Source organism: Triticum urartu, chromosome 2A, assembly GCF_056163025.1.
Source record: "Triticum urartu cultivar PI428250 chromosome 2A, HENAU_Tu73, whole genome shotgun sequence".
NCBI lineage: Eukaryota > Viridiplantae > Streptophyta > Magnoliopsida > Poales > Poaceae > Triticum > Triticum urartu.
In genome coordinates this window covers 83,695,818-83,839,996 of record NC_141874.1, presented here as the reverse complement: position 1 = coordinate 83,839,996, position 144,179 = coordinate 83,695,818, and the positions used below count along the sequence as shown (strand labels likewise).

The window sequence follows — 144,179 nt, the reverse complement described above, 5'->3', positions numbered from 1 at the left end:
TCGATGCCCAAATCGTTGATGCAAGAGTGCTATAAAATGTTAGTTCCTGTTTCTTAGCAGATTATGAGCATTTGTCATTTTTGCCATCCTGATTCGAACAGGGGTGTATGCCATGCCATCTTTACAGGGGTGTATGCCATGTATTTTTGTGATCTTGTTTCTACATGTTAGTTCCTATTTCTACATGTGTTTTGGGCTATGCCATGCCATCTTTACAGGGGTGTATGCCATGTATTTTTGTGATCAATGTGGTGACTATAACATGCATGCAAAATAGCTCTCGTGATATTGCTGATTTCAGAGACTTAGAATTTCACCAAGTCATTGCTCTACTGTTATTTTTATGCCATGTATTCATGTTGCTACAGTGAGATCCATGCTTCTTTTGAGTATGTTCAGTAAGGATTATTTGTACATATGGTTGTGTTCTATCCATCCATTCCCCTGTTTGCATTTATGGAGTGCCATAGCATGACGTAATCTTGCTCTAATTTTGCTATAAAATGTTCCTGGCAGATTGTTTACGTGTTAATCAATTCTGCCAAGGTTGTTGTAGTGGATCCATGCATGCTATGAGGTTGTTCTTGCCATTGTTAGCTTCTTGATCATGTCTTATTGCTGATAGTATACTTAGTTTGTCATGAAATGCCTTGTGGTGAGTGAATCAAGCTCGCAAAGAGGCCTTCATAACTATGTTTATGCCATGCTCAGTTTTCTGCTAAGTCTGAATCTGTTAACGAAACTTGCTATGTTTACATGGGTGCCATCATATCTTCTGATCCTTTTGGCTTATGGTCAGTAAGGGACTTTTGTTCCATGCTTTGAGTAGATTCATGCCATGCCTTTTATTGCTATGTTCTGTTCCTGTAGCATGTTGTTATCTTGCTCTAAGCATTGCTTCTTGATGTTAATTCCTGGCATGTTGTTATTTTCACTAAGTCTATGATGCTGATATTGTTTGCACTTTTTCCGTGCTTGTTTGAAACTGCTCTTGTGTGATTTAGCCGTAGCTCAGTGTTCATATTTTGTCAAGCATCTTGAGTAGATCACAGCCATGTGCTTTGTTGTTATGTTGGAGTGTAGTAGCTTAGTTTCTTGTTGCATTCTAGATGGCATCGTGCTGTTAACCGCAGAATTGTGTCATTATTGTTTTGCTTGCCATTTGCAAACCGTGCATCCGATTCCGGTGATCTTTATATCGATTTTGACCGAAATCAACTCATCTTTCCAGCGGCACTCTTGGTTTGCCAAGTTGAGGCCTGGTTCAATCTTTTCCTTCCGGAGCACGCATATGCATTGCATATCACATCCCGCATATCATGCCATGTTTTGCATCATGTTGCTTGCGCATTGCACCGTGGTTGATTTTTGCTTCCTTTGCTTGTGTTATTGCTTTGGGTAGAGCCGGGAGACGAGTACGTGATCGAGGAACCCGTTGAGTACGCTTATGAGGATCAAGCTTTCGTCAACTCGGAGAACTTTGCAGGCAAGATGACCATACCCTCGAAATCACTTCTATCTTTGCTTGCTAGTTGCTCGCTCTATTGCTATGCCGCGATACCTACCACTTTCTATATCATGCCTCCCTTATTGCAATGTCAAGTCTCTAACCCACCTTTCCTAGCAAACCGTTGTTTGGCTATGTTACCGCTTTGCTCAGCCCCTCTTATAGCGTTGCTAGTTGCAGGTGAGGATGGAGTTTGTTCCTTGTTGGAACATGTTTATTTTTGGGATATCATTATTATATCTTGTTTACTTTAATGCACCTATATACTTGGTACAGGGTGGAAGGCTCGGCCTTATGCCTGGTGTTTTGTTCCACTCTTGCCGCCCTAGTTTCCGTCATACCGGTGTTATGTTCCTTGATTTTGTGTTCCTTACGCGACTGGGCTATAATGGGAACCCCTTGACAGTTCGCCTTGAATAAAACTCCTCCAGCAAGGCCCAACCTTGGTTTTACCATTTGCCACCTAAGCCTTTTTCCCTTGGGTTTCGTGGAATCAAGGGTCATCTTTATTTCAAACCCCTGGGCCAGTGCTTCTCTAAGTGTTGGTCCAACCTGGGCGATGTCCGGCGCCCGCTGGGCAACCAGGGTTTATGCCAACCCGACGTCTTGCCCATCCGGTGTGCCCTGAGAACAAGATATGTGCAGCTCCTATCAGGATTTGTCGGCACATTGGGAGGCTTTCCTGATCTTGTTTTACCATTGTCGAAATGTCTTGTAACCGGGATTCCGAGTCTGATCGGGTCTTCCTGGGAGAAGGAATATCCTTCGTTGACCGTGAGAGCTTGTGATGGGCTAAGTTGGGACACCCATGTAGGGTTTTAAACTTTTGAAAGCCGTGCCCGCGGTTATGGGCAGATGGGAATTTGTTAATGTACGGTTGTAGAGAACTTGAAACTTAACTTAATTAAAATGAATCAACCGTGTGTGTAGCCATGGTGGTCTCTTTTCGACGGAGTCCGGGAAGAGAACACGGTCTCGTGTTATGCTTGAACGTAAGTAGTTTCAGGATCAGTTCTTGATCATGATAGCTTATAGGCCGTGCTTTGCTTCTCTTCTCGCTCTCATTTGTGTAAGTCAGCCACCATATATGCTAGTGCTTGCTGCAGATCCACCTCACTACCTTTGCCTACCCTTAAGCTTAAATAGTCTTGATCGCGAGGGTGTGAGAATGCTGAGTCCCCGTGACTCACAGATTACTTCCAAAACCAGATGCAGATGCCAATGATGCCAGTGCAGGGGACGCGACCAAACTCAAGTGGGAGTTCGAAGAGGATTCATGACGTTACTATGTTTCCTTTCCGGACGATCGATAGAGGAGCCCAGTTGGGGCGATCGGGGATCTATGCATTTGGGGTTGTCTTTCTTTATTTGGTTCCGTAGTCGGACCTTGATTGTATTCTGGATGATTTAATGTTATATTTATGTATTGTGTGAAGTGGCGATTGTAAGCCAACTCTTTATACCTTTCTTATTCAATACATGGTACGTGTAAAGATTACCCCTCTTACGACATGCCTACTATGCTGTTATGCCTCTAAGTCGTGCTCCGACACGTGGGAGATATAGCTGCATCATGGGTGTTACAGTGAACTACTCCCTCCTCATCATGGAGAGCATCGGGATGATGAAGATGGCCACCGGAGAGGGATTCCCCCCTCCGGCAGGGTGCCAGAACGGGTCTAGATTGGTTTTCGATGGCTACGGAGGCTTCTGGCGGCGGAACTCCTGATCCATTCTGTTCCTCGATGTTTTTAGGTTATATGGACATATATAGGCGAAAGAAGTCGGTCAGGGGAGCCACGAGGGGCCCACGATGGTGGGGGGCGCGCCCAGGGGGGTAGGGCGCGCCTCCCTGCCTCGTGGAATCATCGAAGCTTCCCTGTCGTCTACTCCAAGTCTCCTGGATTACTTCCGTTCCAAAAATAACTCCCCCGAAGGTTTCATTCCCGTTTGGACTCCGTTTGATATTCCTTTTCTTCGAAACACTGAAATAGGCAATAAAACAACATTTTGGGCTGGGCCTCCGGTTAATAGGTTAGTCCCAAAAATAATATAAAAGTGTATAATAAAGCCCCTAAACATCCAAAACGGGTAATATAACAGCATGAAACAATCAAAAATTATAGATACGTTGGAGACGTATCATCAACCTAATCGCACTCTCCAGTAAAAAAAATTAAAGAACAATCTTCAAATTCACGGAAACCTAACACATCACACAAAGTTTTTAGAATCGTGGAAACGCTAGCACCCAAATCACATAAAGCATAGTATTCATGATCTTTAATTTTAATTTTAATAGTAGGTTCCCACTCATCATGAAGTTTTCTAGGGATAGAAACTTCTAATTCAAGGTTTTCTTCATAAGATTGCATTAAGGCATCAACGATATCTTTGGTAAAAGCTTTATTTTGACTATAAGCATGCGGAGAATTTAGCACGGATTGCAACAAGGAAATACAATCTATCAAAGAGCAATTATCATAATTAAATTCCTTGAAATCCAAAATAGTGGGTTCATTGCTCTATAAATTTTGACCTCTCCAATCCCACTTTTACCAATTTTTGCATCAAGATCTAAAAACTCCGAATCATTGGGACGCCTTTTAACTAAAGTTGACTCATCTCGAGTCCCATCATTATCAAGATTCATATTGCAAAACAAAGATTTAATAGGAGACACATCAATCCCTTTTAGATCTTCATCGTTATTATCATTAAATTCTTCCGGTTTGGCGGCCATCTTATTAACTAAGGTGCCTGCTTATCCGAAATTTGGGCTATTAAGTTTTCAAGATGAGCGAACTGAGATTTCAGACCATAAAATTCTTTAGACATATCATCAAGCTCTTTATTCATGTACACCATAAAACTTTTTTATTCTTTAAGATCATTTCTAAAGAAATTATTATTCTTAAACTGTAAGGACATAAAACTTCTAACGTTGTTCTCAATTTCTTCCAACCTTCTAAGGTGAGGATCAACACTTTTTGGTATGTCCATCGTGGTAAACAATCCAACACACAAGCACACAAGAAGCGAGCGAAAAAGGGAGGCGAATGGAAAAGGAGGGCGAATAAAACGGCAAGGGTGAAGTGGGGGAGAGGACAACGAGAGGCAAATGGCAAATAATGTAATGCGAGGGATAAGAGTTTGTGATAGGTACTTGGTATGTCTTGACTTGTGTGTAGATCTCCCCAGCAACGGTGCCAGAAATCCTTTGTGCTACCTCTTGAGCACTCCGTTGGTTTTCCCTTGAAGAGGAAAGGGTGATGCGGCAAAGTAGCATAAGTATTTCCCTCAGTTTTTGAGAACAGAGGTATCAATCCAGTAGGAGACTACACGCAAGTCACCTCGCACTTGCACAAACAAATAAGAACCTCGCAACCAACGCGATAAAGGGGTTGTCAATCCCTTCACGGTCACTTACGAGAGTGAGATCTGATAGTGATAATAAGATAAATATTTTTGGTATTTTTATGATATAGATTGAAATTAAAGATTGCAAAGTAAAATAGATGGGAAACTTATAAGATAGAAGATAGACCCGGGGGCCATAGGTTTCACTAGTGGCTTCTCTCAAGATAGCATAAGTATTACGGTGGGTGAACAAATTACTGTCGAGCAATTGATAGAAAAGTGCATAATTGTGAGAATATCTAGGCATGATCATTTATATAGGCATCACGTCCGTGACAAGTAGACCGAAACGATTCTGCATCTACTACTATTACTCCACACATCGACCGCTATCCAGCATGCATCTAGAGTATTAAGTTCATAAGAATAGAGTAACGCATTAGGCAAGATGACATGATGTAGAGGGATAAACTCAAGCAATATGATATAAACCCTATCTTTTTATCCTCGATGGTAACAATACAATATGTGCCTTGATGCCCCTGATGTCACTGGGAAAGGACACCGCGAGATTGAACCCAAAGCTAAGCACTTCTCCCATTGCAACAAAGATCAATCTAGTAGGCCAAACCAAACTAATAATTTGAAGAGACTTGCAAAGATAAAAAATCATACATAAAAAATTTCAGAGAATAATCAAATATTGTTCATAGATAAACTCGATCATAAACCCACAATTAATCGGATCTCGACAAACACACCACAAAAAGAATTACATCGAATAGATCTCCAAGAAGATCGAGGAGAACTTTGTATCGAGATCCAAAGAGAGAGGGAGAGAAGAAGCCATCTAGGTAATAACTATGGACCCGAAGGTCTGTGGTAAACTACTCACACATCATCGGACAGGCTATGGTGTTGATGTAGAAGCCCTCCGTGATCGATTCCCCCTCCGGCGGAGCTCCGGAAAAGGCTCCAAGATGGGATCTCTTGGGTACAGAAGGTTGCGGCGGTGGAAATAGGGTTTTGTGGTGCTCCTAGATGTTTTCGGGGTATATGGATATATATAGGAGGAAGAAGTAGGTCGGTGGAGCTGCAAGGGGCCCACGAGGGTGGGGGCATGCCCAGGGGGGCAGACGCGCCTCCCTGCCTCGTGGCCTCCTCGCTCCTTTCTTGACGTCTACTCCAAGTCCCCTGGATCACGTTTGTTACAAAAATAACTCTCCCGGAGGTTTCATTCCGTTTGATATTCCTTTTCCGCGAAACACTGAAATAGGCAAAAAAAACAACAATTTGCACTGGGCCTTGGGTTAGTAGGTTAGTCCCAAAAATAATATAAAAGTGTATAATAAAGCCCATTAAACATCCAAAATAGATAATATAATAGCATGGAACAATCAAAAATTATAGATACGTTGGAGACATATCAAGCATCCCCGAGCTTAATTCCTGCTTGTCCTCGAGTAGGTAAATGATAAAAACAGAATTTTTGATGTGGAATGCTACCTAGCATAATTCTCAATGTAATATTCTTTATTGTGGCATGAATATTCAGATCTGAGAGATTCAAGACAAAAGTTCAATATTGACATAAAAATAATAATACTTCAAGCATACTAACTAAGCAATCATGTCTTCTCAAAATAACATGGACAAAGAAAGTTCATCCTTACAAAATCATATAGTTTGGTCATGCTCCATTTTCGTCACACAATAATGCTCTCATCATGCACAACCCCGATGACAAGCCAAGCAATTGTTTCATACTTTAGTAATCTTAATTTTTTTTCAATTTTCACGCAATACATGAGCATGAGCCATGGATATTGCACTATCGGTGGAATAGAATATAATGATGGGGGTTATGTGGAGAAGACGAAAAAGGAGAAAGTCTCACATCGACGCGGCTAATCAACGGGCTAGGGAGATGCCCATCAATTGATGTCAATGCGAGGAGTAGGGATTTCCATGCAACGGATGCACTAGAGCTATAAATGTATGAAAGCTCAACAAAAGAAAGTAAGTGGGTGTGCATCCAACTTGCTTGCTCACGAAGACCTAGGGCATTTGAGGAAGCCCATTGATGGAATACACAAGCCAAGTTCTATAATGAAAAATTCCCACAAGTATATGAAAGTGACAAAACAAGAGACTCTCTATCATAAAGATCATGGTGCTACTTGGAAGCACAAGTGTGGAAAAAAAGGATAGTAGCATTATCCCTTTGGGGGGGGGTTATTTGGCCTTTACCCCTTTTTATTTGGGACAATGCTCTATTAATGATGATCATCACACTTCTATTTATTTACACCTCAATGATTACAACTCGATACTGGAATAGAATATGACTCTATATGAATGCCTCCGGCGGTGTACCGGGAAGGGCAATGAATCAAGAGTGACATGTATGATAAATTATGCATGGTGGCTTTGCCACAAATATGATGTCAACTACATGATTATGCACGGCAATATGACAATGATGAAGCGTGTAATAAATGAAACGGTGGAAAGTTGCATGGCAATATATCTCGGAATGGCTATGGAAATGCCATAATAGGTAGGTATGGTGGCTGTTTTGAGGAAGATATAAGGAGGTTTATGTGTGACAGAGCGTATCATATCACGGGGTTTGGATGCACCGGCGAAGTTTGCACCAACTCTCAAGGTGAGAAAGGGCAATTGTCGGTGTCAAAACTGGCGGATCTCGGGTAGGGGGTCCCGAACTGTGTGTCTAGGCCGGATGGTAACAGGAGGCAGGGAACACGATGTTTTACCCAGGTTCGGGCCCTCTTGATGGAGGTAAAACCCTACGTCCTGCTTGATTAATATTGATGATATGGGTAGTACAAGAGTAGATCTACCACGAGATCAAGGAGGCTAAACCCTAGAAGCTAGCCTATGGTATGATTGTTGTATATGGAGTTGATCGCCTACGGACTACAACCCTCCGGTTTATATAGACACAGGATAGGGTTAGGGTTACATAGAGTCGGTTACAATGGTAGGAGATCTTGGATATCCGCATCGCCAAGCTTGCCTTCCACGCCAAGGAAAGTCCCATCCGGACACGGGACGAAGTCTTCAATCTTGTATCTTCATAGTCCAGGAGTCCGGCTGAAGGTATAGTCCGGCTACCCGAACACCCCCTAATCCAGGACTCCCTTAGTAGCCCCTGAACCAGGCTTCAATGACGACGAGTCCGGCGTGCAAATTGTCTTCGGCATTGCAAGGCGGGTTCCTCCTCCAAGTCCTTCATAGAAGATTGTAAACACCAAGAGTAGTGTCCGGCTCTGCAAAATAAGCTTCCACATATTGCCATAGAGAGAATAATATTAACACAAATCAAATCTGCTGACATATTCCATAGTGCGTCATCACACTACAGCCAAGTCCTTCACTCGAATCGTTTTCACTTTTCCACCTCAGCATGTTTTGCGAGGTGGTTTCCTTGGCACGTCTTGTCAAAGCAGAGATTGTGTGCCCCCCTTTTACGGGATTCTCATCAATACGGACGTGGGTAACCCAACCGTGCCCGTTAGCATGTTTTCTCGATTAAAGGCGAGTCCCAAACGGTTACGGGGAGGGCTCCTGGTATTCAACCTCTTATAAAGAGACCAGGGCCTTACTCCTTTTCTCCAATCCCAAAACAAGTTCGCCCGTTGCCTCGAGTTCCAACACCCTAGGCTCCAGATTCCGGGCGCCTCAGACCTTCGACAATGTCCGGTTCCGACCTTCAAGGCCGATGGATGCCCTCCCCCGTCACGGAGGAGGACGTGCTAAAGTTGAGAGAGGCTAAGTTCTTGACCGCCGAAATTCCGCACAGGTTGCCTGCTCAAAGGCAGGCTATCCCCAGTCCCCAGCCCGGTGAGAGCATAGTGTTCGTGTCTCACTTCCTTTGGGGGTTAGGCTTCCCGATGGATCCCTTTGTGAGGGGACTGCTGTTTTATTACGGGCTGGAATTCCACGACTTAGCTCCGGAGTCCATCCTCCATATCTCCTCGTTTATCGTTGTATGCGAAGCGTTCCTCCGTGCTACCCCTCACTTCGGATTATGGCTCAAGACTTTCAAAGTGGAGCCGAAGATGATCAAGGGACGGCACGCAGAGTGCGGAGGCGCTGTTATAAGCAAAAATGTTGATGCTCCATGGCCCGAGGGCTCTTTTCAAGAGGAGCTGGGCTTGTGGCAACGAGAGTGGTTTTATATCACCGCTCCCCGGAGCGCCAAGTGGGTGGCGCTTCCTGCCTTTCGCTCGGGTCCCCCACCACGGCTAGCGTCATGGGTTAACAGAGGGTTAGATTGGGGTTTGCCCAAAGACGTGCCCTTGTTACAGGGCCGAATTAAGGATCTCTTGGAAGGAGACCTCAGCTTGGTCAAGGTGACGCAGGTCATGCTGATTCGCCGAATATTGCCTGGCAAACGTCGCCCCCTTCGCCTGTGGGAGTTTAATCCAGAGGGACCGCGAGCTCTCCAGAACTTTATGGGCGTAACGCCCGCGGAGATGTATAGACTGTTCTTCGGATCACAAGAGATGTGTCCGGATTTAACCGAGGATGCAGGCCTAAGCTGCAATCGCCCGGATACTCAAGTAAGCAACCTTGTGCCCGGACCTTCTATCCGTATGATTGTCATAAACTTGCCCCTAAAAGAGCCGTCCTTTTAAACAGGAGTGGATAGCGAAGGCAAAGCTGATCAGGTGTCCGGCTCCCCTTCCTGAAACCAGGCCGGATCCCGTGCTGGTCAGGATGCTGGAGATAATGCCTTTGGAGGGGGAGGACAAGGAAGCTATGGCCTCCTCGAAGGAGGCTGCTCCGAAGGAAGGAACCGACAATTCCTCTCCTAAGGGGAAGAAGAGAGCCGCCTCTGACGACCCGGAGACCATGGACTCGAAGCGGGGGAGAAAATCCTCGTCAGAGGGTCCGACACCGGGGAGTTCCTCGGCCGGACTACGCCCTCAAGGGGATCAGCCCTCCAGCGAGCCGTAAGTGGAGAAAGATTTTTCTTTTGAGGGATGAGGGAAATCCCTGATTTATATTTGAGAAGATTAACCAAACCTTTACCTTGTAGCTCGGACCTCAGCCCTTCTCATTAGAGCTCGTCTTCGGGGGATCTCCTTCCGGAGATGATGGAGAGCGGGATGCCTCCCCTGCCGTGCCGCCTAGCGAGGCGGGCGACCCTGAGGTGTCGTCGCGGAGGGTTTCTCCGAATCCGGCAGGGGCGGAAGGTAGCTATGCGGCCCCCCGAGGTTCTCCGTGTCCGGCCTTGAAAGAGGTCATGGGACGAGCCCAGCACCGTCTGGTGCTCGGCCGGAGGAGCTAAAGATTCTGCTGGGGCGAGCTTCTATCTCAGAGGAGCACCGCGCATTGATGGGCACGGTGATTGAAAGGATTTCATCCGCAGAGAGCGGATTGTATGAGGCCGTCAAAAGTTTACTGACGGGTTTCGAGGTACATTAGATAATGTATACTTTTGTCAGTTGCGCATGAATAAGATGCGCCCTGTGTAGATAGTAGCCCCTGAGACTCTCCGCGTCGTCAAGAAATGACGGCACGCGGAGGATCATAATCCCAAGTCTAAGATGTCGCCTTTGAATGTAGACAGCAGGGTGTCCGAAATCAAGCCGAACCGACGATTCTGCCGAACTAAAGCGGCAACTGGACGTGGCAGATGCTGACATCACGCTTGTCAATAAGCGGCTTGATGAGGCTCAAGGTATGTAATTCCTCGGGCGGCATCAGGTAAGAACAGTTTTATGCCTGTGTCTTACGATGTGTGTTCTTGACGCAGATGGTGCGGCCGCCGTGGAGAGTCTTAGGGCAGAACTTGCCCGAGCTAAAGAACAAGCCAACGAAAGTGATGCGGCCACTAGGAAAGCCCTTGAAGAGCTGAGAGCCAAACAGGCTGCTCATTGCCGAAGCAAGGAAGAGATGGCCGAGATGGCCGAAAAGTTGAAAAGCGCGACAGACCGTTGCAGACTTCTTGAAAAAGAAGACCAGGCGAAACAGACGGACTTAGAGAAGGCCGTTGCCAATGCCAAGCACGCGCGCTCTGCGATGAGAGCTGCGAAGGAGGAGCTGCGTCAGGCCGAACAGATTGCGGCTGGAAAGCCATTTATGCTGCGAAGGAAATTTTGCGATCCGAAGTTTGCTCCGTTGGACCGGATGTGGAGTGTGGAGGATACCTATATGGACTTGGCAGCGAGTGCTGCTGATGCGACCGAACACTTTCGAGATCAGAAAGATCGCAAAGTAGAAAAGCTTTTCTGGTCGCAGTTTCACAATCCAGAGCGTCCACTGGCAGTGGATGATCGTTTGGCTCAATGGGCCGAACTAAATAGGTTGTCTGGACTCGCCATGAAGTACGTCATGGGTCACCTGTGGCCGGGGAGATCGGAGCCGAAGAGTTATTTCAGCTTAGTGCAGCAATTCCTTGACGCGGTGCCGCGTATAAATGCAATGAAGAGGTCAGCATGCATAGAGGGCGCTAGGATGGCTCTTGCCCGTGTTAAGACATACTGGGCAGAGATGGAGACCACCGTTGTTGCGTCCCGAGATTCGGACAAAAGCCGAGTACCCTCCGAGCACTATTTTCAGGAAGTTCTTGAAGGCGCTCGTGTAATAGAGACGCAGTGCCCGAAAGATGCTATGTTATGATAGCATATGTAATTATAAAGTAATATTTTGATAAACTGTAGTGGCCTTTTTTATACTTGTGCCTCCAAGTATTGGGAACACCTCCTGCGCGGCCGTTTAAAGATATATATATATATATATATACAAAATCTGAAAGATGGCAGTCGTTGGCTTCAGCCCCCACGCACATAGTGCGGGGGTGCTCGCAGAAGACACATTTTCACACTTAACCCAATGTTTTGGTCCTACAAAGGAGGTGATAGCGCAGCGGGCCAGGCAACCGGACTATAATGCTTTAACACTTTCACTTAGCCATAGGAGTTTGACAGTGAGACTATTTAGGTAGCCCCTTGGTGGCAACTGCGCTCGTCCGAGTTCGGGGCGCGTATGTGCCTGACCGGGAAGCGGCCCTTCGTTAAAGCGGAGGAATCCGATAGATTCCGATAGGTCATCGAGTGGCTGACCAGTCTCACGCTACATCATGACAGTCAGTTTTCGGCTTTCTCTACTGAGGTGCTCGCCCGGCCGAACCGGGGCACAATCGCAGTAGTTCTCCTGGTGCTACCTTAGCCGATAGAGCGGAACGTAAGGTAGCCGAACTCAGGAGCCAGGCAACCCAACATTTGACCAAAGACATGATTCGGAGCTGATGCATATAATGCCAAAACTCGCGACGCCGAACACTCCCTAAGGTGTTCGGTCTTTATGAGTGCGGGCGAAACAACACTCTTTATTAAAAAAAGAAAGCCCCTAGTGTCCAGGTACGTGCAAAAATTCTGACGTGGCCACATGTCAAGACGCCAGCCTCCTCCTTGGTTATATCAGAAAAAACCAGGGGATGTCTAGCAATAAGAGACAGTAAAAAAGGTTTATGCAGGGTCTTAATCTAAAAAGAATCCTTTAGGACGGGTCCCTACTACACGTCTGCGCCTGTGTCTCCGTTGTGCCGTATCCTGGACGGGCGCCGCACGACGTTCATCTGTAAAAGAGAGGAACTGAGTTGAAAACGGGTCGTGTCGAAAAAGTTTAAAATAAACAAAGTATAAAGTGAATATATAAGATTGAGCTTTATTGTCTCTTATGCGTGGAGCCCCTAGTGCGGGGGTATATGGCTTCTAGGCCTGCATCAATGATGATTTTGCACCGAACTCGTTTATCCGCGTTCGTGGTCTTGAATGACCTATTTCGAAGTTTTTTGGCCGGTGAGGCCATTTTGCTGTGGGGCTGTCAAAGCGGCCGCACAGTCCTCCGCTTGGGGAGGCGCACTTTAGCGCTTCCCCTTCAAAGAGATGATGCCTCGTGGACCGGGCATCTTAAGCGTAAGAGATGCATAATGTGGTATTGCGTTAAAGCGAGCGAAAGCTTCGCGTCCTAGTAGTGCTTGATAGCGACTTGAGAACGGGACGATATGGAAGGTCAGCTTTTCACGGCGGAAGTTATCGGCAGAGCCGAATATGACTTCGAGCCGGAGAAAACCCATACAATGGGTGTCCGGACCAGGTATTACCCCTTGAAAGGAGGTTTTGCTGCGGCGGATTCTTGCTGGGTTTATCCCCATGTGCTGGATTGTATCCTGATATATTAGGTTTAGTCCACTGCCGCCGTCCATAAGGACATTTGAAAACTGGAGCCCGCCAATTATTGGATCGAGTATCAAGGCAGTCTAGCCTACATTCTTGATATTTCTAGAATAATCTAGCTGATCGAAGATGATCGGTTTTGACAACCAGTGGCAGGACCCTTTGGGGATGGGCCGTGTGGTGCGTACCTTTACGGGCGCCGCACGTTTTGTTATGTGAAGTGAGTTCACTGTTTTTACTTTTTGTGGGAAGTTCTTTTGTTTCCTGGTGCTCTGCTTTTGGGGTCCGTCCTCGTCTTCGCTTGGTGTGTCGAGCCCCTTGTGTTCGGCATTGAGTCTGCCGGATTATTTGAAAACCCAACAGTCTCTGTGGGTATGGTTAGCAGGCTTCCCGGGAGTACTGTGTATCTGACATATCCTGTCCAGGATTTTATTTAGGTTGGATGGATCGTCCCTGTTATCCTGTGGGGGCGATTTTGCCTGATTTTGTCGTGACTGCCGTGCTCTTTGGACTTTTGTCCTTAGTCCGGCGACGGTCCTTGTTGCGTCGCGGTTTTCCGTTTCCATCCCTAGTTTCAGATGTACTTGGATCGCTGGGGCTGCACCTTGCCAACCAGCTGTCCTCCCCTGCACAAAAGCGGGTCATGAGGCTTGTTAGTGCGGCCATTGTTCTTGGCTTTTCTTGGCCGAGGTGTCTGGCGAGCCATTCGTCTCGGACGTTATGCCTGAAAGCTGCTAAGGCTTCGGCGTCCGGACAGTCGACTATCTGATTCTTTTTAGTGAGGAATCTATTCCAGAACTGCCGAGCTGATTCTCCAGGTTGTTGAGTTATGTGACTAAGATCGTCTGCATCCGGAGGCGGACATAGGTCCCTTGAAAGTTTGCTCGGAAAGCATCCTCAAGCTCTTCCCAGCTTCCAATTGTGTTTTCGGGAAGGCTTTGAAGCCAATGCCGGGCTGGCCCTTTAAGCTTAAGGGGTAAATATTTTATGGCGTGGAGATCATCTCCTCTAGCCATGTGTATGTGGAGGATATAATCCTCGATCCAAACTCCAGGGTCTGTTGTTCCATCGTATGCCTCTATGTTTATGAGTTTGAATCCCTCTGGTAATTCATAGTCCAGGACCTCATCGGTGAAACATAGGGGGGGTGCGGCGCCTCTGTATTTGGGTGTGCCGGATTCTAATGATGGCTTCATAGCGTTGCTTACGAGAGCTTGCTTTCTTGGCCCATAAATGGACCTGACTGGGCCATGATGCGAATCCTTAAGTGGGTCGCATGCCGATTTAGGTGCGGCGCCGCTTGCCGCTTTATGGGGTCGTCTATCCGACCGTGTGGCTTTCTCATTTTTTGAATGCGAGGGCTCTTGGGCCTCTTCATCGAATTCAGGCAGTAGCTTTCTTTTCGGATAGCTTTTAGTGCGGCGACTGTCGCCGTATTTATCTGCGGTATTGATTACTTTGCTCCATCTAATCCGGAGTGCATCTTCCGCTGTTTTTAGCTTCCGCTTCTGCTTTTTTAGGCTGCGTGCAGTTGCAACGAGCCTCTCGTGGAGATTCTTCTGCTCCATAGGTTTATCCGGCGTGAGGTCGTCCGGAATGTCGTTTTCGCTGGAGGCGGGATGTTCGGTTTCTCTCTCCGTGTTGCCCAGTTCGGACGGTTGCTCTAAGGCCTGCTCGTCGTCTACCGGCTTGTCCTGCTCTATGGCTGGGTTTTTGTCGAGGCGGGGCTTGGGTCGGCGTTTACGCCGACGCTTTGATTGTTTTTCAGGGGTCGATCTCCGTCCCATCCCCTTTTTCCTCGTTGTCGCTTCCTTTAGGGGTATCCACCATGTACACATCGTGAGATGAGGTGGCTGTCCAATGCCCTATGGGCGTTGGTTCGTCGATATCTCCTGCATCGTCATCCATGCTGTCGATGTCTCCGGAGTCAAAGTTGAGCACGTCGTTTAAATTGTCGACAGTGGCTACCAAGTGGGTGGTGGGTGGGCTTTGAATTTCTTCATCGTCCGTATCCCATCCTCGCTGACCGTAGTTCGGCCAGGGCTCTCCTGATAAGGAGAGTGACTTGAGAGAGTTCAGGATATCGCCACGAGGCGAGTGCTGAAAGATGTCTGCGGCGGTGAACTCCATTATCGGCGCCCAATCGAATTCGATCGGCAGTGGCACGGGGGGTTCGGAGTTCGGAAAGGAGTCCGGATCCTCGGAGTCACGGATCATGCAGAGTGCGGGGCTAGCGTTCGGCTCGATCGCCTTTGAGATCGAAGCCCCCGAGGTAACGTCCAACTGCTCATCCTCGATTGGCGCAATAGGCTTCGAGTTAGGGGTCGGAACCGATGCGTGTGCGGCCTCCAGGACACTGTCCGGAGGCAGAGCTAGATCGTGCCCCTCGAGATAGTGCGGCGCGCTTGGCCGTGGCTCGAACCCGTCGAAGATCAAGTCTCCGCGGATGTCAGCCGTGTAGTTTAAGCTTCCAAACCTGACTTGATGGCCAGGGGCGTAGCTTTCGATCTACTCCAGGTGGCCGAGCGAATTGGCCCGCAGAGCAAAGCCGCCGGAGACGAAGATCTGTCCGGGAAGAAAAGTCTCGCCCTGGACCGCATCGTTGTTGATGATCAAAGGAGCCATCGGGCCTAAAGGCGACGACACAGAGGAACTCTCAATGAAAGCACCAATGTCGGTGTCAAAACCGGCGGATCTCGGGTAGGGGGTCCCGAACTGTGCGTCTAGGCCGGATGGTAACAGGAGGCAGGGAACACGATGTTTTACCCAGGTTCGGGCCCTCTTGATGGAGGTAAAACCCTACGTCCTGCTTGATTAATATTGATGATATGGGTAGTACAAGAGTAGATCTACCACGAGATCAAGGAGGCTAAACCCTAGAAGCTAGCCTATGGTATGATTGTTGTATATGGAGTTGATCGCCTACGGACTACAACCCTCCGGTTTATATAGACACCGGATAGGGTTAGGGTTACATAGAGTCGGTTATAATGGTAGGAGATCTTGGATATCCGTATCGCCAAGCTTTCCTTCCATGCCAAGGAAAGTCCCATCCGGACACGGGACGAAGTCTTCAATCTTGTATCTTCATAGTCCAGGAGTCCGGCTGAAGGTATAGTCCGGCTACCCGAACACCCCCTAATCCAAGACTCCCTCAGCAATGCACGGTACCAAAGAGGCTAGCAATGATGGAAAGGTGAGAGTGCGTATAATCCATGGACTCAACATTAGTCATAAAGAACTCACATACTTATTGCAAAAATCTACAAGACATCAAAAACCAAGCATTACGCACATGCTCCTAGGGGAATAGATTGGTAGGAAAATACCATCGCTCATCCCCGACCGCCACTCATAAGGAAGACAATCAAAGAACCACCTCATGTTTCAAATTTGTTACACAACGGTTACCATACGTGCATGCTACGGGACTTGCAATCTTCAACACAAGTATTTCTCAAATTCACAACTACTCAACTAGCACAACTCTAATATCACCATCTTTATATCTCAAAACAATTATCAAGTATCAAACTTCTCATAGTATTCAATGCACCTTTTTATGAAAGTTTTTATTATACCAATCTTGGATGCCTATCATATTAGGACTAATTTTATAACCAAAGCAAATTACCATGTTGTTCTAAAGAACTCTCAAAATAATATAAGTGAAGCATGAGAGATTAATAATTTCTATAAAATAAAACCACCACCGTGCTCTAAAAGATATAAGTGAAGCACTAGAGCAAAATTACCTAGCTCAAAAGATATAAGTGAACATGGGTGGACCTCGCGCGCTGAGCCGTTTCGATGAGGTTGGTGTGGACGTCCGGCTCGGGGCCCGACTCGCCGATCTGGCCGATGAAGACATGAATTCCACCGAAGGGGACCCGATACCCGTACTCAATTGAGCCGGCCTCGGGGCCCTAGCCCTCGTCGTCGATGTAGAGCTTGCCGCGATGACTCTTGGTCATCCGGTCCACAGTGTATCACTTGAGCCTTCGAAGTTGTCCTTCAAGAACTCAAATCCACCATGCGCTAGCCCCACGGTGGGCGCCAACTGTCGTGGAATTGTCACGGCAGATGTCCTAGCAAAAGGACTTAGTCGTAGGGCCATCGCAACTAGGAAGCTTAAAGGGGTTAATCGGGACAAAGGACACGAGAGGTTTTATACTAGTTCGGCCCCTTAAGATGAAGGTAAAAGCCTACATCTAGTTGTGTTGGAATTGTTGGGGTTTTGATCACCAAGAGGCTAATCCGTCGGCTTGGTTATCGATCTCTTGTTTCTTGCCCTAAGCCGCCACCGGGTCGTCCCCTTATATACACGGGTTGACGCCTGGTGGCCTACAGAGTCCCTGCCGGCTCATAAATTGAGTCCGGCTCGGTGACTTCTTTTACATGCCTTTCTTTACAAGTCTTTCCTTACATACGGCGGTTTACAATATTGGGTCTTAAGCCGCCTCTAGGCCTTTAGGCCTTCTATAAGATTTAACAACCTATCGCCTTGAGTGTTTACTGGGCTTCCTTTGTGACCCGCCATTTGGGTCTTGACCCGGCTGGGCGGGTCATAACTGATAGTTATATCCCCAACAGAAACTCTATGAAGGTACTTCCTTCACCAAGTTACATTCTGGGCAGAAACTTTGAAATATTGCATCGGGAGATAGGATGAATGGATTGAGCTCATATTTGGTATCCATGGGTGATTTATCAATGTTAATCACCCTGCCAAATTGCAGCTCAATAGGAGTTAGGAATAAGGCACTTCCTTTGCAAAATTCCAGAGAAGGCAGAAACTTGCATTGGATCATGTGCCCAATTTTTTATCTGTGGAACTTGAGATAAGGATGGAACTAGAGACTATATAGAAAGGTCAAGCTCCACAATTTATGTGAGAATTTTCTCTCCTATAAAAATAGTAGTTCCTTTAGAAAATGGCAGAAATGCAATATTGGTATTAAATAGGAAAAGGAAATTTTCCTTATTTAATTATGGCAAATATATTTGCCAGAGCTTGGATTAGGCATAAATATCAACTCCACCAATTCACATGAATTTAGGAGATGGCTAGCTATGCCTTTGGATTTTATTCCTCGGAAAAGCAAGAAAAGAAATAAATCATAATTCAAAAATATTGCATGGGACATGGCAATATTTTTGCATATCCAAGGTTTACAAGGATAGGAGGGTCTCTGGGAACAGATGGGATGATCAACAGCTCAAGAAAAATGATAGCTCCTTTGTAATCACAAAGCCATATTCAGATTCCAAAATTTGGAGTTATGGTTTGAGGGGGTTTGAGCTGCTGCAAATGATGTCTTGCCCACTGTCAAAGACATGAGCAAGGTTTCGAAAGGTTGGAAATGACATGAAATCTCAGAGTCATCCAACAAACTCAGGAGAAAGATTTTAAAAATGAGTGCCAGGAGAGAATAACAGCACAAAAATTGATAACCCGATTTTGGGGCTGCTACAGTAGCCAAATTCTTCGTAATCACAGGTTTTTGTTTAAATTATGTATGCAATGTTGGAGGGGAGAACGGCGACCGAGGAGGGCAAACAAATTTGGTCATCACTTTTACAACATCTGGTAAAGCAACAACTATGGCGGTGATGATTTTTGCCCCTCTCTTCTACCCTATATTGGTTTTTACGACACCAAATTTTTCATCATCTGTTTGAGTCTTTGAGATGCTCTTATAGGATTACAATGGAGGGATATCGCTAACACTCCTTGCAGTAGTAGTAGGAGGTTCTGCAAACACTAGACCAAAAATCCATAACTAAGCTTACACCTCACCAGTGAATGGTATATACCTTTGAATCTTGAATGGTATATACCTTTGTAGCATTTTGTGAACCCCAATATGTTTGCAAGGCTTAGAGTCAAGCAAACTCCAACAATAATAAGAAAATATCCCAAGAACGATCCGTGTAGGAGCCTAAAACATGGAGGGGATGTGATGTCTAACTAGATAATACCCCGCGCATTGCTGCGGGATATTTGCGTCAAATCTTTTGTATGGATAACAAAGGAAAAGCGAATCAACGAATGAAGTAGTATGAAACTGTCTCATCACATAATGAAGTCAAGTCATACTGGATTAAATGGCATAACTTAAATTTTCCATATAATAGATTGAGGACTCACAAAATATGGTTGATTTTTTCTATGTTCAAGTGAGAAAAACCACAACATGGTTGATTTGGTTGGTCAGTCCGGCCAGTCAAGAGTGGGACTTGCTCAGTTTGTATGGTTCTGAAATTATACTTAGCACCATCATGGAAAACTTAAAGTTTGTACTAGCTGGTGAGTGTACAAGCACTACATTTGATGTTGGAAGTTCAAAATTCTGCTTGATGTTTTGCTGCATTTCTTGGTTACTGCTACTGCTACTGGAAGCAAGCAACCCGTGCTTACCAATGTTGGTGTTGCTGAACAGGCACTGGGGCCTGCTGGGTGGTGGTGGATTGTATCATTGTCACTCCTGGTCATATGTAGCAAGCCGTTTCCGAAGACTAGTAAAATAGGCGGATTCTGGAACCCCAAGGATTCAACGGTATATGGATATGGAAAATATAAGATTTCCGATCCTAGCGGGAAAAGGCGGGGAACAGATACCCAATAGGATATAGGATCCTTGGGAGGAACTTTTGGTAATGGCCTTGATCCTCTATGCTATTTTTTATGTGTTCTTAGTTCTATTGAACTTTTTGCATTCTTTTAAACAAGAATCTAATAAACTAGAATTGAGTCAGTGGAAAAAAGGAGAGAGAGGAAAGTGTTAAATGGAAACTTTGTGTTATTCAGTTCATGTTGCGCGTACTTCGTGCTGGATTATTAAGTTGCTAATTCTCCTGAAACTTGTTTCGGTCCAAACAACAACAGCTTATAGCCACATCGCTAGATGTTCGTACAAATTCTCTAGAAACTCGTTTCAGTCCAAATCATACACAAAATTATTGATTGGTTCCTAGAGATTGATGCTTAGGCAGCATAAATTCCCCATAAATTTAGGGGATGTTAATGGGAGGTTTAACCGAGAGATTACGGGAGCCCGTAGCCAAATTCCACATAATCACAGGTTTTTGTTTGAATGCGGAAGTGCTTCACACACGACCTGGCGGTGAACGACACTAGCATGATTGCTAATCCAACCGTGTGCCGCTGTTAGATATGGCATGTCATGCAGTTTTCGGCTGGTAAGTGGCGTCCAGGTAACAACGCTCGTTTGAATATGTATGCAATGTTGGAGAGGAGAACGGCGACAGGGGAGGGCAAAAATATTTGGGCATCACTTTTACAGCATCTGTTAAAGCAACAACCCCGACGGTGATGATTTTTTTTCTCTCTTCTACCTTATATTGGTTTTTACAAACAAAAAAAAGCGTTTTTACAACAACAATATTTTCCTTTGAGATGCTCTTAGGATTACAACGGAGGGATATCACTAACAACCCTTGTAGTAGTAGCGGGAGGCTCTGCAAAGGCTAGACCGAAAATCCATAGCTAAGCTTACACCTTGCCAGGGACTACCAGTGGGCTCTAGAGTCTTGGCAAATGGCGGTTACCACTATTTCCTTGCCAAAATTGTTACTAATTACTGAAATTCACGCATAGACAGAAATAGTTCACTTAGACCAACTCAGTTCCAATATGGACTAGTAGAATGCCCGTGCGTTGCCACGGGCCATGGATATTTTTTTTCCCGGTTACACATACAAATGCAATGCATGTCAAGTTTCACATGTATAGAAATGATAGCCCGTAACAATGGAGAATTAAGTGAAATCCACTTCACTTATGACGTAAGTAAAATAGTAAATAAAAGAATCTAACAAAATTAAGTGTACATAGAGAACAATGATCCAAACAATTATTTGTTACATACTAATCTACTCGATGCGTTTAAGATATTTCCATATAGTGTGAGGAATGTGGTCTTGAGCTTCATTTGCATGGTACAATGTGAGTCGCATCCATGCATGGTACAATGTGAGTCGCATCCATATTTTCGTGAGCTATAAATCTTGGGCTACATATAGATCACTTGGTTGGTACTTTCTATAAAAACGACTTGTTAGACTATGTGACATTTATCTCACGACATAGCAGCTGCTCAATTCTCCTTTTCTTGAAGATAAAAAAAGCACCGACATAGCAGCATCTCATCTTCCCTCCATGATATCGTCGCCGCCATCTCTCCCTAGCACCTCAACCCCACGCCATGGCGAAGCCTACCCCCTCCTTTCCCCATCACCTCCCCTCTCTTCCACGTAGTCGCCTGCCTTCTCTTCTCTCCTCACGGTGTAGCCCACCTCCTTCTCTCTCTGGCAACCTCTCACGCCACCGCCTCAGCAATGGGCCAGCACGCCCGCCTATCTAGCATCCTAGGTTGCCAGATCTGGATGGGAGGTGCAGGGATCATAGCTCTCCATTAGTGCTAGCCAAGCAGCTAACCTGTCTGTAAGTGGGTTGGACGACCTCGGGAACAATAGTGTGGCATGGCTAGGAGGAGGGACAACACCCTCGTCATGGGGCCCAGCCTTCTACCCAGCCGAGCCCACTAAACCTAGTCGCGTTGTCTCGCCACCGATCCATGACGAGGCCATCCCAAGCTGATTTCGATGCCAAGGAGTACACACCTCCACGTCAAGGGCGAACATTACGACGAAGCGACCTGCTACTCACCATAGGGCCACCACATAGCAAAAAATATATATTATCGTATGCAACACTTATTGAGTGAAACAATTATTTGTGTGAACCTACTGTCGTGTAAAACTCGATAAGTTTAGTTTGCCTTGTATCTTTGCCTCTTTTCTGTCTTGGTAATGAACTAAGAACATATGATGGCTGGTATCATGATTTACCCCCCCCCCCCCCCCCTATTTAGGCTGGTACAATCAATGACCTAGAATCTTGAAATACCTACATGATAGTTTGAGGCCTGCCTATTTGCTGCTTCTATTGATGTCCACTCCCATATTTCCTTGTTATGAGGAGCATTACTCCTCTTAAAAGGATCAAGACTACGCGGGCGCTCCTAGAGCACCGATTACCATGGTTGTTAGATTAACCCCCTTTTACCTAGAAATTAACCCATTGCCTTTCTATTGTACTTTTTAGGCTTTAATTTATTTGCATAGAATTTATGGCTTAGCTCATCTATTGGATGACAATACAATGTAGTGATTCAATCATGACAATTATCTCCAATATGATGGAGATATTTGAGGAATTATCAAAAGAAAAATTGCCAACCAAATATCTCCATGAAGACGGACAATTCTTTTCCACATTTTGTTTTGACATGTGGTGTGCAATCAGGGTAATTATTGCTAGGAGGGTTTGATTCCATGTATTTTATGACATCTCTAGCGGGAGGGAGGCTCGGTCAACAGATAGATAAAGGGGAGGCGAATAACGAACAAAACCAAAATGTATCATTCATATGCAAAATATCTATTAAAAAGCAGGGGGGACTTTGAGGTACCACGTACAAGAAAGCGTTTTTTATGTACCACCTCTTGGTAACATGGTAAATTCATTTTGAACTTGGAGCAATCAGTCTGACACACACATTCCGTTCTTGTCAACCAACTGGCATTTACATATGCATACCTATCGCCACTCATAATCCGCTCTCCCCAGAACCTCGGAAATGATCCAATGCACGTGAAGCAACGTATATCTCTGTTCTTAACTACCCCCTCCGTCCCAAAATTCTTGTCTTAGATTAGTCTAGATACGGATGTATCTAACACTAAAACGTGACTTGATACATCCGTATTTAGACAAATCTAAGACAAGAATTTTGGGACGGAGGGAGTATTCATTTATTTTTTGCACTACTAATTGGCCTTCATTTGAGCCAAACATCTCGCAAAACCAGGCCATGCTACCCTCGCCGTACCTCTGGTCCAGTCTGTCCTGTAGCCGTCCGGCCTGCCTCCACAACATGGCCTCGATCTCACCAAGCTCCGCAACATCCTGCTATCGCCCCATCTTGAAGCTCTACCTCATCCTACAGTTGTTGCACACGAGAGGGTCGACACTCAGTACCCAGGCCGAACCGACTGACCGCCGTCCTGCTCGAAGATACATTCAAGTTCCTCTACCTCAACCCTGCCCTGACATCCAACGTCCAGGTTGTCCTTCATTCCTCATAGCACCGTAGTCAGGTGTGTTTGACTACAGCCATGGCTTTACTCCAGCGAGACGCGCATGACATGCATGGCTCTGCTCCGACAAACAACGACGGCGATCACTCTGGCAGTGCGACGCAGCACCTCCTAACGGCTCACGAATGGCAGGTTGATGCTTCACCTATGGACAGCACCTCCGGCTGCAGCTGTGTATCAGTGATCACCACGTGAATCTCTCAAACTGGGAGGAGCCATGCTGTAGCAATGGCGACAGGGATGCCGAGTCGGTCGCCAGGCCACAATAAAGAATATATATGGAGATAAAGGACAAAACTTATATACATGTTATTATGTGAACTTGCAATCACTTTCACTATACCTCCAACAGTTCAACCATTTGTTGCTGATACAAAACTCTGTTTTATGAAAAAGCTGGGCTGACCTCTGTGTTATGAGGAGACAAGTTCTAACACTATAATAAAATAAACTCAAATACTTTCTCTTCCTTGCATATTTTCTCCTGGCGGTCATGGTGTCTCCTAAACCACCATCTCACTTCAAGAAGACAAATTGGCATATCTCTTGATCCGCCCTTACTCTAACATAACTTGGGAACACTATCAAGTACAGTACATTTGAAGGAGCTCCATTTGTGTGTGTGTGTGTGTGTGTGTGTGTGTGTGTGTGTGTGTTAACGAACAATTCATTTTTAACGAGACATATCAATAAATCTGGGTTGTACTCATTTTAATATACAACAAGCAATAAAATGCAAAGTGTGCAACAGTGTTAGAAAAGCAAAACCTCAGTATACCATGTAGCTTCTTAATCACGCCTCCAATAATTACTAAACTCTTGGCGACAACTGCATCTCTAAGTAGTAATGATCCTGAAGAATAAATGCCTCAGGGAACTTAGAGAGAAATCAACAATAGGTCTGCAACCATTGAAGTGAAATATATGGCAGCTTGATGGGAAATTGTTATTTTCCTTTCCTACTACGATTTCCTTATCTCCACATGTTAGAGGGAAATGGGAATGTGTCCTATCATCACTGAAATTAGAAAATGCAAGAAGTTTCTGTTAGATGCAATTTCACTTCCAACAATGTGAACCTGACCATCTCTGAGAAGTGGCGGAGCTACAAAAATAAAGCTGGGAAGGGAAGTCTGAAAGGGAGCACACATAGGCAGTGTTGTAGAGGTCGTGGAGGCCCAGGTGCTCAATTAATTGTATCTCGGTCTCTGCTCACTACAACACTGAGTACACCTAAATTTTTATGTCTGCACTCAGATTTTTTGTTTACCCTTGCTAATTGTAGGAAATCAACACCAAGCAAGGCATTACTTCCCTGGTAGTTCCTCTAACTTTATCAAAATAGTAAACATGGTATTGAGGAGTTGTCTACACAAAAAGATTAAGGATAAATATTATTATAGAGCTCGGAGAACAATAAGTAGTATGATCTAAATTTACAAAAAAAAACTATGTGGTCAAATATGTTTACTTTCGCAAGAAATAATTGAGGGTTCACAGCTACTTCTCAAAGGCATTGGTATTGGGATTTCAATATAATGTGTTTTTGTTGCACATTCTCAGATAAAATTTGCATTCCTATTGATCTGATTTGAGACTACAATTGATGATGGTTGGCAACTTGGAAGTGTGTTGAAGGCACATTCTCAGAGAAAATGCAATTCTTTCCTGAAGGAAAAATGGACAAAGCACATCGATCCGCAAAACCATGTCTAAAGTATGATGTTCTTGCCACACCGAATTAGCTTCTTAAAAAATCACATGTTGACATGTGTGCGAGAAGGAGAGGCACATACCTCGCCAGTGTGCTTCTGAAGCAATTGAAGCGTAGTTCTCGTCCATCCAGCACCACTCGTTCCTGATCCGCCAGTGTGCTCCTGATTCACTATCCCCAATATACTTGTTCAACAGCTCAGGAAAAGGTAACATCTCAACATTCTATACACAAAAGAAATCTAGCATTAATAATATGAAAATCTCAAAACCAATTGCCATTTGTGTCTTCCCATAGCCTGAAGGTCCAAACAGCAGAAACCAACTTGCAAGCTCACTCAAATCCTTCAAAGGCAGACAGCAAAAGGGGAGCATGAAAACAATTATGAATACTTAGTATTTTAAGCAATCAGGTACCCTGCTACAACTTATAAAATGCATATAAGAAGCACAAATGTCTATAGACCACCTTTAGGACGAATTCAGAGGTCACTTAAACTTTTAAACTACCAATCACTGTGATGACCAGATAACACAACAAACAGAAGAACGTGGCGCATAACACAACTTATGTGATTACCTTGTAAACATTGGGGTGCTTTATACAATGAAGAATGCACCAGTCAATTTGTTTCTTCAACAAATCAAGACCGCCAACATTCTCCGGTGTGACATCACGCACATTAGAAAATCAGCTCATGATTACCATGTAAACTTTACACCAAGGATGTCTCGGCCGCCTTTTTTTGCCAGCCACAGACGCAACCATAGTCGTAGTTGCTGCATCTAACATCATGTCGTGGCAGGGCACCTCCACATTGACCGAGATCTCAAACTGCTGGACAATACTTGCACAGACATTTCACCTAGATGGCAGCAAGATTTCACAATCTACATTTCACGCCAGAAAACAAGCAATAATTGTTAGTTTCCATTTCCAGTTTGCAAAACATAAGCTTAAATGGGAAGAATATATCTCCCAGTTTGTAAGGCGCAGTCAATTAATCAATCTTCTATACTATTTATATTGAACATGTAGTGGTCAAGAACACTAAATTCAATCTCGGTAAAGAAAATGAAAACTAAAATTCCATTGACATCCATTGTTCCATGATGGACTTTACACGTATGTTCAACAACAAAAACTCCCCTCAACTCAGCTCGACTCAACATTATCTAAACTATGGAGCGGGGCACAAACAAGTAGGCAGGTAGAGAAGCAGAGTCACGTACCTGCACCCCTTGGCCGTGGCACACCACACACGAGCTCGTCCTCGGTCGGGTGCACCGCGACGTCGTCTGCATCCTCACGGTCACAATCCTCGCCCAGAACTCAAAACCCATGGAGAAAGAGGCACACCCAGGTGAACCCACGATTGAATTCGAAGCAAAAAAGGTGTCGGGCAGCGACCCACCAGGGCTCCTCGGGGAGTGGCGCCGGGGAGGATTTGGGGACATGGGCGGGGAGAGGAGGAAGGACCGGTACCCACGAGGGGCTCATGGGAGAGTGGCACCGGGGCAGATTTGGGGACGGGGGCGGGGCGAGGTGGGAGGGGCAGCATCGGTGGGCGTGGGTGGGAGTGGTGTCGGGACAGTGTGCGGGAAAGCGGCGAAGGGACTGGGGATACGGGGAGGGTGAAGCCGATCCACCGGAGGGCAGGATCTCCTGTCGCCGGAGATCATATGTGGCGGCGACGGGTGCAGGAGACCTAGGGTGCGTTTGGTTTACAACCAACGATGACCGCACCAAAAATTTGGCGTGCCTGTATGATTTGGCTATCGTTTGGATTGGGGCCAAAATTTTGGCTCGCCCAGCACGCCCAGGACCTTCCCATGTTATTTTCGCCAATTTGTTGGCGCAACATCGGCGCGGAAAACGTTCGTCAAAAAATTGGCGAGTTCGACGCCCGCTTTTCCGTACGTGAATATGCTGTATTATAACGAATGGCATGCGGATTATCCGGCCAAATTAACGCTAACTGAATCTAAAGCTCCACGCGTTGTCGCACAGCTACTGATTAAATTGGTTGTTTGCCTCCCTAATTAACTGCAGCCTTTTTCTGCGTGAGACTCGCTCCACGCGCGCCATGCATATGCCGGTGGTGCCTCCGTAGTCCAAAGCAGTCCTCACCTATTATTAGTTGCAGCGATTTGTTTCCTAATTGTGTTTTCATTGCCGTGGATTTTAGTCCGGCTAACCTTATAATCCCTTGGTTAATTTTTCCTTTTGTTGTGAAAAGGTCCTATAGTCCTTGTCTCACTCTTTTAGCAGCTCAACAAAACTACGAGTAGAATCAAACCAAACACTAACCGAACGCAAACTCAGTTGGCTCCAAACCAAACGAAGTCCAGCAACTTTACCAAAATTTTGGCATGTACAATGGCTATAAACCAAACGACACCATCTTACCAAATTTTTTGTCATGCCCTCACTTTGGTCATGCCAATATTTTGGTGGGGCTAGTTGGGGCACAAACCAAACACACCCCTAGCCCTCGCTCAAGAGTCAAAAAAGGGGTGGGCAGTTTGTTTGGTAGAGAGGAGAAAGATGTTTCCCTTTTTTAGACGAGGATGCTTCCTTTTCTTCGCATAAAGATTAATTAATGTGATTGATCGATTTATGTCAAGGTTAATTAATTTAGATTTGATCTTTAGAGATTGATCGTGATTGATTCTTGCACATAAAGACATTACTAAATAATTTTCGTCAGTATGGAAAGTTCTGATTCATTCAGATTTTTTTTTCGTTGTGTGAGAGATGACGCGGAAATAAACCCATGGGATGAGGGGAGGGGACGAAAAAAAACAACGAAAAAAACGGTTGAAAGTGATGGGACAAAAATAAACCATACTATTCAATCAACTCAAGCATTAGGAGTAGAGATTACAAGTGCTTAAAGGAACATTAAGAGAAGAACAAAAAAAGAGGAGTACATTACAAGCATTCGCCTTCCCTCTTCAAAAATCGACACCGAAGACTCACTAGATACAACACAAATACTCGTATTCAATGAAGGGCAGGACATCATGTACGAATTGAACCCTTCATTCTCCATCATTGCTATTGTGCTGTAACTCATGTAGGTTGCAGCCAGGTCAGGGATTGACTGGTCATGATCCAAATATTGCATGACTTTTCGCATGCTAGGCCTTGCATTGGCAGATGGGTAGGAGCATAACAAACCTAATTTGAGCAGGAGGGTGGCTTCCTCTGTGTTGAAATTTCCCATGAGATGTGGATCGACGACGTCAAGAATTGAGCCGTTGCAGTGATGTTCTAGCACCCATTCAACCAACACTAACTCTGTGATATCCTTGCTACTGTTGATTGGCCTACGCCCACATGCGACCTCAAGGAGAAACACACCAAATGCGAACACATCGGTTAAGGGTGTTGCCTTCCCGGTGCATATAAGTTCTGGTGCAAGGTACCCCATGGTACCCACCACATGTGTTGTTTTAGAAACTGTGTCATGGTTGTACAACCTTGCTAGACCAAAATCACCGAGTCGTCCATTCAACTACTGTCCAAGAGGACATTGCTAGCCTTTATATTTCGATGTATGACAATTTGCTCCCATTCCTCATGAAGATACAACAAGCTTGATGCAACACCTTTGATGATCTGATTCCTCTCGGACCAATGTAGAGCCCGCTTATTTTGAGTATACAAGAACTTGTCAAGACTACCATTTTCCATGTACTCACAAATCAAGAGAAGTTCATCCTTTTGGCGGCAGTAGCCTAGTAACCGTGCGAGATTCCGGTGGTGGAGACGGCCAACGCTCACCACCTCCGCAAGGAACTCCCTTAGTCTTTGTTTTGAATCATGTGACACCCTCTTCACCGCAACCTCCAAATTGGACGCGAAAAGCAATCCTCTGTACACCCTTTCAAATCCTCCAACTCCAAGTAAATTCCTACCCAAAAACCCCTCAGTGGCATGAAATAAATCCTTGTATGCGAAACGATGTGGGCCGAACTCATCCTCCCAATCTTCTCTCACCTCGGCAGATCGGTGCCGATGCCACAAGAAGAAGAATACGGCTGCTACCACTGCAATGGCAAGCAATACCGTGGCCAATGGCCGTATGACATCCAAGATCTTAGACTGAGGCTTGGGACCTAGGCGTGGTAGGGTGGGAAGCTTGGAAAAGTCTAGCGGTAGGGCAGGTCCATCCAAACTGAAGCTCCATCCAAGGACATAGTGGTGGGTGCGATCGACCTTACCTTCGGAAGCCGTAAACCCGACGTACATCTTGTCCGCCGTGACTGTGGAGAGATCAATGACCTCTGAGAGCAGAGGATTTTCTTGCTTTGGTACCTGCACAGGTGCTAATGTCACGTTGAGTCGCTTGGCCTGGGCGTCATAGTCTACCCACACCTGCACATTGTTTTGAATTTTAGTTTCAGAAATATTTCACCATAGCCGAAATCAATGAATTTCACTTGAATCCGCTAAAATATTTTGACCTGATGAAAGTTATAGTTAAAGCAAAACAATGACCTGGGAACAGTTGGCGGCTGTTTAGATTGAGCTGTTGAAAGGCGCCGTTCTCATTGCTGTAGTACCCGGCCGGCTTGGCCTGCCGTGAGATGAGGCTGTTGACGTCGATGCTGACGTGATTGCTGTTGATGTCACGGAACGCGATGTTCATGATGGTGTCGAGCTCGACCGCCAAGATGTGATCGCTTGCCGTGCCGTTGGTCGCGTTGAGGAGGCCAAGGTACGGCCCGCTGTTGGCAGCTGAGAGGTTCGAGGTCAGGGCGACCACGAACGCAAGCCCATAGCCGGTCGGGCCATCGTACCTGGACGAAATGGCGAACACGAAGGATGTGGAGAAGGAGCAAGCGGAGTGGTGTGGGGTGGAAGGCATGGCATGTTGTCTGGTTATCTCAGACCGGGTCGGTGAGCAGCAGGAGGCCGTTGGGCATGACGGTGGCGAGGCCGTCCAGCGTGAGGTTCGCCGTGGCGAATCCTTGGTAGGCGAACTGGTCGTCTTCCGCCGCCAAGGCCACCACTGCGTCGAGGCTCAGCAGCAGCAGGAGCAGACCAAGGGCTAGCACAGACTGCTGCATAGTTCCTTGCCACCAGTGCTCGCCACACTTGCAGCGTTTGCGTTTGCCTTGAAGAAGCACACGCACGAGCACGACCCATAAATAGCTCGCCATTGTTACGATTTTTCTTGGGACGGTGTGGAGATGCCGGGCAGAAAGCTACAGGGAGAACGGGCGTGTCTGGCAAAGTAGTAGCAATCGGAGGCTTGCGGTGAGTAGCACACTGCTTTCTTGAATGACATCTTTCGCAGCGTGTCGTGCGGGCGGGGCCAGAGCACGTGGACTGGAAGGAAGCAGGACACTTTCGCTGAGTGAGATCTCCCTTTCATCTTTTCAAGGAATCCATGGACTTCTTGGGCAGCTCTGACCCTGACGGTGTCTCGTATCTAGTTCATCCAGGTCCATCCATTTTACAGCGAGGACTACTAGTAGTATCTCATGAACTCTTGGGTTCCGATCTAATCTTGAATGAAAGAACGGGATACAATTCCTCAGCGTTGCGCTCAGGACGATGGCATCCTATGGTCGGTCTGAGTCAATGGAAGGGAAGAACTCCTGAGGGCGATGGCATCCTATGGTCTGAGTCCATGGAAGGGATGAGAACCTCGAGTGCCCACGTAGCTGCTCGGGACAACGCCCCTCCTTAATAGCAGAGACGACTGACTTTCAGAAAAAAGTAGCATAGACATATTCATGTCCAAGAAAGTATTTGTAAAATGAATACTACCTTGAATAAAGTAGTAGTGAAACAAATCGATTAAATCATTATATTAAATTGAAAACCAACAAAGTAGATTATTAATGTATTAAAGAATATGCTTCAAAATGATGTTTTGTTGAAGACTTGAACAACTTCCCTGCCAAAAAAAAAAGAATTGAACTACCAAAAAAATGTATTTTTTAAAGAAACACAGTCCAGATGCAGACGCTCACAAATACGTACATACACTTATCCTATGAATGCACACATGCGCACCGTTCCCCTATAAGCACATTCGAAAGGCTGAGCCGACGGGTCTTAAAGTTGATGATGTCACCACAGGCATTTCATTATTGACAAAAACATCGCCTTTCACTACAAAAATATTATGTCTTTATGAGACACCAAAGCGTCAAACATGAGGTTTGATCCCTAGTGAGCTGGGCTCCTATCCGTCCAACCACTTCGTTTGGCCATACCTTTCCCATACCAAGAAATGAGGCAACCATGGGATAGGCAGATATCTAGGAGCCAAATGAAGCAGAAGAGGAAAACCATTATGGAGCAAGCAATCAAGTCCAAAAATAAAAAGTCCATGGATCCAAAGGTTCACTCCCACGAACATCCGAACTCTCATCTTCCAGCATGTCTCGTAACACCGGTTTGACATTACGTGAGGACCCTTCCATAGGTTTCCTAAAGTTTGGGGAGATGACAAATTTTTGTAACAACGACGATGCTTTTGGATGAGAAGGATGACATAGAGAAAGGAGCCACTTTGTTTTCTTGCAAGTGGGCGATTAAAGAGACATGACGACTGCTAAGGAGGAAAGAAGAGGGAGAAAGAACCAGGAACCATTAAAGACCTTTTACGGTACATCCAAGTAAATATGAGCCATCCATTCTAGCGATTCAAAGGCATTGATTTATCAATAGTACCAGAGAATCGGGGTAGTATTTTCTAGTAAAGGGGCAAAAATGGGCAGAGGTGGGAAACAAATCCCGCACACCTGAGGGTATGTTTGGTATTCACGAGATGTAACAAAAAATTCCTTTTCTGTCGCTCTCTCCCTCATGCAGCGGCGTAGATCGTCGTCCATAGCGCCACGCGAGTGATACGTCTCCAACGTATCTATAATTTTTGATTGCTTCATGCTATATTATCTACTGTTTTGTACATTATTGGGCTTTATTATCCACTTTTATATTATTTTTGGGACTAACCTATTAACCGGAAGCCCAGCCCATAATTGCTGTTCTTTTGCCTATTTTAGGGTTTCGAAGAAAAGGAATATCAAACGGAGTCCAAACGGAATGAAACCTTCGGGAACGTGATTTTCTCACCGAACCTGATCCAGGAGACTTGGACCCTACGTCAAGAAATAAAGGACGAGGCCACGAGGTAGGGGGCGCGCCTACCCCCCCCTCCCCGGCGCGCCCTTCACCCTCGTGGGCCTCCTGTTGCTCCACCGACGTACTCATTCCTCCTATATATACCTACGTACCCCTAAACGATCAGATACGGAACCAAAAACCTAATTCCACCGCCGCAACCTTCTGTATCCACGAGATCCCATCTTGGGGCCTGTTCCGGAGCTCCGCCGGAGGGGGCATCCATCACGGAGGGCTTCTACATCAACACCATAACCCCTCCGATGAAGTGTGAGTAGTTTACCTCAGACCTTCGGGTCCATAGTTATTAGCTAGATGGCTTCTTCTCTCTTTTTGGATCTCAATACAATGTTCTCCCTCTCTCTTGTGGAGATCTATTCGATGTGATCTTCTTTTTGCGGTGTATTTGTTGAGACCGATGAATTGTGGGTTTATGATCAAGATTATCTATGAACAATATTTGAATCTTCTATGAATTCTTTTATGTATGATTGGTTATCTTTGCAAGTCTCTTCAAATTACCAGTTTGGTTTGGCCTACTAGATTGATCTTTCTTGCAATGGGAGAAGTGCTTAGCTTTGGGTTCAATCTTGCGGTGTCCTTTCCCAGTGACAGTAGGGGCAGCAAGACATGTATTGTATTGTTGCCATCGAGGATAACAAGATGGGGTTTTTATCATATTGCATGAATTTATCCCTCTACATCATGTCATCTTGCTTAAGGCGTTACTCTGTTTTCATGAACTTAATACTCTAGATGCATGCTGGATAGCGGTCGATGAGTGGAGTAATAGTAGTAGATGCAGGCAGGAGTCGGTCTACTTGTCTCGGACGTGATGCCTATATATATGATCATACCTAGATATTCTCATAACTATGCTCAATTCTGTCAATTGCTCAACAGTAATTCGTTCACCCACCGTAAAATATGTATGCTCTTGAGAGAAGCCACTAGTGAAACCTATGGCCCCCGGGTCTATCTTCATCATATTAATCTTCCAATACTTAGTTCTTTCCTTTGCTTTTAAATTTACTTTTATTTTACTTTGCATCTTTATCACAAAAATACCAAAAATATTATCTTATCATATCTATCAGATCTTACTCTCTTAAGTGACCGGGAAGGGATTGACAACCCCTTATCGCGTTGGTTGCGAGGAGTTATTTGTTTTGTGCAGGTACGAGGGACTCGCGCTTAGCCTCCTATTGGATTGATACCTTGGTTCTCAAAAACTGAGGGAAATACTTATGCTACTTTGCTGCATCATCCTTTCCTCTTCAAGGAAATCCAACGCAGTGCTCAAGAGGTAGCAAGAAGGATTTCTGGCGCCGTTGCCGGGGAGTCTACGCAAAAGTCAACACACCAAGTACCCATCACAACCCTTATCTCCCGCATTACATTATTTGCCATTTGCCTCTCGTTTTCCTCTCCCCTTCACCCTTGTTGTTTTATTCGCCCTCTCTCTCTATCCTCCTTCTCTTTCTCTATTTGCCTCTTTTTGCCTTTTGCACTTTCGACCGTCATGTCTGAAATTGGGAAAATTATTGTCGATATGGACAATAATAATATCATGAAAAATTCTGACGCTCCTGCTGAAAAACCTCCTAACTTACATACAAAAAAATTCCGTATTGGTAGTGGTAATATTATTGGAAAAGGAGTTATCCAAGATTTCTTTACTTGTGTCGGTGCTTTGCCTTCTATGGGTAGTTCTATCCTTCATAAAACTAGTAGTCTTGCGGACGCTATTGTCATGCTTGTAGTTGAACTTGAAAGACAATTCATGCACATGCACCCTTGCATACAAAGGATTTTCCTAGAATTTTCTAATATTGAGCATTCTTCTGTTAAGCGTGCCGCTACGATCTTTTTGGCTCATGAGTTCAGATTCATAATAAAAAAGGCCAAAGAAATCTTTGCGCATTATAGGGTGGACGCTTGCCGTCCTTCCATATAGGCTATCCTTTTTGATCAAGAAGAAATAATGCGTTTTCAATCCCCAGACTATGTTGCTTTCAATGAAAATCTTAGAAAAATGGGTTTCTACCAATGTTTTAGTTGATAGAATTTCTGAACTTAATGATGATTTGGCCATTCAAAATAATGAACTAGGATATTCTCTTGAGTGTAGGCTCACAAAGTTCTTCAAAAAAATATTTATAATGATGAATTGGTTGTGCAATACAAAGGGTCAAAGGAGGAACCTATACATCCCAAGGTTGATCTTGGGGACTTTTGTCCCATTAAATTTAGCCCTTTTGATTACTTTTGCTTGCCTCAAAGAAAACTTTCTGCCGAACTTAGAGAATATGAAAAGAGTTTTAATGATCTATCTTACTATTATGGCAATACCTAGATCTATCCTTGCTTTTTATGCCTAGCTAGGGGCGTTAAACGATAGCGCTTGTTGGGAGGCAACCCAATTTTATTTTTATTCCTTGCTTTTTGCTCCTGTTTAGTAATAAATAATTTACTTAGCCTCTGTTTTGATTTTGTTTTTTGTGTTTAATTAGTGTTTGTGCCAAGTAGAACCGTTGGGAAGACTTGGGGAAAGTCTTGATATCTTGCTGTAAAAAACAGAAACTTTAGCGCTCACGAGAACCGCTGCCATTTTTATTTGGAAAGTGCTATTTAGTTAATTCTTTTTGCAGATGATTAATAGATAAATTCCTCACGTCCAGAAATTTATTTTAGAACTTTTGTGGTTCCAGATCTTGCGCTAGCTACAGATTACTACAGACTGTTTTGTTTTTGACAGATTCTGTTTTTCGTGTGTTGTTTGCTTATTTTGATGAATCTATGACTAGTAAAATAGTTTATAAACCATAGAGAAGTTGAAATACAGTAGGTTTAACATCAATATAAATAAAGAATGAGTTCATTACAGTACCTTGAAGTGGTCTTTTGTTTTCTTTCGCTAACGGAGCTCACGAGATTTTCTACTTTAAGTTTTGTGTTGTGAAGTTTTCAAGTTTTGGATAAAGATTTGATGGATTATGGAACAAAGAGTGGCAAGAGCCTAAGCTTGGGGATGCCCATGGCACCCCCAAGATAATCTAAGGACACCTAAAAGCCAAAGCTTGGGGATGCCTCGGAAGGCATCCCCTCTTTCATCTACTTTTATTGGTAACTTTACTTGAAGCTATATTTTTATTCACCACATGATATGTGTTTTGCTTGGAGTGTCTTGTATGATTTGAGTCTTTACTTTTTAGTTTACCACAATTATCCTTGCTGTACACACCTTTTGAGAGAGCCATACATGATTTGAAATTTGTTAGAATACTCTATGTGCTTCACTTATATTTTTTGAGTTATATAGTTTTGCTCTAGTACTTCACTTATATCTTTTAGAGCACGGTGGTGGATTTGTTTTATAGAAACTATTGATCTCTCATGCTTCACTTAGATTATTTTGAGTCTTAAATAGCATGGTAATTTGCTTAAATAATCCTAATATGCTAGGTATTCAAGATTAGTAAAAAAAAAATTATTATGAGTGTTTTGAATACTAAGAGAAATTTGATGCTTGATGATTGTTTTGAGATATGGAGGTAATAATATCAAAGTCGTGCTAGTTGAGTAGTTGTGAATTTGAAAAATGTTTGTGTTGAAGTTTGCAAGTCCCGTAGCATGCACGTATGGTAAACGTTATGTAACAAATTCGAAACATGAGGTGTTCTTTGATTGTCCTCCTTATGAGTGGCGGTCGGGGACGAGCGATGGTGAGCATGTGCGTAGTGCTTGGTTTTTGATGACTTGTATATTTTTGCAATAAGTATGTGAGTTCTTTATGACTAACTAGATCATTGATGGTGCGCGTTGCCGCACCCGTCTATTTTTCGATAGAGTAGTGCAATTTGTAAAAAAAAGCCTATCATACATGAGCATGATTCATACATGATCAACTATTCAACTTACGAAGTCCTGAGAATTTAGTTGTTCTAGCCAAATAATGTTGCGAGATAACATTTTTCGCTCATAGGACTACTCACAACCTGCAAACTCTGTGATATAGAAGCATACATGATTAGAGACGGTGATCTTTCATTTCATAGCTAGCAAGTGCCAGAATGATCCATGAGATAAAGAATAAACCAATCATCAAAGCAGGAAATTTAGTAAAATATGACGCCTCGGGATTTATCAAAAGAAAGTGAGACCGACATGTAGATTTTGATAGTGAACAAATTGATTTCTGAGGCCTAAAATCCGTTTCGGGCCTATTCAACTGGTTTCAAATCTACATGCGAAAATATGTACAACAGGAAGAACACCCTGAGGATCTACAGAAGACAGGAGAGAGATTACAGGGCAAGTTCTATGTCTATGAGCTAAACCAAAATGGCTAAAGACAGGTCAAACTGATGAGCTACGTTATGAGCAATACCAGTAATTTCCCTAGAGATGTGAAACACCCGGAGTTGCCTTGTACAAATCAGCAACAAGCTTTCTGACTGCCCAAGTAACAGAGTCAGCAGTGACATTCCTTTGCGCCCCCACCTTGGCAAGGGTGAGATTACTGTGAGAAGAGTGGGCTGGGAGACTTGGAGTAGCTGACATTATCTGTGAGAAAAACACCAGCGTTCCAAATGCCTGGAGTGGTGAAGAAGTGGCTGGTGCATATGCTTCAATCTGTACCTGAATGCTCTCTTCTTCCTGCAAAACATTGAGAAAAACACCGATGCCCGTGGTTGTGTTGCCATTAGTTAAACTTGGACTTTTTTAGCTTTTCAAAGATGCATCAGAGTAGATCTTAGCTCCTAAAACAAGGTCATTTCTAATGGTGTATCCCTGCTGCAGCCTCACATTAGCCATTGATGTGATACATGATACACAAGACAAAAAAAATCAGTTGGTACATCCCAATTCAAATAGAAGAAAATCATATCAGTTGGGTTTCTGAATACCGACTACAACGTTGCACCCCAAGTTCTCAAGAGTATGTGAACTCACCATCGTTGAGTCTAATATAGGTCTGATGTCGACATCTATGAACCAAGAGCTAGCACATCAGAATTGGTACTCTATAGGGGTGGTAATCATCTGCCTAGAACAATTTAATTTATAGAATCTGCATAGAACAATTTAACATAGAGCATGCTAGAAGATCAGATCAAGAAATAAATAATTTTAGAACAGAATTAATAGCCGCTATTCATCGGAGATGAGAAATTGAAGAATTCCCAATTGTGCCAAAACTGAAGAATTCCCCAAATCAAAAAGCCAAATCAGTCTACAAATCGTAGGATTCCCCAAGAACCAATTGACCACAACCAGTACGGAGATCGCCTGCACAAAATTAAGATCGGGGGATATTAGAACACCGTAATCATGGCTGAAAGAAGGGATAGTATAGAAAAGGAAACAAACGTAAATTGCTGCTAGAGGTCCCGTTGCTGGAGTAGAAACGGTGACATGACAGAGGTGAGGAGGCATATATGTACAGGCGCATGTATTGAAGAAAATAGAAAGTCACGCATGTATCACCCGCCATGAATGGCTCCAAAAACTGAAGATTGATTGCTTCCTTAAAATCCTAATGGATCGGTTTCGCCGGTCGAACCGAGAAGAGTCAAATGCCCGTGTCGCCTCCCCACATTCGCCTCCGCAGCTAGATCTCCGCCTGCACCGGGAGATACTCTGGACACGGTCGCTTCTTTTTTTCTCGCTTCTGTGCCCCTGCTTCTTTTCGAGGAGTCGATGAAACCGGCGGCTCCTCTGTGCGTGCGGCTCCGGCTCGCGTCGGCACTTTTGTTAGCAACTCCTCGCAGTTCGCTCCGATCCTTCCTCGAAGCCCAGGTGGTAGAATGGGCTGGCCGACGGCCCGGTGCACCGGAGGCTTTCGTTTCGGCCTCTGGAGCAGTAGCCCACAGGACAGTTGAGCTAGATTTAACATAGTGCGGGATAGATTGTTTTGTAGACGAGATCCGATGGCCAGGAACTCCCAGATCAATAAAACGGACGGCTGAAAATTCAAATCGCTGTGAGGGCAGGGATTAGGTGCGGTTATACTGTCCTTAATGTTGAGTCCATGGATTATACGTACTCTCACCCTTTCATCATTACTAGCCTTTTCGGTACTGTGCATTGCCCTTTCTCACATTAAGAGTTGGTGCAAACTTCGCCGGTGCATCCCAACCCTGTGATATGATACGCTCTTTCACACATAAACCTCCTTATATCTTCCTCAAAACAGGCACCATACTTACCTCTTATGGCATTTTCATAGCCATTCCGAGATATATTGCCATGCAACTTTCCACCATTTCGTTTATCATAACACATTCATCATTGTCATATTGCTTAGCATGATCATGTAGTTGACTTAGTATTTGTGGCAAAGCTATCGTTCATAATTCTTTCATACATGTCACTCTTGGTTCATTGCATATCCCGGTACACCGCCGGAGGCATTCATATAGAGTCATCTTTTGTTCTAGCATCGAGTTGTAATTATTGAGTTGTAAATAATTAGAAGTGTGATGATCACCATTTTCTAGAGCATTGTCCCAAGTGAGGAATTAAAAAAAGGGGGAAAGGCCATAAAAAAAGAGAAGGCCCCAAAAAGGAGAGAAAAATAGAGAAGGGACAATGCTACTATCTTTTGTCACACTTGTACTTCAAAGTAGCACCATAATCTTCATGATAGCGAGTCTTTTGTTTTGTCACTTTTATATACTAGTGGGAATTTTTCATTATAGAACTTGTCTTGTATATTCCAACAATGGGCCTCCTCAAGTGCCCTAGGTCTTTGTGAGCAAGCAAGTTGGATGCACACCCACTTAGTTTCTTTTGTTGATCTTTCATACATTTATAGCTCTAGTGCATCTGTTGCATGGCAATCCCTACTCCTTGCATTAACATCAATCGATGGGCATCTCCATAGCACATTGATTAGCCTCGTTGATGTGAGACTTTCTCCTTTTTTGTCTTCTCCACATAACCCTCATCATCATATTCTATTCCACCCATAGTGCTATGTCCATGGCTCGCGCTCATATATTGCGTGAAAATTTATAGGTTTGAGATTACCAAAGTATGAAACAATTGCTTGGCTTGTCATCGGGGTTGTGCATGATGAGAACATTCTTGTGTGACGAAAATGGAGCATGACTAAACTATATGATTTTGTAGGGATGAAATTTCTTTGGCCATGTTATTTTGAGAAGACATAATTGCTTAGTTAGTATGCTTGAAGTATTATTATTTTTATGTCAATATGAACTTTTATCTTGAATCTTTCGGATCTAAATATTCATACCACAATTAAGAATTACATTAAAATTATGCCAAGTAGCACTTCGCATCAAAAATTCTGTTTTTATCATTTGCCTACTCGAGGACGAGCAGGAATTAAGCTTGGGGATGCTTGATACGTCTCCAACGTATCTATAATTTTTGATTGCTCCATGCTATACTATCTACTGTTTTGGACATTATTGGGCTTTATTATCCACTTTTATATTATTTTTGGGACTAACCTATTAACCGGAGGCCAAGCCCAGAATTGCCCTTTTTGCCTATTCTAGGGTTTCGAAAAAAAGGAATATGAAACAAAGTCTAAATGGAATGAAACCTTCGGGAACGTGATTTTCTCACCGAACATGATCCAGGAGACTTGGACCCTACGTCAAGAAATAAAAGGAGGAGGCCACGAGGTAGGGGGCGCGCCTACCCCCCAGGCGCGCCCTCCACCCTCGTGGACCCCCTGTTGCTCCATCGACGTACTCCTTCCTCCTATATATACATACGTACCCCCAAACGATCAGATACGGAGCCAAAAACCTAATTCCACCGCCGCAACCTTCTGCATCCACGTGATCCCATCTTGGGGCCTGTTCCGGAGCTCCGCCGGAGGGGGCATCCATCACGGAGGGCTTCTACATCAACACCATAGCCCCTCCGATGAAGTGTGAGTAGTTTACCTCAGACCTTCGGGTCCATAGTTATTAGCTAGATGGATTCTTCTCTCTTTTTGGATCTCAATACAATGTTCTCCCCCTCTCTTGTGGAGATCTATTCGATGTAATCTTCTTTTTGCGGTGTGTTTGTTGAGACCGATGAATTGTGGGTTTATGATCAAGATTATCTATGAACAATATTTGAATCTTCTATGAATTCTTTTATGTATGATTGGTTATCTTTGCAAGTCTCTTCGAATTATTGTTGGGGAACATAGCATAATTTTAAAATTTTCTACGCATCACCAAGATCAATCTATGGAGTCATCTAGCAACGAGGGAGAGGGGAGTGCATCTACATACCCTTGTAGATCGCGAGCGGAAGCGTTCAAGAGAACGGGGTTGATGGAGTCGTACTCGTCGTGATCCAAATCACCGATGACCAAGCGCCGAATGGACGGCACCTCCGTGTTCAACACACGTACGGTTGGGAAGACGTCTCCTCCTTCTTGATCCAGCAAGGGGAAGGAGAGGTTGATGGAGATCCAGCAGCACGACGGCGTGGTGGTGGAAGCAGCGGTGATCTCGGCAGGGCTTCGCCAAGCTCCAACGAGAGAGAGAGAGGTGTTACGTGGGGAGAGGGAGGCGCCAGAGACTTCGTGCGGCTGCCCTCCCTCCCCCCACTATATAGGGCCCCTAGGGGGGCGTCGGCCCTAGGAGATGGGATCTCCAAGGGGGGGCGGCGGCCAAGGGGGGGGGGCTTGCCCCCAAGCCAAGTGGGGCGCCCCCATCCCTAGGGTTTCCAACCCTAGGCACAGGGGGAGGCCCATGGGGGGCGCACCAGCCCACCATGGGCTGGTTCCCCTCCCACTTCAGCCCATGGGGCCCTCCGGGATAGGTGGCCCCACCCGGTGGACCCCCGGGACCCTTTTGGTGGTCCCGGTACAATACCGATTACCCCCGAAACTTTCCCGATGGCTGGAACTGGACTTCCTATATATAAATCTTCACCTCCGGACCATTCCGGAACTCCTCGTGATGTCTGGGATCTCATCCGGGACTCCGAAGAACTTTCGGGTTACCGCATACTAATATCTCTACAACCCTAGCGTGACCGAACCTTAAGTGTGTAGACCCTACGGGTTCGGAGGACACGTAGACATGACCGAGACGACTCTCCGGTCAATAACCAACAGCGGGATCTGGATACCCATGTTGGCTCCCACATGTTACACGATGATCTCATCGGATGAACCACGATGTCGAGGATTCAATCAATCCCGTATACAATTCCCTTTCTCAATTGGTACGTTACTTGCCCGAGATTCGATCATCGGTGTTCCGATACTTCGTTCAATATCGTTACCGGCAAGTCACTTTACTCGTTCCGTAATGCATGATCCCGTGACCAAACACTTGGTCACATTGAGCTCATTATGATGATGCATTACCGAGTGGGCTCGGAGATACCTCTCCGTCATACGGAGTGACAAATTCCAGTCTCGATCCGTGTCAACCCAACAGATACTTTCGGGGATACCTGTAGTATACCTTTATAGTCACCCAGTTACGTTGTGACGTTTGGTACACCCAAAGCACTCCTACGGCATCCGGGAGTTACACGATCTCATGGTCTAAGGAAATGATACTTGACATTGGAAAAGCTCTAGCAAACGAACTACACGATCTTGTGCTATGCTTAGGATTGGGTCTTGTCCATCACATTATTCTCCTAATGATGTGATCTCGTTATCAATGACATCCAATGTCCATACTCAGGAAACCATGACTATCTATTGATCAACGAGCTAGTTAACTAGAGGCTTACTAGGGACATGTTATGGTCTATGTATTCACACATGTATTATGATTTCCGGATAACACAATTATAGCATGAACAATAGACAATTATCATGAACAAGGAAATATAATAATAATCATTTTATTATTGCCTCTAGGGCATATTTCCAACAGTCTCCCACTTGCACTATAGTCAATAATCTAGTTACATTGTGATGAATCGAACACCCATAGAGTTCTGGTGTTGATTATGTTTTGCTCGAGGAAGAGGTTTATTCAACGGATCTGCGACATTCAGGTCCGTATGCACTTTGCAAATATCTATGTCTCCATTTTGAACATTTTCACGAATGGAGTTGAAGCGATGCTTGATATGCCTGGTCTTCCTATGAAACCTGGGCTCCTTGGCAAGGGCAATAGCTCCAGTGTTGTCACAGAAGAGAGTCATCGGGTCCGACGCATTGGGAATAACTCCTAGGTCAGTAATGAACTCCTTCACCCAGATTGCTTCTTGTGCTGCCTCCGAGGCTGCCATGTACTCCGCTTCACATGTAGATCCCGCCACTACGCTTTGCTTGCAACTGCACCAGCTGATTGCCCCACCATTCAAAATATACACGTATCCGGTTTGTGACTTAGAGTCATCCAGATCTGTGTCGAAGCTAGCATCAACGTAACCCTTTACGACGAGCTCTTCGTCACCTCCATAGACGAGAAACATATCCCTAGTCCTTTTCAAGTACTTCAGGATATTCTTGACCGTTGTCCAGTGTTCCATGCCGGGATTACTTTGGTACCTTCCTACCAAACTTACGGCAAGGTTTACATCAGGTCTGGTACACAGCATGGCATACATGATAGACCCTATGGCCGAGGCATAGGGGACGACACTCATCTTTTCTCTATCTTCTGCCGTGGTCGGGCATTGAGCTGTGCTCAATCTCATACCTTGCAATACAGGCAAGAACCCCTCCTTGGACTGATCCATATTGAACTTCTTCAATATCTTGTCAAGGTATGTACTTTGTGAAAGACCAATGAGGCATCTCGATCTATCTCTATAGATCTTGATGCCTAATATATAAGCAGCTTCTCCAAGGTCCTTCATTGAAAAACACTTGTTCAAGTAGGTCTTTATGCTTTCCAGGAATTCTATATCATTTCCCATCAATAGTATGTCATCCACATACAATATGAGAAATGCTACGGAGCTCCCATTCACTTTCTTGTAAACGCAGGCTTCTCCATAAGTCTGCGTAAACCCAAATGCTTTGATCATCTCATCAAAACAAATGTTCCAACTCCGAGATGCTTGCACCAGCCCATAGATTGAGCATTGGAGCTTGCACACCTTGTCAGCATCCTTAGGATCGACAAAACCTTCCGGCTGCATCATATACAATTCTTCCTGAAGGAAACCATTAAGGAATGTCGTTTTGACGTCCATTTGCCATATCTCATAATCATAGAATGTGGCAATTGCTAACATGATTCGGACGGACTTCAGCTTCGCTACAGGTGAGAAAGTCTCATCGTAGTCAACCCCTTGAACTTGTCGATAACCCTTAGCGACAAGCCGAGCTTTATAGATGGTCACATTACCATCCGCGTCTGTCTTCTTCTTAAAGATCCATTTATTTTCTATGGCTCGCCGATCAACGGGCAAGTCAGTCAAAGTCCATACTTTGTTTTCATACATGGATCCTATCTCGGATTTCATGGCTTCCAAACATTTGTCGAAATCTGGGCCCGCCATCGCTTCTTCATAGTTCGAAGGTTCACCATTGTCCAACAACATGATTTCCAGGACAGGGTGCCGTACCACTCTGGTGCGGAACGCGTCCTTGTGGACCTTCGAAGTTCAGTAGCAACTTGATCTAAAGTTTCATGATCATCATCATTATCTTCCTCCCTAGTCGGTGCAGACACCTCAAGAACAATTTCTTGAGCCGCGCCACTCTCCGGTTCAAGAGGAAATACTTCATCAAGTTCTACTTTCCTCCCACTTACTTCTTTCGAGAGAAACTCTTTCTCTAGAAAGGATCCATTCTTGGCAAAAAAAGGTCTTTCCTTCGGATCTAAGATAGAAGGTATACCCAATAGTTTCTTTAGGGTATCCTATGAAGACGCATTTTTCCGATTTGGGTTCGAGCTTTTCAGGTTGAAGTTTCTTGACATAAGCATCGCATCCCCAAACTTTCAGAAATGACAGCTTAGGTTTCTTGCCAAACCACAATTCATACGATGTCGTCTCAACGGATTTCGACGGAGCCCTATTTAAAGTGAATGCGGCAGTCTCTATAGCATAACCCCAAAATGATAGCGGTAGATCAGTAAGAGACATCATAGATCGTACCATATCCAATAGGGTGCGATTACGACGTTCGGACACACCATTACGCTGTGGTGTTCCAGGCGGCGTGAGTTGTGAAACTATTCCACATTTCCTTAAGTGCGTGCCAAATTCGTGACTCAAATATTCTCCCCCATGATCTGATCGTAAGAACTTGATTTTCCTGTCACGTTGATTCTCAACCTCACTCTGAAATTCCTTGAACTTTTCAAAGGTCTCAGACTTGTGTTTCATTAAGTAGACATACCCATATCTACTTAAGTCATCAGTGAGGGTGAGGACATAACGATAGCCACCGCGAGCCTCAACGCTCATTGGACCGCACACATCAGTATGTATGATTTCTAATAAGTTGGTTGCTCGCTCCATTGTTCCGGAGAACGGAGTCTTGGTCATTTTACCCATGAGGCATGGTTCACACGTGTCAAATGATTCATAATCAAGAGTCTCCAAAAGTCCATCTGCATGGAGTTTCTTCATGCGTTTGACACCAATGTGACCAAGGCGGCAGTGCCACAAGTATGTGGGACTATCATTATCAACCTTACATCTTTTGGCATTCACACTATGAATGTGTGTAACATCACGTTCGAGATTAAATAAGAATAAACCATTGACCAGCGGGGCATGACCATAAAACATGTCTCTCATATAAATAGAACAACCATTATTCTCAGATTTAAATGAGTAGCCATCTCGCATTAAACGAGATCCAGATACAATGTTCATGCTCAAAGCTGGTACTAAATAACAATTATTGAGGTTTAAAACTAATCCCGTAGGTAAATGCAGAGGTAGCGTGCCGACGGCGATCACATCGACCTTGGAACCATTCCCGACGCGCATCGTCACCTCGTCGTTTGCCAGTCTCCGTTTATTCCGCAGTTCCTGTTTTGAGTTACAAATATGAGCAACTGCACCGGTATCAAATACCCAGGAGCTACTACGAGCGCTGGTAAGGTACACATCAATAACATGTATATCACATATACCTTTGGTATTGCCGGCCTTCTTTTCCGCGACTTGGGGGCAATTCCGCTTCCAGTGACCGTTTTCCTTGCAATAAAAGCACTCAGTCTCAGGCTTGGGTCCATTCTTTGACTTCTTCCCAGCAGCTTGCTTACTGGGCACGGCAACTCCCTTGCCGTCCTTCTTGAAGTTCTTTTTACCCTTTCCTTTCTTGAACTTAGTGGTTTTATTCACCATCAACACTTGATGTTCCTTTTTGATTTCCACCTCCGCTGATTTCAGCATTGAATATACCTCGGGAATGGTCTTTTCCATCCCCTGCATATTGAAGTTCATCACAAAGCTCTTGTAGCTAGGTGGGAGCGACTGAAGGATTCTGTCAATGACCGCGTCATCCGGGAGATTAACTCCTAGCTGAGACAAGCGGTTATGCAGCCTAGACATTTTGAGTATGTGCTCGCTGACAGAATTTTTCTCCTCCATCTTACAATTGTAGAACTTGTCGGAGACTTCATATCTCTCGACCCGGGCATGAGCTTGGAAAACCATTTTTAGCTCTTGGAACATCTCATATGCTCCGTGTTGCTCAAAACGCTCTGAACCAGGGAGTAATCATCACTACGTGTCTGCCAAGTGTTCATAACGTATTGTTCTGCAGGGAACACAGGTGCTTCACCTAGCGGTGCATCAAGGACATATGCTTTCCTGGCAGCTATGAGGATAATCCTCAAGTTACAGACCCAGTCCGTGTAGTTGCTGCCATCATCTTTCAGCTTGGTTTTCTCTAGGAACGCGTTGAAGTTGAGGGCAACATTAGCGTGGGCCATTTGATCTACAAGACATATTGCAAAGATTTTAGACTAAGTTCATGATAATTAAGTTCATCTAATCAAATTATTTAATGAACTCCCACTCAGACAGACATCCCTCTAGTCATCTAAGTGATACATGATCCGAGTCAACTAGGCCGTGTCCGATCATCATGTGAGACGGACTAGTCATCATCGGTGAACATCTTCATGTTGATCGTATCTTCTATACGACTCATGTTCGACCTTTCGGTCTTCCGTGTTCTGAGGCCATGTCCGTACATGCTAGGCTCGTCAAGCCAACCTAAGTGTATTGCGTGTGTAAATCTGGCTTACACCCGTTGTATGCGAACGTTAGAACCTATCACACCCGATCATCACGTGGTGCTTCGGAACAACGGACCATAGAAACAGTGCACAGTTAGGGGGAACACTTTCTTGAAATTATTGTGAGGGATCATCTTATTTACTACCGTCGTTCTAAGCAAATAAGAAGCAAACACATGATAAACATCACATGCAATCAAATAGTGACATGATATGGCTAATATCATTTGCTCCTTTTGATCTCCATCTTCGGGGCGCCATGATCATCATCGTCACCGGCATGACACCATGATCTCCATCATCGTGTATTCATGAAGTTGTCTCGTCATCTATTACTTCTACTACTATGGCTAACGGTTTAGCAATAAAGTAAAGTAATTACGTGACGTTTATGTTGACACGCAGGTCATAAATAAATTAAGACAACTCCTATGGCTCCTGCCGGTTGTCATACTCATCGACATGCAAGTCGTGATTCCTATTACAAGAACATGGTCAATCTCATACATCACATATATCATTCATCACATCCTTTTGGCCATATCACATCACATGGCACATGCTGCAAAAACAAGTTAGACGTCCTCTAATTGTTGTTGCAAGTTTTTACGTGGCTGCTATAGGTTTCTAGCAAGAACGTTTCTTACCTACGCCAAAACCACAACGTGATATGCCAATTTCTATTTACCCTTCATAAGGACCCTTTTCATTGAATCCGATCCGACTAAAGTGGGAGAGACAGACACCCGCTAGCCACCTTATGCAACTAGTGCATGTCAGTCGGTGGAACCAGTCTCATGTAAGCATACGTGTAAGGTCGGTCCGGGCCGCTTCATCCCACGATGCCGCTGAATCAAGATAAGACTAGTAACGGCAAGTAAATTGACAAAATTAACGCCCACAACAACTTGTGTTCTACTCGTGCATAGAAACTATGCATAGACCTAGCTCATGATGCCACTTTTGGGGAACATAGCATAATTTTAAAATTTTCTACGCATCACCAAGATAAATCTATGGAGTCATCTAGCAACGAGGGAGAGGGGAGTGCATCTACATACCCTTGTAGATCGCGAGCGGAAGCGTTCAAGAGAACGGGGTTGATGGAGTCGTACTCGTCGTGATCCAAATCACCGATGACCAAGCGCCGAACGGACGGCACCTCCGCGTTCAACACACGTACGGTTGGGAAGACGTCTCCTCTTTCTTGATCCAGCAAGGGGAAGGAGAGGTTGATGGAGATCCAGTAGCACGACGGTGTGGTGGTGGAAGCAGCGGTGATCTTGGCAGGGCTTCGCCAAGCTCCAACGAGAGAGAGAGAGAGAGAGAGAGAGAGAGAGAGGTGTTACGTGGGGAGAGGGAGGCGCCAGAGACTTCGTGCAGCTGCCCTCCCTCCCCATCACTATATATAGGGCCCCTAGGGGGGCGCCGGCCCTAGGAGATGGGATCTCCAAGGGGGGCGGCGGCCAAGGGGGGGGGACTTGCCCCCCAAGCCAAGTGGGGCGCCCCACCCCTAGGGTTTCCAACCCTAGGCGCAGCGGGAGGCCCATGGGGGGCGCACCAGCCCACCAGTAGCTGGTTCCCCTCCCACTTCAGCCCATGGGGCCCTCCGGGATAGGTGGCCCCACCCGATGGACCCCCGGGACCCTTCCGGTGGTCCCGATACAATACCGATTACCCCCGAAACTTTCCCGATGGCCGAAACTGGACTTCCTATAATCTTCACCTCCGGACCATTACGGAACTCCTCGTGACGTCCGGGATCTCATCCGGGACTCCGAACAACTTTTGGGTTACCGCATACTAATATCTCTACAACCCTAGCGTCACCGAACCTTAAGTGTGTAGACCCTACGGGTTCGGCAGACACGTAGACATGACCGAGACGACTCTCCGGTCAATAACCAACAGCGGGATCTGGATACCCATGTTGGCTCCCACATGTTCCACGATGATCTCATCGGATGAACCATGATGTCGAGGATTCAATCAATCCCGTATACAATTCCCTTTGTCAATCGGTACGTTACTTGCCTGAGATTCGATCGTCGGTATTCCAATACCTCGTTCAATCTCGTTACCGGCAAGTCACTTTACTCGTTCCGTAATGTATGATCCCGTGACCAAACACTTGGTCACATTGAGCTCATTATGATGATGCATTACCGAGTGGGCCCAGAGATACCTCTCCGTCATACAGAGTGACAAATTCCAGTCTCGTTCCGTGTCAACCCAACAGATACTTTTGGGGATACCTGTAGTATACCTTTATAGTCACCCAGTTACGTTGTGACGTTTGGTACACCCAAAGCACTCCTACGGCATCCGGGAGTTACACGATCTCATGGTCTAAGGAAATGATACTTGACATTGGAAAAGCTCTAGCAAACGAACTACACGATCTTGTGCTATGCTTAGGATTGGGTCTTGTCCATCACATCATTCTCCTAATGATGTGATGCCGTTATGAATGACATCCAATGTCCATAGTCAGGAAACCATGACTATCTATTGATCAGTGAGCTAGTTAACTAGAGGCTTACTAGGGACATGTTATGGTCTATGTATTCACACATGTATTAATGATTTCCGGATAACACAATTATATCATGAACAATAGACAATTATCATGAACAAGGAAATATAATAATAATCATTTTATTATTGCCTCTAGGGCATATTTCCAACAATTATCAGTTTGGTTTGGCCTACTAGATTGATCTTTCTTGCAATGGGAGAAGTGCTTAGCTTTGGGTTCAATCTTGCGGTGTCCTTTCCCAGTGACAGTAGGGGCAGCAAGGCACGTATTGTATTGTTCCCATCGAGGATAACAAGATGGTTTTTTTTATCATATTGCATGAATTTATCCCTCTACATCATGTCATCTTGCTTAAGGCGTTACTCTGTTTTCATGAACTTAATACTCTAGATGCATGTTGGATAGCGGTCGATGAGTGGAGTAATAGTAGTAGATGTAGGCAGGAGTCGGTCTACTTGTCTCAGACGTGATGCCTATATACATGATCATACCTAGATATTCTCATAACTATGCTCAATTTTGTCAATTTCTCAACAGTAATTCGTTCACCCACCGTAAAATACTTATGCTCTTGAGAGAAGCCACTAGTGAAACCTATGGCCCCCGGGTCTATCTTCATCATATTAATCTTCCAATACTTAGTTATTTCCTTTGCTTTTATTTTACTTTGCATCTTTATCACAAAAATACCAAAAATATTATCTTATCATATCTATCAGATCTCACTCTCGTAAGTGACTATGAAGGGATTGACAACCCCTTATCGAGTTGGTTGCGAGGAGTTATTTGTTTTGTGCAGGTACGAGGGACTCGCGCGTAGCCTCCTACCGGATTGATACCTTGGTTCTCAAAAACTGAGGGAAATACTTTCGCTACTTTGTTGCATCATCCTTTCCTCTTCAGGGGAATCCAATGCAGTGCTCAAGAGGTAGCAGCGAGCTTCCTGGTTGCCTGCCGCTGGGTCATGGGGATGCTGCATGCGGAAGAGAGAAATAGTTGCTCACAGGTTCTTGGGGATAACAGCTATGGCCGCTGCCGGCGGCGGCATGGGGTTATAACTTTGTAATCCTTAATATTAAGATTCTCCTATTTGGTTCATACATACAAACCCCAATTCAGCATGTGCAGTTCATGTTTTTCTTGGCCCTTACCACCATAACCAGAACAGGACGAAGGGGGAACAGAACGACGTGGGCAGGGTGAAACGCCAAGAGGGAAAGGTCGCTGGCGGCGGCGGCGGAAAAGAAGACATGAGGCCAGAGAGGAAAACGGGATGCCTGAGTGATTATTCACGATCATGTCTCATACTGCTAACTGGACCAAATTACCCTTGAGTAAGTAAAAATAAAATAAAATTTGGTACCCACAACACCTAAAAAGCCCATGCAATCCATGGCTGATATGATCCTATACTACTCCCCTCTGGCGGTAGTAAAATGTACCGTAAAATCTCTCAACTATTATTGTATGGATGGAAACCATGTTCCATTAAGTTCGACACATATTTCATATTAGAATAATTGTTCAAACAATATATGCATTTTTTCCGTAGCAACAATGCCGGGGCATTCTACTAGTATATATTGACTCAAAGATCAATCGGGGTTATAAGCACAATTACATAACATGATCAAATTACAACAGATTGGTTGTGATCACAATGCGTGAGGCTTCTAGATGCAAAAGTTGGGCCGGAAATCCAAAACTAGCTCACACTCACACCTCGCTGGGGACTAGCAGCAGAGCTAGGGCCTCACTCTCGAGTCTCGACGATTACTACTACTTCCTAACTAGAACAGAGTAAACGTACCTAGGTGGACCATTTAATTTGGGAGAACCTCACATGGGTGCACATCAACTTGCTAGAGATTGTCACTTGAAAGTTGAGGTAATATCACTAATGACCACTAAACTGATCTACAAGATAGAAATATCACTATGAAAACGTGGTTTCGTTCATTAGTAAAAGAGCTCCCCCAGCATACATGGTTCACAAGATATTCAAAGGAAAGCTCACATCACAAGTGGATTACAAGCACTTATAGGAACAATGAGACAAGGAACAAAAAAAGAGGCATCAATTGCAAGCCTTCACCTCCCCTCCTGCAGAATTGTCACTGAAGACTGACCACACAGTGCTATTCGACGAATTGGACGGTATTATGTACGAATGGAACCCTTCATTCTGCATCATTGCTAACGTGTTGTAACTCACGTAGGTTGGAGACAGGTCAGGAACTGATTGGCCACGGTCCAGGTATTGCACTATCTTCCGCATGCTACGCCTTCCACTGGATGATGGGTAGGAGCATAATAAACCTAATTTGAGCACGAGAGTGACTTCCTCTATGTTGAAATTCCCCATGAGCCGTGGATCTACTGCGTCGAGAATTGAGCCATTGCGGTGACGTTCAAGCACCCAGTCGACCAACACTATTTGTGTGACATCCTTACGGATGCTAATTGGCCTACGACCACATGCGACCTCTAGGAGACACACGCCAAATGCGAACACATCAGTTAAGGGTGTTGCCTTCCCGGTGCGGATAAGTTTGGGTGCAAGGTATCCCATGGTGCCCACCGCATGTGTTGTTTTAGCAACCGTGCCATGGTCATATAACCTTGCTAGACCAAAATCACCTAGCCGCCCATTCAAAACTAGCTCTCCAAAACTAGCTCACTCTCACACCTCGTTGGGGACTAGCAGCATAGCTAGGGCCTCACTCTCAAGTCTCGACGATTACTACTACTTCCTAACTAGCAGAGAGTAAGCATGCCTAGGTGGACCACTTAATTTGGGAGAACCGCGCACGGGTGCAGATCGACTTGGTGGAGACTATCACTGGAAAGTTGAGGTTATATCACTAATGACCACTAAAACTGATGTACAAGATAGAAATATCACTATGAAAACTTAGTTTCGTACATTAGTAAAAGAGCTCGCCCAACATACCTGGTTCACAAGATATTCAAAGGAAAGCTCACATCAGAAGTGGATTACAAGAACTTACAGGAACAATGAGACAAGAAACAAAAAAAGAGGTGTCAATTACAAGCCTTCACCTCCCCTCATGCAGAATTGTCACTAAAGACTGACCACACATAGTGCTACTCGACGAATTGGACGGTATTATGTACGAATCGAACCCTTCATTCTACATCATTGCTAAAGTGTTGTAACTCATGTAGGTTGGAGACAGGTCAGGAACTGATTGGCCATGGTCCAGGTATTGCACGATCTTCCGCATGCTAGGCCTTGCACTGGATGATGGGTAGGAGCATAATAAACCTAATTTGAGCACGAGAGTGACTTCCTCTATGTTGAAATTCCCCATGAGCCATGGATCTACCGCGTTGAGAATTGAGCCGTTGCGGTGACGTTCAAGCACCCAGTTGACCAACACTATTTGTGTGACATCCTTACTGATGCTAATTGGCCTGCGCCCACATGCGACCTCTAGGAGAAAAACGCCCAATGCGAACACATCGGTTAAGGGTGTTGCCTTCCCGGTGCGTATAAGTTCGGGTGCAAGGTATCCCATGGTGCCCACCACATGTGTTGTTTTAGCAACCGTGCCATGGTCATATAACCTTGCTAGATCAAAATCACCTAGCCACCCATTCAACTGACTGTCCAAGAGCACGTTGCTAGCCTTTATATCTCTATGGATGACGGTTTGATCCCATTCCTCATGAAGATACAACAAACCTGATGCAACACCTTTGATGATTCAATACCTCTCAGACCATTGTAGAGTTGGCTTGTTTCCATTGTACAAGTATTTATCAAGACTACCATTTTCCATGTAGTCATAAACCAAGAGAAGTTCACCCTTTCGACGGCAATAGCCTAGTAACTGTGCAAGATTCCGGTGGCGGAGACGACCAATGCTCACCACCTCAGCAATGAACTCTCTTAGTCCTTGTTTCGAATCATGTGACACTCTCTTCACCGCAACCTCTAGATTGGAGGCAGAAAGCACTCCTTTGTACACTCTTCCAAATCCTCCTACACCAAGTAAATTCCTACTTGAAAACCCCTCAGTGGCATAAAATATATCCTTGTATGCAAAACGATGTGGGCTAAACTCGTCCTCCCAATCTTCTTGCACCTCCGCGAATTGGCGCCGACGCCACAAGGAGAAGAAGAAGACCATGGCTAGCACTGCAACGACAAGCAAAGCCGCGACCAGTGGCAACACGACATCCAACATCTTGGAGCGAGACTTGGGAACCATGCATGGCAGGGTGGGCAGCTTGGAGATGTCTAGCAGCGGGGTAGCCCCGTCCATGCTGAAGCTCCATCCAAGGACATAGTGACGCGTGCCTAGCCCATAACCTCTGGAAGTCGAAAAACCAATGTACATCGTGTCCGCCATGACAGTGGAGAGATCAATGACTTCAGAGAGTAAAGGATTCCTGGGCTTTGCTACTTGGACGGGTGCTAATGTCACGTTGAGTCGGCTAGACTGGGCGTCGTAGTCTACCCACACCTGCACATGGTTTTGAATTTCATTTTTAGAAATAGTTCAGCCATAGCCGAAATCGCTGGTTTCAATTTTCATTTTGGACAAAGGACCAAAATTTTCACTTGAATTTGATTGAGATCCAACCAAGTATTTAGAAAAGGTCAACAAAATAATTTGAATTTATGTCTACTACCATAATCATTGAACAATTGAACTAATGAAATCATAGTAAAAGTGAAAACCATGACCTGCATCGGCCGGCGGCTATTTGAGCCTCAGCTCTTGAAAGGCCCCGTTCTCGTTGTTGTAGTACCCAGACGGGCTGGCCTGCCGTGAGATGAGGCTGTTGACGTCGATGCCGAGGTGATTGCTGTCGATGTCATGGAGCTCGACATTCATGATGGTGTCGAGCTCGACCGCCAAGATGGGGTCGCTCGCCGTGCTGTTTATTGTGTTGAGGAGGCCCAAGTACTGCTCGCCGCTCGCTGCTGAGTGGTTCGAGGTTGGAGCGACCACGAACGCAATGCTGGAATTTAGTCCATATTGGGGGCAGCCCAATAACTATTTCAGAAATTCCTAATAAATCCTAGAGGCCCACTTGGCCCATTTGTGCAAAGCAAGGGATACTACTAAAGTTTAGTCCCACATTACTAGTTTAGTGGGAGTTGGACCTCCTTATAAGGGAGGTTCTTTCCCTACTTGTATGAGCATGAGAATAAGAGGGACATCCATGCGCGCTCCTCCTTCGCCGCCCGCCTCTCCACGCCTTGTCACGACGTGCCGCGGGTTGCGGGAATGAGCCGAGCCGATGTCTAAATTTTTGCCACGCACTACGGGTATACGAAAGGTTACTCGGGAGCTGGAAAGTTTTTGCTGTAGTGGACATTGAATATGAACACTGCACCCTTCGGCTGCTGTCTGTTCGTTTCATCTCCCGCGTTCCCTTCAGCTCCCAGCACAGCCTCTCGCCTCCTTCTCTTGCGCCTATAAAAGGGAGGTCGCTCCTCTCAGAGAGACGCACTAGAACTTCTCCTTCCTCTTGCCACCGGTTCCAATCTCTGAGATGCTGCTGTCTTCCTCATCCCGGCTTGTGGCATGCACCGCAGGTCGGGACAGTAGGCCTCCGAAACCGCACCTCTTTGAGTCCTGTATGGGAGAAGGGTGATAAGGTTTTTGGGGAGCGCTCTGCGTGACTACTGACTGAATCCTTCGTCACGGACGCCCCGGACTCCGACGACTACTTCCCGGACGATGACTTCTTACCCGACGTCGCCAACCTCCTCGACGACATGGCTGGCGAGGACACCGACCCCAAGTCCAGTGTTACTGCTGCTGCTGTCCCGTATGTGTTCTTCTTTCTGTTAGATATCCTGCCACAGTTTCTCGTACTAGTACTTGCCCTAAATATGTTAGGTTCTACTTCATATATGCAACTAGTTCTACTGTCTACTATAGATATGGTAGGCTACGGTTCATATATGCAGAAGCTACTTACCTTCTCTCTATCAGAACGCATGACTTGTTTTATCTCTACTATATTAGTCATGCTTTATCTAGTATTTCTGTTAATAAAATTATTTGGTAAATTTCTCATATTTCCAACAATCCAAAAACCTTATTATAGGCAATTTTGTAAGTGCATCTAGTGCCCCTTAGTGATTTTGGTGTATTGAAGACTTATAGGTTAAGGGACTAATGCGTGTGTGAGTGTACACAGGTCTATAAGTCCATGAGGAGTTTGATATTTACAGGAAAAGTCGACCCCTAAAAATGAATATCTTCGACTGAAGATTTTGGTATTTTTGAAGACTTTCATGAAGACTTTGAAAGTGAAGAAATTGGTGTGTCCGTGAAGACTTGATATTCATGCGAGAAATATGAAGCTTGAAGACTTTCGTGTTCATAGTTTTGTTTTTCTCTTTCTTGAGTCATAGGAAACACCGTACTGTTAAAGGGGGTCGAGGAAATACGAAGGAAAAATTTCCATGTGATGCTCAACTCAAAATCCTACACCTACCAATCCCTTCGAGTGAAGCCATTGGAAATCTCATACAGTTCAGTCAATTTCTTTAGTGACAGAGACGAAGTTCTTCTGGTCTCTGAGGAATTTTTCCTGACTGAGGAGTTAGGAATTCGCCAGTGCGGATTACCTACACAGTGAGGAACATGATAGCCCTGAGGATTTTACTACTCAAAATTCCGACCGTTGCTGTGCTATGCGCCAGCTGTCCCAAAATATCTATCCACCTAACGGTCATATCATTAAAGGGCATTTATGTCTTATCATGTCGGGCTGCTCCCTAGGCTATAAATAGCCACCCCCTACAACCACTAGCTGGTTGGCTGCTCCGAGAGAAACTGACACTTGTCATTTGAGAGCAACCCATCCTCCGAGGACTTTGAGCGAAAATCATCAAGTGAGGAAAAACCAAAAAACCCAAAACCCAAACACCTACAAACCCCAAGTGATTGAGCATCACTGAAGAGATTGATCCTGAGTGGATCCGACGCTTGTTATCTTTGAAGACTATGCTTCTTCCAGACGGTTAGGCGTCATGGTCTAGAGCATCCAAGAGGAATTGTGGATCGCCGAGTGACCAAGTTTGTGAAGGTTTGGAAGTCGCCTGAAGACTTGCCACGAGTGATTGGACGAGGTCTGTGTGACCTTAGTTGAAGGAGAATATGCTGAGGACTGGGTGTCTTGGACTAAGTGTCCTTGACTGGGTGTCCGGGACTGTGTGTCCTCGAGTTTAAATACTCATCCGCTCTAACCAGACGTACAACTGAGATAGCAGTTGGAACTGGTCTACCAAATCATTGTCTTCACCGAGCTTACTGGTTCTATTTCCTCAACTCTTTCATTTCCTCATAACTGTGCTGTATGTTTGTTCATATCTGTGTTTGAAGACTTTGACTGAAGACTTTCTCAATTTCCTCAGTTCAATTTCTTCAGTCTGTTTGTCTTCATCCTGTGTTATCCTGTGATTACGCTTCCTGTACTCTGTGTCTGTCTTCATTTCATCATGATGACTATGCTTGTATTCTGTTGTGTTTACTTTTCAGTTCTTATTCCGATGCTAGTAGTTCTTCGCTAAGGAATTTCCTCACCAGCAAATTCCTCAGTGAAGAATTTCATAAAAATCGCCTATTCACCCCCCTCTAGTAGATATAACGCACTTTCAATTGGTATCAGAGCAAGGTACTCCCTTGTTCTGTGTGATTTTGGTTTAACCGCCTGGAGTTTTAGTTATGTCGACCGCAGGTATGACGAAGGTGACATGCCCCATCTTTGACGGTCACGAGTATCCCAAGTGGAAGGCCATGATGAAGAAACGCCTCATGGCGATGAACAGCGAGTTGTGGACTGTCACTGAGATTGGCCTGACTGATCTGTGCAAGATGGCGGATGCTGATGACATTCGCAAGTATACTCTTCTCAACCTCACGGCGAAGGATGTCATCTGCTCTAGTCTATCACAAAATCAGTTCAGGAATATCATGCATCTCGATCATGCGAAGCTCATCTGGGACCGTCTCTCCGAGGTCTATGAAGGTCATCAAACTTGTCATCATCCTTGGTTTGAGGACTTCAAGGAATCTCTCAAAATGATGACATTCGAACCAGAATCATCATCTTCTGCATCATGCCTTATGGCAAAAGATGCTGAGGTAACCGAATGCTACCTATCTGAGTCCAGTGATGATGAATCTGGTGATGAATTTGGACCCAGCTATGTCAAACTTGCTTCCCTTGCTACTAAACAACAAAGAGCTTTGGAAAAAGCTCACTATATGCTAAACAAGAGCGATGATATGTTGGGTGAGGAAATGGATCAGTCAAAAGCTTTGGCTGAAAGTCTTCAGAGACTTCATACTAAGTATGACACCCTTCAAGATCAACATAACACTCTCTTATCGGATCATGAGAAGCTTTCTTATGAATTTCTTCAAAGAAAGCAAGACCTTGAGAAGCTAAGAGTGAGTTATGAAGATCTTCAGAAGGAGCGCGATTCATTACTTGCTCAACAAATCAACGCTTCCCAGGAAGAATTTGTTCCACCATGCTTGAAGTGCATTGAACGTGAATCTGCTAATTCTTCACCTGAATGTTCAAATGCTACTAATGGTTCAAATTCTTCACATGCCTCTGCTATCACTAATTCCTCACCTGAGGACATTGCTAGTATCACTGACGATGCAGGGCTGAAGGAATTGTACACGACAGGCATGTACAAAAGCCTCAAAGGGCATCAGGCTCTTTGTGATGTGCTTAAAAAGTAGATCCTCAACAGGAACCCTAGGAAAGAGGGTATCACCTTTGAGAGGAAACTCAATGCTGATGGTACATATTGGAAGCCTGAGCAGTACCCCAAAACTACATGGGTTGCTGCAAAGGGACCTCCAGTTGATCCATCTAACTTATCTGGATTTGCATGTGAATCTTCTCATTCTGATGATGAGTCAATTGACTCCAACTATAAGCTATTCAAAAATCAGAATGGTGAAGTATTTGCTAGATATATTGGCACTAACTGCAGGAACGGCTCCCCTATGAAGAAAATCTGGGTTCCCAAAAGATGCCTTGAAAATCTTCAGGTGAATGTCATCATGACGCCATCTGTGAAGAATAGGAACCCCAGATCAAATTCCTCATACGGACCAAATTCCTCATATGGATCAAAGTCCTCATATAAACATAATCATGCTAACCCGTCTGTTTCGCAGGGAAGATCTAAGGATTATGGATATGTGCATTATTCTTCAAATCATTATGTCCATAAGTCCTCAAAGAATTTCTCTGCTTACTCATATGCTTACTCTAACCCATCTTATGTGAAACGAAATGGATTGGCTTCTATGCCATCCTTATCGTATGGAGCTCGCAGAATGATGAACTCTTTGCCACCCCTTCAGATGTGGGTGGTGAAGAAAAAGAACTAATCTCTTCTGCAGGGTCAGGTCTCTAGATGCACGTAATCGTCTGAAGAATTTGCTGGAGACCTGAGCATGCCTGAAAGGACGCAGGCTAACCATGAAGAAATGAACTTTCATTTCTCACGTCCTCATATTGCGTTATTAGTTCTTTTACTTGATGAAATGGATCTAATGAATTGATGTCATATTCTTCACTGATGAAGTATATGAGTTTGTAAGATGCACTAATTCATCTGCAGGATGATCAACTCAAAGCCATTGAGTGGGTCCTCGATAGTGGATGTACAAACCACATGACTGGTGACAAGAATCTATTGATGGATGCTCCATTATCTCCGTCGCATCTGAAGCATATTATCTTTGCTGACAAAGGCTAAAGTCAGGTATTGGGTCTAGGTAAGGTTGCGATTACAAAGGATCGACACATGGACAAAGTCATGCTTGTTGAGTCCTTAGGATACAACCTTATGTCTGTCTCAATGCTTTGTGATCTTGATATGGTTGTTGTCTTTGGCAAGTACCGTTGTGTTGTGGTTATGGAAGCTGACAATTCCAAAGTCTTCGAAGGCTTTAGGAGAAGAGACCTGTATATTGTTGATTTCTCTACAGGACCACAACCAGCCGTGTGCTTACTTGCAAAAGCTTCAGAAGGCTGGCTCTGGCATCGATGACTTGGTCATGCAGGCATGAGGAATTTGCACATGATTGCAAAGAAGAAGCATGTCATTGGCATCGAGAATGTCAAATTCCTCAAGGATCACCTATGCGGATCCTGTGAAGCTGGGAAGATGACCAAGGCCAAGCATCCAGCGAAGACTATCATGACCACCACTCGCCCATTTGAATTGCTTCACATGGATCTCTTTGGTCCTAATCATTATTCTGCTATCTCAAATGAAGCATCTCAATATGGCTTCGTTATTGTTGATGATTATTCTCGTTACACATGGGTACACCTTTTTACTTACAAACATGAAGTGCAGGAAGTCTTCAAACGATTTTCCTCGAGGGCTTCAACCAACTTTGGTGTGAAGATCAAGCACATCAGAAGTGACAATGGCACTGAGTTCAAGAATTCTGTTCTCGATGACTATCTTGATGAACTTGGTATCACTCATGAGTTATCTGCTCCTTACACTCCTCAGCAGAACGACGTCGTTGAACGCAAGAACAGGACTCTTGCTGAGATGGCTCGCACTATGCTTGATGAATACAAAACGCCTCGTCATTTCTGGACTGAGGCAATTGATACTGCGTGCCACATCATCAATAGAGTATATCTTCACAAATTCTTCAAAAAGACTGCCTATGAACTCCTCACTGATAAGAAACCCAATGTAAGTTATTTCAAAGTCTTCGGTGCTAAATGTTGGATTAGAGATCCTCATCACAACTCAAAATTTGCACCGAAAGCACATGAAGGTTTTATGCTTGGTTACGGAAAGGACTCGCACACCTACAGAGTCTTCAACAACGTTCTTCACAAAGTTGTTGAAACTGTAGATGTGCGGTTCGATGAAACTAATGGCTCGCAAAGAGAGCACCTACCTACTGTGATAGATGAACTAGCACCTGAGGAAACTATCAAGTTCAAGGCTACTGAGGATGTCATTCCTACTGAAGAATCTGCTGAAGAATTCATTCCAGAACATGAAGAACGTCGAGCTAATGCACCTGAAGAAAATGCTGAAGAAAATGGTGCTGAAGAAAACGCTGATCAAATTCTTCAATGACAACCAGCTCATCCTCGCATTGCAAAAGAAGTGCAAGTTGAAAAGATCATCAATGACATCAAAGCGCCAGGTCCTCTCACACGCTCAAAAGCTTCACATTTGTCTAACTTTTGTGGGCAGTATGCTTTTGTCTCTATTACAGAGCCCACTATGGTAGATGAAGCATTTCCGGAGCCTGAGTGGATTCAGGCCATGCAAGAGGAATTACATCAGTTCGAGCTTAACAATGTCCGGGAACTAGTCAAACGTACAGATCCTCGCAAGCACAATATCATCGGCACAAAGTGGATCTACCGCAACAAGCAAGATGAAAATGGCCTTGTGGTGAGGAATAAGGCACGGCTTGTAGCTCAAGGCTACACACAGGTTGAAGGAATTGATTTTGATGAAACTTTTGCACCTGTTGCTAGACTTGAGGCTATTCGCATATTACTTGCTTATGCTAGCCATCATGATATCACTCTATATCAAATGGATGTGAAAAGTGCATTCCTCAATGGTAAGCTTGAGGAAGAAGTATATGTTGCTCAACCCCCAGGTTTTGAAGATCCAAAGAATCTTGACAAAGTCTTCAGACTCAACAAGGCCCTCTATGGCCTCAAGCAGGCCCCACGGGCTTGGTATGATACCTTGAAGGAACTCTTCATGAAGAAAGGCTTCAAACCCGGTTCACTCGACCCTACTCTTTTCACTAAATCTTATGATGGTGAATTGTTTGTGTGCCAAGTATATGTTGATGATATTATCTTTGGTTGTACTGACCAACATTATAGTGATGAATTTGCCTATATGATAAGTGAAGAATATCAAATGTCTAGGATGGGAGAGTTGAAATTCTTCTTAGGTCTCCAAATTCGTCAACAACACAATGGCATATTCATATCTCAGGAGAAATACCTCAAGGATGTACTGAGGAAATTCGGCATGCAAGATTGCAAACGCGTCAAAATTCCTATGCCCACAAATGGCCATTTGTGCACTGATGAAAATGGTATTGACTTCGATCATAAGGTATACCGCTCCATGATAGGTTCCTTATTATACTTATGTGCATCTAGGCCAGATATAATCCTTAGTGTTTGCATGTGTGCCCGATTTCAAGCTGCACCGAAGGAATCACACCATAAGGCTGTGAAGCATATTCTTCGATATCTAGCTCACACACCAACACTTGGATTATGGTACCCCAAGGGCTCGGCTTTTGATCTTGTTGGATATTCTGACTCTGACTATGCTGGTGATCGTGTGGATCGCAAGTCAACATCTGGTACATGTTATTTCCTCGGACGATCTTTGGTCTGTTAGTCCTCGAAGAAATAGAACTGCGTATCACTATCTACTGCTGAAGCTGAGTACATTGCCGCTGGTTCTTGCTGTGCCCAATTGCTATGGATGAAGCAAACTCTCAAGGACTACGGCGTCAACATGAAGAATGTGCCTCTCTTCTATGACAATGAGAGTGCCATCAAGATTGCTCACAACCCAGTTCAGCACTCGAAGACAAAGCATATTCAGATTCGTCATCATTTTCTTCGTGATCATGTGTTGAAGGGCGACATTTCTATTGAGCATGTGAAGACTGAAGAACAGCTAGCCGATATCTTCAGAAATCCCTTGGATGAGAAGAGATTTAGCAAGTTGCGGTGTGAGCTAAATATCTTAGGGTCTTCGAATGTTCTTTGAAAAGGACACTCATCCTAACACTTATGCAAAATTGATGACTTTGATGTGCAACACATGAAGAAACATTTTTCTTCAATCAATGAAGAATAACACTCTTAGTGTGAAGAAATTAACAAAAAATTTGATTCTCAGAACCCTACAATAATTGTACGCGGTGTCTGAAATCATCATTCTTATACGGTTGGTCACGCCACCACCAAAAGTTAAAATTCCTCAAATTATTCATATTCTTCAACTTTGCATATTCTTCACTGGTTCCGTCGCTTTTCTTCATTGGCTATATATATATATGAGTTTATGTCCTCTACACCATTCACTTATTGCTATTTCTTCAAGTTGGTTTTCTGCTAAGTGAATGTGATCGGACCCTTCCCCTCTATGCTATACTCAACCCAATCTGTTCACAAATTCTTCATGTGCGTTCTATTTGAAACTCGTTCAAAATCTTCATTATGTCCTTGTCAGCTGAAGAAATTGCGAACGAAACTTTAAAACCTATCTTATCGAAATTTTCGGTTTTGCCTCTCAAACCGTTCCGCATCCCTCGATACACTTACCCACTCACCCACGATCTAACACGATCTCCACCTCTCACTACGTGGGTGACACATGTCATGTGAATGAGAAGAGTCAGGGGCACGTTCGTCCAATTTCTTCGGGCGAGCAGTTTTTCACCGTGGCTATAAATACCCCTCATTCCCTTCCTCACTTCTTTTACTCCGCTCGACCTCTCTCTCCAGCTCGAGCTTCTCAAACCCTAGCGCCGCCGCTACTTCATCGCCGCCGGTGAGGAAGAGCTTCACTGCCTCGACCTCGTCGCCGACGTACTCGCGCCGACCGTGCACATCTTCACTCCGCCGCCGCCGTAGCCGTCTTCCTCCGCCAAGTTAGGGCGTGGAAGATCTGCACAAACGAACTTCACATCTCCTCACTCCAGTTCGTCGTGTTCTTCATCCAGGGTAAATAAAAGTTACTTTTACTGCCCTCGTTGATTCGAAAGATTATCTACAAAATCTTCAAAAGTATTTTTCTTCATATCTTCACACACTGAACACCTCACAAAGTCATCTGTTCTTGATTCGTTTCTCTAAGCATCATTTTTCTTCAAGATTCCTCAATTGTGTGGATCTTCGATCTATACAACTCTGGAACCTAAGACAAAGAACACTTAGTGAAAATCTTCAAGACTCATCTGGTCAAATTCCTCAAACTTGTTCATTTTGAAAAACCTTCTGAGAACGCATATGACCTCTCCAAATTCCTCGCAACTATACTCTGTTCACAGGTACACATGTCAGCTGCTGAATCACTAGGTTCTCATCAACTTAACTCATTTGCAGTGTTCCTCGAAGAAAAGTTGCATACTTCTTTAGAGAATTCGATTGTTCAAATTCCTCAACTGAAGAAAATGGCTGATGGTAAAAGGCCACAGAAGGGAGGAAAGAGGCCTGCGGTAAATACAGCGTTTGAAATCCCTAATGACATATATGCTGGGTACTGCACACCTACTGAGGAAACCAAGAATGAGCGCAAAGTGCGCATTCAGAAGATAGAGAGGAGATGGGCAAGAGAATGGAGGGAGTACAGATATGTCACTCCTAAGTACATGAAAAAATTCGCACTCAATCCTCCATGCCCAAGAGCTCCATTGGCACCTGGCCAAATAGCAGATCCCACCAGCCTCAAGCGCGGTGAGGACTATCCTGATGAATGGGCCAAGCGCCAAGCCAAGCTGGCTAAGCAAGCCAGAGAAGCAGTGAGGAAATTTAATGAAGACTCTGCTGCTGCTGCTGCCTCTGCTGAGGTCCTTGCTGTCAAGCCAAAGAAGGCTATGTCAAAGAAGCCTGCGCGCAAGCCAAGTGCTTCCTCAGCAATGCCCTCACGGCCAGAATCATCAAAGCCCTCACGGCTAATTCCTCATGCTGCTCCTATTCCTCCAAAGTCCTCAGCTCCTCCGCCAAAGCCTTCAGCTGTTCCGACCAAATCCTCAGCACCTGTGCATCTCGCTTCATGCCAAAGGACTGCCGGCATCTCCATTGCCTCAGGTGTCTCAGCTAGTTCCTCAGCTGCACCAAGTTCCTCAGTTGGCCCCTCACTGCTGAAGACAAAGGCCACTGCTGGACGAGGTCCACGCCCAAGTCCTCAAAAGAAGCAAGTCGCTTTCCAAGTGCCGTCTGATGAAGACGAAGCTGATGATGATGAACTTGCAGAAATCATCAGAGACAGGCAAGTCAGGGCCGCTAGAGCCAAAGGATTAGAGGTGCCACTGCTTTTGGATCCCAAGCTGATCCTCGACTACATTGATGATTGGCACAAGGACCCCAACACTCCCTTGCCTGACTTCAAGCTAACTCCTGGCCAGAGTCACATGCTGACCCACTTCATTCAAGAAGAAAAGTGGAAATTTGAGAAGGCCAGGCAGATCAAGAAAGCGCAGTACAAGAAAGAGCGCTATCTGAAGAAAAACATTGTCTCTATGACAACTGAAGAACTTGTCACTACTCAGACTGAGATTAAGAAACTCAGTGCTGACTTTGAAGCATATCGCGCTGATTGGCTTGGAGCCAAGGTTCGTTTTGTGAAACTTGCGGATAACTTCACTTCCAATGTTGCAGCCCCAACGCAACAGGAAATTCCTCAGGCTGAAGCATCTGCTCAGCCTACTTAAGAAAATGACAGCACCACTGATGACAATCAGGCTGCTGAAGATAATGTGAGTTCCAGGGCTGATGACTGCATTCCAGCCGCTGAAGAAATTACCAGGGCACCCACTAGTGGTGTGCCTGAAGAAACTGAAGAACTCAGGGAAACTGCATCAGTTGTGCCTAAAGAAAATCAACCAGATTCCTCAGCTGCTCCTGCACCAACTTCAACTCCAATCCTTCCATCTACATCGGATGTGAATAAGACCAAGGCTGCAGAGCATGCTGCAGTGAAGAAAAGGAAAGCATCAGCTGCTTCAGATTCTTCAGCTCCGAAGAAAATGAAGTCTATGACAAGTTCTTTTGCACATCCGATTGATGCTGTTCCCATCTCAACCAAGCCATCAAAGGACCTTGTTCCTTTTGATGAAGAATATGTGATCCCCAGCGGATCTGATGAAGAAACTCATTCTGCTGCTTCGTCTGAACCATTGGATGAAGAAATTGAAGTGGATGCGATCCCTTCAACACCTATCATCTCCTCGCCTGTGCCTCAGTTCACAGCTGAAGAGGCTGGCGTTGAAGAAATGGAAGATGATGATGTGTACATTGGCTGCTCCACACCCGTAATCAGTGATGAATTCTGGGAAAGTCAGCATCCAAACTCTCCAATGTTCACCCCTCTACATCAAATTCCTCAGTCCCCCACACAAACTATTCACATGGGCTCTAAAGAAACTCATCCCACTGCATCTATCCATGAGGAAATTCCAGCCACTAGCGCTGAAGAAACTGCTGCTGCTGAACAACCAACTACGCAGACTGTCACTGAGGAGGAACCAGAAATTCCTCAGCCTGAAGAACCTGCGATTGAGATTCCTGAGGTCGTGATGCAACTCACTGACACTCCTCTGCCGAAGCCAAAGGATCCATTCTCACGCAAGCAAAAGTTCAAGGCGGATGATTTCTTCGGCGAGCATGTATTCTTCGAAGATTACAACCCATATGACTCTGCTCGCATTAGGAAGAGGCGTTTCTGGACTGCTAGTCAAGCCAATTTCTATTCCTCAGTGTTGTTCAACAAGGAGAAGATTTTCTACCATGAGCATATTCCTCACGTGGATATGGAATCTCTGCCGTGCTTTGCACCAGTTCTCAGTGTTCTTCACAACGCTGGGCTGCTCAACTTTTGCTCTGACATCTGCGATTGGAATGAAGAACTGATTCTTCAATTCTATGCAACACTGCACATCACCGGAGATGCTGAAGATGTGAATTCATGGGTGCTGGACTAGATGTCTGAAAACACTCACTACACTGCACCAGCCTCTGAATTGCTTCATGCTCTACCACTCAGTCATCCCCTTGAAGAAGCTCGCTGCATCTACAGTGAACCTGAGCTCACACATCATTACATGCAGGTGCTGATGAAACCTTTGAAGCCAGGTCAAGCACCAAGAACCAAATTCCTCGTGAATGAATTGTTGTACGTGCCCAGAACTGTCTATCGTATTCTTACGAGGACAATCAGTCCTATCAAAGGCCACGACTCATCTGATGAGGAAATTGTTGGCATCATGAAGAATCTGGTATTCAACATCGTTCATGGCATTCCTGTCAATTATCACGATTTCTTTATGAGGACTATGGCCAATGTTGCACTGTCTCCGTTTGAGCTGAAGCCTTATGCACCTTGGATCATGAGATTCCTCAGGACAAGGTCTTCACTCAACTACAAAGCTGATTTCCAGAACCATCTCAGCTACCTGCCCCCAATTGAAGTCCTCAAGCAGACATATTCCTCAGTTGATGGAAAGGGCAAGGCACCAGCTGTAATTGATGAAGGCATTCATCCATTGGATGGTCAGTTTCACAAAGCTGCATCTTATTCCACCAATGATGACTCTGCCACACATGACTCTGCCAATGCACCTAAGTCCACTCCTCAAGCCACTGCTCCGCGCGTGATGACTGACCGTGAACTTCTGCTTAGTCTTCACCAGAAGGTGGATCGAAATCACAAATGGGTTAAGAGTCAGTTTGGTTCACTTCTTCACAACATGACTGCCACACACAATGCAGTGAAGAAAAACCACTACTACCTCCATCAAGTCTTCGATCACACCTGGGCAATCCTGTCACATCTGTATGGTGAAGAAGATCTGAAGAACATGGGTCTTAATGAAGATTTTGACCGGTCTGCACCTCCACCGAAGAAATTCAAGAAGGTCAAGGTTCCTTCTCTGGTGGCCAGCTTATATTCTTCATCGCGCGACATTGATGAACACGAAGATTTGGACGACACTGCGGCAGGCCCTACATCAACCAACGACCCCAACAACGCCGGCGCTCCTTCATCAACATGATTATCTTCAGGGGCGTTAGTCCTCATTTTCGATCCTTTTGGTCATTCAATGACAAAGGGGGAGAAATATGAGTTAGTCTTCAAGCGGGTCTACTATATGGGCGTTTTTTATCTGCTAAGTTACAACTCTCGTTCTTCTGAAACTTTATTGGATCGAGTTGTAATCTTAAACCCGATGGTGCTCTGATACTTTTGATGCACTATGCTCTGATACTCTTGATGCACTATTCTACATGCTTATTCCTCGTTAAATATTATTGCACGCATGCTGAATTTCACCAGGCACCATATTTCATCATGCATTTCAAATTCTTCATATTATACGTTAAATGCGTATATGAATTACAAGATATAGGGGGAGATCTCCATGATTCAACTCTTCAAGTGTGCATTGCTTCAAAAGCAAATTCCTCACTATGCACATCTTTAGGGGGAGTTCTTCTATATCTTGCAATCAAATTCCTCAATATCAGTATTTACACTTCATATGTTTATCCCCGTTGAAAACTTAACCTATATTGTCATCAATCACCAAAAAGGGGGAGATTGTAAGTGCATCTAGTGCCCCTTAGTGATTTTGGTGTATTGAAGACTTATAGGTTAAGGGACTAATGCGTGTGTGAGTGTACACATGTCTATAAGTCTATGAGGAGTTTGGTATTTACAGGAAAAGTCGACCCCTAAAAATGAATATCTTCGACTGAAGATTTTGGTATTTCTGAAGACTTTCATGAAGACTTTGAAAGTGAAGAAATTGGTGTGTCCGTGAAGACTTGATATTCATGCGAGAAATATGAAGCTTGAAGACTTTCGTGTTCATAGTTTTGTTTTTCTCTTTCTTGCGTCATAGGAAACACCGTACTGTTAAAGGGGGTCGAGAAAATACTAAGGAAAAATTTCCGTGTGATGCTCAACTCAAAATCCTACACCTATCAATCCCTTCGAGTGAAGCCATTGGAAATCTCATACAGTTCAGTCAATTTCTTCAGTGACAGAGACGAAGTTCTTCTGGTCTCTGAGGAATTTGTCCTGACTGAGGAGTTAGGAATTCGCCAGTGCGGATTGCCTACACAGTGAGGAACATGATAGCCCTGAGGATTTTACTACTCAAAATTCCGACCGTTGCTGTGCTATGCGCCAGCTGTCCCAAAATATCTATCCACCTAACGGTCATATCATTGAAGGGCATTTATGTCTTATCATGTCGGGCTGCCCCCTAGGCTATAAATAGCTGCCCCCTACAACCACTAGCTGGTTGGCTGCTCCGAGAGAAACTGACACTTGTCATTTGAGAGCAACCCATCCTTCGAGGACTTTGAGCGAAAATCATCAAGTGAGGAAAAACCAAAAAAACCCAAAACCCAAACACCTACAAACCCCAAGTGATTGAGCATCACTGAAGAGATTGATCCTGAGTGGATCCGACGCTTGTTATCTTTGAAGACTGTGCTTCTTCCAGACGGTTAGGCGTCATGGTCTAGAGCATTCAAGAGGAATTGTGGATCGCCGAGTGACCAAGTTTGTGAAGGTTTGGAAGTCGCCTGAAGACCTACCACGAGTGATTGGACGAGGTCTGTGTGACCTAAGTTGAAGGAGAATACGCTGAGGACTGGGTGTCTTGGACTAAGTGTCCTTGACTGGGTGTCCGGGACTGTGTGTCCTTGAGTTTAAATACTCATCCGCTCTAACCAGACGTACAACTGAGACAGCAGTTGGAACTGGTCTACCAAATCATTGTCTTCACCGAGCTTACTGGTTCTATTTCCTCAACTCTTTCATTTCCTCATAACTGTGCTGTATGTTTGTTCATATCTGTGTTTGAAGACTTTGACTGAAGACTTTCTCAATTTCCTCAGTTCAATTTCTTCAGTCTGTTTGTCTTCATCCTGTGTTATCCTATGATTACGCTTCCTGTACTCTGTGCCTGTCTTTATTTCATCATGATGACTATGCTTGTATTCTGTTGTGTTTACTTTTGAGTACTTATTCCGCCGCTAGTAGTTCTTCGCTAAGGAATTTCCTCACCAGCAAATTCCTCAGTGAAGAATTTCGTAAAAATCACCTATTCACCCCCCCTCTAGTCGATATAACGCACTTTCAAATTTACAGTAAGTGGTTTTGCTGCTTCCATGAGACCTCCTATGTTTGAGGGTATCCACTATAAGAGGTGGCGCGTGAGAGCTGTCTTATGGTTTCAGACCATGAGTTGCTATGACGCCACTCTTGGCAAACCTGAAGGAGAGCTTGATGCTCAACAGGCACAAGCTTTTCAGAAAATGGATACTCTGTTTAAGGCTGCTCTCTTGAGTGTTCTTGGTGAGAACATAGTTGATGCTTATGCGTCAATTGATAATGGAAAAGATATGTGGGATGCACTCGAGGCCAAGTTTGGGGTCTCGGATGCTGGTTCTATGACTACATGATGATTGAAGAGTGCTCCGTGGTTGAGCAAGCTCATGAGTTACAGTCATTTGCGAGAGAACTTGATCACTTCAGTTGTATGTTACCGGACAAGTTTGTTGCCAGAGGTATCATCACTAAGCTTCCTCCTTCGTGGAGAAACTTTTCTACCTTACTGAAACATAAGAGACAAGAGTTTTCCGTCCCGGATCTCATTGGCACTCTTGATGTGGAAGAAAAGGCGAGAGCAAAGGACACGCGTGCTCGAGGTATTGAGGGAGGATCTAGTGCCAATCTGGTACAGAAGAAGAACTTCCAGCCCCACAAGTTCAAAAACAAGGGAAAGTTTGATGGTAAAGCAAAGTTTGATGGGAAGAACAAGGTTGTGCAACACACGAACTTCAAGAAGAAGAATGACAAGAAGAAAGGTGTCTGTCATGTGTGTGGGGATCCTGATCATTGGGCTCCTAGTTGCCATAATCGCTATGACAAGCATCACCCTGGGAAAGGCGGCAAGACCGCTAATGTTGTGATTGGAGACACTGACATGAAGGATGATGGGTATGGTATATTTCCCACTATTCTTTCAGTATGTCATTCTCCTGATTGGTTGATTGACACGGGTGCTAATGTGCATGTATGCGGTGATATTTCCATGTTTTCGTCTTATCAGACCGCAGGGACTTTAACCGTGCTGATGGGCAATGGTTCAAGTGCTTCTGTTCGTGGTGTTGGCACGGTCGATCTGAAGTTTACTTCGGGAAAGATCGTGCGGATGAAGAACGTGCATTATGTCCCCTCCGTCAATAAAAATCTTGTTAGCGGATCTCTTCTATGTAGAGATGGCTACAAGCTTGTCTTTGAGTCGAATAAATTTGTAATATCCAAGTATGGAACCTTTGTTGGTAAAGGCTATGAGTCAGGAGGTCTATTTCGTTTATCCTTATCAGACGTTTGCAATAAAGTTGTTAATCATATTTGCAACAATAGTGAATCCAATGTGTGGCATTCACGTCTCTGTCATGTTAATTTTGGTTGCATGTCGCGACTAGCGAAGTTGAACTTAATTCCTAGTTTCACCACTGTCAAGGGATCTAAGTGTCAAGTTTGTGTGCAAGCTAAGCAACCTCGTAAGTCTCACACGACTGCGGAAACGAGAAATCTTGCACCACTAGAGCTCATACATTCAGATCTATGTGAAATGAATGGTGTTTTGACAAAAGGTGGAATGAAATATTTCATGACGTTAATTGACGACTCCACTAGATACTGCCGTGTGTATCTTCTAAAATCTAAGGATGAGGTTTGAACTTTTTCAAGATCTATAAAGCTGAAGTGGAAAACCAACTTGATCAAAAAAATCAAGAGGCTTAGGTCCGACCGTGGTGGAGAGTATTTTTCCAATGAATTTGATGCTTTTTGTGCGGAACATGGTATAATCCATGAGAGGACGCCTCCCTATTCACCTCAGTCAAATGGGGTGGCCGAAAGAAAGAACCGTACTCTAACAGATTTGGTTAACGCCATGTTAGACACTTCGGGTCTCTCCAAGGCATGGTGGGGGGAGGCGATATTGACTGCATGTCATGTCCTAAACCGAGTTCCCACAAAGAACAAAGAGATAACTCCATTCGAGGAATGGGAGAAGAAAAGGTTAAAACTCTCTTATCTACGAACATGGGGTTGTTTGGCGAAAGTCAATGTTCCAATTCCAAAGAAGCGGAAGCTTGGACCAAAGACTGTGGATTGTGTTTTCCTGGGATATGCATTTCATAGCATTGGCTATAGATTCTTGGTTGTAAAATCTGAGGTACCTGACATACATGTCGGTACGATCATGGAGTCGAATGATGCGACTTTCTTTGAAGATATCTGTCCCATGAAGGATATGGCTACCTCATCTAATCAGGAGATGCCTAGTTCATCGAATGAGGAACCAGTTACAATTACCGAACCTGCCATTTCGATGGAACACTTTGAAAGTCCTGTGGAGGAGAACAATGAAGTTCCTACTAGGAGCAAGAGACAGAGGACTGCAAAGTCCTTTGGTGATGATTTCCTTGTGTATCTCATAGATGACACTCCCAGTTCTATTTCAGAGGCTTATGCATCTGAAGATGCCGACTACTAGAAGGAAGCGGTTTGTAGCGAGATGGATTCCATCTTAGCGAATGAAACTTGGGAGATAACTGATCGTCCTTATGGGTGCAAACCTATAGGATGCAAATGGGTATTCAAGAAGAAGCTTAGGCCTGATGGTACTATTGAAAAGTACAAGGCTCGACTCGTGGCTAAGGGTTATACCCAAAAGGAAGGTGAAGACTTCTTTGATACTTACTCACCTGTGGCTCGACTGACCACTATTCGAGTTCTACTTTCACTAGCTGCCTCACATGGTCTTCTCGTTCATCAAATGGATGTTAAGACCGCTTTCCTAAATGGAGAGTTGGACGAGGAAAGTTATATGGAACAACCAGATGGGTTTGTACTAGATGGTCAGGAAGGAAAAGCGTGCAAATTGCTGAAGTCTTTGTATGGACTCAAGCAAGCACCCAAACAGTGGCATGAGAAGTTTGAAAGAACTTTAATAGCTACAGGCTTTGTTGTAAACGAAGCTGACAAATGTGTGTACTATCGCCATGATGGGGGCGAGGGAGTTATCCTTTGCTTGTATGTTGATGACATACTGATTTTCGGAACAAATCTGAATGTTATTAAGGAGGTCAAAAATTTCCTATCTTGTTGTTTTGAGATGAAGGATTTAGGAGTGGCTGATGTCATTCTGAACATCAAGTTGTTGAGAGACGATGATGGTGGGATTACATTGCTTCAATGTCACTATGTGGAAAAGATCTTGAGTCGGGCTACAGTGACTGCAAGCCCTCTCCAATACCATATGATGCTAGTGTGTTGCTTTGAAAGAATCGAAGAATTGCTAGAGACCAATTGAAGTATTCTCAGATTATTGGCTCGCTTATGTACTTAGCCAATGCTACAAGATCTGACATCTCTTTTGCTGTTAGCAAACTGAGTCGGTTTGTCTCAAAACCAGGAGACGTGCATTGGAAAGCTCTAGAGAGAGTTTTGCGTTATTTGAAAGGCACTGCAAATTATGGAATTCACTACACCGGGCACCCAAAGGTGCTTGAAGGGTATAGTGACTCAAACTGGATCTCAGATGCTGATGAGATAAAGGCCACGAGCGGTTATGTATTCACTCATGGAGGTGGCGCTGTTTCTTGGAAGTCTTGCAAGCAGACCATCTTAACGAGGTCAACAATGGAAGCAGAACTCACAGCACTAGATACAGCTACGGTCGAAGCAGATTGGCTTCGCCGGCTCTTGAATGACTTGCCGGTTGTTGAGAAACATGTATCAGGTATTCTTATGAACTGCGACAATCAAACCGTGATCACGAAAGTGAGCAGCTCAAAGGATAACATGAAGTCATCAAGACACATTCAGAGAAGGTTAAAGTCTGTCAAAAAAATGAGAAACTCTAGAGTTATTGCATTGGATTATATCCAAACATCTAAAAATCTGGCAGATCCTTTTACTAAGGGTCTATCACGTAATGTGATAGATAATGCATCGAGGGAGATGGGTATGAGACCCACAATATGAGTTGTTCACAGTGGTAACCTATTCTTTGTGATCGGAGATCCCGTGAATTAGATGTGGAAGACAAGCTGTTGGTCAACTGGGAGGAGAGTACCCTTACTGTTAAAATACCACTCCGTAAAGATGTAATACTCTCCTAATCTGCATGGCAGGTTGATGTATATCTTAATGTGTTCTAAGTGACTCTTTGAAGCAGAGATGTTGTCCTGCAGAACATCTTTTGAAGAACGCACCTATATGAGTCTGATTGTTAAACGTCGCAATCTATGAGAGTAGGGTTCTCTCTAGAAAACTCATGAAAGGTCTCGGAGTATGACGCATAAGCTCCGCCCGCGGGGAAGACCCACGGTAGCCACGTATCGGTCAAGGCTTTATGTGAAGCTAGATTCGCAGAAAACTTGCAGTTCAAGGCCCAGTCCACTGTTCAAGTTGCTTACTAGTGTAGCATAGAGTTCTAGGTGGAAGTTCAATTTAACAGTCTCCACTGCAGTACCGGTATATAAAACAGTGTTTTGGAACCAAAGGCAAATTTCTGTGTGCCTCTGGGATCTGGTGAGGGATTGCTGGAATTTAGTCTATATTGGGGGCAACCCAATAACTATTTCAGAAATTCCTAATAAATCCTAGAGGCCTACTTAGCTCATTTGTGCAAAGTAAGGGATACTACTAAAGTTTAGTCCCACATTGCTAGTTTTGTGAGAGTTGGACCTCCTTATAAGGGAGGTTTTTTCCCCACTTGTATGAGCATGAGAACAAGAGGGACATCCACGCGCGATCCCCCTCCGCCGTCCGCCTCGCCACGTCTCGTCACGACGCGCCGCGCCGCGCCGCGGGTTGCGGGAATGAGCCGAGCCGATGTCTAAATTTTTGCCACGCACTGCGGGTATACGAAAGGTCATTCGGGAGCTGGAAAGTTTTTGCTGTAGTGGACATTGAATACGAACGCTGCACCCTTCGGCTGCTGTCTGTTCGTTTCATCTCCCGCGTTCCCTTCAGGTCCCGGCGCAGCCTCTCGCCTCCTTCTCTTGCGCCTATAAAAGGGAGGTCGCTCCTCTTAGAGAGACGCACCAGAACTTCTCCTTCCTCTCGCCACCGGTTCCAATCTCTGAGCTGCTGCTGTCTTCCTCATCCCGGCTTGCGGCGTGCACCGCGGGTCGGGACAGTAGGCCTCTGAAACCGCACCTCTTTGAGTCCTGTACGGGAGAAGGGTGATAAGGTTTTTGGGGAGCGCTCTGCGTGACTACTGACTGACTCCTTCGTCACGGACGCCCCGGACTCCGACGACTACTTCCCCGACGACGACTTCTTCCCCGACGTGGACAACCTCCTCGACGACATGGCTGGCGAGGACACCGACCCCAAGTGCAGTGTTACTGCTGCTGCTGTCCCGTATGTGTTCTTCTTTCTGTTAGATATCCTGCCGCAGTTTCTCGTACTAGTATTTGCCCTAAATATGTTAGGTTCTACTTCATATATGCAACTAGTTCTACTGTCTGCTACAGATATGGTAGGCTACAGTTTATATATGCAGAAGCTACTTACCTTCTCTCTGTGAGAATGCATGACTTGTTTTATCTCTATTATATTAGCCATGTTTTATCTAGTATTTCTGTTAATAAAATTATTTGATAAATTGCTCATATTTCCAACACGCAAGCCCATAGCTGGTCAGTCCATCGTAGTTGGAAGTAATGGCGAACACGAAGGACATGGAGAAGGACCGCGCCATGGCGGTGCTGCTCGTGGAAGTTTGGAGGAAGCGGAGTGGAGCAGGGTGGAAGGCATGGCCCTTTCCCAGGGTCTCCGTGTTGGTGAGCAGCAGGAGGCCGTTGGGCGTGACACCGGCGAGGCCATCCAGCGTAAGGTTCGCCGTCGCGAAGCCTTGGTAGGCGAACTGGCCGTCTTCCGCCGCCAAGGCCATCTCTGCGTGGATGCTCAGCAGCAGGAGCAGACCAAGGGCTAGCATAGACTGCATGGTTCCTTTGCCACGATTGCAGTGTTTGCCTTGAAGAAGCACACGCGCAGCCCATAAAAACTCGCCATTGTTACGATTTTTCTTCTCGCGGCGTGGAGACGCCGGGCAGAAAACTACACGGGCGTGTGTGTCAAGTAGCAACTGGAGCCTTCCAGTGAGTAGTACTGCTTCCTTGAGTAGTATCTTCCGCACCGTGTCGTGCGGGCGGAGCAAGAAAATGATCTCCCTTTCATCTTTCCACGGGATCCATGGACTTCTTGGGCAGTTCTGACAGTGTCTCGTACCTAGTTCATCCAGGTCCAGCCATTTTACAGCGATGACTAGTAGTAGTATCTCACGAATTCTTGGGCTCCCATCGAAACTTCCATGGAAAATGATTTTCTAGTGGGTAGACGTCACCCATGAACCTCTTCCGCTTCTGTGCGGGATGTCTGCAAAATTTTGGGGCGTGAATTTGTATTTTTTTTGCTATGGGCACCTCGAATGTCGAAACACCCACGAACATCATGCCCTTGAGCATCTTGGAGGAAGGAAAGGATTTTTTTTATTTTTCTGCTCTTTTCTTATTTTATTGTTCACCGGGTGCAGATGAGCCTACGCACCTTTTTGAAAGCTCTAATTTTAAAAAAACTGCACTACCTAATTTTCTATATCATGTTAACACTTTTTTTCAAATTTGTGGTTTTAAAGTTATTACATAAATTTAATTTTATGTGGTATATGCATTTAAAATATAAAGAAATTAAAAAGGAAAAAATTAAATTTGATTGTCGTCAACATGACATGCACGTCCTACTTGGTCGGTCCACCAGCGGTGCTATGTAGGCGAGGTAGGCTTGTTCCTCGGAACAGATGGGACATAACCGCACCTGAAGATGAGCGAGGCCAATGTGTAAACGGGTGGCTGCTCGATCGCGTGCGGCCAGGTCGATGGACTTACGTACGAATCTTCCTTCGTACTCCCTTCATTCCTAAATATAAGTTTCTATAAAGATTGCATTATGGATCATATACAGATGTATGTAGATGCATTTTAGAGTATAGATTCATTCATTTTGCTTCATATGTAGTCTACATAGTGAAATCTTTATAAAAATATATATTTAGAAACGGAGGGAATATATTAGTATGTATTGATATAGAGATATGGAGAAGTATAGAGATAGAGATTTTTAAGTTAGTAGAGATAGAGATAGTAGAGAAGACGTTGGGTCCTTTTGCCAACGACAATACCTATTGGTATTGGGTGCACATTAGAGGCAAACAGATGCGCTTTTGCTGAAGTGAGCCATCATCTGTCGCGTCCACATGGGCCAGCCCATGACTTCGATGTTGTTTTATTTGCCGAGGGATCTAGGAACCTTCTTCCAAACCGGATTTTCTTTTATTTATTTATTTATTTATTTTTGTTTTTTCTTTCTCTTTTCTTTGTTTGTTTTCTTCATGTTTTGTTCTTTATCCACAATATTTTTTTATTTTTTTTATTTTCTGTGATTTTTCTTATAGTTCTTTCCTTCGGTTTTTTCCGTTTATCTTTTCTTTTTTCTTCTCCTTTTTGCGTATTATACAGAAAGTTCATTGTGTATTAAAAAAATGTTCATTGTATATTAAAAAATGTTCACCATATGTCAATAAATGTTCAACTTATCTTAAAAAATGTTCATTATGTATGTGAAATTTGTTCGGTGTATATTACAAAAAATTCAGTGTATAAAAATGTTCATGTTTAAAAAAAATCACATTTTCTCCAAATTTGTTCTCGCTTTAAATGTTTTATTATAATTTGAAATCTGTTCACATTTTCAAACATTATTCAAATTCTTTAAGAATTTTTTGTCATAGTTTCTCCAAGAAATGTTGAAATTTTTGAGAAAAACAACGGATCTGCCACTGTAAATTTTTTTAGAACAATCTGCCACTATAACTACTACTTAAAATTTAGCGCTGCGTTTTACCACGGCAGACTTGCTAGCTCGACTCGACTCGACTTGCTATCAACCGTGCTCTGTATCCTGAGGTCCGGAGTTCTACTCCGCACGCCTCATTTTCTTCATGAAGATTTACATTCGCCGTTTGCAAATGAGGCCGGCCCGTTTGCGTGCCCTTGGGGGAAAGCTCTACTCTTGGACGCACGCGACGCAGGCGTCCAATATTGGCCCTCCTTGCCGACAGTAAAAAAATTAGAATAAAGAAACTGAAAACCGCCGAAAAAACCGTTGGCGCCCTCTGGAATGTGCCGAGGGGCCCTATGAAGCTTCAAAAAGTCATATAGGGAGGCCGAATGAGATGCAGCGTTCACGTTCACGTGCATTGTTTGCGTCCAAAAAGTCATTCGCTCTCCTGTCGCCACTTCCCATGGGCCCTTGGCACCAAGACCGTTCAATAAATTCGCCATCACGACCCAAGTGCGCCCAAACCAAACCGCCTTCACGCAATCACTTCATTCGACGCTTCCAGCAGATCCACCACCGCTCCCAATTCCCAACCCCCAAGACCAGTCTCCAGTCATCTCCATGGCGCGGGGACCCGTCCTCCTCCTCCTCGCCCTCCTCGTCGCGGGCCTCGCGGCCGCCGCCCCGGCGGTGGCGCTGGGCGGCCGCGGCGCGCGGGTCGGCGGGTGGGGCCCCATCCCGGACGTGAGGGACGCGCACATCCAGGAGCTGGGCGGGTGGGCGGTGGAGCAGCACGCGAGGCTGGCCAGCGACGGGCTGCGGTTCCGCCGAGTCACGCGCGGCGAGCAGCAGGTCGTCTCCGGCATGAACTACCGCCTCTTCGTCGACGCGGCCGACGGCTCCGGCAACAGCGCGCCCTACGTCGCCGAGGTCTACGAGCAGTCCTGGACCAACACCCGCCAGCTCACCTCCTTCAAGCCGGCGGCCAACTGATCCGTCCCCCTCCGGCGCATGCCGATCCGCGTCCGCTCCGGTTAATCTCGTCCGCCCGTCCTTTGTGTAGTTTGTAGTACTGCTAGTGCTGCCAATAAATGAGTCGTGCGGTTTGGCCGTCCCGCCTGCAGTTCATCATCCTGACTACTACTACTACTAGTAGTGTATTTGGCAAATAAAATTGTGAGTACTCTGAGATTGTTGTGATCCCTGGCTGTCACCCATTGCTTGATTTGGAAGGAAGGGGGGTGGTTTCACTGCACGCTCACGTGCACTGCTTCGCTAAGGCGATGATTATCTTATCTGTGAAGTTTCTGGAACCGAATGTTGTGCCAAAACCCCGTGAGGAGATTTGCTTTAGATTCTGGAAGCTTGTGTGCTTTATTTTATTTTTTAGATTCTGGAGGCTTGTGTAAAGTTATGCAAGCCGCTGTTTTCTGTTTCACGTGGATAAAATCTGGCTTTCTCGTAGTGTCTGAATTTCATTCACTCACTCACTATCGGGTCATGTGAGGGCATGTCTTTATCAGTGAACTGGTGCGCGTTCTTTGTTTTCAATTGAAAAACTAGCCAGCAGTCGCTGATTTAGACCAGGTCGTGTCTCACCGAACGCACAAGTTGTGCCAAAACCCCGTGAGGACTTGCTTTTGGAGGCTTGTATAATAATGTCACGGTCATGCAAGTCGGCGATGCTAGTTGCAGCTGCAAATACTTTCTTCGTCCGAATAAATTTGTCCCAATCTTGTTCTTCATGTTGGAAATATAAGCAAGTTATTACGAGATTTAATCCGAATAATTAGAAGATAAATCATGACTACAGTAGCAGAGATTAAACTAATCATACGAACTAGCATAGCAGATGAACAGATCACATCTAGGGCATATACTAGAAACATGAATTCTATCACGATCTCGAACAGGAATGATAGAATCACATACGGTGTAGCGGGAGTAGCACCGCCGGTGTTGACTTGTCGCCCATGTCGTCGAGGATGAGGTTGCCGAGGTCGGGGAAGAAGTCGTCGTTCGCGAAGTCGTCGCTGCCAGCAGTCGCGCGAGTGTGCTCCTCAAAAACCTGATCGCCTCTTTCCCGTACAAGATCACCAGAGGCGGGGTTCCGGAGGCCTGCTGTCCCTTCTCCCGGTACACGCCGAAAGGAGGAATGGAGAAGACTTGTTTGGCGGCATAATGATCTGGAACGGTGGTGAGAAACCATACGAAGCGGCGGCGGCTAGGGTAGACGTCCGCCTGACTATATAGTGCGGGCCGGGCAGGTCGTGGGAGTAAACCCCACGTCCGAGACAACGTGCATAGCTCTGTCCTCGGCTCGGCTCAATCCCGGAACCCGCGGCGCGGCGTGGCGAGGTGAGCGAGGAGCAGGAGCGCGCGTGTAGGTCTCCTCTTCTCATGCTCATACAAGTGGTAGAAGAGCTCATCTTATAAAGAGATGCAACTCTCTCTCAACTTTCGGGGTAGGACTAAACTTTAGCCTCATTCACTCCACTCACATGTGTGCATGAATGGGTCAAGAGAATTTCAGAATTTTAGTTGGGCTTTGGGCCAAAGGCCTACTAGCAAAATTCCAACAATTCCCCACAAAGTCTCATTGGCACATCTCATCATTTAGTTCCAAAACATTGTTTATATACCGGTGCTTAGTGGAGACTGTGAAGTTGAACTTTCACTTAGAGATTTATACTACACTAGATCACAACTTGAATCATGGACTATACCTTGAACTACAAGTTTTCTGCGAGACTAGTCTCACACAAATTCTTGACCGATACCGGGCTGCCGCAAGGCTTCCCCGCGGGTGGAGCGTATACGTCGTACTCCAGGGGATTTTCATGAATTTATTAGAGAACACCCAATTCTCACAGACTGCGATGTTAACAGTCAAATTCATATAGATGTGTTCCTCAGAAGATGTTCTGCAGGACAACATCTCTGCTTACCCGAATAAGCCACTTGAAACACATTAAGATAAGTATCAACCTGCCATGCAGATCAGGAGAGTATTGCATCTTCACGGAGTGGGATAGTTAATATAGGGATACTCTCTTTTCAGCTGACCAACAGCTTGTCTCCCACTTCTACTTCACTCTCCGATCACATAGAGTGGGTTACCACTATGGACAACTCATGCGGTGGGTCTCAAGCCCATCTCCATCGATGCATTATCTATCACGTTACGTGATAGACCCTTTGTGAAGGGATCTGCCAAGTTTTTCGACGTTTGGATATAAACCAACGTAATAACTCCGAAGTTCCTCAATGTTCTGACAGATTTTAGTCTCCTCTTCACATGCCTTGAGGACTTCATATTGTCCTTTGAACTGTTTATCTTGACGACCACAATTTGATTATCACAGTTCATCGGGATAGGGGTATTGGTTTTTCAACCATAGGTAAGTCCATCAAGAGTTCACGAAGCCACTCTGCTTCAAAAGTGACAGTGTCTAATGCTGTGAGTTCTGTTTTCATAGTTGACCTCGTTAAGATGGTCTGCTTGCAAGACTTCCAGGAAACAGCGCCACCACCAACTGTAAAAACATAACCACTTGTGGCCTTAATCTCATCAGTATCAGATATCCAGTTTGAGTCACTATAACCCTCCAGTACCCTTGTATACCCGGTGTAGTGAATCCCATAGCTCGCGGTGCCTTTCAAATAGCGCATAACTCTCTCAAGCGCATGCCAATGATCATCTCCCGGTATTGACACAAACCGACTCAGCTTGCTCATAGCAAAAAAGATGTCAGGCCTCATGGCACTCGCCAAATACATAAGCGAGCCAATAATCTGAGAATACCTCAGTTGATCTCTAGCAATCCGTCGGTTCTTTCGAAGCAACACACTAGCATCATATGAAGTTGGAGAAGGCGTGTAGTTGCTATACCCAAAACGACTCAAGATCTTTTCCACATAGTGAGACTGAAGCAGTGTGATCCCACCATTCTCATCTCTCAACAGCTTGATGTTTAAGATAACATCAGCTACTCCTAGATCCTTCATCTCAAAACAACGAGATAAGAAATCCTTAACCTCCTTGATTAAATGAAGTCTGGTTCCAAAGATCAGTATGTTGTCGACATACAGACAAAGAATAACTCCTTCACCCTCACCATAGCGATAGTACACGCAGTTGTCACCATCGTTTACTACAAAGCCGGCAGCAGTTAATGTTCTTTCGAACTTCTCATGCCACTCCTTAGGAGCTTGTTTAAGGCCATATAAAGACTTTAATAACTTGCACACCTTTCCTTCCTAACTAGGTACTACAAAACCATCTGGCTGACCCATGTAAATTTCCCCCTTCAACTCTCCATTGAGGAAACTTGTCTTAACGTCCATTTGATGAACGAGAAGACCATGTGAGGCAGTCAGTGATAGTAGAACCCGAATTATGGTCAGTCTAGCCACGGGTGAGTAAGTATCAAAAAAGTCTTCACCTTCTTTCTGGGTATAACCCTTGGCCACAAGCCGTGCCTTATACTTTTCAATCGTACCATCAGGTCTAAGCTTCTTCTTGAACACCCACTTACATCCTACAGGTTTGCACCCATAAGGACGGTCAGTGATCTCCCAAGTACCGTTAGTTAAGATGGAATCCATCTCGCTACGAACAGCTTCCTCCCAGTAGTCAGCATCAGGAGATGCATAGGCTTCTGAAATAGTCCTGGGTGTGTCATCCACAAGGTACACAATGAAATCATCACCAAAAGACTTTGCAGTCCTCTGTCTCTTTCTCCTCATAGGAGTTCCATTGTCACCCACAACAGGATTCTCAACGTGTTCCATCGCAATAGTGGGTTCAGGAATTACAGTGAATTCCTCACTAGATGGAGTATGTATCTCCTGATTTGATGAACTCGACATATCCTTCATAGGAAATATATCCTCAAAGAAAGTTGCATCATTCGACTCCATAATCGTACCAACATGCATGTCGGATACCTTTGATTTTATTATCAAAAATCTATATCCAATGCTATGAAAAGCGTAGCCCAGAAGAACACAATCCACGGTTTTTGGTCCAAACTTGCGCTTCTTGGGAATTGGTATATTGACTTTCACCAAACGACCCCAAGTAGGTAGGTAAGAGAGTTTCGGTCTTTTCCTTTCCCATTCCTCAAACGGAGTCATGGTCTTATGCTTTGTGGGAACTCGGTTTAAGACATGACACGCAGTCATTAGCGCCTCCCCTCACCATTCCTTGGAAAGACCCGATGTGTCTAACATGGTGTTAACCATATCAGTTAGAGTTCGGTTCTTTCTTTCGGCTACCCCATTTGACTGAGGTGAGTAGGGAGGCGTCCTCTCATGGATTATACCATGTTCCGCACAAAACAGATCAAATTCATTAGAAAAATACTTTCCACCATGATCAGACCTAAGCCGTTTAATTTTTCAATCAAGTTGGTTCTCTGCCTTAGCTTTATAGTTGTAACACCCTCGATGCGACTATAGCTCCCACGTGTCGAGGCACGACTTAGAGACATAATCGCATTGAAGGCATATGTCGCAAGTTAGGCAATCTTCACAACATCCCATGTAATATAAATAATAAAGGGGAGATAACATAGTTGGCTTACACTCGCCACGTCAATCAAGTACATAAATAACATTACATCATCCAAACACTCATGGCCCGACTACGGCGCCAAAATAAAAGAGAACCCAACATGCGACACGGTCCCAATCACCCCCAACTGGGCACCACTACTGATCATCGGGAAAGGAAACATAGTAACGTTGAGAGTCCTCATCGAACTCCCACTTGAGCTCATACGCGTCTCCTGGAGCGGAATCATCAGTCCCTGCATCTGGTGTAATAGTAATCTGTGAGCCACAGGGACTCAGCAATCTCGCACCCTCGCGATCAAGACTATTTAAGCTTATAGGTAAGGCAAGGTAAATATGTGGAGCTGCAGCAAGCGACTAGCAAATATGGTGGCTAACTTATTCGTAAAAGAGAGCGAGAAGAGGAGGCAAAGCACAAGCGAGAAACTAGAGAGCAACCTGCGCAAACATTACTCCAACACCGTGTCCACTTCCCGGACTCCGCCGAGAAGAGGCCATCACGGTAACACACTCAGTTGATTCATTTTAATTGATTAAGGTTCAAGTTATCTACAACCGGACATTAACAAATTCCCATCTGCCCATAACCGCGGGCACGACTTTCGAAAGTTCAATCCCTGCAGGGGAGTCCCAACTTAGCCCATGACAAGCTCTCACGGTCAACGAAGGAATAGACCTCCTCCCAAGACGTTCCGATCAGACTCGGTATCTCGGTTACTCAAGACATTTCGACAGGTTAAAACAAGACCAACAACACCGCCCGAATGTGCCGACAAATCCCGATAGGAGCTGCCCATATCTCTTTCTCAAGGCACACTCAGATTGTCTAAACTTCCGGTAGGCCAGCCCAGAGTTGCCCCTGGTAGCCACCGGCGGCTGACAGTTTGGACCAACACTCAGAGGAGCACTGGCCCGGGGGGGGGGGGGGGGGTTAAAATAATGATGACCCTTGAGTCTGCAGAACCCAAGGGAAAGAAAAGGCTAGGTGGCAAATGGTAAAACCAAGGTTGGGCATTGCTGGAAAAGCTTTAATCAAGGCAAACTATCAAGGGGTTCCCATTATAACCCAACCGCGTAAGGAACGCAAAATCCGGGAACATAACACCGATATGACGGAAAACTAGGGCGGCAAGAGTGGAACAAAACACTAGGCGAGAGGCCGAGCCTTCCACCCTTTACCAAGTGTATAGATGCATTAAGATAACATGGCAATATAATGATATCCCAACAAGTAAATAAAGGTTCCAACAAGGAACGACCCCCAATCTTCACCTGCAACTAGCAACGCTATAAGAGGGGCTGAGCAAAGCGGTAACATAGCCAATCAATGGTTTGCTAGGACAATGGTGGGTTAGAGGTTTGACATGGCAATTTGGGAGACTTGAAAGCAAGTGGTAGGCATCGTAGCAATGGCATAGCAAAAGATCGAGCAAACTAGCATAGCAAAGATAGTAGTGATTTCGAGGGTATGATCATCTTGCCTGCACAGTTGTCAGAGTTGACTGAATCCTCGAAAGCAAACTCAACGGGCTCCTTGTTAGCAAACTCGTCTCCCGGCTCTACCCAAACAAGACAAACAAGCAACAAGGGCACAATCAACCACGTGCAAACTCAAACAACACAATGCAAAAATGATATGTTATGCGGGATGCGATGCGGGATGCAAAATGCAAGATATGACAGGAAATGCATGAACCTGGCCTCAACATGGAAATCCAAGTGTGCCACTGGAAAGATGAGACGAAATTGCTTGAAAACGATATAAAGAACGCCGGAATCGGAGTTACGGTTTGGAAATGGCAAGCGATTCAAAAATGACACCGGTTTGCGATTTACAGCAAGTAGGCATCTAAATGCAACGAAATGAACATGCTACAGCACCCAAACATGACAAAAAAATACATGGTAGGGATGCACACAAGATGATTAACAAAAGTCTAGCACTGAGCTACGGCCAATTCATCCATTAACAGATTCAAACAAGCATGGCAAAAATGCATATGACAAACAGATCTCAGACTTAGTGAAATTAACACTTGTCTGGAATTTCAGATCAGGTAGCACTCTTCGGAGCAACAAAACTATATGCTACAGGACCTGATCATGGCAAAGTAAAGCATGGCATGGAGCTAATCAAAGATCTTAACAAAAGTCCCTTAGTGACCTTGAGCCAAAAGGGATCAGAAAATACAATTGCAAGCATGTGAACATAGCAAAAACATAATTAGTTTTCAGACTTGGTGAAATTACTGTCACATGCTGAAATATAACTCAAGTAGGCATGCTTACGAGCTCGATGCACTCACTACGGTGCAAGTCATGGCAAGACAAGCATACATCCATCAAGAAGGCACAAAATGCAAGCTAGACATGGCAAGAACAATAGCATAGCATGCACGGATCAACTACAACATCACCGGCAAAATTGCAAACAAGTTGACAATCTGCCCAGATTCACGAAGTAGCAAAAGTAGAGCTCGATTGACTCAAGCTAGGGTGCTCCATAATTGCAAACAAAGGCATGGATGGATAGAGCGCTACAATATTAACAAAACATCCTTACTGATCATCCTCAAAAGAAGCACGGATCACTAGGAAACAACATGAACATATGGCATCATGGGATAAACAGCTCCAGGACTTAGTGAAATTACTAAGTCTCTGAAAATAGAATTAGGAAGTGCACCACTTTACAAGCTTGCACAAGTCACCACACACATCACAAAAATACATGGGTTGCACCTCTGGAAAGATGACAAAACCCTTAACAAAACACATGTAGAGCATCAGGGCATATCATGCACACATTAATCATGGCAAAAATGACAAAAACCTGAATGGAATAGCAGATCTGACAATTATCTCAAGTAGCCCTCTTCTAACAGCATTTCGGGCATCAAGATGAACTCAAATGAAAATGATGCAATGGAACGGAATGATGTACTCTCTGAGATGAACATTTTAATATGCTAGATACATGAATCGGAGCTACGGATACAAAGTTACGGGGTCATGAACATGAGCACTTGGACTGAAAATATCAGGGACTTAGAAAAAAAACAACCCTCAGATCTAGGGTTTGACCGGCGCGCGAACCGAGGCGGCGGCGGGCACTGTTCACGGCGGGGATGGAGCTCGCCGGAGCGGGATGACGGCGGCGAGGTGCTCCCGGGCCGGATCTCGCCGGATCCGGCCGGCGGGGAGCCAGAGAGGCGGCGGGGCGGCGGCCACGGCGCGGCGGCGGCGGGCGCGGACGCAGCGGCGGGGGCGGCCGGATCTCGGCCTGGGGGCGGCGCGGCGAGCTCGATCGGTGAGGCGTTGGCGCGCGGCGGCACGCGGGGTCCGATCGCCGGGGCGGAGACGGGCGCGGGCGGCGGAGGCCTTTGGGCCGCGGGGGCCGGAGGCGGGCCCGGCGGGCCGGCGGGGAAGTGGGCGCGGGGCGCGGATAGGTGGCGGGCGGTGGTTGGCGGCGGTGACGGGCGGACGTTGTCCGGCTCCCCCGGACACGTCCGGCGGCGACGGAGACGAATTTTTAAGGGTTTGAGGACGAGGGGATCCGGATTTTTCGGGGAGGGGGTATAAATAGGCATAGGAGGAGTTAGGAGAGTCCAAATGAGGTGCGGTTTTCGGCCACGCGATCGTGATCGAACGCTCTAAATGATGGAGCAGAGTTAGGTGGGTTTTGGGACAAATTGGAGGGGTGTTGGGCTGCAACACACACGAGGCCTTTTCGGTCCCTCGGTTGACCGTTGGAGTATCAAACGAAGTCCAAATGGTACGAAACTTGACAGGCGGTCTACCAGTAGTAAACCAAGGCCGCTTGGAAAGTCTCGGTCCAATCCGGAAATGTTTAATCCCCACACACGAAACAAAGGTAGAAATGACCACCGGAGGAGAACGAAGCGCCGGAATGCAAAACGGACAACGGAGAAAATGCTCGAATGCATGAGACGAACACATATGCAAATGCAATGCACATGATGACATGATATGAGATGCATGACAACGACAACAACACATGGAGACAAAACCCGAACCCGAGGAAATAAATATAACTTAACGCAGAAAACGGCAAGAGTTGGAGTACAAATTGGGAAAGTTACATCCGGGGTGTTACAATAGTTTTTGAAGAAAGTTAAAGCCTCATCTTTTGATTTTAGAAGATACACATAACAATATCTAGTGGAGTCATCAATCAACGTCATGAAGTATCTCTTTCCACCTTTTGTCAACACGCCATTCATCTCACAAAGACCAGAATGTATAAGCTCTAGTGGCGCCAAGTCTCTTGCCTCTGTAGTCTTATGGAACTTGCGAGGTTGCTTAGCTTGCACACATACTTGGCACTTAGAGCCTTTGACAGTAGAGATTTTCGGAATTAAATTCATATTGGCTAGCCGCGTCATGCAACCAAAGTTAATGTGACAAAGTCGTGAATGCCAAATATCAGACTCATTGTTGTGGCAAACATTATTAATAACTTTAGTGCAAATATCTGATAAAGACGGGCGAAACAAGCCTCCGCTCTCATAGCCTTTTCCAACAAATTGTCCATACTTAGAAATTACAACTTTATTGGATTCGAAAACCAACTTAAAATCATCTCGACATAAACGGGAACCGCTAATGAGATTTTTATTTATGGACGGCACATGATGAACGTTCTTCAGACGCATAGTCTTCCCCGAAGTAAACTTCAGATCGACCATACCAACACCTCGAACGATGGCATGTGACCCGTTCCCCATCAGCACGGGTGAAGTCCTTGTTGCCTGGTAAGAAGAAAATATGGAGGCGTCAGCACAAACATGTACATTGGCACTGGTGTCAATTAACCAATCAGGGGATTGAAATACTGAAAGGATGGTAGGAAAAATACCGTACCCTGATTCCTTCATATCAATATCACCGATGACAACATTAGCGGACTTGCCGCTCTTCTCATGTTCGCGCTCCTCAAAGCGGTTAGGACACTTCGGAGCCCAGTGATTAGGATCACCGCAGACATGACAAAGTCCCTTCCCCTTCTTATGAGAATTCTTCTTGAAGTTGTTAGAATGTGATGGCTTGTTCTTTGTATCAAACTTGCCTTTGCCCTGAGTTTTGTTCTTATTGTTTTTGAACTTGTTGGGCTGGGAGTTCTTCTTTTGTACCATGTGGGCACTAGAAGCTCCCTCAACAACTCGAGCACGTGTGTCCTTTGCTCTCGCCTTCTCTTTAACATCAAGAGTACCAATGAGATCCGCAACGGAAAACTCCTGTCTCTTGTGTTTCAGGGAAGTAGCAAAATTGTTCCACGAAGGTGGAAGTTTGGCAATGATGCCTCCGGCAACAAATTTTCCCGGCAACACACACTTGAAGTACTCAAGTTCTTTTGTGAGCGACTGTATCTCATGAGCCCACTGTACAACAAAGTGCTCATCAGTCATCTTGTAGTCATAGAATTGCTCCATGACGTACAACTCGCTGCCGGCGTCCGAGGCACCAAACTTGGCCTCGAGCGCAGCCCACATGTCCTTGCCGTTTTCAAACAACATATACGAATTCACAATGGAATCATGCAGAACACTCATAAGAGTGCCTTTAAAGAGAGTATCGATCTTCTCAAAAGCTTCCAGTTGTGCTGGATTAAGATCGCCATCAGGCTTGCCCTTGGTGGCGTCATAGACTCATAGTAGCCCATGGTCTGAAATCAATAGACTGCTCTCGTGCGCAACCTCTTATATTGCGCCCCCTTAAAGGCGGGCGGCTTCAGATGCGCACCAAAACCACTCGGAGTAAATTGCCTATAATCAGGTTTTTAGATTGTTGGAAATATGAGCAAGTTACTACGAGATTTAATCCGAATAATTAGAAGATAAATCATGACTACAGTAGTAGAGATTAAACTAATCATGCGAACTAGCATAGCAGATGAACAGATCACATCTAGGGCACATACTAGAAACATGAATTTTACCACGATCTCGAACAAGAAGGACAGAATCACACACGGTGCAGCGGGAGCAGCACTACCAGCGTTGACATTGTCGTTCATGTCGTCGAGGATGAGGTTGCCGAGGTCGGGGGAAGAAGTCGTCGCTGCCAGCAGTCGCGCGAGTGCGCTCCCCAAAAACCTGATCGACCCTCTCCCGTACAGGATCACGAGAGGCGGGGTTCCGGAGGCCTGTTGTCCCTTCTCCCGGTGCACGCCGAAAGAAGGGATGGAGAAGACTTGCTTGGCGGCGCAATGATCTGGAACGGTGGTGAGAAACCATACGAAGCGGCAGCCGGGCAGGTCGTGGGAGTAAACCCCACGTCCGAGTCATCACAATCCAAAAGAATCGGAAACGGTTCAGTAATTAATGCGTCCGTTAATTATTAATTAATGACTCATTAATTTTCCCGAGCAGCAAAAATATAGACAACGTGCATAGCTCTGTCCTCGGCTCGGCTCAATCCCGCAACCCGCGGCGAGCGAGGAGGAGGAGCGCGCGTGTATGTCTCCTCTTCTCATACACATACAAGTGGTAGAAGAGCTCACCTTATAAAAAGGTGCAACTCTCTCTTAACTTTCGGGGTGGGATTAAACTTTAGCCTCACTCACTCCACTTACATGTGTGCATAATGAGCCAAGAAAATTTCAGAATTTTAGTTAGGCTTTGGACCAAAGGCCTACTATCAAAATTTCAACACTTAAAATAGATGTATCTAACACTAACTTAATGCTACTTACATATATTTGAGGGACAAGATTTGTTCTTGAGCCAGTTCGTTTTTGCGGAGAGTATCTCTCTACATCGTCGTACATCGTTGGGTAGTAAACACTGTCAGAAATGTGGGAGGGATAAAAGGTGGAGTTCACTTCTATTTTTGCAACTCTGCTCGCACGTGGTCGCGTGGATAAAATCTCTGTTTCTGAGAATGTCTGTATTTTTTTTTTTTTGAGGGGAGAGAATGTCTGAATTTCAATCACTATCGCCTATGGGCTCACGTGAGGGCAAGTCTTTGTCAATGAACCAGTGGGCAGTCTGTTTTCAGTAGAAAAACCATTGAACAGCCGTTGGTTACCTGATTGTTCGGGAGGTGCTTTGCCGTTTCGTATAATACAGCCAGGCGTGTCAAATCCGTCTCAAACTGGCAGGTTGACCGGTCAAAAAAAACACCCGCAACCTCACCTCCTTCAAGCCGGCGGCCAACTGATCCGCCCCGCGCATGTCGATTTGCAGCCGGCGACCGCGTCCGCTCTGGTTAATCTCATCTGCCCGTGTAGTGCCGCTAATAAATGAGTCGTCTGGTTTGGTCGTCACGCCTGCAGTTCATCATCCTGAGTGGTGAGTAGTACTAGTATACTTCGCATTTCGCAAATACTCCCTCCGTTTTAAAATAGATTATTCAACTTTATATTAAAGTTAGTATAAAGTTGGGTCATTTATTTTGAAACGGAGGGAAAAATTGTGACTTCTCTAAGATTGCTGTGGTGCGTGGCTCATCCGTGTCTCATCTGCGTCCATTGCTTGATTCCGAGGGAAGATGGGCGGTTTCACTGCACGCTCACGTGCACTGCTTCGCTCAAGACTATGATTATCTTACCTATGAAGTATCTGGAACGAAATGCTGTGCCAAAAAGCCGTGGGGATCTGCTTTTGGAGGCTTGTGTAGAAGTCATGCGAGTCGGCAATGCTAGTTGCAGCTACAAATATTAGTTTTGAGCACTTGTTGTTTTGAGCGGGCAATATCTCTCTACATCGTAGGGTAAATACAGTCACAAATGTGGGACGGATAAAACGTGGAATTCACTTCTTTTTGCAACTCTGCTTGTACGTGGTCGCGTGGATAAAATCTCTGTTTCTGAGAATGTCTGAATTTCGGTCGCTGACTCACCACTGTCCGCTCACGTGAGGGCAGGTCTTTATCAATGAACCAGCGGGCGGTCTTTGTTTTCGACAGGAAAACCAGCGAAGAGTCGTTGGCGTTGAGTATAGTAGCAAATTTTTGATTAATTTAATTCTGAAAATAATCTCTTTTTTTTGCGGGGAAATTCAGAAAATAATCATGAGTATGGCATTCACAGTGTTGAACATATATTGATTTTTTTGCGAAATAATTCTTGTATTACTTAACCAGGAGTACAATCACGCATGACAGCTGCAAAACGTCCTTTGGTCCGGAACCAAGCCACATCATAGTTCGCCCTTGAGCGGTAATCCACTTCTCAGCTCAAACTCGGCTGCACCCGCCTTGATGAAAAAAATCAAAGCAAATACTAAAAAAAAAATCATATTTTGTGGTAGATAATTTGATCCGTGAGATTCGCTGCAATTTTCAAATGATTTGGACATCTGAGCATCTCTCGGAAAAAAAAGACAAATTCGAGGTGTAAAAATGTATACTGTTCACGCACTATTCTGACCCGATTTGTGTTTTTGCTGAAAGCTACTTAGAAGTCCAAATGACCTAAAATTTGGAGCGGACCTCACGTGATAAATTGTCTACCATGGAATTTTTTTTGAAATATTTTGTATTTGTTTTAAATTTTTTGAGAATTTTTTCTGAGCGGGTGCAGATGAGCCTGGACACAGAAACGTCGCACTCAATAGTTCTACCAAAGTTTGCAAAGTGTGACTAGATAAATTACAATGACGATGAATATGAGTAATATTAGAACTATGTTTGTTCGGACATAGTAGCTTTAATTGGCTGAATAAAAAACTTATCTTGATCTGTTTGTCTCCGATGTCTCCTATCCTCTTCAATATTGTGGCAGACATGTTGACGGTGCTTGTGGCGTTCTGGGGACGGAGGTCCCCAGTTGCCTATCTGCGGCCCACGGCGTGGCTCCACCAGCGGCCCTGTACGGCCCATCTTCACCAACAATCACTCAAAACCCACGCGAGGGGCCAAGCCTCGCGAGGCGGACTGCACAGGACCTCCTCAGGGGCGGCCCCACCAGGCTGGCTCGCGAGGGGCGGAAAGATCAAGGCAAGGGGCACCTCGTGAGGTTTGTGTGACGCAAGCCATGATGACTGAAGCCAGGCGGGCGCCAGCGCGCGCAGTGTCATCGTTTCCTCTTTGGTTCTAAAGAGCAAGCGCCGGCGAGGAGTCCCGAGGTATCAGGCAAATATTTCCATATCGGTGCAACAAGGCCAAGACCAGCAGGACAACAGGAAGGAGGTCACAGTGGGCCCCAAGACGGCGTCACCACCAGAGCCTTTGGCAGGCGAAGACTACTTTTGTCAGGATAGCTTGTACTAGTTGCCCCCCTTCGAATTGGCCGTTGTGGGATCCCTTCCCGCTCAATATTTGGGAAGATGACCAGGGTCTCTATATATAGGACTAGCCACCACCATAGCGAGGAGATCAGATCGGACCCAGATCATCCCGAACCACACAAGTTCACCAAGCACAAGAACACCTCTCCTCTGGAGGCTGTTCTTCCCTTGTAACTATTCATCCTCAGCCCAAGAGGCAATCCACCACACCACATTGGAGTAGGGTATTACACCACAACGGTGGCCCGAACCAGTATAAGTCTTGCGTCTCTCGTTCTTTGGGTTCGTCGAGCTAGGCCGTGAGATCATATGGAGTGTGCGAGCTAGAGAGGAGGAGAGATCTTCGTGTGCACCCAGTGTTCGAACCTCAAGGGTTTTGCCGGAACCCGAAATCCAACATTTGACGCGCCAGGTAGGGGTGCGTCAGAGCTTTTCTTCCACCAGTTGATCCGCCGACACTCCGCGGTTCTGATGTCCGGCGAGCAGAGGACCAACGCCGACCGCTGGGCAGCATGGCCGGCCCGGGCAGCGCCGTCCGCCCAAAAAGACCTCAACCCTGCGCGCCAGGCGGCACGCGCGCCGCCAAACGCTGCGGGGCGCGGGCGGCACGGTCAGACGCCATCCACCCTTACCCTACGACAAGCGCGGGTAGCCGCAAGGGCCTCAAGCCATGCTGCGGCCACGACGCCGCACACCCGACGGGAACAAGCAAACATGAGGGCCGCACTCACGGTGGCTCGGGAGCTGTTGCGATGCCGGCTGATGGAGAGCGGTCATGATGCATTGCTGGAGCGCGTCACCGAGCTACTGGACGCCGCGGCCTCGGGAGCTTCACCCTTCTGCTCCCTGCTTACGCCTCAGGCCGCAGCCAGATCGCACGACGGGCCTCGCCACACCCGCATGCCCCCAGATGCGCTAGGAGGCTTCATCGACACCGGCACGACCAGCAATACCGGACGCCCAATCGTGCCCGCGCCACCTTCGATGAGCGCAGGCACGAGCGTTGCCACCCGCGGCCCCAGCGGGGTGCCTCCCTACCATCCTCAGTGCGGCGCGCTGGGCCAGGCAACGTGGAGCGTTGGCACTTCGGCGAGGTCTTCGGGGCGATAGCCCCAGAGGATTACGTGCCCCGCATGATGAACCAGGAGTATGCGCTGGAAGACGACCCTGGCTCGTTCCTCGAGCCAGGCTGGGAGGAGGAGGCGCTAGAAGCTGAGGCCTTCCAGGAGCCCCCAGGAGCCTCGCCAAGCTTGCCGGCGACAACAGCTACAGGGTACCACTAACCTCTCAGGAGCAAGCTTATGCTAACCATGGGTCGCAGGAGGATCAGGTCACAACGGCGGACGGCGGCCCTAGCTCGACGGCCTCCCTCCCACCAGGAGGAGCGCACTGGGGGCTGCAGGGGAGGGGCCGGGAGCCAGGTCCCTCCCCGCATGGCACGGAGCAAGGCATCCTCCGGAGGTAGGCCCTCTGTCGGGGAGGTGCTAGCGAGCCTTCCCCCGGGCAGAGGACCCATGGTCGCCGAGGGCGCCGCTGGCGTCCCCTTTGCCCCTTGGCTTCGTCCTGGTTTTTGGTCGCACCAACGGTGGTCGAGGGCGGCGCAAGGCGGGGCCCTCGTCTGGCGATATGAAGTAAGGCTCGCGCATGTGAAGATCTCCGCCCGTGACACTCGCACATAATAATGAGTGGGGCTGTACACGCCCTGGAGTCTTAGGAGTGCCGCCCTCGGGCCTCGGGGGCTCCCTTCCACGTCCAAGTGGCAGCACTTAGCTCCGGGCTGGTGAGAAGACAAGAAGACTAGACTAGGTGCCGGACGCGGCCATTTGCTCTTGACCTCTTTTCTGTAGCCCTGTTTCTGGCTTTGGATTTAAGTTGAAGTTGAATTTTCATTGGTATGCGTGGGGGGTAACTTTTCTCGTTCGTTCAATTTTCTGCCATCTAGTTCCTTGCCCTGACTCGGAGTTCGCACCAGCTGCCTCCCCCCTCGCGAGCAGAGGCTGGGCGTGGCACGCGCGCGTTGCACGCACGCCATTCCGTGGCTGGCGCTTTCTCCTCGCGAGGCCCTCTCGGACGGATCGGCAGGCCCTTCAGGAGTTGACGACCTCACGAGCTGATCGGGAACCAGTCCTGACTAAGGTAAATCTCAGCAGTAAGCTCGCGACGTGACTCGCGGGCTCATAAAAATACATCTTCAGCTTGGCCTAAGGAGTAGAGGCAGTAATCTGTTTACATGAGGGCCCCCCCCTCCCAAAATGCTCTTACAACTTTCAAGGCTGTGTCCAAGTTTTAACTTACAGGGTCAGCAACAAGGAAGCACGGGCTCAATCAGACATATCGCTCACCGCGTCCTCTGGGTCGCCCTCAGTGTCGTCATCACCATCGCTGGCATCACCTCCCTCATCGCCGGCATCACCGTCACCATTGCCGGAGTCGCCCGCACCATCTTTAACTACGTCGCTTTCATCCGCAGTGACCACCAGCGCGTCATCCTCGGAGGTGAAGGCCCTGACTAGAGCATCCACATTGTCCTCTACCCAGCGCGCCAGGTCGCCTCGGATGGCCTCAGGCATAGGGGAAATGGCGGCGTCGAAGTCGAAGTTGGGGTAGGTGTTTTGGAGGTGGCTGAAGACATGGGAGAACGCGCGCTTGAGCAAGCTGCAGCTCCTTTCCTCAACAAGCACGCGAGCCCTCTCGGATCGATTCTCCAGGCGTGTCACCACGTCAGTGAAGAAAAGGAGGTCACTGGCATAGTCGTTCGAGTGGGGGTGAGGTGTATCTTCGTCACAGATGGTGCCCAACGCTGAGTTGGCTCTGATCCTAAGGCTTTGGAGCATGGGAGTGCCCTCGCGCTCCAGTGTCCGCCGCCAGAGCGCTTCCTCCCGGCTCTGCTGCGTGGAGGACTCGGCGCTGGCGACCCGCTACTGAAGGGAAAGCAGCTCGGCACGAGCGGAAGCCGGCTCAGCTTGCACTGAGGTCAGGGCGGCTGTGGCGGCTTTCTCGCGATGTTCCGCCTCAGTCAACCCTGACCTGAGGGCATTAGTCCTACCCATGACTTCGGCTTCTATGAGCTTTAACTTCAGGTCGTGCCTGCCCACAAGATCCGCGCGAGCCTCGGCCACCCGGCGGTCGACCTCCTCCTGAGCCCTGGCCTCACGCGCATAGACAACATCCTCCGCTTGGGCGACTTGGCGCTCCCTCGTCTTCAATCGCTCAAGCTCAAGGATGCGCTCCATGGCTTCCAGCGCCAGCGCTTCCCATGCTTCAGGACCTCTTCCTCCTCGGCAGGTGTCCCCTTCATCGACGCTAGGGCGGCCTTGCGTGCCTCCACTTGCTGCTCTAGGGAGGCGCTCCAGTCCTGGAGCTCCCACGCGCGGTTCTGTGCGATCTCGTGGCGACGATCGGGTTCCCGGGCCTCTTCCAAGGCTCAAGCGCAGGCCTCACGCGAGGTCGCAAGAGATGCCTCGGCCTTCGCGTTGTCAAGCTCGCGCTAGTGCCGCCCGAGGTTGATGGCCACCTTCATTTTGTGCCGCTCCTCCATCAACCGACGACCCTCAGCCTCGAAGCGCGCGTCTACATCCACAAGTTCTCCACCAAGCCGCTCATCGCGCCCATCGCCTCCTGAAAGAGCTCATGGCGGACGACACTCCGTTCGTGCGCGGACTTGAGCGCACGGCCGATTCCGTCCTCCACAGCAGGGGTCGCTGAAGGGTCCTGAAGCGGCTCGCTCCCTTCCAGCAAGGGCTGGGGGCTGGCACTTCCCCGATCATTATCTGGGCCACGACGGAGGCCTGGACGGGGGAGGGTCCAATGCACAAAGTAGAAGCCAAGATCGGATCCACCCAGCCGCCGTCCAAAACCAGAGGAGGAGCCCTTGGCACGCTCATCGCACCCCCGATGAGGCCATGAACAAGAGATGGCAGGAGCATGGGCTCGAGGTGCCAGGCTAGCACGTCTGCCTCCCCGGCCGACCTCGCACCGGGGGCGGCATGCTGGCCTGGGACGCTCAAGGCCAGCGGGAGACTCAAGGTAGGAGGAGGTTGCTTCCCGGGAGGCTTCACGGCCTTAGTAGATGGGATCCTGAAGAGCCACCGTCAGGAAGAGAAGCAACACTCGAGGAATTACAAAGATAAGGTACTTAGTCATCTATGGCGATGTAGATCCTCTATTTCAACGGCCGGAGGGCGCCACTGCTGGAGCTTGGGGACCCCTTCCTCTTGCGGAGCGCATCAAAGTCTACACGGAGCCGGCCGAAGCGTTGGACGTGGCGACCAGCGCAGGGCGCTGCTGGTGAAGCACCCGAGGGGGTGACCTTAGAAGCGCCAAGCTGGGGAGAGCCATCAAGTTCCGCCTCGCGACGGCCCCCAGAGGCCTCGGGAGCTTCGGCCTCGGGAGCAGCGGGTCATGTCACCCCCTCAGCCGCCGCCTCACTGTGAGAGTTACGGGCTCCCGAAGATGACGTCTCAGGAACCACGGGCATCTTCGACACCTCGGTCCCCGCACCTCCGGCCTTTGGTGGCACTTGCCCCCCTGCGTCCACTCTTGGGGCAAGTTCGGCGCCAGCGACAAGGAGGGGAACCACGGTGACGGGGTTCTCGCGGGACCCCTCAAGGCCAATCGGACGCATCCCCCATTCATCAAAGGGGGGCATCTGCCCCGTGAACTCCACCCTGTTTGAGCAACAGTACAGGAGACAGCCCTCCGGTGGCACATTGGCTGGCGAGGGCTCGCCCGCCAGGACCTCGAGCACAGTTCTTTGTGCCTCGAGCGGAAGCTCTGACTCCTGAAGCCTCATGCGATCCAGGCTGATAGATAGGGCCCACATCGGCTAGGAATGGCGCTGGAGTGGGGCAATGCGGCGTCGGAGGAAATCCTTCATCACCATAGGCACGGTCAAGCCAAGGTCTTTCAACCTCCTCAGCCAGAACCAGACAAAGGCGAGGCGGGGGCTCGTAAGCTTCTCGTGAGCCCAGCCGGAGCTGGGGACAGCGGTTGCAGACAGAGGCAAGAGAAAAGGGCTGAGCACTCCGACATCCACATACACCCACTACGTCCGGGACCCACTCGCGGACGGCGGGAGTTCAAAGTCAATCCCAGAGCCGGTCGTCGCCGCCACGACCTGGAAGCTCAAGCACCTCGAGCATTGATGGGGGTTGGTCAGGTGTAGCCAGAAGAAATGGCGCAGAAGGGCCACGGAGGGGACGATGCCCACCATGGCCTCGCAGACAAAGGCAAAGACGGCGAGAAGAGCGACAAATTGGGGATCTAGGTGTTGGGGAACGTAGCAATAATTGAAAATTTTCCTACGTGTCACCAAGATCAATCTAGGAGATACTAGCAACGAGAGAGAGGGAGTGCATCTTCATACCCTTGAAGATCGCTAAGCGGAAGCGTTACAAGAACGCGGTTGGTGGAGTCGTACACGCAGTGATTCAGATCGCGGTCGATTCGATCTAAGTGCCGAACAACGGCGCCTCCGCGTTCAACACACGTACATCCCGGTGACGTCTCCCACTCCTTGATCCAGAAAGGAGAGAGGGAGAGGTTGGGGAAGACTCCGTCAAGCAGCAGCACGATGGCGTAGTGATGGTGGAGGAGCATGGCATGCCAGCAGGGCTTCGCCAACCACTGCAAGAGATGAGGAGGGAGAGGGGTAGGGCTGTGCCAAGAGGGAGAGAGACTCGTGTCTTAGGCAGCCCCAAAACCCCCACTATTTATAGGAGGAGGGGAGGAGGGTGTGCCCCCTCTAGGGTTCCCACCCCTGGGGGGGGGGGGCAGCCCTAGATGGGATGGAGGGGGGCGGCCAAGAGGGGGAGAGGGGGGGGGCGCCCTAGGGTGGGCCTTAGGCCCATCTGCTCCTAGGGTTTCGCCCCTTCTCCTCCTAGCTGCGCCTTGGGCCCTGGTGGGAGGCGCAATAGCCCACTCAGGGGCTGGTCCCTTCCCACTCTTGGCCCATGCAAGCCTCCGGGGCTGGTGGCCCCTCCTGGTGGACCCCCGGAATCCTCCTGCGGTCCCGGTACATTACCAGTGACGCCCGAAACACTTTCGGTGGTCAAAACCTCACTTCCTATATATTATTCTTTACCTCCGGACCATCCCGGAACTCCTCGTGACGTCCGGGATCTCATCCAGTACTCCAAACAACATTCGGTAACCACGTACAAACTTTCCCTATAACCCTAGCGTCATCGGACCTTAAGTGTGTAGACCCTACGGGTTCGGGAATCATGCAGACATGCCCGAGAGAACTCTCCGGCCAATAACCAACAGCGGGATCTGGATACCCATGTTGGCTCCCACATGTTCCACGATGATCTCTTCGGATTAACCACGATGTCAAGGATTCAAGCAATCCCATATACAATTCCCTTTGTCAATCGGTACGTTACTTTCCCGAGATTCGATCGTCGGTATCCCAATACCTCGTTCAATCTCGTTACTAGCAAGTCACTTTAATCGTTCCGTAATGCATGATCCTGTGACCAACTACTTAGTCACAATGAGCTCATTATGATGATGCATTACCGAGTGGGCCTAGAGATACCTCTCCGTCATACAGAGTGACAAATCCCAGTCTTGATTCATGCCAACCCAACAGACACTTTCAGAGATATCTGTAGTGCACCTTTATAGCCACCCAGTTACGTTGTGACGTTTGGTGCACCCAAAGCATTCCTACGGTATCCGGGAGTTGCACAATCTCATGGTCTAAGGAAATGATACTTGGCATTAGAAAAGCTTTAGCAAACGAACTACACGATCTTGTGCTACGCTTAAGATTGGGTCTTGTCCATCACATCATTGTCCTAATGATGTGATCCCGTTATCAATGACATCCAATGTCCATGGTTAGGAAACCATGACCATCTATTAATCAACGAGCTAGTCAACTAGAGGCTTACTAGGGACATGTTGTGGTCTATGTATTCACACATGTATTATGGTTTCCGGTTAATACAATTATAGCATGAACAATAGACAATTATCATGAACAAGGAAATACAATAATAACCATTTTATTATTGCCTCTAGGGCATATTTCCAACAGTCTCCCACTTGCACTAGAGTCAATAATCTAGTTCACATCACTATGTGATTGTAATGAATCCAACACCCATGGGTTTTTTTTCATATCTTGCTTGTGAGAGAGGTTTATTAGTCAATGGGTCTGAACCTTTCAGATCCATGTGTGCTTTGCAAATCTCTATGTCATCTTGTAGATGCAGCTACCACGCACTACCTTGAGCTATTCCAAATAACTGCTCTACTATACGAATCCGGTTTACTACTCAGAGTCATCCGGATTAGTGTCAAAGTTTGCATCGACGTAACCCTTTACGATGAACTCTTTTACCACCTCCATAATCGAGAAAATTCCTTAGTCCACTAGTTACTAAGGATAAGTTCGACCGCTGTCATGTGATCCATTCCTGGATCACTCTTGTACCCCTTGACTGACTCATGGCAAGGCATACTTCAGGTGTGGTACACAGCATAGCATACTGTAGAGCCTACCTCTAAAGCATAGGGGACGACCTTCGTCCTTTCTCTCTCTTATACCGTGGTCAGGTCTTGAGTCTTACTTAATACTCACACCTTGTAACACAGCCAAGAACTCCTTCTTTGCTGATCTATTTTGAACTCCTTCAAAATCTTGTCACGGTATGTATTCATTTGAAAGTACTATTAAGCGTTTTTGATCTATCCTTATAGATCTTGATGCTCAATGTTCAAGTAGCTTAATCCAGGTTTTCCATTGAAAAATACTTTTCAAATAACCCTGCATGCTTTCCAGAAATTCTACATCATTTCTGATCAACAATATGTTAACAACATATACTCATCAAAAATTCTATAGTGCTCCCACTCACTTCTTTGGAAATACAAGTTTCTCATAAACTTTGTATAAACCCAAAATCTTTGATCATCTCATCAAAGCGTACATTCCAATTTTGAGATGCTTACTCCAGTCCTTAGAAGGATTGCTGGAGCTTTGCATACTTGTTAGCATCTTTCAGGATTGACAAAACCTTCTGGTTGTATCACATACAACCTTTCCTCAAGAAAATCGTCGAGGAAACAATGTTTTGACATCCTACCTGCAAGATTTCATAAATAATGCAGTAACTGCTAACATAATTCCAACAGACTCTTAGCATCGCTACGAGTGAAAAAGTCTCATCGTAGTCAACTCCTTGAACTTGTCGGGAAACATCTTAACGACATGTCGAGCTTTCTTAATGGTGACACTTACCATCATTGTCCGTCTTCCTTTTAAAATCCATCTGCACCCAACAGCCTTACGACCATCAAGTAGTTCTTTCAAAGTCTATACTTTGTTTTATACATGGATCCTCTCTCAGATTTTATGGCCTCGAGCCATTCTTCGGAATCCGGGCCCACCATCGCTTCTCCATTGCTCGTAGGTTCATTGTTGTCTAGCAACATGACTTCCAAGACAGGATTATGTACCTCTCTGAAGTAGTACGCATCCTTGTCGACCTATGAGGTTTGGTAGTGACTTGATCCGAAGTTTCATGATCACTATCATAAGCTTCCACTTCAATTGGTGTAGGTGCCACAGGAACAACTTCTTGTGCCCTGCTACACACTAGTTGAAGTGACGGTTCAATAACCTCATCAAGTCTCCACCATCCTCCCACTCAATCCTTTCGAGAGAAACTTTTCCTCGAGAAAGGACCCGTTTCTAGAAACAATCACTTTTGCTTCTGGATCTGAAATAGGAGGTATACCCAACTATTTTTGGGCATTCTATGAAGATGCATTTATCCGCTTTGGGTTCGAGCTTATCAGCCTGAAACTTTTTCACATAAGCATCGCAGCCCCAAACTTTTAAGAAACGACAGCTTAGGTTTCTCTAAACCATAGTTCATACGGTGTCGTCTCAACAGAATTGTGTGGTGCCCTATTTAAAGTGAATGCGGTTGTCTCTAATGCCTAACCCATAAATGATAGTGGTAATTCGATAAGAGACATCATGTTATGCACCATATCCAATAGGGTGCAGTTATGATGTTCGGATACACCATCACACTATGGTGGTACAGGCGGTATTAGTTGTGAAACAATTTCCACAATGTCTTAATTGTGTGCCAAACTCATAACTCAGATATTCATCTCTATGATCATATCATAGACATTTTATCATCTTGTCACGACGATCTTCAACTTCACTCTGAAATTACTTAAACCTTTTAATAATCCAGACTTGTGTTTCATCAAGTAAATATACTCAGCATCTACTCAAATCATCTGTGAAGTAAGAACATAACGATATCCACTGCGTGCCTCAGCACTCATTGGACTGCAGACATCAAAATGTATTACTTCCAACAAGTTGCTTTCTTGTTCCATCTTACTGAAAACGAGGCCTTTCAGTCATCTTGCCCATGTGGTATGATTTGCATGTCTCAAGTGATTCAAGATCAAGTGAGTCCAAACGATCCATCTGCATGGAGTTTCTTCATGCATATCTACCAATAGACATGGTTCACATGTCTCAATCTTTTCAAAAACGAGTGAGTCTAAAGATCCATCAACATGGAGCTTCTTCATGCGTTTTATACCAACATGACTCAAATGGCAGTGCCACAAGTATGTGGTACTATCATTACTATCTTATATCTTTTGGCATGAACATGTGTATCACTGCGATCGAGATTCAATAAACCATTTATTTTAGGTGCAAGACCATTGAAGGTATTATTCAAATAAACAGAGTAACCATTATTCTCCTTAAATGAATAACCGTATGGCGATAAACATAATCCAATCATGTCTATGCTCAACGCAAACACCAAATAACAATTATTTCGGTTTAACACCAATCCCGATGGTAGAGGGAGCGTGTGATGTTTGATCACATCAACCTTGGAAACACTTCCAACATATTGTCACCTCACCTTTAGCTAGTCTCCGTAGCCTTTTATTTCGAGTTACTAACACTTAGCAACCGAACCGGTATTTATTACCCTGGTGCTACTAGGAGTACTAGTAAAGTACACATTAATATAACGTATATCCAAAATACTTCTCTCGACCTTGCCAGCCTTCTCATCTACCAAGTATCTAGGGTAGTTCTACTTCAGTGACCGTTCCCCTCATTATAGAAGCACTTAGTCTCGGGTTTGGTTCAATCTTGGGTTTCTTCACTAGAGCAGCAACTGATTTGCTGTCTCATGAAGTATCCCTTCTTTCCCTTGCCCTTCTTGAAACTAGTGGTTTAACCATCAACAATTGATGCTCCTACTTGATTTCTACTTTCGCGGTGTCAAACATCGCGAGTTGCTCAAGGATCATCATGTCTATCCCTGATATGTTATAGTTCATCACGAAGCTCCAATAGCTTGGTGGCAGTGACTATGGAGAACCATCACTATCTCATCTGGAAGATTAACTCCCACTCGATTCAAGCGATTGTAGTACTCAGACAATCTGAGCACATGCTCAACGATTGAGCTTTTCTCCCTTAGTTTGCAGGCTTAAGAAACTTGTCAGAGGTCTCATACCTCTTGACGTGGCACTAGCCTGAAATCCCAATTTCAGTCTTTGGAACATCTCATATGTTCTGCGACGTTTCAAAAATGTCTTTGGTGCCATAATTCTAAACCGTTAGCATTATGCACTGAACTATCACGTAGTCATCAAAACGTGTATGTCAGATGTTTCCCAACATCTACAAACAATGCTCGAGGTTCAACACACTGAGCGGTGCATTAAGGACATAACCCTTCTGTGCAGCAATGAGGACAATCCTCAGTTCACGGACCCAGTCCGCATAATTGCTACTGTCAACTCTCAACTAATTTTTCTATAGGAACATATCTAAAATAGTAGAAATAAAGCGTGAGCTACGACATAATTTGCAAAGACCTTTTGACTATGTTCATGATAATTAAGTTCATCTAATCAAATTATTTAATGAACTCCCACTCAGATAGACATCCCTCTAGTCATCTAAGTGATACATGATCCGAGTCAACTAGGCCGTGTCCGGTCATCACATGAGACGGACTAGTCATCATCGGTGAACATCTTCATGTTGATCGTATCCACTATACGACTCATGTTTGACCTTTCGGTCTTCCATGTTCCGAGGCCATGTCTGTACATGCTAGGCTCGTCAAGTTAACCTAAGTGTATTGCGTGTGTAAATCTGGCTTACACCCGTTTTATGCGAACGTTAGAACCTATCACACCCGATCATCACGTGGTGCTTCGGAACAACGGACCTTAGCAACGGTGCACAGTTAGGGGGAACACAATTCTTGATATTTTAATGAGGGATCATCTTATTTATGTTACCGTCGTTCTAAGCAAATAAGATGTAAAAACATGACAAAATCACATGCAAATCATAAAGTGACATGATATGGCCAATATCATCTTGCGCCTTTGATCTCCATCTTCGAGGCACGGCATGAACACCATCGTCACCGGCATGACACCATGATCTCCGTCATCATGATCCCCATCATCGTGTCTTCATGAAGCTGCCTTGCCAACTATTACCTCTACTACTATGGCTAACGGTTAGCAATAAAGTAAAGTAATTACACGGCGTTTTCATTGACACACATGTCATAAATTAAGACAACTCCTATGGCTCCTGCCGGTTGTCATACTCATCGACATGCAAGTCGTGATTCCTATTACAAGAACATGATCAATCTCATACATCACATATATCATTCATCACATCCTTTTGGCCATATCACATCACATAGCAAACCCTGAAAAAACAAGTTAGACGTCCTCTAATTGTTCTTGCATGTTTTACGTGGCTGCTATGGGTTTCTAGCAAGAACGTTTCTTACCTACACAAAACCACAACGGTGATATGCCAATTGCTATTTACCCTTCATAAGGACCCTTTTCATCGAATCTGATCCGACTAAAGTGGGAGAGACAGACACCCGCCAGCCACCTTATGCATAAAGTGCATGTCAATGGGTGGAACCAGTCTCACGTAAGCGTATGTGTAAGGTCGGTCCGGGCCGCTTCATCCCACAATGCCGCCGGATCAAGATAAGACTAGTAACGGTAAGCAAATTGGACAAATCATCGCCCACAACTGCTTTGTGTTCTACTCATGCATAGAATCTACGCATAGACCTAGCTCATGATGCCACTGTTGGGGAACGTAGCAATAATTCAAAATTTTCCTACGTGTCACCAAGATCAATCTAGGAGATACTAGCAACGAGAGAGAGGGAGTGCATCTCCATACCCTTGAAGATCGCTAAGCGGAAGCATTACAAGAACGCGGTTGGTGGAGTCGTACACGCAGCGATTCAGATCGCGGTCAATTCCGATCTAAGCGCCGAACAACGGCGCCTCCGCGTTCAACACACGTGCAGCCTGGTGACGTCTCCCGCGCCTTGATCCAGCAAGGAGAGAGGGAGAGGTTGGGGAAGACTCCATCCAGCAGTAGCACGACGGCGTGGTGATGGTGGAGGAGCGTGGCATGCCAGCAGGGCTTCGCCAAGCACTGCAAGAGACGAGGAGGGAGAGGGGTAGGGCTGCGCCAAGAGGGAGAGAGACTCGTGTCTTAGGCAGCCCCAAAACCCCCACTATTTATAGGAGGAGGGGAGGAGGGTGGGCCCCCTCTAGGGTTCCCACCCCTAGGGGGGCGACAGCCCTAGATGGGATATAGGGGGGCGGCCAAGAGGGGGAGGGGGGGCGCTCCCTAGGGTGGGCCTTAGGACCATCTGCGCCTATGGTTTCCCCCCTTCTCCTCCTCGCTGCGCCTTGGGCCCTGGTGGGAGGCACACCAGCCCACTCAGGGGCTGGTCCCTTCCCACTCTTGGCTAATGCAAGCCTCCGGGGCTGGTGGCCCCTCCTGGTGGACCCCTGGAACCCTCCTGTGGTCCCGGTACATTACCGGTGACGCCCAAAACACTTCCGGTGGTCAAAACCGCACTTCCTATATATTATTCTTTACCTCCGGACCATTCCGGAACTCCTTGTGACGTTCGGGATCTCATCCGGGACACCGAACAACACTCGGTAACCATGTACAAACTTTCCCTATAACCCTAGTGTCATCGGACCTTAAGTGTGCAGACCCTACGGGTTCAGGAATCATGCAGACATGACCGAGACAACTCTCCGACCAATAACCAACAGCAGGATCTGGATACCCATGTTGGCTCCCACATGTTCCACGATGATCTCATCGGATGAATCACGATGTCGAGGATTCAAGCAATCCCGTATAGAATTCCCTTTGTCAATCGGTATGTTACTTGCCCGAGATTCGATCGTCGGTATCCCAATACCTCGTTCAACCTCATTACCAGCAAGTAACCTTACTCGTTCTGTAATGCATGATCCCTTGACCAACTACTTAGTCACAATGAGCTCATTATGATGATGCATTACCGAGTGGGCCCAGAGATACCTCTCCGTCATACGGAGTGACAAATCCCAATCTCGATTCGTGCCAACCCAACAGACACTTTTGGAGATACCTGTAGTGCACCTTTATAGCCACCCAGTTACGTTGTGACGTTTGGTGCACCCAAAGCATTCCTACGGTATCCGGGAGTTGCACAATCTCATGGTCTAAGGAAATGATACTTGACATTAGAAAAGCTTTAGCAAACGAACTACACGATCTTGTGCTACGCTTAAGATTGGGTCTTGTCCATCACATCATTGTCCTAATGATGTGATCCCATTATCAATGACATCCAATGTCCATGGTCAGGAAACCATGACCATCTATTGATCAACGAGCTAGTCAACTAGAGGCTTACTAGGGACATGTTGTGGTCTATGTATTCACACATGTATTACGGTTTCCGGTTAATACAATTATAGCATGAACAATAGACAATTATCATGAACAAGGAAATACAATAATAACCATTTTATTATTGCCTCTAGGGCATATTTCCTACACTAGGTGTAGCAAATGAATCTGGTAATGGGAAAGCACGGCGTTGAAGAAGGCGGAGAAAGGGGGGACCAGGCCGGCTCACAGGGCGTCGATGAAGAACTGGACCTCGGTGGCTATTCTATCGACAGAAGCTCGGGACGCAGGCCAGGCCACCATCCCTCCCCATTCGTTGAAGCTGGTGGCGAGCGCAAGGCGGACCTTGTCCATGGCCTCCTCATTGAGCACCCGCGATCGGCCAACGGCGGGCTCGACGGCCAAAGGCGGGCTGGCTGAGGACAGGGGCTTCTTCCCTTTCTCCATCCGGTTCAGCGCCATGGCGATGGTGAGGACTAAGCTCAGGTCGGATGGAGAGGAGGCTGAGGTTCGAAGAAGCAGGGGAGTCGAGGAGTGCGTCGCTAGTAAGGGGGAAATAACTGTGTAGGACGCCGTGGCCGCCTAGCCAGGCAGATATCAAGGCTGCGTGAGCGGGGCCACAGGCTATTGGGGCTTGCGGCACTCCACACTTGCCCTTTGGCTTCGCCTCGAAGCCAAGCCTGAGCGTGCCTTGGGCCCGGGGGCTACTGTCGGTGTTCTAGGAACGAGGGTGAGGGAGTCCTGGACTAAGGGGTCCTCGGGCGTCCGGCCTATTATCTATGGGCCGGACTGATGGGCTGTGAGGATATGAAGACCGGAGACTGTACCCGTGTCCGGATGGGACTCTCCTTGGCGTTGAAGGCAAGCTTAGCGAACAATTATGAATATTCCATCTTATGTAACCGATTCTATGTAACCCTAGATCCCCCCAGTGTCTATATAATCCAGAGGGTGTAGTCCGGCAAGCATATACTCAATATCATAGTCATACATGCTAGACTTCTAGGGTTTAGCCATTACGATCTCGTGGTAGATCAACTCTTGTAATACTCATATTCATCAATATCAATCAAGCAGGAAGTAGGGAATTACCTCCATAGAGAGGGCCCGAACCTGGATAAACATCGTGTCCCCTGTCTCCTATTACCGTTAACCTTAGACACACAGTTCAGGACCCCCTACCCGAGATCCGTCAGTTTTGACACCGACATTGGTGCTTTCATTGGGAGTTCCTCTGTGCTGTCGCTGAAAGGTTTGATGGCCCCTTCAATCGTCAATAATGACGCTATCTGCGGAGAAACTTTCCTCCCCGGGCAGATCTTCATGTTTGGTGGCTTCGCACTGCGGGCCAACTCGTTTGTCCATCTGGAGCAGATCGAAAGCTACGCCCCTGGCCATCAGGTCAGATTCGGGAGCTTGAACTACTTCACAGACATCCGTGGAGACTTGATCTTCGCCGGATTCGATACTGCGGTGGCCGCTCCCGGTCACCCCGATGATCATGACCTAAATCTATCATCGGGTCGCATCCAGGAGATCGCTCCTGTAACCGCTCTGGACCTAGAGCCGGAGCAGGCCGCGCCATCCAAAGACGGGAGGATTAACCCCACCTCAGAGGCCGCAGACTCCACAGCATTGGAGCCACACATGGACCTGGTCTCACACGATGCCTATGCCAGCGGAACGCCGGACTCATCTTCGGCCGTATGTTCGGAACTGCATGAGCCCGTGGACGCCGAGCTTGATCATTTATCGATCTTCAAATTCAGCGCCACACACATCTTCCAGCACTCGCCTTTGGCCGATGTGCTAAACTCATTAAAAAACCTGTCCTTGGCGGAGGACTCTCGGCCGAATTATATCCGGCTCGAACTAGGGAGTGACTATGGAGAATTTTACTTCCCACCCTCCACCCACTTTATAGCCACGATCGAGGATTTGACCGACGAACTTTATTATGACTCCGAGGACATCGACGGTATGGACGACGATGCCAGAGAAGAAGAGGCCCAGAACCCGTCGTTCACCGGACGCTAGACAACCACTTCCTCGTATGACGTATACATGGTGGATGCACCAAAGGAGAACAATGGTGATGATAAGGAAGACCCAGTTGAGGATAAACCTTCCGAAATACAGTCCAAGCACCAGTGTCAGCGGCGCCGCTCTAAGTCACGCCGCAGTAAAGACAGCAACACCGGCACAGGAGAAGATGACACTCCAGAAGGTGCCGAAGACAACGAAGACCCCGTCGATAAAGCAAACAAACAAGATGAACGGGAAGATGAGCAGGTTAGCCCTGTTAAACAGGCCACACACGAAGATTCGGAGGATGATAATTACCTCCCACTCTCCGAAGATGAGGTGAGCCTTGGCACCGAAGATTTCATCGTGCCCGAGGAACCTCTTGAGTAGGAGCGCTTCAAGCGCCAGCTAATAGCCACGACAAGGAGCCTGAAAAAGAAGCAGCAGCAGCTTCAAGCTGACCAAGATCTGCTCAATGATAAATGGACTGATGTCCTAGCAGCGGAAGAGTACGGCCTCAAGCACCCAACCAAAAGCTACCCAAAGCGCAAATTGCTACCTCAGTTTGACGAGGAGGCGCCGGAGTACATACCACCATCGCACAATACGGCCGATCGACCACCACGTGGTTGGGACAAAACGGTAACTCATGCCGAACACCAGCCCGCCCCGCCTCATCACTCAGGCAGAGGTAAATTAGCCCATGACCACACATATGACCTCTGACAGAACCTGAACAATAAAGCAGGACATACAAGATCAATCTACGGATCGTGAGGACGCACCTTGACACGTGACCACGGCCACCTATTCGGACGTGACAAACCCAGTTATGCGGGGGCCGAACACTGCAAACGGACTCTATCAGAGCTGCATCACGATACGGCCCGATATAGAGGCCCCGCAGACCCTCATTGCTTCACTGATGAGGTCTTGGATCATGAATTCCCCGAAGGATTCAAGCCCATGAACATAGAATCATACGATGGAACCATGGACCCTGCGGTGTGGATCGAGGACTTCATTCTCCACATCCATATGGCCCGCAGAGATGACCTCCATGCCATAAAATACCTCCCTCTAAAACTCAAAGGGCCAGCTCGACATTGGCTAAACAGTCTGCCTGAAAATTTCATAGGCAGCTGGGAGGACTTGGAAGAGGCTTTCCTCGATAACTTCCAAGGTACATATGTTTGACCTCCGGACGCTGATGACTTAAGCCATATAGTTCAATAGCCCGGAGAGTCCGCCAGGAAATTCTGGACAAGGTTCTTAACTAAAAAGAACCAAATTATCGACTGTCCGGACGCCGAAGCTCTAGCAGATTTTAAGCATAGCATCCGCGACGAATGGCTCGCTCGCCACCTCGGCCAAGAAAAGCCAAAATCTATGGCAGCCCTCACGGCACTCATGACTCGCTTTTGTGCGGGCGAGGACAGTTGGTTGGCCCGTAGCAAAAACAATGCAAGCTACGCCGGCACCCCTGAAGTTAAAAGCAACAAAGACAAGTCTCGACACAATAGATACAAGGGCCGAAACAACAGTGCCAACACCGAGGATACGACGGTCGACGCCGGATTCAGTGGCTCTAAGTCCGGTCAGCAGAAGAAGCCGTTCCAAAAGAACAATTCGGGCCCATCCAGCTTGGACCGCATACTTGATCGTCCGTGCCAGATTCATGGCACCCCCGACAAGCCTCCTAATCATACAAATAGAGAGTGCTGGGTTTTCAAACAGGCCGGCAAATTAAACACTGAGAACAGGGAAAAGGGATCACAAAGCAAGGATGAGGACGAAGAGCCACGTCAATCGAACATAGGCGGACAGAAGAAGTTTCCCCCTCAGGTCAAAACGCTGAACATGATATATGCTACCCACATCCCCAAGAGGGAGCGCAAGCGTGTGCCCAGGGACGTCTACACGATAGAGCCAGTCGCCCCAAAATTCAATCCATGGTCATCATGCCCGATCACCTTTGATCGCCGGGATCACCCGACCAACATCTGTCACGAAGGCTCAGCCGCACTGGTCTTAGAACCAATAATTGATGGGTTCCACTTGACTTGTGTCGACGGCGGTATCAGCCCCAATCTGCTCTATCAGGATACAGTGCGAAAAATGGGCATTAACCCATCAAGGATCAAGCCTACAAAGACCACCTTTAAAGGAGTCATCCCAGGCATAGAGGCCCGTTGTACGGGCTCAATCACACTAGAGGTTGTCTTCAGATCTCCGGACAACTTTCGAAGTGAGGAGTTAGTCTTTGATATCGTCCCATTCCGCAGCGGCTATCATGCACTGCTCGGACGAACTGCGTTTGCTCGATTCACCACAGTTCCACACTATGCTTATCTCAAGCTCAAGATGCCCGGCCCACGCGGCGTCATAACAGTCAATGGCAATACGGAACGCTCTCTCTGTACAAAAGAGCACACAACTGCCCTAGCAGCAGAAGTACAAAGCGACCTTCTCAAGAAGAACCTTCATTCGGCTGCCGAGCCCTCGGACACCCTTAAGAGGGTCCGGACTACTCTGCAGCAGGAGAGCTCGGCTCGTCAGGAGCTCAACCAGCAATCCGGCCTCCATCTCAGTCCGGATCAAGCGGTGGCCTGCATACCGCGCATACACAACTACACACTCAAAATTCCATGGGCATCGACGGAGGCATGGCTAGCTTGTGATCCACGGCACGGCTCAACCGACATCAGATACACACATACTTTCACTTTTGCTTGTTTTATTTCAGGTTTTAATCCCGCAGGCCCCATTGGATGGTCTGGTTATCGGTCCTCTTGAAGGACAAATACACCAAGATGGTGAGGAGCGCAGACATACGGGGACTTTTTAGGTGATTCCATTAACGATAACTCTAAATGTCTTCCAGGACCCACATGCAGCTCTCCCTGGTTTCAGCATGTTAAATAGCATGTTTCTTATTGCACTACTTGTATCAATGGGCCTTGACGTACTAATTACATTACAATAAAAACAGTTTGTAGCTGGAGCTGTAGGTCCCCAGCTTTTTACCTTTACATCTTTTCTGTTTTATTTTCCCCTTTTTTTCAGTTTCCCTGTGGATACCCATCAGGTAGCACCCGTACACTTTGGTACATTTTGATGTTTGCCACGGGCTTTATAGTACCCACATTACGGCAACAAAAGCCCGAACACTTCTTATAAGTATAGTTTGGCACCCCGAATTTAGCATTATATGCATTGGCTCCGAATCATGTCTTTGGTCAATAGTTGGGTTGCCCGGCTCCTGTGCTTGCTACCCTACATTCCGCTACATCGGCTAGGGTAGTAAAGGGAGAACTACTGCGATTGTGCCCTGGTCTAAACCGGATGAGCACCTCAGTAGAGAAAGCCAAAAACTGACTGCCATGATGCGGCGAGAGCCGGTCAGCTGTTTGGAGGTCTCAAATCATTGGAGATTTTTCCGCATGACACGAAGGATCGGTACTTCCCGATCAGATGCTGACAGCACTCTGGTTCATATACCAGGGGCTGCACCTATGTTTTATTATAAAACTCCTATGGCTAAGTGAGGGCGTTCAAGCCATATAGTCCGGTTGCCTGGTTCGTTGCACTAAACAACTCCTTCAATGACCATATAATTGGATCAAGATTGTTTAGATACCATCTCGAACACCTCTGTACTACCTACATGAGGGCAGAAGCCGACGACTGGCCAACCCTCAGATTTCATACAACACGGCCGCACAGGAGGACACAATCAAAACATAAATTATATTACAAAGCGGATTTGTCGCCATCATACAAGACAAAATACGAGTGTATTCACTTGAAAATAATGTCCTTCCTGCACTACGCGGCTACAATACGAGACCCCTCTAGGACATCCGCAAAGTCACGCTCGGGTGTACGATGCTCCTTGCCCTTCGGTGGCCCCTTGGTTAGCTCGACGGCGTCCATCTTCGCCCACCACATCTTGCAACGAGCAAAGGCCATCCGGGCACCTTCAATACAGACCGACCGCTTTATGACCTCAAGCCGCGTGCAGGCACTAACAAGCCGCTTGACAAGCCCGAAGTAGCTACTGGATACCGGCACGGCAGGCCATAGCCGGACTATCAGGTCCCTCATGGCCAGCTCGGCCGCCTTGTGGAGCTCGACCAACTATTTCAGTTGGCCATTGAAGGATACCGGATGTTCTGGCCCAAGATATTGAGACCAGAACAGTTTCTCCGATGAACTCCCTTCCTCGGCTCGATAGAATTCAGCAGCATCGGATATGCCGCGCGGCAAATCCGTAAATGCCCCTGTAGAGCACCAAATTCGGGTAAGTAAAAGGAGTGTCTCCTTCACAGACTTGCTTTGCATAATGAAAGCCTTACCCGCCACAATCTTCTTAGACGCCTGGAGTTCCTGAAGGGCGCTCTGGGCCTCGGCTCGAGCCTCTTGTGTGTTCTGGCGGGCCTTCGCAAGTTCGGACGCCTGCGTCTTAGAATCACGCTCCAGGGACTCGTACTTCTTGACGGCATCCTGAAGCTCTTGCTGAACCTCGCTGACCTGGGCCTCGTGCTTTTCGCGTACAACGTGTTCCTTGGCCGCTTTGTCTTTGGCCTCTGCTAATGCCTTCTTGAGGGCCGCCACCTCGGTCGTGGCCCCTAGCATAGTCCATGACACTTTAGTCAGCACGAAGTGTTCATCCTTCCTAACATACACACACAGGTTACTGCATACCTTGGCTGTCCTCCAGCTGCTTCTTCACAAGGCTAAGATCTTCCTGGGCTCGCTCTAGCTCCACTTCAGTTCGGAGACTTCCGCAGTATGAGCGGCAGCAGCCAGCAGCGATGCCTGCTTATTTTCATAGACATCATATGTTAGACTTCTGTGAAAATTGTTTTGATCCTCGGTTCGGCTTTTCTTTCCAAACACCGAACAGAGCATCAGGGGCTACTGTCTACGCTGTGATATTCTTTCTACAATTATTATTACCTCAAACCCTATTAAAAGGCTAGTGTAGGCTACGGTCAGCCCGCTTTTGGCAGACTGAACCTTTTTGATCACCGTACCCATGAGGACACGGTGTTCATCTACAATGGAAGCACCTCGACGTGCTTCCAGCAGATCATCCGGCGCCTCTGGTTGGAGGAGGTCACCAGCGGAACAGGCACACACACCCCTTTTGGGGAAGGCCATTTGTCGGACTCCGGAGCCGTGTAGGTCTCCGAAATGATATCTGGCTGAGGGCCGAATGGAACTCGGCCCCCACCATCAGTCCCCATGGGGGCTTCTTCCCCCATGTGTCTGGCAGCCGTGGAGTCATCCTTGGACGCCGCCCTGACGATCTCTGGAGCCTCCCCTTGGTCGGGAAAGGCCCTTTGGGACACCACCTCGTCATCGGCTTTGGGCGAGGTAGAGTGAGCAGGTGGTGGCGACATGCTAGCCATCTCCTTTGAGTCTAGCGAGCCCTCTGTTGAGGATTGCGGAGAACTGTCGCGGGCCGGACTGCAATAGCATAAATTAAACATATTAATATGGCAAAGGGGAAGGGCCATACATTTGGACAAGCATAAGGTCTTTGGTACTTACGAAGCGGCCCGAGGCTTGGTCCGGGGCATTCGTTCCGGACTGCTATCGACATCCCACGCGGAGTTCTCCGCGAGGGAGCCCTTCCCCCTCTCGGGTGCCTTCACCTCCAGGTTCGTGGAGGCCACCCTTTTCTTCCTTCCCCCCTCATGGGGGGGGGGAGTTGTCTTCTTCCTCCTCCTCATCGTCATCTTCGGCGACCGAAGGGTTAGTCTCATCTTCGGACGACATGTCCGAAGTATCCTTTCGACGAAGGCCACTCCTGGTCCCCCTGGCCGCCTTCTTGGTCTTCTTCTTTGGCACTTCATAAGGCGCCGGGAACAACATCTTCGTCAGGAGTGGGGTCTCTTTGTCTTCGGGTAGCGGGGCTGGACAGTTAATCCGCCTCGCTATGTCGGTCTAGGCCTAAATTGATAGGAGAGCTTAGACTTCTTTCTCACAATATGCTAGTAAAGATTATGCCTTGAAGAGCGTGAAATAACTTACCAAATTGGCTTGGCGCTTTGAGCTAAGCCCACGATCCTCGGTTGTAGGTGGTGGCATCTCACCGGCCTTGAAGAGCACTTTCCAGATATCGTCGTGCATTGTGCCGAAGAGCTCTAGCAGCGTCTGGTGCTTGGCCGGATCGAATTCCCACAAATAGCAAGTCCGGCGTTGGCACGGGAGGATCCGACAGATGAGCATAACCTGGATCACATTAACAAGTTTGATCTTGTTGGATATCCTGTTCTGGACACATGTCTGGAGCCCTGTCAGCTCGCCCGGAGAACCCCAGGTTAGGCCCTTCTCTTGCCAGGAGGTGAGCCGCATCGGAGCTCTGGATCGGAATTCAAGGGCCACCGTCCAGTTGGTGTCGCGCGGCTCGGTGATGTAGAACCACCCTGATTGCCACCCCTTCACCGTTTCCATGAAAGAACCTTCGAGCCAGGTGACGTTGGGCATCCTACCCAACATAGCTCCTCCGCACTCTACCTGTTGACCACTCACCACCTTCGGCTTCACATTGAAAGTCTTCAACCATAGGCTGAAATGAGGTGGGATGCAGAGAAAGGCCTCGCACACGACTATAAATGCCGAGATGTTGAGAATAAATTTGGGGGCTATATCATGGAAATCTAGCCCATAATAAAACATCAGTCCGCGGTCAAACAGGTGGAGAGGGAATCCCAGCCCGCGGACAAAATGCGTGAGGAACACCACTCTCTCATGAGGCTCGGGGGTGGGGACGATCTGCCGCTTGGCTAGAAGTCGGTAAACGATCTCCTTGGCCAGGTATCCGGCCTCTCGGAGCTCCTCTATATTTTTCCTCTTAACGGAGGAGGCCATCCACTTGCCGCCGGCTCCGGATCCAGACATGATTGGGTGTTTGTTTGAATGGGAACGAATTAGGTGTTGGAGCTCAATAATGGAGAGGCAGGAAGAAAGCGTGGGAGAAGAAAGGGGAATCTTATCTCCTTATAAGGGTGGTGAATATCGAACACCCCCCCATTCGCCTTAAAATTCGCCTGCTCCCAAGGGCTGTGTAAACAGTATGGTTGGGTTACTCACGCTTGTATTGATGAGAATCCCATAATAAGGGGACACGATCTCTGTTTTGACAAGACGTGTCAATGGCAACCGCGTCTCAAAACGTGGGGCGAAAAACGGTTCAAGATTATGATTGGACAGGCATGACGTCACATTACTAAAGTTGTCAGCAAATTGGACTCGTGTGTTATTATATTCTCTCTGCAGTTGTATGCGGTGTGTGTTACAGGTCCGGACACGATCAATTCGTCTGGAGACTATTTGGGAGTTCGGAAGGAGGAACCTGCCTTGTAATGCCGAAGAAAGCACTATGCGCCGGATACCTTGTCATTGAAGCCAGGTTCAGGGGCTACTGAGGGAGTCCTGGACTAAGGGGTCCTCGGGCATCCGGCCTGTTATCTTTGGGTTGGACTGATGGGCTGTGAGGATATGAAGACCGAAGACTGTACCCGTGTCCGGATGGGACTCTCATTGGCATGGAAGGCAAGCTTGCCGAACAATTATGAAGATTCCGTCTTATGTAACCGACTCTATGTAACCCTAGATCCCCCCGGTGTCTATATAAATCGGAGGGTGTAGTCCGGCAACCATATACTCAATACCGTAGTCATACATGCTAGACTTCTAGGGTTTAGCCATTACGATCTTGTGGTATATCAACTCTTGTAATACTCATATTCATCAATATCAATCAAGCAGGAAGTAGGGTATTACCTCCATAGAGAGGGCCCGAACCAGGGTAAACATCGTGTCCCCTGTCTCCTGTTACCATCAACCTTAGATGAATAGTTCGAGACCCCCTACCCGAGATCCGCCGGTTTTGACACCGACAGGGGGTCCCCAGACTTGCCTGCCTGCGGCCCGCGGCGTGGCTCCACCAGTGGCCCTGTACGACCCATCTTCACCAGCAAACACTCAAGACCCTCGCAAGGCGGATGGCGCAAGACCTCCTCAGGGGCGTCAGGCTGGCTCGCGAGGGGCGGAGAGATCAAGGCAAGGGACACCTCACGAGGTTTGCGTGACGCAAGCCATGACGATTGGAGCCAGGCGGGCGCCAGCGCACGTAGTGTCCTCGTTTCCTCTTTGGTGCTAAAGAGGCAAGCGCATGCGAGGAGTCCCGAGGCATCAAGCAAAGGTTTCCATATCGGTGCAACAAGACCAAGACCATCAGGACAGCAAGAAGGAGGTCATAGTGGAGCCCAAGACGGTGTCACCACCAGAGCGTTTGGCAGGCGAAGACTACTTTTGTTAGGATAGCTTGTACTAGCTGGCCCCTTCGAATTGGCCGTTGTGGGATCCCTTCCCGCTCAATATTTGGGAAGAGGACCAGGGCCTCTATAAATAGGACTAGACACCACCATAGCGAGGAGATCGGATCGGACCCGGATCGTCCCGAACCACACAAGTTCACCAAGCACAAGAACACCTCTCCTCAGGAGGCTGTTCTTCCCTTATAACTGTTCATCCTCAGCCCAAGAGGCAATCCACCACAACACACTGGAGTAGGGTATTACACCACAATGGTGGCCCGAACCAGTATAAATCTTGTGTCTCTCGTTCTTTGGGTTCGTCGAACTAGGCCGTGAGATCATACGGAGTGTGCGAGCTAGAGAGGAGGAGAGATCTTCGTGCGCACCACAGTGTTCGAACCTTAAGGGTTTTGCCGGAACCCGAAATCCGACAGTTCTCATAGGTCAAGCTAAGGAGAAAGGCCTAGTAGGTGGACTCGTCCCTCCACTACAAAAAATACACTTCCCTTTATGACATAATCAAGATAGTCCAAGAGGCCTAGTAGATGGCCCATGTTAACAGAACACCATTAAGCTATCGGGTCCGGTTTTGGATCCGATAACCCGTTAATAGCCCTGACCAATGGGGATTTTCCACATGTAAAATCATCATTGGCTGGAGGAAACACGTGTCAGCTCACCGTCGGGACAGATGTCATCCACTTATTTGACCCAAAGCGCCTATGATACGTCGACACGTGGCACGGCCCAACAGAGGCCCATTTCTTTGAAAAGGCCGGCCCATTTGACTTGGTCAAAAGGTGGCGGGCCAGCCCATGGCAAGCCTGTTAACGACCTGTTCGCATATAGCCCATTTACAACCTGCTAACCCAGGGCCCGTTTACGACCTATCCGAATTAGGCTCAGTAGCATCATCTGGGCTGTCCAATATAATTCCAGCCCGTTTTAACTTCTAGCCCATGTACGGCCCATGACGTCTTTTGGCCCATATGAGGCCCTTAGTAACCCTTGGCCCATTAATGACCCGTGATAAAACTGGCCCGTAATGAACAGTGTATAACTTTATACCCATTAACGGTCCATTATTCCGTTGGGCCGTTTCCAGCCCATGTTATCTTTCGGCCTTCTCGGGGCCCATTTATTCTTGGGCTCATTTCCACATTCATTTACTTACGGCCCATTACTGTCATTTTCTGCTTGTGGGCCAAATTCAGCCCGTGGTTACAGTCGGCCCGTTTGTGGCCCGTTAATACGTTGGGCCGTTTTCATAGCGTCACCAAAATACGACCGATTAATGACGGCCCGTTATGGTTGGCCCTTGAACGGAAGATTTCAACTCTAGCCCATTTACGGCCATAATGTGGTCTGTTATTGGCCCATGTTTAGCCAACCGACCATAAGCCCGTAGAAGGCCCATTGATGATACGACCCATAGAAGGCCCATTGTGTCTATGGCCCATATAAGGCCCATTGTTTCTATGCCACGTAGAAGGCCCATTGTTTCTACGGCCCTTATAAGGCCCATTATTTCTACGGCCCATAGGAGGCCCATGTTAACTACAGCCGGTGGGCATCAAAGTTCGCCACCAGTGAAAATATAGGGAACACCCTACACTATACAAAAATGGCCTGCTGTTTTCTTCAGCCGGTGGCTGCATGTTAAGAACAAATTTTGTATCGCACCAAAACAAACTACAACTAAAAAACAAAAGGAAGGTTGGCATAAAAGTTAAGAGTCTAGCAGATAAATGCACCACCAGAAGTTCATAAGCTCAGTTCATTTGACCCGACTGTTATGTTTTCATGCTGTATTGTTCGATGGAGCACCATAACCTTCGCCTTCAGTTCTCCTAGGCTCCTGAACAACATAGCAAATGTCTGATAGTCTGGTTTCAAAACCATGCATATCTTGACAACATCGAACAATGTCTCTCCTTGTTTCACAAAGGGTCTCTGTTAGGGAATGGACTTGTGTCTGGAGCGCAGATACAACATTGTTTTGAGCTTGCATATCTTGATCATGAGGCAGTTTGGACGAGATTGCCTTAACAACCAAGCTAGTATTACGCATGAATGTGCTTTTGGCACTCTTAGTGGACAGGTACTGACCCACTGCAGCAAGAGCTGACATTGCGGTTATAGTTGCCTCGCCACCTTCAGAAGGTGGCGGTTCCACCATTTTCCATAGCTCACTGAAAAGTTGTGGTTTTACATTAGTAGTACCAGAATAGAAGATATTAAGGGGGCAGCAAAACCAAACAAAATAGCTTCGGTCTATATACAGAACTTATTCTAGTGAACCCATGTAAAATAATAGTTGTATTTTATTGCAAAGTACATAATAAAACCAGGTTCCAAACATATGACCATGTACCATCGCTAATGTATTGTCTATTTCTTCACATTGTATTGAGGGCTAAGGATAAAGAGACAAAGTTTATAATACGGTAAGCATAGTATGACATCATTCATATCACAAAACAACTGAGAACAGACAAATAAGCAATTGTAACGTTGTGTGGGCAAGTCCAGCACGGAACTAGATTACAGGTCAAGATCAAAGGAACATCGCTCCTCTCTTTTAAACCTTGTAAGGTGCAATGATACGCTAAGACAATTGTGTATAAAATTGAAAAGAGTAATAGACATTGGCTGCAAACCATGCAGTTCAAGGCACAAGTCAGAGTAAGTAGTAGTTAAAAGGCATGATGATTAAGGACTTACAACATCGGCTTTGACTGGTGTAGTCATGCCCTTCTTCTTGCTGGTGTGACAATCCTTGAAGATTTCGACAGCATTTGGTTCAGGTACATTTTGGTCCTTGCGGTCTTTCCTCTGCATTTGGAACAAGTCAATATAGATCTGATAATATGGTACAACGAAAAGAGTGAAACAACAGCTAATTACAAGAGCCTCGCAGTGTGCAATATAGCTACGAGATCCTGTCGTCTGTTGGAATTTCACTTTCGTACGGTTGGCCTTGTTCTTTGAACAGTTCACCTACAAGAAGTTAGATTTGTGTGGGACATGCATAAATAAGACTTCAACATGTGATCTGATCACACACATATATATAATGTACTTGATACTTCGGATCGGACCAGTGTTTAACGAGGCCTCTCCAGTCTTCATCAGATAAATTTTCCACTGGAGATGTTTGGGCAAGTTCACTATTAGCCTTGCCTTCAAAGTGAGTTTTCCTAAAGTTATACCGATATTTCCGCAGAGCAGACTTGAAAACATGGGTGCAAGCTTGTCTGGTTGCATCATATTGGCTATCCAACTTGAACCTCATCTGTTGAAAATTATGAGAGTCTCATTATCAACAACCTATAAAGTATTGGACAGAGAAAGACGATATTACTAGTTTCCATACATAACCATACTTACAGATAAATGGTCGAGGAAGATGTTGAACTGGGTTTCGTCTTTGTCATTCCTGTACTGAATCCATGTTGGGAGGATACATACATGACAGCTAACAGCAACCGCTGCCTCTGATACTAACTTGGCTGACTCTATAGCATCACGTGGCCTTTTTAAACCTGCCTCAAAACGGATGACCATTCTTCCTCCTCTAGATTTAGTTAACCTATCGAGCATTATCCCTGATGTTTGTTTCCCCTTACGCCTAGGTGCTAGTCCAACAACAAACATAGGAAGTGTTAGTGTACATCAAACTGTGAGACTACATATAAAGAAGCATGCAACTGTAACTTGACTCCAGCAACTACCTTCTTGCTGTTGAAGCTCACAAAGTTCATCTGATCTTGCCAACTCATCTTGTGTCAAGAGTGCTTCGGAAGTAGTGTAAGGTGGCAAGGGAGCTTGGGAACATGCTGCTAGCAGAGTTGACGAACAAGTAAATCATGCAGCTGGTGGTACTGTGGAAGGTGTTGCAACAACTAGGGTTGTCTCTGCTTGTTTGGTGGCAGCTATTTGTTTTTGTTTGGCTTGTTCTACAACTCGTGTAGCATGGGATACCCCGTCGGTACAATTTTCCGCTGGACTTTGACCTTCTATTGCACCATCAGTACCAGCAGAATCTGCAGGATTATTCCGCTTCCCTTTCCCTATCGTTCTGTCTTGCTTCCTCTTTCTCTATGCCATGTTAAGTCAAGCCGACAAGAAAACGAATAACAATTTAGTTCTTTAGAACAAATGTACTTTGATGTAAGAACATGGTGTGATAGACAGATATTGTGTGTTCTAGAAACAGGAACACGTGTCTCAGTCACAAGTATAATGTGTAAAGTAAGTAGATGAAATTCAACAAAATTAGAAGCAATACAAGCTAGACATCATACATAACATGCAACCACATATAACAGTGCCAAGTTAGAGGGAGCACCTGTGATGGTGGACTAGGGGAGACGTGCTCATCATCAACATAGTTACGTTGAGTGTCTATGCATGTGTTGTCTTGGAAATCATCTTGGGGGGGGGGGGGGTGGAGGAGTAGAATCTGTAGAGGCCCTCCATTTGGAACGAGCACCTTCATCCGCTGCCTTGCTAACTTCCTTCCGCTTTATTGATTTTGAATTTTCAAGTAAAACTGACAAGAAAAAGCAATAAAATTCACTCTTCAGAACTCATTCATGCATGATACTGACAATCACTACTTTGATGTAAGGAAAACACATGATTCCAGGATGGAATAATACGAAAAACAGGACGACATGGCATATTCACAACTGTTTGTGTAAACTAAGTAGAAACTATTTCACCAAATAAGAAGCAATGCAAGCTAGAAACCACGTGAAAGATGCAACCAATATGACTCTTCCAAGTTAAAAGTGTCCCATCATAAATGGCATTTCAACAAATTAGAAGCAGCGCATGCTATAAATCATATCAAAGATGCAACTAATATCACACTGCATATACTGAAGGTGTCTCGTCATATTGATTTATGCGGGATACAAAAAAACAATAGTTTTATGTGAGGACATGCTTAATAGACAAATGTACTATGTACTATATACAGGAAGGCATGTCACATTAACAGGTATAATGTATAAGCTAAGCAGAATAGCACATGTAGTTTAACCAGATTGGAAGAATTACAATCTAGACACCATATGCAACATGCAACCACATATCATGCTGCCAAGTTAGAGCAAGCACCTGCGATGCTAGTGTAGGGGAAATGCGGTAATCAACTACAGAGCTACGTTCACTATCTTCATCTAGCCTTGCTGTTTCTTGAGAATCATGTTGGGAGGCTGACGCTGCATTCTTTAAATGAGTAATCCACTTGCCCGACTGCCTCATCATAAGTGATTGATGAGGGATACACAAGAACATTATTTTGATGTAAGAACATGGTTAGTACACAGATGTACTAGTATGTACCAAAAACAGAAAGGCATGTCATATTCAAAGGTATAATGTGTAAGATAAGCAGATGCAATTTAACCAAATTGGAAGCAATACAAGCTGGACATCCGGCTGGAGTGGTGAGCATGATCATCTAGGACTTGAGAGCCTGGTGGGAGGCGGGCTGCTTCGCCACCATCGCGGCTTTTTAGTTGGCTTCCAGGTGATGCCTCTCTTTGCTGGGCTTGTCATTGGCTCGGCTAGTGCCCTGACTAGCTATTTGTCTTCTGGTGCTCACGGGATGGTGGTTCATGTAAAAAATATCTTTCCTTATCTTAATAAAGACCGACTCACGGCCTTTCGAATACAAGCTAGACACCATATGGAACATGCAACCACATATGACACCGCGAAGTTAAAGCAAGCACCTGGGATGGTGGTTCATTGCGAGTGAGGTCATCAACTCTAGAGCTACGTTTACCGTCTCCATCTGCTGACACTGCACCTATTATAAGGCTGAAACATGTCTGGCCTATCCGCGTACGACACTGGAGCGACTTCTATCTTCTCTTTTTTGCTTCTCTCATAGCAGCAGAGCCTGAAATACCCTTGCATAAAATCACAATAGTAAGAGTATGGGTGAAGTGTGTGCAGAACTAGTGCACTGTAAAAGTAGTAGATACCAGGTGGCTGAAAAATAAATGATAGGAGACATATGATAGTGAAAGTGCAACTATCCCTAGGTGGTTTTGGTAACTCATAACAACATATAGCTCATTGAGCTAATGCTATTCCAAGATGACTATTTCAGGAAAGCTCAATGATTGGCATGGCATGGAGGTGAAAGTGGAACCCTCAAAATGCTAAGGACAAAGGATTGGCTCAAGCTCAAAAGCTCAAGACTCTTCATTTTATATTTTAGTGATCCAAGATCACATTGAGTCTTTAGGAAAAGCCAATACTATCAAGGAGGGATGAGGTGTTGCTTAATGAGCCTCTTGCTTCATGTGCTTAGTGATATGCTCCAAAACCCTCAACTACTTTCCCATATCCACATATGACCTAAACCCTACGCCAAACTCGGTCCTACCGATTCTTTCTATCCAGCGCCACCGAGTTTCACTTGTCATAAGCCACTGCCAAACCCTAGCAATTCGGTTCTACCGATAGGGATCTCGGTCTCACCGAGATGGGATTGCAAACTCTCTGTTTCCCTTTCGTAACTTTTCGGTCTCACCGAAAGAGCGAATCGGTCCCACCAAGATTGCAGTGTAAACTCTCTATTTCCTTTTTGTAACTTTTCGGTCTCACCGAAAGAGCAAATCGGTCCCACCGAGTTTACCTGACCAACTCTCTGGTTAGCTTATTACCAAACTCGGTCTCACCGACTTTGTGTAATTGGTCTCACCGAGATTACGTTATGCCCAAACCCTAACCATATCGGTCCTACCGAGTTGCATGTCAGTCCCACCGAAAATCTCTAACAGTCACTAGGTTTACCTTTTCGGTCCGACCGAGTTTGTTGATTCGGTCCCACCGAGATTGGAAAACTGTGTGTAACGGTTGGATTTTGTGTGGAGGCTATATATACCCCTCCACCTCCTCTTGATTCGTGGAGAGAGCCATCAAAACACATACACAATTCCAACTCATATGTTCTGAGAGAGAACCACCTACTCATGTGTTGAGACCAAGATATTCCATTCCTACCATATGAATCTTGATCTCTAGCCTTCCCCAAGTTGCTTTCCACTCAAATATTCTTTCCACAAAATCCAAATCCTATGAGAGAGATTTGAGTGTTGGGGAGACTATCATTTGAAGCACAAGAGCAAGGAGTTCATCATCAACACACCATTTGTTACTTCTTGGAGAGTGGTGTCTCCTAGATTGGCTAGGTGTCACTTGGGAGCCTCCGACAAGATTGTGGAGTTGAACCAAGGAGTTTGTAAGGGCAAGGAGATCGCCTACTTCGTGAAGATCTACCGCTAGTGAGGCAAGTCCTTCGTGGGCGATGGCCATGGTGGGATAGACAAGGTTGCTACTTCGTGGACCCTTTGTGGGTGGTTGCTTCTACGTGGACCCTTCGTGGGTGGAGCCCTCCGTGGACTCGCGCAACCGTTACCCTTCGTGGGTGGAGCCCTCCGTGGACTCGCGCAACCGTTACCCTTCGTGGGTTGAAGTCTCCATCAACGTGGATGTAGGATAGAACCACCTATCCGAACCACGGGAAAAACATCCGTGTCTCCAATTGCGTTTGAATTCTCCAAACCCTTCCCTTTACATTCTTGCAAGTTGCATGCTTTACTTTCCGCTGCCAATATACTCTTTGCATGCTTGCTTGAATTGTGTGATGATTGCTTGACTTGTCCTACAATAGCTAAAATCTGCCAAGAACTAAAATTGGGAAAAGGTTAAGTTTTTATTTGGTCAAGTAGTCTAATCACCCCCCCTCTAGACATACTTTCGATCCTACAAGTGGTATCAGAGCTTTGGTCTCCATTTGCTTTGATCTCCATAGCTTTTGGTGGTCATAGACTTGGTTTCACCACCTAGGAGAGTATGGCGTCTAGCGAGGGAAATTATCACCGTAGAGGTCCTTACTTTGATGGTACTAATTTTGCTAGTTGGAAGCATAAAATGAAAATGCATATTCTTGGACATAACCCCGCCATTTGGGCTATTGTGTGTGTTGGTTTGCAAGGTGACTTCTTTGATGGGAAAGAACCAAACCGTGAAGCTACCGCGGATGAGTTGAAGATGTTGCAATACAATGCTCAAGCTTGTGATATTCTCTTCAACGGATTGTGCCCCGAAGAATTCAACAAAATCAGCCGTCTTGAGAATGCAAAGGAAATTTGGGACACTTTGATTGATATGCACGAAGGTACCGACTCCGTCAAGGAATCCAAGTTGGATGTGCTTCAAAGTCAACTTGACAAGTTCAAAATGAAGGATGGTGAAGGTGTCGCTGAAATGTACTCTAGGCTTGCTCTCATCACAAATGAGATTGCCGGCTTAGGAAGTGAAGAGATGACCGATAGATTCATCATCAAGAAGATTCTAAGAGCCTTGGATGGAAAATATGATACCGTGTGCACATTGATCCAAATGATGCCCAATTACAAAGATCTCAAGCCAACGGAGGTGATTGGAAGAATTGTTGCTCATGAGATGTCACTTAAGGATAAAGAGGAACTTCACAACAAATCAAGTGGTGCCTACAAAGCCTCATGTGAAGCCCCTTCATCATCAAGTGAGAAACAAAAATTCAATGAAGAATTGAGCTTAATGGTGAAGAACTTCAACAAGTTCTACAAGAGTAGAAGCAAGGATAGAAGCTTCAAGTCAAGGTCCTACAATGACAAAAGATATTCTAGTCGAGAGCGAAACTGCTACAGTTGTGGAAAACCCAGACACTATTCCAATGAGTGTACGACTCCCTACAAGAGAAGAGAAGATTCTCCAAAAAGAAGAAGCAAAGAATCACCACCAAGAGAGAGAAGGAGTAGAGATGATCTTTATGAACGAAGATACTCACGGAGAAGCAAGGATTCGGAAAGGAAGGAAAAATCATCAAGGAGCTACACAAAACGAAGACATCAAGCTCATGTTGGTGAATGGGTATCCGGCTCCGACTCCGACAGCCACTCCGAGAGAAGTTATCACTCCGACTCCGAAGATACTCAAGATGAAGGTGTTGCCGGTCTAGCACTTGTGTCAACCAACTCCTATGACATATTTGACTCACCAAATGAAGGAATTGGAAGATGCTTCATGGCCAAAGGTCCTAAGGTAACACACCCCGAGTATGTTGATTTCAATAGTGATGAAGATGACTTGTTAGGTGATGATTTGCTTGTTGACAACTCTAGAGATGAATACTATGATGAAACGCCAATTAATCATGCTAATCAAGATAAAACGAATGACAATGATAAGGAGAAGATTGAGGCTCTAACTAAAGAACTAAACACTCTTAAGTTAGCTCATGAAACTATCTTCGAAGATCATCGAGAACTTTTAAGAGCTCATGAGAAATTACGCTTTGAAAAGCTCAATCTTGAGCAAGAGCATGAGTTCTTAAAAGCAATCAATGATGATCTCCGCAAGAAAAGTTCTTCTTACATTGCCAAGCGTTTACTCTTATCCACTTACATGCCTCAAGTCAAGTCTAGTAACAAGAACAAGAAAGATTCTTCCTCTAGCAGTAACAATGATCATGCTAAATCCAATATTGTTGCTTCTAGTAGTTCTCTTGATTCCACTAATGATTCTCTTAGCCAAGTTACACTTGAGCAAGAAAATAGCTTATTAAAGGGAATTATAGAGAAAGGAGTGTACAAAAGCCTTGCCCGGAGTAAGCAATTCGAGGAAATTGTGCGCAAGCAAGGAATGCACCAGAAGAATCAAGGTGTTGGTTTTGAACGAAAGTTCAATGCCAATGGAGTTGAGTGGGAAGAAGATCAATACCCCAAGACAAAGTTTGTTCCTCAACAAGAGAAGTATGATACTTCTTTCAAGGGGACACAAGCTCAAGATGATCTTCCACCACAAGACTACAAGCAAAAAGGCAAGGACAAGCTTCAAGAGGAAATTGATGCATTTGAAGAAGCTCCTAAGACCTTAGTCAAGTGGATTCCCAAGACTACTTCAAGTTCCACTTCATCAAGTACGACTACAACTCCAAGGATTCCCATCAAGATGGTGTGGATCCAAAAGAAGAAGAACTAGAGAGTTCTTGAGGGTGACTCCGCCAACATACTTCACTCTTATCATTTTGGCAAGAACAAGTGCAATCAACTTCCACATCTTGCACTAGTTCAAGGAGTCACAAACCCTCTTGTTGGTAAGACAAGGGACAAGGTAACCTAAAAGTTTTCATGGACATCATATTGTGTGTGCATCACTCTATGTCTATGGATATCCTTGTTTGTTCCTTGTGGGACTAACCCATGTAGGTATTGAAAGTGCAATTCACTCAAATGGATAGCTCCAAGTGATCTACATCAACATTGAGCATCCACATCTTCAACATCTACATGAAGTCATCATTGACAAAACCCGAGGTTAGTTCATCCCTCTAAGGGGGGATATCACATCTAGGGGGAGCTTTACTCTAAGACTTGAGCTAAAGCAACTCTAAAGATGTGAACACAACAATGCTTTATGTAAAAGTGGTAACCCCACTTGAGCTTAAACGATGAGTATGACCTATGATCAAGTGTTCTCACTTGACTCCTAAGTCAATATACTCATATATAGATGACCTTGTCATCACAAATTGCTTGATAGATGCTAGAATTGGTTGTGCATGCCTTGTCACATATTTCATTTGCCATCTTATTGTGTGAGCATGCTGGTTGCATATTTTACTCATTCGAGGACATCCACTTGTTGTTTTGATTGTTTGGTTTTATTTCCTTTTGCCAAGTGGATGGACAAGAATGCCTAAGAACCTCCTCTAGCTATCTATGCTTTTCTCGTCTCAAACTCTATTCATGCTACATCACAAAATTTGATCAAGTCAGATTCGAACCATTCTGTGTGAGGAGCGCTCGGAGTCCCCGATTCGTCATAGACTTAAACTTCCAAAACCTCTTTATGATTCTCGGTCTGACCGATACCCTACTTTCGGTCCTACCGAGATCATTAAGTTGATCTAGGTTTTTGATCTCGGTGCAACCGATTTGAACCATTCGGTCACACCGAGTTGCAACAACTGTATACAGTTTTGCATCTCGGTGCCACCGAGTTGTTCCACTCGGTCACACCGACAGGGTCGGGCTATATATAGTAACGGGCAAAAATTTGGAAATTTCTCCGAACCCCTTCGCCCGCGCGATAGCCTGCTCTGCCAACTTGGTCTCCGGATCGTCTCCTCGCCGCCAGCCGCCTCCAGTCGCTGGTCTCCGTCGCCGTCAACGGAAATTCAACCCCGCCGTTGCCGCCGTAGCGAGTCTCCGCCGAACTAGGATATGGACTCGATCCTTGTGCTATTCCCCAATCCGATTCTTAGCACATTGTGATCATCATGATTCTTGCCACGTTTGTTAAACTTCTATCCAGTCAATGAACTCGTAGATTAGGTTTAATTCGAAAATTTTAGGGTTAGGTTCCCGCCTAAACCATCTCGGACCCACCGAGTTGAAAAACTCGGTCCCACCGATTTGGCTTATGCCATTGCACAAGTGAGACTCGGTCTGACCGAGAATTACTTATCGGTGTGACCGATTTTGCGATTTTGGAACTCCGTGAAACCCTAGCAGTCTCGGTGCCACCGAACTGTGACTCGGTCTGACCGAGTTCACTAGTTTAGGTGCCAAAACTGCTTCGGTATCACCGAGTTTAGAAATCGGTAGATCCGAGATGCTTTCAGTGGGAAACTAAAACTAAGTTTTGAATTATTCTTTTGCAAAAATCTCTGCATTTTGTGATGCTTATCCACTCTATCTCATCTATAACCTATTCACAGGGTCAGCAGTCAGAGTTTGCATCATGTCAGACCAAAGTGATAGCCAGAACTTGTCAGAGTAGCAAGTGCAGATGAGTGAGGGCACTAGTCCCTCAAGTTCCTCAGATGATGGCAGCAGGAGCACCCCTAGCAATCTGCCTAAAGCTGCCACAAGACAGAGAAAGAAGAGAACCTCAAACTCAGAAGATGAGGATTATGTGGCAGAAGAGGAAGCAACTTCCAAGAGAGTTGAGCCAGCACAGGGTATAAAACCAGGGATGAAGATCAAAAGGCCAGCAGGCAGGCAGCCTATGTCAAAGGCCAGAGCTTCAACTGAGAAGCCCACTCCCATTGAGCCAGTTGTTGCTGAAGGCAAGAAGAGGAAAGAAAGGGTGAAGAAAACTGTAGCCAGAGTGCTTGGCAAGGCTTCCATCATGGAAGATGAGGAGGAAGAAGAAGAGGTTGCTGCACCAGCACCTAAGGCACCTAAGCTTATGGGTGATGCTATCAGGACAGGGGCTGCTGCATCCAAGCCCAAAGAAGCACCCAAAGCTGCCTCCAAGCCCAAGTCTGCCCCAAAGAGAAATACGAGGAGCATACCTGCCACTGAGAAGAAAAAGGCCCCAGTGCCTGAAGTTGCTGAAGAAGATGATGAAGAGCACGTTCTGAGAAAGCTCAAGCCCAAGATCCCAGACCACAATGATGCTCATCCTGTGGCTGAGGACATGAAGCTCAGAAGAGACTCAGGGCTGAGGAAGTGGAGAGAAGCAGATCCATATGCTTCAAGGAGAAGAACTGCTATTGATTATAGGTTCCACACTAAGGAACAGCAGGACTTCTATGAGACAGTTTTGTTGGACAAGAAGCCCATAGTTTGTGACATGAGATGGGTCAATTGGGAGTACATCAAGGACAATGAAGAACACTACCCTGGAGTGTATGACAGCTTCAATGCTTGTGGAGTAGCAGACTTTGTTGGGCAGAAGCTCACAAAGTGGAACAAGGAACTCATTATGCAATTCTACTCCACAACACATTTCTACCCAGATGGAAAGATCACATGGATGTCTGAAGGTACGAGGTACCAATCTACTATTGCTGAGTGGGCACAGCTCATCAATGCCCCAGAGGAGCATGAGGATGACTTGGATATTTATGCCAAGAAGAAGATGGACCACAACTCTATGTCCAATATGTACAAGGAAATTCCAAACGAGGCACTTTATACTTTCAAGTTTGGGTCTGTGCATTATCTTCTGTCAGGGCTGCCAACCATTAACTGGATCCTTAGGCACACTCTGTTGCCCAAGTCAGGTGATCACAAGATGATCAGAGGCCATGCAATCAATTTGCTTCATGTATTTGATGTGCCTCAGAAATTCAAGGTCATGAGCCTCATAGTAGAAACTATCAAGAGGGCTGCAGCAGATCAGAAGAGGAGCTGTGGTTATGCCCCTCAGATTCAGGAGTTAATCAACTCCAAGACGGGCACATGCATATACTTATTGGACAAGGAACACCTACCCATCCGTCCAGATTTTGAAGATAATCAAGTTGTCATGAATGAGAATGAACCATCATCTTCACAAGCACAAGCAAAGAAGGAGAAGGCAAGGAAGGAGAAAACTGCCAAGATGCCAACTCAAGAGGAGGCATCTGAGTATTTCTTGAAAACCAAACAAGAGCAGCTTGGTTACTTGATTGCATCCACGCTGAGGATTGAGCAAGGACTGGCCACCCTCACTCAGAATCAGCAGAGCTTAGAGAGGATCATGGAACAAAAGTTCTATGACTTGGATGTCAAAGTAATAGAGATTCAGTCTGCAGTGGAACAACTTCAGGATGACATGCAGGAGAGGAGAGGCAAGACTACAACTGATGCATTTTCCAGAGTGCCAAGAGCTCAGAGATCACATGCAGTGCCAGTTGCTAACAGCAGAGCCACCACTTCTGCACCAGCTACAGCTTCAGTTCCACCAGCTCCAGCATCTACTTCAGCCTCAACTCCAACCACGTCTACAGAAGGCTTCGTCCTTGGAGTGATCCGGACTCCACCACCACCAGAAGATCAAGCCTGAGAGTCGATCTAGCACTATGCATTTTCTAGGAACTTTTTGGTAACTTGTTGCCAAAGGGGGAGAAAAATGTATAGATCATAGGCTTCGAGAGAGAGAGAGAGTGTTGTTTTTTTCTCTCTTGCTTTATTTGGTGGTTTTTCGAACTTTGTTTGCTTTTGAGTGCTTGAGATACTATGTCATTGCTCGTGAGACATTGATGATCATGTGTTTGATCATAAGCTACACTTAATGTTTGCTTAATATTATCATCTTATCTATCTTATGTGATCATTCACTATTCTTGGTGATGAGTGCATGTATTTCATTCTTATCATTTTAAGCGCTCCACCAAGATGTATGTGACATGGAAGAGTAACCCATGACTCTAACTCTTTGTGCATTTGCAGTCCAAAGCAAATTTTAAATATGCACAAATTTAGGGGGAGCTCTTACTTGTCACATACTTCTCAAAGCGACGATATATTTCATGCTTATTATCATTTGTCGAAGCTTTGATCTATATGTTGTCATCAATTACCAAAAAGGGGGAGATTGAAAGTGCAACTATCCCTAGGTGGTTTTGGTAATTCATAACAACATATAGCTCATTGAGCTAATGCTATTCCAAGATGACTATTTCAAGAAAGCTCAATGATTGGCATGGCATGGAGGTGAAAGTGGAAACCTCAAAATGCTAAGGACAAAGGATTGGCTCAAGCTCAAAAGCTCAAGACTCTTCATTTTATATTTTAGTGATCCAAGATCACATTGAGTCTTTAGGAAAAGCCAATACTATCAAGGAGGGATGAGGTGTTGCTTAATGAGCCTCTTGCTTCATGTGCTTAGTGATATGCTCCAAAACCCTCAACTACTTTCCCATATCCACATATGACCTAAACCCTAAGCCAAACTCGGTCCTACCGATTCTTTCTATCCGACGCCATCGAGTTTCACTTGTCATAAGCCACTGCCAAACCCTAGCAATTCGGTTCTACCGATAGGGATCTCGGTCTCACCGAGATGGGATTGCAAACTCTCTGTTTCCCTTTCGTAACTTTTCGGTCTCACCGAAAGAGCGAATCGGTCCCACCGAGATTGTAGTGTAAACTCTCTATTTCCTTTTTGTAACTTTTCGGTCTCACCGAAAGAGCAAATCGGTCCCACCGAGTTTACCTGACCAACTCTCTGGTTAGCTTATTACCAAACTCGGTCTCAGCGGTCTCACCGAGATTACGTTATGCCCAAACCCTAACCATATTGGTCCTACCGAGTTGCATGTCAGTCCGACCGAAAATCTCTAACGGTCACTAGGTTTACCTTTTCGGTCCGACCGAGTTTGTTGATTCGGTCCCACTGAGATTGGAAAACTATGTGTAACGGTTGGATTTTGTGCGGAGGCTATATATACCCCTCCACCTCCTCTTCATTCGTGGAGAGAGCCATCAGAACACATACACAATTCCAACTCATATGTTCTGAGAGAGAACCACCTACTCATGTGTTGAGACCAAGATATTCCATTCCTACCATATGAATCTTGATCTCTAGCCTTCCCCAAGTTGCTTTCCACTCAAATCTTCTTTCCACAAAATCCAAATCCTATGAGAGAGAGTTGAGTGTTGGGGAGACTATCATTTGAAGCACAAGAGCAAGGAGTTCATCATCAACACACCATTTGTTACTTCTTGGAGAGTGGTGTCTCCTAGATTGGCTAGGTGTCACTTGGGAGCCTCCGACAAGATTGTGGAGTTGAACCAAGGAGTTTGTAAGGGCAAGGAGATCGCCTACTTCGTGAAGATCTACCGCTAGTGAGGCAAGTCCTTCGTGGGCGATGGCCATGGTGGGATAGACAAGGTTGCTACTTCGTGGACCCTTTGTGGGTGGTTGCTTCTTCGTGGACCCTTCGTGGGTGGAGCCCTCCGTGGACTCGCGCAACCGTTACCCTTCGTGGGTGGAGCCCTCCGTGGACTCGCGCAACCGTTACCCTTCGTGGGTTGAAGTCTCCATCAACGTGGATGTAGGATAGCACCACCTATCTGAACCACGGGAAAAACATCCGTGTCTCCAATTGCGTTTGAATTCTCCAAACCCTTCCCTTTACATTCTTGCAAGTTGCATGCTTTACTTTCCGCTGCCAATATACTCTTTGCATGCTTGCTTGAATTGTGTGATGATTGCTTGACTTGTCCTACAATAGCTAAAATCTGCCAAGAACTAAAATTGGGAAAAGGTTAAGTTTTTATTTGGTCAAGTAGTCTAATCACCCCCCCTCTAGACATACTTTCGATCCTACAGATAGCTCTACAACATTGCATAGCAAACAAAATTAGATTCTACTCCATATGATTTTGTAATATATGAGCACAGGAAATGCAGGTACTCCTCCAGCACAGCACCACATGTGGTCATATCAAGATAACAGTCGACTAAAAATAAATAGGTTAGTTGATTTTTTAATGAACCATTCGATCTATAAGGAACGGGCAGATGGCCTTCGTCTACCTCCCGCCAGTCACTGTTGACGATCTTTCTCGAACCGCTAGCGACCACCGGCCCAGACCCCTGCCTCCTCCGCCCCGCCCTCCCCTCCACCTCACACCACCGCCATGCTTGGCAGCGCCCCAGGCCACCACTTTAATCCCGGCCGACCTCCATATCAGGCGCTAGTAGCTCTAGGCCCCACACACCCCTAAGATAAACACCGAGGCGCTGCTTCCCCAGCGTAATAGGCGGACTAGCGCCTGTTACGCCGGGGAATGCTTCCGTTAATTGGGAATCAACTGACCAGGAATTGAAATTCAGGGGGGCGATGGACCCCTAGCTAAGGTGAAATAGTATATGAGGAGAAACCTTGTGCATCGCGAGTTACTAGGAACATCTAGTATCAAGAATAAGCGGTCAACTAGTGTCTTCTGTGGGATGAATACCGTGCAAGCAGACACGTAAGATTTGCACGAATAAGGGAAGAGGGGTACCATTTTCAGTTGCCGGTGTGGTCGCCTCCACATGTCGTGCCGATCTTCTTTTTGCTGGGGAAACTGATGTTCTGGAGGGTGCAGGCTTGGACGAACCCATGGCCAAATTGTTGACTGTGTTGCCGTGGCCGTATGTCGGCGGAGGGGAAGGAGACCCGAGGCGGCGAAGGACGGCGTAGCAGGAACATCTCCGGTGCGATGGAGGGTGGCGAAGTTGGAGCGGCAGCGGTGAGGCGCAGGACGGCGTGGTTGAACTGGCTCGGGTACGGACGACTCGGCCTAGGCTTCAACTACTAGCCATGGAGGGCGTTGCGTTTGAGGTTGCGATGGACAACGACGTCGGGGTATCGGCTCAGGCGTGATGGAGGAGGGCGGCGGTTGATGCGTGGAATGGGGTGGCGGACGGAGGACGCCGGGGTTTCGCGGCTGGTGGAGAGGTAGTTTTTGTGCCCACGGAGTACGAATGGGGAATCAGACGGGTGGGTGGGGGGGGGGGGGAGGGGGAGAACCATGTTTTGGTCCAGGATGCGCTTGTTTTTGGCTTTTTAAACAGATGATGGGACGCGCTTGCTTGAAATTTGGGGAAAGTACAAACTTTGCCCCCCCTCTTAAATTTCGGACCTACTGCAGGTTGGGGGTAGGATGGTAATCCCAGGTGTCCCAAATAGTGGGCGGGAGCGATTTCGGCCACACGCATGTGTGCTTAGGCGGCCATTGTGTATGAATGTTTTTCGGAGGCGGTTGCGTGGCGTCCAGATGAAGCTACAAACCTACCCCGGTTTAGACCTTTGGGCGTCGGGCCGGTAGGTTTCACGGGTCGGAGTTATTAGAAAAGTAATTTCCTTGTACTACCAAACATTGGTCTCACACGGTTTCGGGCGAGTAGAGGCTCTTTTGGCGCTTCATTCAAAATTTTGAAACACAAGCATTCACGTTTAGAGTACTCTTGAACTTTGAGGATTGACTTAAATAGACAATGTTAAATTTGACCTTGTATGTTTGAAAACCTCATTAAATTATCCGCTTCTTTTTTGAAATTTTGACACTTGAAAATCCTATAACTACGATTATTTTGGAATGGAGGAGCTAAATTAGAATCTATTTTGTACACGACTACATACTCTATTATGTACAAAATCAGAGCAAATATTGGTGCCCCCATAATTTAGGTATGATTTACAAATGCCATTATATCAAATTCAAATAATTGAATGGACTTCATGTTGAATTCAATTTTTTAAACCACCTTAAGTTGAATTCAAATGTATGCTAGTTCATAGGTAGCTATTTAAAATGTTCATTGTGTAACTTTCGTATGTAGAATGTGCTTTACACACACAACATGAACTATACTGATGTTTATATTCGATTGCTAAAGCGATGCATTGTCTGGAGTTCAAAAAACTAACTATGTGGATCAATTATGTCGAATAATAACATAGACATGCTCAAATTTGATAGAATCTAGATGTCTGATGGATCAATGACCGTTCGTTACGCGAATTGCAAATATCATGATCCCATCTTAATATTTGGATACAATTTATATCTTTAATCAATGTGTACAGCAGTCTTGTACGTGTAGTTTCACTCTCCATCGGTGGTCTCTGACACATGCTCACACACTCTCTCCCGAGGTGTCTTTTTGCACACATGCTCTCGATATAACCCTCCCTCCCTCTCGTAACCATTTACGACTATTTTCACTAACCTTTATCACAAGCACTCTTCCTCTCGCAAGCATACATACGCACAATCCCCATCGACCCTTTCTATATACATAGACCTGCCTACGTGTCTCCTGTATGCATATTGTCTTTAGGCCTGTCTCTCACGCATTGTCTCACAACTCTCTTCCTAATCGACGAGTATAATTCTATTTTTTTGCGAAAGGACGAGTATGATTCTAGCAGAGCATTTTGTAGGATGCCCCTTAAAGTTAGGTTGGATGAATAGTAATATCAGAGATAAAGGGGTTACCTTAGTCCGAGAACCTAGGGTTACAAATCCTAGCCGACTTTGTCAGTGGACATAGAGTCCTTCACAATTATGCTATCTTTGTCTTGTACGACTAGTCATCCATGGGTCTCCCTAAATGCGTCATGAGCCGACCAATGTGGCGCAGGACGGAACCGAACGAAGGGCTGATACGTCTCCAACGTATCTATAATTTTTGATTGCTCCATGCTATATTATCTTCTGTTTTGGACATTATTGGGCTTTATTATCCACTTTTATATTATTTTTGGGACTAACCTATTAACTGGAGGCCCAGCCCAAAATTGCTGTTTTTTTGCCTATTTTCGGGTTTCAAAGAAAAGGAATACCAAACGGAGTCCAAACAGAATGAAACCTTCAGGAACGTGATTTTTGGAACGAACAAGACCCAGGAGACTTGGACCCTACGTCAAGCAACTAACAGGGAGGCCACGAGGTAGGGGGCGCGCCTACCCCCCTAGGCGCGCCCTCCACCCTCGTGGGCCCCCTGTTGCTCCACCGACGTACTTCTTCCTCCTATATATATACCTACATACCCCCAAACGACCAGATACGGAGCCAAAACCCTAATTCCACCGTCGTAACTTTCTGTATCCATGAGATCCCATCTTGGGGCCTGTTCCGGAGCTCCGCCGGAGGGGGCATCAATCGCGGTGGGCTTCTACATCAACACCATAGCCTCTCCGATGAAGTGTGAGTAGTTTACCTCAGACCTTCGGGTCCATAGTTATTAGCTAGATGGCTTCTTCTCTCTTTTTCAATCTCAATACAAAGTTCTCCCCTCTCTTGTGGAGATCTATTCGATGTAATCTTCTTTTGCGGTGTGTTTGTTGAGACCGATGAATTGTGGGTTTATGATCAAGTTTATCTATGAACAATATTTGAATCTTGTTTGAAATTCTTTTATGTATGATTGTTTATCTTTGCAAGTCTCTTCAAATTATCAGTTTGGTTTGGCATACTAGATTGATCTTTCTTGCAATGGGAGAAGTGCTTAGCTTTGGGTTCAATCTTGCGGTGTGCTTTCCCAGTGACAGTAGGGGCAGCAAGGCACGTATTGTATTGTTGCCATCAAGGATAACAAGATGGGGTTTTCATCATATTGCATGAGTTTATCCCTCTACATCAAGTCATCTTGCTTAAAACGTTACTCTGGTCTTGTGAACTTAATACTCTAGATGCATGCTGGATAGCGGTCGATGTGTGGAGTAATAGTAGTAGATGCAGGCAGGAGTCGGTCTACTTGTCTTGGACGTGATGCCTATATACATGATCATACCTAGATATTCTCATAACTATGCTCAATTCTGTCAATTGCTCAACTGTAATTTTTTCACCCACTGTAAAATACTTATGCTCTTGAGAGAAGCCACTAGTGAAACCTATGGCCCCTGGGTCTATCTTCATCATATTAAATCTTCCAATACTTAGTTATTTTCATTGCTTTTATTTTACTTTGCATCTTTATCATAAAAATACCAAAAATATTATCTTATCATATCTATCTGATCTCACTCTCGTAAGTGACCGTGTAGGGATTGACAACCCCTTATTGCGTTGGTTGCGAGGATTTATTTGTTTTGTGTAGGTGCGAGGGCTCGCGCGTAGCCTCCTACTGGATTGATACCTTGGTTCTCAAAAACGGAGGGAAATACTTACGCTGCTTTGCTGCACCTCCCTTTCCTCTTCAAGGGAAAACCAACGCAAGTGCTCAAGAGGTAGCAAGAAGGATTTCTGGCGCCGTTGCCGGGGAGGTCTACGCAAAAGTCAACATACCAAGTTCCCATCACAAACCCTTATCTCCCGCATTACATTATTTGCCATTTGCCTCTCGTTTTCCTCGACCCCACTTCACCCTTGCCGTTTTATTCGCCCCCTCTCTCTCGATCCTCCCTCTCTTTCTCTATTTGCCTCTTTTGCCCGTTCCCCGTTTGCTTGTCATTATGGCGAGTCCTGTATCTTCTTCGTTGTCTCCCAAGAATGAAGTTCTAAATTTTATGCAAATGGAGGGAGAAAATCTAAAAGATGCTTGGTATAGAATATGCATTGCTCAAAATAGATCTACCAGGAAGCAATCTACTTCCGTTCTTCTTCGCAATTTTTATGTAGGAACTACTCCCTGGCACAAATATATCCTTGATACCATTACCGGAGGGAACTTCTTGGGTAGCCATACTTTTGATTCTTATAATGCTATGATAGATTTGTTTGGCTCACCACCTCTTTTTGTTAATGGAACTATGTTAACTTTGGAGCATGTAATGCAAAAACTTGAAATTATTGAAAATAAAGTTGCTACCGTTGAGTTAATTGAAAATTTCAATAAAAAGATCCACAACCAAATTACCCAATATGGATCTAAAGTAGGAGTAACTTTGAAAAATATTAAAGAGAAGGAACCTATAGTTGATGAAAGAATAAATCATGATTCCACTAGAATCGATAAACTTGAGGGTATCATTACCAACTTGGGAACCACTTTTTCTTCCATAAAGAATACTCCAAGTCCTCCAACTAAAATTTCCAAGCTTATGTATGTTCCTAAAAATAAAGGTGAATCCTCTAGCAAAGAAACTGCGGATCTCAAATCTATAAGTGTTCATCCTAATCTTTTTGCTATCATTAAGGAACCATTTGCTGCTAATGATTTTTTTGATCTTGTGCCTAAAAGTTTGATAATAAATAAAAATAAAGAAATTCCTAAGGACTGTAGATGCATCATCGAAGAATTACCTACCAAAGATGGCAATACCTAGATCTATCCTTGCTTTTTATGCCTAGCTAGGGGCGTTAAACGATAACGCTTGTTGGGAGGCAACCCAATTTTATTTTTATTCCTTGCTTTTTGATCCTGTTTAGTAATAAGTAATTTATTTAGCCTCTGTTTTGGTTGTGTTTTTTTGTGTTTAACTAATGTTTGTGCCAAGTAGAACCGTTGGGAAGACTTGGGGAAAGTCTTGTTAATCTTGCTGTAAAAAACAGAAACTTTAGCGCTCAGGAGAACTGCTGCCATTTTTATTTGGAAAGTGCTATTTAGTTAATTATTTTTGCAGATGATTAATAGATAAATTCCTCACGTCCAGAAATTTATTTTAGAATTTTTGGGGTTCCATATCTTGCGCTAGCTACAGATTACTACAGACTGTTCTGTTTTTGACAGATTCTGTTTTGCGTGTGTTGTTTGCTTATTTTGATGAATCTATGGCTAGTAAATTAGTTTATAAACCATAGAGAAGTTGGAATACAGTAGGTTAACACCAATAAAAATAAATAATGAGTTCATTACAGTACCTTGAAGTGGTATTTTGTTTTCTTTCGCTAACGGAGCTCACGAGATTTTCTACTTTAAGTTTTGTGTTGTGAAGTTTTCAAGTTTTGGGTAAAGATTTGATGGATTATGGAACAAGGAGTGGCAAGAGCCTAAGCTTGGGGATGCCCATGGCACCCCCAATATAATCTAAGGACACCTAAAAGCCAAAGCTTGGGGATGCCCCGGAAGGCATCCCCTCTTTCGTATACTTCTATCGGTAACTTACTTGGAGCTATATTTTTATTCACCAAATGATATGTGTTTTGGTTGGAGCGTCTTGTATGATTTGAGTCTTTATTTTTTAAGTTTACCACAATCATATTTCCTGTACACACCTTTTGAGAGAGACATACATGATTCGGAAATTATTAGAATACTCTATGTGCTTCACTTATATCTGTTGAGTTATATAGTTTTGCTCTAGTGCTTCACTTATATCTTTTAGAGCACGGTGGTGGATTTGTTTTATAGAAACTATTGATCTCTCATGCTTCTCTTAGATTATTTTGAGAGTCTTAAATAGCATGGTAAATTGCGTATATAATCCTAATATGCTAGGTATATAAGATTAATAATAAAATTCTCTTATGAGTGTGTTGAATACTAAGAGAAGTTTGACACTTGATAATTGTTTTGAGATATGGAGATGGTGATATTAGAGTCATGCTAGTTGAGTAGTTTTGAATTTGAGAAATACTTGTGTTAAATTTTTTGATTCCCGTAGCATGCACGTATGGTGAACCGTTATGTGATGAAGTCGGAGCATGATTTATTTATTGATTGTCTTCCTTATGAGTGGCGGTCGGGGACGAGCGATGGTCTTTTCCTACAAATCTATCCCCCTAGGAGCATGCGCATAATACTTTGCCTTGATAACTTGTAGATTTTTGCAATAAGTATGTGAGTTCTTTATGACTAATGTTGAGTCCATGGATCATACGCACTCTCACCCTTCCACCATTGCTAGCCTCTCTAATACCGCACACCTTTTGCCGGTATCATACACCCACCATATACCTTCCTCAAAACATCCACCGTTCCGTTTACTATGACACGCTCCATCATTCACTACAAAAAATACACTTCCGTGATGATACGTGTTTGTCACAGTAGGTCGCTTTTTTTGTCATGCATGTACATCCATGACAAATTTATGACAGAATCAAGATAGTTATACCTGTGCTGTCGTAGAAGTGTTCCATGACATTACCAAAATTATCATCACGGAAGTGTCCACTTCCATGACGATAAATCGCGCGTCACAGAAGTGCTTTCGTCAAGGGTGACCGACACGTGGCATCCACCATACCGGAACGCCGTTAAGCTATCAGGTCGGCTTTTGGATCCGATAACCCATTAACAGCCCCGACCAATGGGGATTTTCCATGTGTAAAATGATCATTGGCTGGAGGAAACACGTGTCGGCTCATTGTTGGGACAGATGTCAACCACTCATTGGACGGAAGGCGCCTATGATACGTCGACACGTGGCATGGCCCAACAGAGGCCCATTCCTGTGAAAAGGTCGGCCCGTTTGACTTGGTCAAAAGCTGGCTGGCTGGCCCATGGAAAGCCTGTTAACGGCCTGTTCGAATATAGCCCATTTACAGCCCACTAAACCAAGGACCGTTACACCCTATCCGAATTAGGCCAAGTAGCGTCATCTGGGCCATCCAATATGATTCCAGCCCGTTTTCACTTCTGGCCCATGTATGGCCCATGACGTTTTTCGGCCCATATGAGGCCCTATGTAACTCTTGGCCTACTAATGACCCGTGGTGAAACTGGGCCGTAATGAACAGTGTATCACTTTACACCCATTAACGTGTTGGGAAACGTAGTAATTTCAAAAATTTCCTATGCACACGCAAGATCATGGTGATGCATAGCAACGAGAGGGGAGAGTGTTGTCCATGTACCCTCATAGACTGAAAGCGGAAGCGTTAGCACAACGCGGTTGATGTAGTCGTACATCTTCACAGCCCGACCGATCAAGCACCGAAACTACGACACCTCCGAGTTCTAGCACACGTTCAGCTCAATGACGATCCCCGGATTCCGATCCAGCAAAGTGTCGGGGAAGAGTTCCGTCAGCACGACGGCGTGGTGACGATCTTGATGTTCTACCATCGCAGGGCTTCGCCTAAGCACCGCTACAATATTATTGAGGATTATGGTGGAGGGGGGCACCTCACACGGCTAAGAGATCAAGAGATCAATTGTTGTGTCTATGGGGTGCCCATGGCCACGTATATAAAGGAGTGGAGGAGGGGGGAGAGGGACGGCCCCTATGGCGCCCTGGAGGAGTCCTACTCCCACCGGGAGTAGGATTACCCCCTTTCCAAGTAGTAGGAGTAGGAGTCAAGGCAAGGGAAGAGAGAAGAGAAGGAAGGAGGGGGCGCAGCCCCTCCCCCTAGTCCAATTCGGACTAGACCTTGGGGGGGGCGCCCAACCTCTCCTCTCTCTTTCCCCTAAAGCCCAATAAGGCCCATATACTCCCCGGCGAATTCCCGTAACTCTCCGGTACTTCGAAAAATACCCGAATCACTCGGAACCTTTCCGATGTCCGAATATAGTCGTCCAATATATCGATCTTTACGTCTCGACCATTTCAAGACTCCTCATCATGTCCCTGATCTCATCCGGGACTCCGAACTCCTTCGGTACATCAAAACTCATAAACTCAAAATATAACTGTCATCGAAACGTTAAGCGTGCGGACCCTACGGGTTCGAGAACAATGTAGACATGACCGAGACACGTCTCTGGTCAATAACCAATAGCGGAACCTCGATGCTCATATTGGCTCCCACATATTCTACGAAGACCTTTATCGGTCAGACCGCATAACAACATACGTTGTTCCCTTTGTCATCGATATGTTACTTGCCCGAGATTCGATCGTCGGTATCTCAATACCTAGTTCAATCTCGTTACCGGCAAGTCTCTTTACTTGTTCCGTAATACATCATCCCGCAACTAACTTATTAGTTGCAATGCTTGCAAGGCTTAAGTGATGTGCATTACCGAGAGGGCCCAGAGATACCTCTCCGACAATCGCAGTGACAAATCCTAATCTCGAAATATGCCAACCCAACAAGTACCTTCGGATACACCTATAGAGCACCTTTATAATCACCCAGTTACGTTGTGACGTTTGGTAGCACACAGAGTGTTCCTCCGGTAAACGGGAGTTGCATAATCTCATAGTCATAGGAATATGTATAAGTCATGAAGAAAACAATAGCAACAAACTAAACGATCAAGTGCTAAGCTAACAGAATGGGTCAAGTCAAACACATCATTCTCCTAATGATTTGATCCCGTTAATCAAATGACAACTCATGTCTATGGTTAGGAAACATAACCATCTTTGATCAACGATCTAGTCAAGTAGAGGCATACTAGTGACACTCTGTTTGTCTATGTATTCACACATGTATTATGTTTCCGGTTAATACAATTCGAGCATGAATAATAAACATTTATCATGATATAAGGAAATAAATAATAACTTTATTATTGCCTCTAGGGCATATTTCCTTCAGTCTCCCACTTGCACTAGAGTCAATAATCTAGTTCACATCTCCATGTGATTTAACACCAATAGTTCACATCACCATGTGATTAACACCTATAGTTCACATCGACATGTGACCAACACCCAAAGGGTTTACTAGAGTCAATAATCTAGTTCACATCGCTATGTGATTAACACCCAAAGAGTACTAAGGTGTGATCATGTTTTGCTTGTGAGAGAAGTTTAGTCAACGGGTCTGCCACATTCAGATCCGTAAGTATTTTGCAAATTTCTATGTCAACAATGCTCTGCACGGAGCTACTCTAGCTAATTGCTCCCACTTTAAATATGTATCCAGATTGAGATTTTGAGTCATATGGATCAGTGTCAAAACTTGCATCGACGTAACCCTTTACGACGAATCTTTTGTCACCTCCATAATCGAGAAACATATCCTTATTCCACTAAGGATAATTTTGACCAATGTCCAGTGATCTACTCCTAGATCACTATTGTACTCCCTTGCCAAACTCAGGGCAGGGTATACAATAGGTCTGCTACACATCATGGCATACTTTATAGAACCTATGGCTAAGGCATAGGGAATGACTTTCATTCTCTCTCTATCTTCTGCCGTGGTCGGGCTTTGAGTCTTACTCAATTTCACACCTTGTAACACAGGCAAGAACTTCTTCTTTGACTGTTCCGTTTTGAACTACTTCAAAATCTTGTCAAGGTATGTACTCATTGAAAAACTTATCAAGCGTCTTGATCTATCTCTATAGATCTTGGTTCTCAATATGTAAGCAGCTTCACCGAGGTCTTTCTTTGAAAAACTCCTTTCAAACACTCCTTTATGCTTGGCAGAATAATTCTACGTTATCTCCGATCAACAATATGTCATTCACATATACTTATCAGAAATGATGTAGTGTTCCCACTCACTTTCTTGTAAACACAGGCTTCACCGCAAGTCTGTATAAAACTATATGCTTTGATCAACTTATCAAAGCGTATATTCCAACTCCGAGATGCTTGCACCAGTCCATAGATGGATCGCTGGAGCTTGCATATTTTGTTTGCACCTTTAGGATTGAAAAAACCTTCTGGTTGCATCATATACAACTCTTCTTTAATAAATCCATTAAGGAATGCAGTTTTGTTTATCCATTTGCCAGAGTTCATAAAATGTGGCAATTGCTAACATGATTCGGACAGACTTAAGCATAGATACGAGTGAGAAACTCTCATCGTAGTCAACACCTTGAACTTGTCGAAAACCTTTTGCGACAATTCTAGCTTTGTAGATAGTAACACTACTATCAGCGTCCGTCTTCCTCTTGAAGATCCATTTAATCTCAATGGCTCGCCGATCAATAGGCAAGTCAATCAAAGTCCATACTTTGTTCTCATACATGGATCTCATCTCAGATTTCATGGCCTCAAGCCATTTCGCGGAATCTGGGCTCATCATCGCTTCCTCATAGTTCATAGGCTCGTCATGGTCAAGTAACATGACCTCCAAAACAGGATTACCATACCACTCTGGTGCGGATCTCACTCTGGTTTGCCTACGAGGTTCAGTGGCAACTTGATCTGAAGTTACATGATCATCATCATTAGCTTCCTCACTATTTGATGTAGTAGTCACAGGAACAGATTTCTGTGATGAACTACTTTCCAATAAGGGAACAGGTACAGTTACCTCATGAAGTTCTACTTTCCTCCCACTCACTTCTTTCGAGAGAAACTCCTTCTCTAGAAAGGATCCGTTCTCAGCAATGAATATCTTGCCTTCGGATCTGTGATAGAAGGTGTACCCAACATTTTCTTTTGGGTATCCTATGAAGACGCACTTCTTCGATTTGGGTTTGAGCTTATCAGGTTGAAACTTTTTCACATAAGCATTGCAACCTCAAACTTTAAGAAACGACAGCTTAGGTTTCTTGCCAAACCATAGTTCATACATTGTCGTCTCAACGGATTTACATGGTGCCCTATTTAACGTGAATGTAGCTGTCTCTAATGCATAACCCCAAAACGTAGTGGTAGATCGGTAAGATACATCATAGATCGCACCATATCTAATAAAGTACGGTTATGACGTTCGGACACACCATTATGCTGTGGTGTTCCAGGTGGCGTGAGTAGTGAAACTATTTCACATTGTTTTTAACTGAAGGCCAAACTCATAAATCAAATATTTTACTTCTGCGATCATATCGTAGAAACTTTTATTTTTGTTATGATGATTCTCCACTTCACTCTGAAATTCTTTGAACTTTTCAAATGTTTCAGACTTGTGTTTCATCAAGTAGATATACTCATATCTGCTCAAATCATCTGTGAAGATCATAAAATAATGATACCTGCCACGAGCCTCAATATTCATCGGACCACATACATCAGTATGCATGATTTCCAACAAATCTGTTGCTCGCTCCATTGTTTCAGAGAACGGAGTCTTAGTCATCTTGCCCATGAGGCATGGTTCACAAGCATCAACTGATTCATAATCAAGTGATTCCAAAAGCCCGTCAGCATGGATTTTCTTCATGCGCTTTACACCAATATGACCTAAACGGCAGTGCCACAAATAAATTGCACCATCATTATTAACTTTGCATCTTTTGGTTTCAATATTATGAATATGTGTATCACTACGATAGAGATCCAATGAACCATTTTCATTGGGTGTGTAACCATATAAGGTTTTATTCATGTAAATAGAACAACAATTTTTTCTCTTACTTAAATGAATAACCATATTGCAATAAACATGATCAAATCATATTCATGCTCAACGCAAACGCCAAATAACACTTATTTAGGTTCAACACTAATCCCAAAAGTATAGGGAGTGTGCGATGATGATCATATCAATCTTGGAACCACTTCCAACACACATCGTCACTTCACCCTTAACTAGTCTATGTTCATTCTGCAACTCCCGTTTCGAGTTACTACTCTTAGCAACTGAACCAGCATCAAATACCGAGGGGTTGCTACGAACACTAGTAAAATACACATCAATAATCTGTA

At 45.8% G+C, this 144,179-nt stretch overlaps 1 protein-coding gene, 1 long non-coding RNA gene and 2 pseudogenes across 3 annotated transcripts; 1 reads left to right on the top strand and 3 right to left on the bottom strand.

The window, feature by feature from the left end:
* Positions 1-23,550: 23,550 nt before the first annotated feature.
* LOC125535835 (uncharacterized) lies at positions 23,551-26,702 on the bottom strand. Of its 2 annotated transcripts, XR_015615771.1 has the most exons (3): positions 26,212-26,702; positions 25,559-25,869; positions 23,551-25,203 (listed from the first exon to the last, which is right to left on the bottom strand). It is a non-coding gene; the product is annotated as an uncharacterized LOC125535835 (long non-coding RNA). The 2 variants fall into 2 exon arrangements; XR_015615770.1 differs by having other exon boundaries at positions 23,551-25,869.
* A 1,081-nt stretch (positions 26,703-27,783) lies between these two features.
* Positions 27,784-30,205, bottom strand: LOC125541075 (L-type lectin-domain containing receptor kinase SIT2-like; annotated as a pseudogene).
* Positions 30,206-51,888: 21,683 nt separating this feature from the next.
* On the bottom strand, positions 51,889-74,652 carry LOC125541074 (L-type lectin-domain containing receptor kinase SIT2-like; annotated as a pseudogene).
* Positions 74,653-77,019: 2,367 nt separating this feature from the next.
* Positions 77,020-77,744, top strand: LOC125541073 (cysteine proteinase inhibitor 8). The gene has a single exon (XM_048704561.2). The coding sequence runs from the start codon at positions 77,166-77,168 to the stop codon at positions 77,535-77,537; it is 372 nt and encodes a 123-aa protein (XP_048560518.1). The 5' UTR covers positions 77,020-77,165; the 3' UTR covers positions 77,538-77,744.
* The last annotated feature ends 66,435 nt before the right edge of the window (positions 77,745-144,179 follow it).

What these genes read in the sequence shown, in the direction of transcription:
- LOC125541073 (XM_048704561.2), top strand. Translation starts at nt 77,166, where the DNA reads ATGGCGCGGGGACCCGTCCTCCTCCTCCTCGCCCTCCTCGTCGCGGGC.